The sequence below is a fragment of the Salvelinus namaycush genome, chromosome 24 (genome assembly GCF_016432855.1).
Source record: "Salvelinus namaycush isolate Seneca chromosome 24, SaNama_1.0, whole genome shotgun sequence".
NCBI lineage: Eukaryota > Metazoa > Chordata > Actinopteri > Salmoniformes > Salmonidae > Salvelinus > Salvelinus namaycush.
In genome coordinates this window covers 1,399,174-1,521,157 of record NC_052330.1, presented here as the reverse complement: position 1 = coordinate 1,521,157, position 121,984 = coordinate 1,399,174, and the positions used below count along the sequence as shown (strand labels likewise).

Here is a 121,984-nt window from a genome sequence, read left to right as displayed (position 1 = left end):
TGAAAATGTATATCTTTTGCTGGTTTATTCGCTATCGCTAACGTGCCTATTGCTATCGCTAACGTGCCTTGATGAATGAATGTGGTAGTGTGGTAGGCTATTGTAGTAAGCTAATATAATGCTATATTGTGTTTTCGCTGTAAAACACTTAAAACATCGGAAATATTGGCTGGATTCACAAGATGTTTGTCTTTAATTTGCTGTACACCATCGATTTTTCAGAAATGTTTTATGATGAGTATTTAGGTATTTGACGTTGGTGTCTGTAATTACTCTGGCTGCTTCGGTGCTATTTCTGATGGTAGCTGTGTTGGTAGCTGCAATGTAAAACTGATTTATACCTCAAATATGCACATTTTTCGAACAAAACATAGATTTATTGTATAACATGTTATAAGACTGTCATCTGATGAAGTTGTTTCTTGGTTAGTTTGGTTGGTTCTTGGTTAGTTAGGTTGGCTTTGTGCATGCTACCTGTGCTGTGAAAAATGTCTGTCCTTTTTTGTATTTGGTGGTGAGCTAACATAAATATATGTGGTGTTTTCGCTGTAAAACATTTTAAAAATCGGACATGTTGACTGGATTCACAAGATGTGTATCTTTCATTTGCTGTATTGGACTTGTTAATGTGTGAAAGTTAAATATTTCTCAAAAATATTTTTTGAATTTCGCGCTCTGCCTTTTCAGTGGAATGTGAGAGGGTGCCAGACAGGTTAAGGGTTTTTTAATTCATGCATGTGAGACAGATTCCATGTACAACAAGACAGGCAGAGATGGAGAAAAAGAACACAGAACAGTTTAATTACCTCTGGTTAGGGACACTTTCTTTGCCAGCAATAAAGCTTCCACGGCCTGGTCCTCACACAGTGAACATCTGGCAATATCTACATTTTTAACCCCCTTGGTCAGCTCGCTCTCTGAAAGTAAAGAAAACAATAGCTGAGATATGACTGTTCAATCTAAAGCAGCACATGTCATTTTTTGAGGATACGTCAATACAGCCCAGTGCTGCTTACCTGAGATGCCATCTTCGTAGGTGTCCGCTTTGACTTCCTTTTCTGTCGGCGAAAAAATTACTGTCAGAACAATTATTTTTGATGTCGACAAAAAGACACAAATGTACCTCCATAGCATATAACAATTTGCCTGTGAATAACCACACCTTCATACAAAACGTACAAATTCTGTATGCAGAATTCTTGACGCGTAACTGAAGACGCTGCCCTATCCTGCCAGCACGCCCACAAGCGAGCAGAATGATGACGCGTGGAAGAGGGAAAGGAATGAGAGGGGAACAGCAATTTGTTGCAAGTTGGGCTAATAGCTGAACAATAGACTATTCAACCTTTACTAAAGAATAGTCCAATAGCCGAGCTAGGTGTGAAACCCCCCCCCCCCCCCCCCCCCCCCCCCCCCCCCCCATCCCATCACAGACCAGATTTGCCCTAATGACCAATGTAATGACTTCAAATAAGTTACCTTACACGTTATATTGGCTGACAATTTGTTAGCTACGCTGTCCTTACTAACCACATAGCATATCATTACAGCACTATGAACCGGTATGCTAGCTAACTACCGAACGTTAGTAGTTGTACATCAAACGTGCCAGTATATTAACTATAGGCTAACTAGCCAACGTTTATTGACTTGATTATTCTCGTCATTCTTAGTTTAGCTACATGTCGTTGTGCTTCCTCAATGGACATGCGGGTGCTTTCGTAAATTCGCTCTGGCTAGCTACAGGCTGGACAATAGAACGAGTCAAAATTCACCCAAGGCTGAAAAACGGCTTAATAAGAACGTTGGCTAAGCTGGAACACTAGCGCGAGCCCATAGCAAATGAATGGAATCGAACGTTCGCAGAGATTCTTTTGACTGGAGTGATGCTTAGGATTCCATTAAAAATATATCCCGTTTTATTTTACCACTACAATCTGTTCGTCGGACGAACCTGGAGGAAAATAACTAGTGTAGAAAGTTAACATCCGCACCTCGATGGTGTCAACTGTGCTTATGTCTGCGTAATGAAAAAGTAAGGGGAAAAATAAACTTTTTCTGGCCCAGAGATCGCTGACAAACGAGCTCGCTGCCCAGATATACATAATTACAAAGACGAGATTCTCCAGATTTAAAATGGTGCCTGTGTAACAGTTTTACTTCCGTCCCGAACCAGGGACCCTCTGCACACATAGACAACAGCCACTTTCGAAGCGTCGTTTCCCATCGCTCCACAAAAGCCGCGGCCCTTGCAGAGCAAGGGGAACAACTACTTCAAGGTCTCCTATAGAGCTCCATTTTTATGGAATTGTGAGAGACGCAGACTTGGTCTCAACCTTTAAGTCTTTATCACAATGTCCTTTCTCTTAGTTGTCTGTTTTCTTGCACTCGTTCTGTGAGAGTGGTCTTCCCAGGACGGCTAAGCCGTGGGTAGGAGGGCCTTGTAGACAACCGGTGACTTGAAAAGAACAACCGGATGGTCCTGCTTGAATTCACCTTCCTAGATACAGCAATCAACCGTAGCATTGATTGTTAAAACTTCTTATGGCTGCAGGGGCAGTATTGAGTAGCTTGGATGAAAAGGTGCCCAGAGGTGCCCAGAGTAAACTGCCTGCTCCTCAGTCCCAGTTGCTAATATATGCATATTATTATTCGGTTTGGATAGAAAACACTCTGAAGTTTCTAAAACTGTTTGAATGATGTCTGTGAGTATAACAGAACTCATATGGCAGGCAAAAACGAAAAATCCAACCAGGAAGTGGGAAATTTGAGGTTTGTAGGTTTTCAACTCATCGCCTATCGAGTAAACAGTGGGATATGGGTCAGTTTGTACTTCCTACGGGTTCCACTAGATGTCAACAGTCTGTAGAACCTTGTCTGATGCTTCTACTGTGAAGTGGGGCCGAAGGAGACGGGAATGAGTAAGGTCTACCATGAGCTGACCATGCTCTGACCATGCACGTTCACATGAGAGGGAGCTCTGTTCCATCGCACTTCTGAAGACAATGGAATTCTCCAGTTGGAACTTTATTGAAGATTTATGTCAAAAACATCCTAAAGATTGATTCAATACATCATTTGACATGTTTCTACTGACTGTTACGGAACTTTTTGACATTTTGTCTGCTTTTAGTGAACGCGCTTCCTGACTTTGGATTTGTTTACCAAACATGCTAACAAAAATAGCTATTTGGACATAAATTATGGACATTACCGAACAAAACTAACATTTCTTGTGGGAGTCCTGGGAGTGCATTCCGACGAAGATCAGCAAAGGTAAGTGAAGATTTATAATGCTATTTATAACTTTTGTTGACTCCACAATTTGGCGGGTAACTGTATGGCTTCCTTTTGTGGCTGAACGCTGTTCTCAGATTATTGGATATTGTGCTTTTGCCGTAAAGCTTTTTTGAAATCTGACACAGCAGTTGCATTAAGAACAAGTGTATCTTTAATTCTATGTAAAACATGTATCTTTCATCAAAGTTTATGATTAGTATTTCTGTTATTTGATGTGGCTCTCTGCAATTTCTCCTGATATTTTGGAGGCATTTCTGAACATGGCGCCAATGTAAACTGAGGTTTTTGGATATAAATATGAACTTTATCGAACAAAACATATATGTATTGTGTAACATGAAGTCCTATGAGTGTCATCTGATGAAGATCATCAAAGGTTAGTGATTCATTTTATCTCTATTTCTGCTTTTTGTGACTCCTGTCTTTAACTGGAAAAATGTCTGTGTTTTTCTGTGATTTTGCGTTGACCTAACATAATCATTTGTGGTGCTTTCGCTGTAAAGCCTTTTTGAAATCGGACACTGTGGTGGGATTAACAAGAAGTGTATCTTTAAAATGGTGTGAAATACTTGTATGCTTGAGGAATTTTAATTATGAGATTTCTGTTGTTTGAATTTGGCGTCCTGCACTTTCACAGGCTGTTGTCATATCTATACCGTTAACGGGATTGCAGCCCTAAGAAGTTTTTAAGAGGTTCCTTTGTCTTCCTCAACCTCGTTTTGGGATTGTGACTAATCGTGGACCCTGGCTGCAGACCGCGTGCTATGTACATTCTTAACTTCTCTAGGATAGGGAGCAGCATTTTCACGTTTGGATGAAAAGCATACCCAAATTCAACTGCCAGCCCCAGAAGATAAGATATGCATATTGTTAGTAGATTTGGATAGAAAACACTCTGAAGTTTCTAAAACTGTTTGAATCATGTCTGTGAGTATAACAGAACTTATTTAGCAGGCAAAACCACGAGGACAAACCATTCAGATTTTCTTTTTTTTGAGGTCACTCTCTTTTCAATGAATTTTCAATGGGAAACCAGATTTCTAAGGGACCTGCTTGCAGTTCCTACCGCTTCCACTGGATGTCAACAGTCTTGAGAAATTGGTTGAGGTTATTCCTTTGTGTAATGAAGAAGTACGGCCATCTTGAACGAGAGTCACATTAAGTGTCCTGTTAGATAGAAGCGCGTGACCAGAAAGCTAGCTATAGTTGGTTTTAATCCTGTATTGAACACAGATCATCCCATCTTCAATTTTATCAATTATTAACGTTAAAAAATACCTAAAGTTGTATTACAAAAGTAGTTTGAATTTTTTTTGGCAAAGTTTACAGGTAACCTTTGAAATATTTTGTAGTCACGTTTGAGCAAGTTGGAACCGGTGTTTTTCTGGATCAAAAGCGGCAAATAAATGGACATTTTGGATATATATCGATGGAATTAATCGAACAAAAGAACCATTTGTGATGTTTATGGGACATATTGGAGTGCCAACAACAGAAGCTTGTCAAAGGTAAGGCATTAATTATATTTTTATTTCTGCGTTTTGTGTCGCGCCTGCAGGGTTGAAATATGCTTCTCTGTCTTTGTTTACTATTGTGCTACCCTCAGATAATAGCATCGTTTGCTTTCGCCGAAAAGCCTATTCTGACACGTTGGCTGGATTCACAACCAGTGTAGCTTTAATTTGGTAACTTTCATGTGTGATTTAATGAAAGTTAGATTTTTATAGTAATTTTCATAGTAATTAATTTGAATTTGGCGCTCTACATTTTCTCTGGCTTTTTGCCAAGTGAGACAGTAGCATCCCGCCTAAACTCAGATTTTTGGATATAAATATGAACTTTACCGAACAAAACATACATGTATTGTGTAACATGAAGTCCTATGAGTGTCATCTGATGAAGATCATCAAAGGTTAGTGATTAATTTTATCTCTATTTCTGCTTTTTGTTACTCCTCTCTTTGGATGGAAAAATGGCTGTGTTTTTCTGTGGCTATGTACTGACCTAACATAATAGTTTGGTGTGCTTTCGCCGTAAATCCTTTTTGAAATCAGACATGTTGGCTGGATTCACAACAAGTGTAGCTTTAATTTTGTGTCTTTCATGTGTGATTTCATGAAAGTTAGATTTTTATAATAATATATTTGAATTTGGCGCTTTGCATTTTTACTGGCTTTTGGCCAAGTGGGACGTTAACTTCTCTAGGATATGTGGGACGCTAACTCGCATGTTTTATACCCCAGGGTAGAAGGGGACGTTCCCGTCTTTATGACACGCTCTCTGGATTCCTTGGGGCGTAGCTAGTTACAAGGCAAGGTATTAGAACTTACTATGATCTTGTTTAGACAACTAAAATCACAGTTCATCGTTACAAAAACATTCTCTTTGATCTGGATATTCCATCTTCATATTCCATCTATCATTGTTACCACCGTTTTGGCTGAAGAAATTTGATGTCCTGTAGTTTTGGGCTGTGAACTCTTCCTAAGGCACACAAACATTCCAGTCTCTCACGCTAGAGACGGCTGCTGCCTTATAACTAACTTATAAGTAACCAGCCAAGTAGAAGAGTTACACAAGTCAGAAATAGAGATAAAATGAATCCCTTACCTTTGATGATTTTCATATGGTTGCACTCAGCAGACATTCATTTACTCAATAAATGTTCCTTTTGTTCGATAAATTCTCTTTATATCCAAAAACCTCCGTTTTGTTTGCGCGTTTTCTTCAGTAATCCACAGGCTCAAACGCAGTAAAAACAGGCAGAAATAAAATCCAAATTGTATCTGTAAAGTTCATAGAAACATGTCAAACGATGTTTCTATTCAATCCTCAGGTTGTTTTTAGCCTAAATAATCGATAATATTTCAACCGGACAATGACGTTGTCAATATAAAAGGTAAAACAGGAAAGGCACTCTCTCGGGCGTGCGCATGAAAAAACTCTGTGACACTTTAGGGTCCACTCATTCAGACTGCTCTTACTTCCTCATTTTTCAGAATACAAGCCTGAAACAATTTCTAAAGACTGTTGACATCTAGTGGAAAGCATAGGAACTGCAATTTGAGTACTAAGTCAATGGATACTGTAATGGCATTGATTAGAATACTACTAAACCAAAAATATAATTTACTTCTTGAATGGATTTTTCTCAGGTGTTCGCCTGCCGAATCAGTTCTGTTATACTCACAGACACTATTTTAACCTGTCTAGCCCCGGGGTTCCGCTAGCGGAACTCCTCCCACATTCCACTGAAAAGGCAGAGCGCGAAATTCAAATTTTTTTTTTTTGAAATATTTAACTTTCACACATTAACAAGTCCAATACAGCAAATGAAAGATAAACATCTTGTGAATCCAGTCAACATGTCCGAATTTTAAAATGTTTTACAGCGAAAACACCACGTATATTTATGTTAGCTCACCACCAAATACAAAAAAGCACAGACATTTCTTTCACAGCACAGGTAGCTTGCAGAAAACCAACCAAACTAACCAAGAAACAACTTCATCAGATGACAGTCTTATAACATGTTACACAATAAATCTATGTTTTGTTCGAAAAATGTGCATATTTGAGCTATAAATCAGTTTTACATTGCAGCTACCATCACAGCTACCGTCACAAATAGCACCGAAGCAGCCAGAGTAATTATAGAGACCAACGTGGAATACCTAAATACTCATCATAAAACATTTCTGAAAAATGCATGGTGTACAGCAAATGAAAGACAAGCATCTTGTGAATCCAGCCAATATTTCAGATTTTTTAAGTGTTTTACAGCGAAAACACAATATAGCATTATATTAGCTTACCACAATAGCCAGAAACACAAGCCATTTACCAGCAGCAAAAGTTAGCGATCGTAACAAACCAGCAAAATATATATAATTTTTGACTAACCTTGATAAGCTTCATCAGATGACAGTCCTATAACATCAGGTTATACATACACTTATGTTTTGTTCGAAAATGTGCATATTTAGAGCTGAGATCAGTGGTTATACATTGTGCTAACGTAGCACCTTTTTCCCAGAATGTGCGGATATTTTTCTAAAACTCACCTATTCTGACCAAATAACTATACATAAACATGACTAAAAAATACATGTTGTATAGGAAATGATAGATACACTAGTTCTTAATGCAATCGCCGTGTTAGAATTCTAAAAATAACTTCATTACGACATCCAGCTTACGTTATAGCGAGAGCGTGCCCAAAATCTGGGCGCTAACTAATAGTACACATGTTCGACAGATGTATGAAATAGCATCATAAAATGGGTCCTACTTTTGATGATCTTCCATCAGAATGTTGTACAAGGGGTCCTTTGTCGGGAACAATCGTTGTTTGGTTTTAGAATGGCATTTTTCCCTCTCGAATGAGCAAGCAAAACTAGCCAAGTGGCGCTAAGCTCTCCTTCTTCACCAAACGCAAAGAACGCAACACGTCTAAACTCCCGAAAAAATTTCAAAAATCTAATAAAACTATATTGAAAAAACATACTTTACGATGATATCTTCACATTTATCAAATAAAATCAAAGCCGGAGATATAAGACGTCTATAACGATTGCTTTTCAGAAGCCAATACTGGTGACCTTTATGCGCTTCCTGAACAAACGAATTCTGGGGTCATGTCATTCCAAGCTGTCTCTTTTGACCATAGAAAGAGATTGAGACCCCATTTCACCTCTCACAGCCTATTGACATCTAGTGGAAGGCGTATGAAGTGCATGTATAGTCATAAATCTCAAGCAAAATGATAGGCAGGCCCTGGAACAGAGCCTCGATTTCAGATTTTTCACTTTCTGACAGGAAGTTTGCTGCAAAATGAGTTCTGTTTTACTCACAGATATAATTCAAACGGTTTTAGAAACTTGAGAGTTTTCTATCCAATAGTAATAATAATATGCATATTGTACGAGCAAGAATAGAGTACGAGGCCGTTTAAATTGGGCACGATTTTCCCCCAAAGTGTAAATAGCGCCCTCTATCCTCAACAGGTTAACAGTTTTGGAAACTTTAGAGTGTTTACTATCCAAATCTACCAGTTATATGCATATCATATCTTCTGGGCCCGAGTAGCAGGCAGTTTAATTTGGGCATGCTTTTCATCTAAAATACCGAATGCTGCCCCCTACCCTAGAGAAGTTAATGTGTACTGTCCCTGTAAAAATAAAAATAAACTAAACTTAAACAAATACCTCTGGTAGGCAATTATTGTTAGTACTTCAGTCTTCCCTGCTTTCTCAGCGGCAGCTGTAAGTGGCGGTCTCGTCGCAACACTAAGACCATCGCCGAAACAAAGACGGTTCTGCTGAGTCCCTCAATGGCTCCACACCACTCTCACTTTAGTGTCTTACCTAGATAAGGGACACCGATGGCATTACCCGTATGGTTGATGAGGATCTCCATATTGCAAATGTACGGTCCATTAATAGATGTCCGCGAGTGTTATTAAAATAGGCCAACAGACTCAGGTCGTCATCAAATAAAGTCTCTCGGGCATTTGGTTTCCATTTTATAAAATACCTTTTTGGTAATTTTTCCACCAGATGGCGACTAGCTGCTTATTGCAAATGGACAAAACATCACCAAACGGACATGGCCATTTCTCCTAAACGGAAAAGACTTCGAAGACAAAACTTGGTGAGCAGAGGTTTGGCTAAATGGGCTTTTAGCCCAGAAACAAGATGGCATTTTCTGAGTTAAGACCCATTCTCTGGGATTATAGGTCAAAAACGGTAATAGAGTGCAAATTTGACAGGCTTCAAGTCAAAGTTCATTATCTATCGTACTTTAAGAGAAATAATTCAATGTCCGTTCGGTGATGGCTAAAGAACACACACACACACACACACACACACACACACACACACACACACACACACACACACACACACACACACACACACACCTTCTAGAGCTCTGAAACTTTATATAAATGTTCTAGAGCTTAAGTTGATAGTGCACGGTGAGTTATGTGGCTCTAGAAGGTTCTCAGGCTGAGAAACAGCCTCGTCCATTTGCAATGATTTCAATTCATTTTGATCATCGTGAAAAAGTCCCGGTGCATTGAAACCGCCTCGGTCCATAGAGACGGACCCTAAAGTTTCTGTCCGATAGCTCATTCAGGGACCCCATAGAAACGGCAGGAAAAAGTGATTTTTCAGCACTAATTAAGGTCGCAGTTCGGGCTTCGAATAACCTATCGAGCCGAGATTCGGGGTTCAGGGTCGGCTCACATAGGCCTATACATTATGTCAGAAATGGACCCGCAGCTAGAACGTAACTATGTGTTATTTAAGTTCTTATTATGGTTTAAACAGAAGGTGCTGTGAATTTTGGACCTGCTCTGAAATATGTGATAGTTGGCTTCTAAACGTGTTGGACAAAAGTTTTTAAAATATTTTTATTTTTTTAAAGTAAAAATGAAACATAAAAAGTACATTTGAATGACACTGAGGGGCCGTGTTGTTACAGTGTTTTAATGCCGGTGTGCATTAAAATAGAGTTTGTACACATGCAAATACACACACTCTCATTCAAATAAACACACACAAGAACACACACATACAGTTGAAGTCAGAAGTTTACATACACCTTAGCCAAATACATTTAAACTCAGTTTTTCACAATTTCTGTAACGGTCGTCTGTTGAAGAAGGTGTGGACCAAAGCGCAGCGTGGTAAGTGTTCATGAATATTTATTAAAAACTGAACACTGAGAAAAAATAACAAAATGTAACAACACGAAACAGTTCTGTCTTTTGCAGACACAAAAACAGAAAACCATTACCCACAAAGTATCGGTGAGGAAAAGCTACCTAAGTATGGTTCTCAATCAGAGACAACGATAGACAGGTGCCTCTGATTGAGAACCACACCCGGCCAAACACAAAGAAATACAAAACATAGAAAATGAACATAGAATGCCCACCCAAATCACACCCTGACCAAACCAAAATAGAGACATAAAAAGCTCTCTACGGTCAGGGCGTGACAATTTCTGACATTTAATCCTAGTAAAAATTCCCTGTTTTATGTCATTTTAAGAATGTGAAATGTCAGAATAATAGTAGAGAGAATGATTTATTTCAACTTTAATTTCTTTCATCACATTCCCAGTGGGTCAGAAATGTACATACACTCAATTAGTATTCTGTAGCATTGCTTTTAAATTGCTTAACTTGGGTCAAACCTTTCGGGTAACCTTCCACAAGCTTCCCACAATAAGTTGGGTGAATTTTGGCCCATTACTCCTGTCAGAGCTGGTGTAACTAAGTCAGGTTTGCTCGCACACGCTTTTTCAGCTCTACCCACACATTTCCTACAGGATTGAGGTCAGGGCTTTGTGATGGCCACTCCAATACCTTGACTTTGTTGTCTTTAAGCCATTTTGCCAACTTTTGAAGTATGCTTGGGGTCATTGTCTATTTGGAAGACCCATTTGCGACAAAGCTTTAACTTCCTGACAGATGTCTTGAGATATTGCTTCAATATATCCACATAATTTTCCTGCCTCATGATCCCATCTATTTTCTGAAGTGCACCAGTCCCTCCTGCAGCAAAGCACCCCTACAACATGATGCTGCCACCCCCGTGCTTCACGGTTGGGATGGTGTTCTTCGGCTTGCAAGCCTCCCCCTTTTTCCTCCAAACATAACGATGGTCATTATGGCCAAACAGTTCTATTCTTGTTCCATCAGACCAGATGACATTTCTCCAAAAAGTACAATCTTCGTCCCCATGTGCAGTTGCAAACCATAGTCTGGCTTTTTTATGGCGGTTTTGGAGCAGTGGCTTCTTCCTTGCTGAGCGGCCTTTCAGGTTATGTCGATATAGGACTTGTTTTACTGTGGATATAGATACTTTTGAACCTGTTTCCTCCAGCATCTTCACAAGGTCCTTTGCTGTTGTTCTGGGATTGATTTGAACTTTTCGCACTAAAGTACGTTCATCTCTAGGAGACAGAACGCGTCTCCCTCCTGAGCGGTATGACAGCTGCGTGATCCCATGGTGTTTATACTTGCGTACTATTGTTTGTACAGATGAGCGTGGTACCTTCAGGCGTTTGGAAATTGCTCCCAGGGATGAACCAGACTTGTGGAGGTCTACCATTTTTTCCTGAGGTCTTGGCTGATTTCTTTTGATTTTCCCATTATGTCATTATATAGGCCTTGAAATACATCCACAGGTACACCTCCAATTGACTCAAATTATATCAATTAGTTTATCAGAAGCTTCTAATGCCATGACATAATTTTCTGGAATTTTCCAAGCTGTTTAAAGGCACAGTCAACTTAGTGTATGTAAACTTCTGACCCACTGGAATTGTGATACAGTGAATTATAATTGAAATAATCTGTCTGTAAACAATTGTCGTAAAAATTACTTGTTTCACGCACAAAGTAGATGTCCTAACCGACTTGCAAAAACTATAGTTTGTTAACAAGAAACGTGTGGAGTTTTAATGACTCCAACCAAAGTGTATGTAAACCTCCGACTTCAACTGTAGTTTTGAATGCATTCTATTGAAGCGAAAAAATAAGTCTTGAACTTTTTTGGCAACATAGTGATATATTCTTACATACTGTACAAAGAGGAATTCAACTACAAAATACTAGTCTTCTCACATTTTTTGTAACCATTGCCCCCACTCACAAGGTGTATAAACAACAACAATAAATAAAATAAGCAAGATACAAAACAAAAACGTGAAGAACATAAATCAATCAACTCTAATTAGCACATGTAGGACAGTATTCAAGTGTGTGTACATGGACTTTGCAGATGTATTTCTCACGTGCAGCACATTGTATTGTTTTACAGTCCTTCTTCGGGGGGCAGAATTGGCATCTCCTCCTCTTGCCTGCCCCAGCTGCAGCCTCAGGTGGAACGGGACAAGATTCAGCCCCCTTTCACAAGCGCTGCTTAGGCTGCTGTGCTGGGCAGGCGCTCCCTTCTTTGAATGTGTGGGGTTACAAATGCCTTTCCCAGCTGCTCCAGGAATCCTCACGATCACTGATCTCAGCCATTTTGTGCAGTGTGCTCAGGAGGACCACATTCCTATTTGGGAGGTAAGAAACTAGAGTGGGGGTGAAGGCAAACTTAGATGAGAATGCCTCTCTCCCCCTTGTTGCGAGGAGTGCAGGGGGGAGCTTGTTCTTTCTAACTGTGCCAACCATGGTGATCTTCCTCTTCAGGAGCTGCTGGCTGAGTTTAATCAATAGCACACATAATCTCAATTTCTCATTGTGTATGTGTGTGTCTTTGTGGTTTTTGTGGTGTGTAAATGATTTTATAACTGCCGGGTCAAAAATGACCCTAAGACAATCTTTGTACCCTGGTGGTGTACAGCTTTCATGGAAATATGAACAAAGGTGATGTTTCACTTTTTCTAATGTTGGGGCCACTCTAGGAAAAGTCAACAACACCTTTTCCCCCTCAGGAGACTGAAAAGTTTTGGCATGGGTCCCCAGATCCTCAAAGTTATACAGCTGTACCATCGAGAGCATCCTGACCGGTTGCATCACCGCCTGGTATGGCAACTGCTCGGCATCTGACCGTAAGCCACTACAGAGGGTAGTGCGTATGGCCTAGTACATCACTGGGGCCAAGCTTCCTGACATCCAGAACCTATATACTAGCCATTGTCAAAAATTGTCAAGTCACCCAAGTCATAGACTGTTTTCTCTGCTAACACACGGCAAGCGGTACCGGAGCGCCATGTCTAGGACCAAATGGCTCCTTAACAGCTTCTACCCCCAAGCCATGATACTGCTGAACAACTAAAGTAATCAAATGGCCACCTGGACTTGATTACTTTACATGACAGCCCACCTTCCAACTGGACAACGACCCTAAGCACACTGCCAAGACAACGCAGAACTGGCTTCGGGACACGTTTCTTAATGTCCTTGAGTGGCCCAGCCAGAGCCCGGACTTGAATCCGATCGAACATCTCTGGAGAGCTGTGCAGCGACACTCCCCATCCAACCTGACAGGGCTAGAGAGGATCCGCAGAGAAGAATGGGAGAAACTCCCCAAAAACAGGTGTTTCAAGCTTATAGCATCACACTCAAGAAGACTCGATCGAGGCTGTAATCACTGCCAAAGTTGCCTCAACAAAGTACTGAGTAAAGGGATTGAAAACGTATGTAAATGTGATACTTCTGCTTTGTCATTATGGGGTGTTGTGTGTAGATTGACGAGGGGAAAAAACAATTTAATCCATTTTAGAATATGCTATAATGTAATAAAATATGGAAAAAGGCAAGGGGTCGGAATACTTTCCGAATGCACTTTATATACAAAAGTATGTGGACAGCCCTTCAAATTGTTGCTGACAGGTGTATAAAATTGAGCACACAGCCATGCAATCTCCATAGACAAACATTGGCAGTAGAATGTCCTCACTGAAGAGCTCAGTCACCGTCATAGGATGCCACCAAATTTCGTCAAATTTCTGCCCTTCTAGAGCTGCCCCGGTCAACTGTAAGTGCTGTTATTGTGAAGTGGAAACATCTAGGAGCAACAGCAGCTCAGCCACAAAGTGGTAGGCCACACAAGCTGACAGCACGGGACCGCTCAGTGCTGAGGCGCGTAGAGTGCAAAAATTGCAACACTCACTACAGAGTTCCACATTTTTCTCTGGAAGTTTACTTCAGCACAATAACTGTTCGTTGGTATCTTCATGGAATGGTTTTCCATGGCTGAGCAGCTGCACACAAGCCTAAGATCACCATGCGCAATGCCAAGCGTTGGCTGGAGAGGTGTAAAGTGCGCCACCATTGGACTCTGGAGCAGTGGAAACGCGTTCTCTGGAGTGATGAATCACGCTACACCATATGACAGTCCGATGGACGAATCTGGGTTTGGCGGATGCCAGGAGAACGCTACCTGCCCAAATGCATAATGCCAACTGTAAAGTTTGGTGGAAGATGAATAGTGGTCTGGAGCTGTTTTTGATGGGTCGGGCTAGTCCCATTGTTCCAATGAAGGGAAATGTTCATGCTGCAGCTTATAATGACATTATAGACAATTCTGTGCTTCCAACATTGTGGCAACAGTTTGGGGAAGGCCCTTTCCTGTTTTAGCATGGCAATGCCCCCGTGCACAAAGCGAGGTCCATACAGATATGGTTTGTTGAGATCGGTTTGGAAGAACTTGACAGGATTTGCACAGAGCCCTGGCCTCAACCCCATCAAACACCTTTGGGATGAATTGGAACGGCGACACAATCCAGGCCTTATCGCCTAACATCAGTGCCCGACCTCACTAATGCTTATGGCTGAATGGAAGCAAGTACCCGCAGCAATGTTCCAACATCTAGTGGAAAGCCTTCCCAGAAGAGTGGAGGCTATTATAGCAGCAAAGGTGGGACCAACTCCATATTGATGGCCATGATTTCAGAATGAGATGTTCAACAAGCAGTTGTCCACATACTTTTGGTGATGTAGTGTGCTAATCAAATGGCTACGTTCATTAACATTTTTTTAAACAATCTTGCAGTGGCTGTATGCACAGAATATGGACTCTACCCACACGCTCACACATACTTACACTGACACCCCAACACACATACGCCCACACACATATTTTATGTGCAAAACTGCATACTGACGCCTCACACGCACTTTTACACTCACCACATACACTGCTGCTGCTGCTACAGCTCATTCTTATCTATCCTGTTGCCAAGTCACATCACCCCTACCTATATGTACATAGCTACCTCAATTACCTCGTACCCTGCACATCGACTTGGTACTGGTACTCCCTGTATATAGCCATGTGATTTTTACTCATTATTTTTATTTGTTATTGACTGTCTATTTATTCCTCGTGTCACTATTTCTAATAGGAAAAGGACCTGTAGGTAAGCATTTCACTGTTAGTCTACACCTGTTGTTTACGAAGTAAGTGTGAAATGAACATGTATTTGGTTTGATTTAGAATGCCATTTCTATTCCTATGGTCTATTTGCCCAAATCTAAGGATTTGGCTTTCTAACACACTGACATGCACAGCTCTCTGGGTGAGGTTCTGTCTTCAAGTCTCCAATGAGTGATGAAGTCCCATCCATCTCTGTCATTTATTACAGATTCTGGACATGTGCAGTCAAGTCGCAGGAGGGGTGGAGTGCATGACACTCCATCCTCGATATGACAGCATTTACCTCTTGGGTCCAGCAGGCAATAACTACAGGCAGATGTGAGATGCAGAAGGATGGCACTCTTCTCATGCTGATGGCCTAAAGAGTAATATTAGAAGAATGCAATTTGTGAACTTATGTAGATATTCTAACCAAAGTGTTTTGATAACTTCCAAGGTTAACAGTATCATGTAGAATAAACCATTCTTCACATAATTGTTAAGGGTATGTACTGGAGGCGAACGTTAGGTGCAGGAGAGCAGAGTGTAGTTAACAGGCACACTTTTTATTCCGGTCCAAACGAAAGCACATAAGTACATAAAATGTGCCCAAAACACGGAACATAAACAAAAGTCTGGTGCGTAACAATACCCACATATCATCAAAACAATTTCACACAAAGACATGGAGGGGAACAGAGGACTAAATACATTCAGTGTGATTAGGGAATGAAAACCAGGTGTGTATAGAACAAGACAAAACAAATGGAATATGAAAAATGGAGCGGCGATGGCTAGAAAGCCGGTGACGTCGATCGCCGAACGCCGCCCGAACAAGGAGAGGAGCCGACTTCGGCGGAAGTCGTGGCAATAATAGTGTAGAAGCAGTGTTCTGCTAATATAACAATGTGCAAATATTACACCTGTCTTTCATCTTTTATTGTCATTCACAGTCAAAACAGATACTGTACCTATCAACATTTTGCTTGGTGGTGCTGGGGCTCCCTTGCCAAACATGTCAGTTGTCATACATTCCTGTTTTGTGTGCCATATCCACCCCCACCCTCCATTGATAGCACCATTCGATTAAATAACAAAAGGCAATAAAAAGTTATAGATGTGTCTTGTATACTTTTAATGCTGAATGCAAGGTCTTTCCAAATTCAGACATCGGTATCAACCTTTATTTCAGTCAGAGGACTCCATGACCAAGTCTCTCTCATCTGTAGCAAAACGAGGTAGAGTTGATGAGTGACACGTATTGAAAGTGTGCTGTTATCTAGGTGTTATCACCTTTCATTCAGTTTGTCTGTCTGTAAATTCTGTTTATTGTGGCAGCACATTTTCACCGAATCAAATTCCTGTACATGAAAATATTTGGTGAATTAAGGTGATTCTGATATACAGTGCCTTCGGAAAGTATTCAGAGCCCTTGACTTTTTCCACATTTTGTTAGGTTACCACCTTATTCTAAAATGTATTAAATATTTTTTTTATCCATCAATCTACATACTACAATACCCCATAATAATGAAGTAAAAACCGGTAAAAACATTTTTGCTAATTTATCAAATAAAAAGAACAGAAATACTACAAGTATTCAGACCCTTTACTCAGTACTTTGTTGAAGCACCTTTGGCAGCGATTACAGCCTCTTGTCTTCTTGGGTATGACGCTACAAGCTTGGCACACCTGTATTTTGGGAGTTTCTCCCACTCTTCTCTGCAGATCCTCTCAAGCTCTATCAGGTTGAATGGGGAGCGTTGCTGCACAGCTTTTTTCAGGTGATTGATCGGGTTCAAGTCCGGGCCACTCAAGGAAAATCAGAGCCTTGTACCGAAGCCACTCCTGCGTTGTCTTTGCTGTGTGCTTAGAGTTGTTTTATTTTTTTCTATTGAACCTTTATTTAAACTAAGCAAGTCAGTCAAGAACAATTTCTTATTTTACAATGACGGCCTACACCAGCCAAACCCTCCCCTAACCCGGACGACGCTGGGCCAATTGTGCGCCGCCCTGTGAGACTCCCGATCACGGCCGGTTGTGATACAGCCCGGGATCGAACCAGGGTCGGTAGTGATGCCTCTAACACTGAGCTGCAGTGCCTTAGAATGCTGCAACACTTGGGAGCCGACAGTCGTTGTTCTGTTGGAAGGTGAACCTTAGGACCTCAGACCGGTGCTGACCGCTCAAGCAGGTTTTCAACAAGGACCTCTCTGTACTTTGTTCCGTTCGTCTTTCCCTCGATCTTGACTAGTCTCCCAGTCCCTGCCGCTGAAAATCATCCCCCAGCATGATGCTGCCACCACCATGCTTCACCGTAGGGATGCTGCCAGGTTTCCTCCAGACATGACGCTTGGCATTCAGGCCAAAGAGTTTAATCTTGGTTTCATCAGACCAGAGAATCTTGTTTCTCATCTGAGAATCCTTTAGGTGCCTTTTTGGCAAACGCCAACCGGGCTGTCATGTGCCTTTTACTGAGGAGTGGCTTCCGTCTGGCCACTCTACCATAAAGGTCTGATTGGTGGAGTGCTGCAGAGATGGTTGTCCTTCTGGAAGGTTCTCTCATTTCCACAGAGAAACTCTAGAGCTCTGTCAGAGTGACCATTGGGTTCTTGGTCAGGGAGGTGACCCCGCTTTCTCAGTTTGAATGATGGAGCCCACTGTTCTTGGGGAACTTCAATGCTGCATACATTTGTTGGTACCCTTCCCCACCTCTGTACCTCGACACAATCATATTTCAGAGCTCTACAGACAATTTCTTTGACGTCATGGCTTAGTTTTTGCTCTGACATGCACTGTCAACTGGGGGACCTTATATAGAAAGGTGTGCCTCTCCAAATCATGTCCAATCAATTGAATTTACCACAGGTGGACTCCAATCAAGTTGTAGAAACATCTCAAGGATGATCAATGGAATCGGGATACACCTGAGCTCAATTTCAAGTCTCATAGCAAAGGGTCTGAATACTTATGTAAATAAGATATTTTGTTTTTTCTTTCAAACACATTTCTAAAAACCTGTTTTTGATTTGTCATTCTGGGGTATTGTGTGTAGATTGTTGATCATTTAAAAAATATATTTTATCCATTTTTAAGGCTGTAGCGTAACAAAATGTGGAAAAAGGGGTCTGAATACTTTCCAAAGGCCCAGTACAAGACAAAAGTTTGGACACACATACTCATTCAAGGGGTTTTATTTAGTTATTTATTATTCTCTACATTGTCGAATAATAGTGAAGACAAACTATGAAATAACACATATGGAATCATGCAGTAACCAAAAAAAGTGTTAAACAAGTCAAAATATATTTTATATTTGAGATTATTCAAAGTAGACACCCTTTGCCTTGATGACAGCTTTGCACACTATTGGCATTCTCTCAACCAGCTCACCTGGAATGCATTTAAATTAACAGGTGTGTCTTGTTAACAGTTAATTTGTGGAATTTCTTTCCTTCTTAATGCGTTTAAGCCAATCTGTTGTGTTGTGACAAGGTAGGGGTGGTAAACAGAAGATAGACCTCTGATAAAAGACCAGGTCAGTCAAGAACTTTCAAAGTTTCTAAAAGTGCAGTCGCAAAAACCATCAAACGCTATGATAAAACTGGCTCTCATGAGGACCACCAAAGGAAAGGATGACCCAGAGTTACCTCTGCTACAGAGGATAAGTTCATTAGAGTTACCAGCCTCAGAAATTGCAGCCCAAATAAATGCTTCACAGAGTTCAAGTAACAGACACATTTCAACATCAACTCTTCAGAGGAGACTGCATGAATCAGGCATTCGTGGTCAAATTGCAATAAAGAAACCAATACTAAAAGGACACCAATAAGAAGAAGAGACTTGCTTGGGCCAAGAAACACGAGCAATGGACATTCGACCGTTGGAAATCTGTCTTTGGTCTGATGAGTCCAAAATTTTGGATTCCAACCGCCATGTCTTTGTGAGATGCAGAGTAGGTGGACGGATTATCTCTACATGTGTGGTTCCCACCGTGAAGCATGGAGGAGGAGGTGTGATGGTGCTTTGCTGGTGACACTGTCAGTGATTTATTTAGAATTCAAGGCACACTTAACCCGCATTGCTAACACAGCATTCTGCAGCAATATGCCATCCCATCTGGTTTGCGCTTAGTAGGACTATCATTTGTTTTTCAACAGGACAATGACCCAAAACACTCCAGGCTTTGTAAGGTCTATTTGACCACGAAGGAGAGTGATGGAGTGCTGCATCAGATGACTTGGCCTCCCCAATCACCCGACCTCAACCTAATTGAGATGGTTTGGGATGAGTTGGACCGCAGAGTGAAGAAATAGCAGCCAACTAGTGCACAGCATATGTGGGAACTCCTTCAAGACTGTTGGAAAAGCCTTGCAGGTGAAGCTGGGTGAGAGAATGCCAAGAATGTGCAAAGCTGTGAAGGCAAAGGGTGGCTACATTTGAAGAATCTAAAATATATTTGGATTTATTTAACACTTCTTTGGGTTACTACATTATTCCATATGGGTTATTTCATAGTTGTAATGTCTTCACTATTATTCTACAATGTAGAAAATAGTAAAAATAAAGAAAAACCCTTGACTGGTACTGTATATATTTTCCATTATTTCCCCCTAATCCTACCACCCATCCCTGAATTGGAGTAAACGAATGGACAATGTTGTGTCTGGACTGTCATTAAATCAAATAATTTCTCTAATTATGTGATTAAACTAATCATGTAAACTTTAAATAGGAAGTCGTGGCACCATGGGAAAATGTTTAGAGTCTATTTCTCGAATCGACTTATCAGATATTTTCATATCGAGTACAATTTTGTATTAATGTATTATTCTTACCTCATCAGTTCTCATTACTGAACGTCGCAAAACCTTGGATATCTGCACGAATCCTAGCATAAATTATCAGCAATACATTACGCTACTGACCTAGTCAAAGCTTCCTCCGGAATCTCACCGTACAGCTGTAGTTACTGAACTCAACCTGCAGGTTTGAGTAAGAGGAAGCAGCTGCAGGCAAGGTTTGACAGGTGTGTACTTGCCAAGAGACCCAAGAAACTCAGACCACACCAAGCCAACTCAGATTTGGCTTCTGCCAGCAGTTCTGCAGGAGCAAGCCCCCCCCCCCCCCCCAAAAAGCAAAGTCAACAGGTGCAGTGCCCCTTTAAAAACACCTGGAAATTTAAGTAGCAAAGTGATTTACATTGCAAGAGAAAGTTGTCAAATATTTGGCATAATGTCAGAAGCCAAGGGGAAATGTACACATTTCATTCCCCTGGTTAGTTCGTCACAGGATGCATTGGCAATGTGAAAGGGGCAACCCTCCTACTTTGTGGGAATACTGTTGTGCACCCCTTTAAGAAAGCCTTAAAGTGCACGGCAGAAGGCCTTGATGCCATGTACCTGGGTCACCAAGACTGTCAAGTCTTAAAGTTATTAGAACATTTAGGTATTGTGTCAGTGTTATCGCTGGTCCTGAAATGTTGGAAAGAGCTGAACCAGTGTTTAAATGTTGATAGAATTGTATTACTTTATTGAACAATAGCTTCACTGCCATGACCAAGTGTCAGTGTCCCAACTACTTCTGTTGAGGGGGCACACCATTTGTCAAGTTAACCCTGGACTAGCTAGCTCATTACTCAGCACCACGTTAGTGCTGGTACACTGAACTTGACATAATTGCCTCAAATAGGTATTAAGAGTTTATTGAACAAAATTAGTTCTTAAAAACTTCGTCAATAGGGGGGCGCTGTTTTCACTTTGGAAAAAATCGTGCCCAATTTAAATGGCCTCGTACTCTATTCTAGATCATACAATATGCATATTATTATTATTATTGGATAGAAAACACTCAAGTTTCTGAAACTGTTTGAATTATATCTGTGAGTAAAACAGAACTCATTTGGCAGCAAACTTCCATATAGGAAGTGAAAAATCTGAAAACGAGGCTCTGTTTCATGGCCTGCCTATTCAACTGGCTTTTATTTATCGATATGCATGCACTTCATACGCCTTCCACTAGATGTCAACAGGCAGTGGATGGTGGAATGGGGTGTCTAGCTTGATCTGAGGTCAAATAAGAGCTTTTGGAGTGACAGGTCTGGTATTTTCTTTGTCCTCGAAGGCGCGCAGAGGAGCTCGACATTGTCTTCTGAAAAGCGTCCGGTATACACGGCGAATATCTCCGGCTCTGATTTTATTTGATACATAAAACTCGGTTGAAAACCTACTTTATCAGTTTATTCAACATTTATTGGGACTTTGAGTTTTCCGTTCTTTGCGCCAAGAGGATGGGAATGTTAGCAACCTTGGCTAGCATTGTGGCACGAATGACAGAAGAAATGAACATTCTAAAACCAAACAACGATTTATTCTGGAAATAGGACTCCTTGTACAACATTGATGGAAGCTCAGCAAAAGAAAGAACATTTGATGTTATTTCGTATTTCCGTGGAATATGTAGAATCCAACAGGGTGGAGAATGTGAGCGCTGTCTCACAACAATGTATTTTTTAGTAAAGTTTTTTAAAACACAGCAGTTGCATTAAGAACCAGTGTATCTTTCATTTGCCATACAAGTAATTTTATGTAAAGTTTATTATGAGTTGGTCAGATTAGGTGAGTGTCCAAAATATCTCCGGACATTCTGGGTAAATGTTGCTACGTATTCAATGTATAACAACGATTTGCAGCTCTAAATATGCACATTTTCAAACAAAGCATAAATGTATTGTATAACATGTTTAGACTGTCATCTGATGAAGTTGTTTCTTGGTTAGTGACTAATTCTCTATTTTGTCGGTTTTGTGAAAGCTACCTATGCGGTGGAAACATGGTGATGCAGGTGTGTTTGTATTTCTATTAGCTAACCACAATAGCCATAGTGTTTGTATTTCTATTAGCTAACCACAATAGCCATAGTGTTTGCTGTAAAACATTTTTAAAATCAGAAATGATGGCTGGATTCACAAGATGATTATCTTTCATTTGCTGTATTGGACTTGTGATTTCATGAAAATTATATGATAGGCTAGGCTAACGGGACAGGGATATGCTAGTCAGCTTTTTTGATGAGGATCCCAGATCCGGGAGAGAGAAGCGGTAGAGGTTTTAAAATGCTGATTAAACCAATCTGAATTTACATTTAAAAATTGTACAATGAAGCACAACAAATAAAAGGAATACTTTTATTACATTTTTTAAACAAAGTTAGATGAGTCAGACAGAAGAATAGGTCCAGATGAGATCTGCAGATGGCTGATGTCTGCAGCTCTGCGACCTAGAACAAGATCATACAAAGGGTCAGGAGGACAGGATGAAGTTCATACTAAAAATGTGGCTAACCTTACAGGGCCATTGGAGGCTAGAAATCTCAAGAGGGGTAGAGTTATGAACATACTTCTTGAGCCAGTTGGTTTGAGAGGCTCTGCGTTCCTAAGGGGGCTTGCACACTGGCCAGAGCAGATGCCATCAGGTTTGGTGGTGTCGCAGAGGACTGCATCACAATGAACAAAGATCTATGGAGAGGAGAGTTATTGTTAATATATATATCATTTTTTTTTTTTTTTTTTAAATGACTCAAGCTAGCGTCACAAAGAATGTAGGCCCTTCAGAGCAACTGGTCTAAATTACCTGTTCTTTCAGGACCGTCCCATCCGTGATGAAGGTGAACATCTTGACTGAGAAGCGTTTGATGTGAGCGGGTACATGAACCCTGGCGTCTGCAACAACTGGATGGAAGACTAGGATGTAGCGGTCATCAAGATTCTCACAACTGAGGGAAACAAAAGAATACATTTGCTTTAAACGTTAGGCAACAGAACACCAATTTCTTGGTTAAGTTCAAGTAGTCCCTCCCTGTTTGGTGTGTAGTGACTGACCCTGGGTTCTAATCATTTTCAGCCTGGCTACCCCTCCACATCACTCCAGCCAAAGGCCATCCGCACAATGGAGTGAGATAGCAGAAATAATTCAGGGTTCATATAGGTTCGTATAAAAATCAGCAAAAAAAAAAAGTCCTCACTGTCAACTACATTCATTTATTAAACTTTGTGTAAATATTTGTATGTACATAAAGATTCAACAACTGAGACAAACTGAACAAGTTCCACAGACATGTGACTAACAGAAATGGAATAATGTGTCCCTGAACAAGGGGGGGGGGGGGGGGGGGGGTCAAAAATAGCAGTCAGTATCTGGTGTGGCCACCAGCTGCATTAAGTACTCCATCACCTCATGGACTGCACCAGATTTGCCAGTTCTTGCTGTGAGATGTTAACCCACTCTTCCACCAAGGCACCTGCAAGTTCCGAGACATTTGGGGGGGGGGGGGCTAGCCCTCAACCGCCGAGCCAACCGGTCCCAGACGTGCTCAATGGGATCCGTCCTCGTCGCTGGCCATGGCAGAACTGACATTCCCGTCTTGCAGGAAAACACACATCACGAGCAATATGGCATTGTCATGTCAGGATGAGCCTGCAGGAAGGGTACCACATGAGGGAGGAGGATGTCTTCCCTGTAATGCACAGCATTGTCATCAATCTCACAAGCTCAGTCTGATGATGCGGTGACACCGCCCCAGACCATGACGGCCCCTCCACCGCCAAATCTATCCCGCTCCAGAGTACAGGCCTCAGTGTAACGCTCATTCCAGTGACAATAAACGCGAATCTGACCATCACCCCTGGTGAGACAAAACCGCGACTAGCGAGTGAAGAGCACCCTTTGCCAGTCCTGTCTGATCCAGCGACAGTGGGTTTGTGCCCATAGGCGACGTAGTTGCCGGTGATGTCTGGTGAGGACCTGCCTTACAACAGGCCTATTGCAAACACTGAGCACTGATGGAGGGATTGTGCGTTCTTGGAGTAAAATCCAGCAGTGGTTGCCATCCTGTAATGTTTGGATGTACCAATCCTGGGCAGGTGTTACACGTGGTCTGCCACTGCGAGGAAGATCAGCTGTCCGTCCCGTCTCCCTGTAGCGCTGTCTTAGGCGTCTCACAGCACAGACATCGCAATTTATTGCCCTGGCCATGTTTGCAGTCCTCATGCCTCCTTGCAGCATGCCTAAGGCACGTTCACATAGATGAGCAGGGACCCTGGGAATCTTTCTTGGTGTTTTCCCAGAGTCAGTAGAAAGTCCTCTAGTGGCCTAAGTTTCCATAATGGTCCCCTTAATTGTCTACCGTATGTAAGCGTCTTAACCGTTCCACTGGTGCATGTTCACTAATTGTTTATGGTTCAATGATCAAGCAGGGGAAAGTGGTTAAACCCTTTGCAATGAAGATCTGTGAAGTTATGGATTTTTACAAATTCTTTGAAAGACAGGGTCCTGAAAACGGGACGTTTACTTTTTTGCCCAGTGTGCAGACAAGCAAACTGCTGGCAACAAGAAATTAAGACAAGTAGACCCTTAATGTTTAAATCCTAGTAAATGTCACTTGGTTATCCTGCCCAAGACAAGTCTTCAAGTTTGTATATCAAAAGTCATGCTAGCTACCCGTCCACAATGAGGTCCCAGCTAGGTAGAGTGGTCCTGTCCTCATGTAGAGTTGCCCAGCAGTTCTCCAAGACCAGTGCAAGCCGAGGGTCAGTAGACCGCATCAGCTCCACCTCAAAATACAGAGGCTGTTTCAAGTACTTCACCACTGGGTAGTCCTCAGTTTGGTAGAATAAGTCATAAGAAACATCTGAAAACAGAAATCAAATTGTCACATGAGCCAAATACAAGAGGTATTCTTGCAAGTAATTAAACAATGCAGTTTTAAAAATACCTACAAAAGAAAGTAGCAAATAACTAAAGAGCAGCAGTAAAATAACAGCGAGGCTATATACAGATACAGAGTCAATGTACATGGGCACTGAAGTTGGACTTTTATTTCCCTCACCAACTTTAAACATCTGCTATCTGAGCAGCTAACCGATCGCTGCAGCTGTACATAGTCCATCTGTAAACAGCCCACCTCATCCCCTTACTGTTTTTATTTATTTACTTTTCTGCACACCAGTATCTCTACTTGCACATGATCATCTGATGATTTCACTCGTGTTAATCTGCTAAATTGTAATTATTCACTCCTATGGCCTATTTATTGCCTACCCCCTCATGCCTTTTGCACACAATGTATATAGACTCATTTTTCTCCCTACTGTGTTATTGACTTGTTTACTCCATGTGTAACTTGTCTGTTCACACTGCTATGCTTTATCTTGGCCAGGTCGCAGTTGCAAATGAGAACTTGTTCTCAACTAGCCTACCTGGTTAAATAAAGGTGAAATAAAATAAAGAGTCGAGGTAATACGTACAAGTAGGTAGAGTTATTATAGTGACTATGCATAGATATAGCAGCAGTGTAAAGGGGGGAATGCAAAAAGTCAGGGCAGCCATGTGATTAGATGTTAATGAACTGGGGAACCCCCCCCCCCCCAGCCATAACATTTAAGACAACTATGGTTGGAAAAATATAGCCTACTTAAGTTTAGGTTCAAGGTAAAAATGTAACCTCAACATTCAGTGAATAGAACACCCATATTCGGACAGGGTTGCACCCAAACTAGTCTAGTTACCCTGGGCTTGTCTCATTTGGACCACTAGCTGTCCCACTCCAGGATCAGCCTTAGGGTCGCTGTTCCTTGGCGTAGTACGGAATGCCATGGTCTCAGCGTCGTTGAGCAGGTAGTAGCAGGAGACTGTGTGCCTGAAAGAAGCAGTTAAACCAGTGAGGGATACGCATATGACTGAGGGGCGGTCAAAACCTAGTGGCACATTCTTACCGATAGTCTGGATTGATTAGACCTTTCCTACTTTGATGTTTGCCCATGCTGTGGTGAATGGCGATTTCATTCTCGTACACCATGACATTGTCCAAGAACTACAAAGCGAGGGAAGGCCTATTAGAGCTGCAAACTTATCAGTACAAGTACAGCATTAGACAAGTAATTTACAGTACAGAAAGGTAAAGTCTAGACACCTGAGCCTGTGTCAGCGCAGGAGTGCTAACATAGGCGCAAATAACCACTGCAATTAAACTGGGTCACAGCTCAGCACTCCTAATCTGAGACACTTTACAACTACGGGCCCAGAAACAGTCTTACTGTTCTGGTGGTGCCACAGGAGTTGAGGTTGAAGGAGAAGAAGGCAAAGCGGTCATTGCTGAAGACAGGTTTACATGACTGGTCACTCAAGGTCAGGTATTCAGGGTTTAGGTTGCGAACAGATTCCACCTTCACTGCCAGTGCAGTCACTGTGCCATTGGAGTAGCACTCTGAAATAAAAGCAAAGTGTTCAACAAAGCAAGTGTAGAAAAGGTAGTGTACCCTTACCCAATTCAACATGCTGTTAATGTAATATTTAATCAGCTCTTTAACTTTCTAGTAGTCTTAGTCAAGTATAAAGCATATGACTCAATTTAAAACAAACCAGTCATGGTCAAGGGGAAGTAGCAGGCAAGCGAGAGGTCGTTGAGTTGCCACATGTTAGGGGTCTCCAAGAGCAACAAGTCTACTCTGGCTCTGATAGAGTCAGACTGCACCGTCTTAAAAAAATACAAATAATTCAGGGGTAGGCAAGTACAATATAACAGCTGGACAAGATTAAACTGATGGTCAGGAACAGTCACTGCTAATTGGCCCCGGAAATGTACAAATCTGGAAACTGGGTCTGACAACCCCTGGCTTATTAGGTAGTTCAATAAAGTCAGCTGATCCACATGAATCACCATTGTTACATACATTTGGCTTACAAGGGTAGTGTAGTGGCATTAGAGCTACAAGTAAACATGAGCCGACAGCTCATACCTCAAAAACTGTATCAGGAGCGGTGTACGGCACTACGATACTGACGTGAGTGCTGTTGTCAGTGGGACTATACAGCTCAATGTCTAGCTCCCTCCATGAACCAGCATGAAGCATCATGATTTGGAAGTTGTCCCCTTGGCTCCCATATTTCACAGAAATGTAGAAATTTTCCTGGTCGCAGAATCCGGTGGTGGTGGGAGGAACTAAAGGGGTAAAGGACAAATTCAGTTCTGTCATGACAAATAATAATCTAATCCTTTAGTTGATCTGAAACACCTGGCTGGGGGAATGTAATATGATGCCTAACATCCTTGAGTCATTCTACTGAAGGGAGCTAGAGGAGATTTAACCCAAGTGGCCTTACCAACATCTTCCAGGGAGGCCTCCAGCTCCACAGGGTGGGGGAATGGGATTTGTTCAGGCAGGATGAGCAGACCGAAGACCAGAGGGAGGAAGTAGACAGTTGTCAAGTGATTAGGGTTCTGCAGATTGTGGAAAAAGAGCATTACATGTTGGTAGTGTTCTGCATGTCATCTGTTCAAGTACTCTAAACTGAAAATCCCAAAATGTTATTTTACGAGATCTTCTACTGGCATAAATATATTTACAACAGTCTACAATCGATTTGACCAAAGGGACTTACATGTTTCAGGACAACTTCATCCGAGAAGGGCACTTGCAGCGAGAAGGTCTTTGAGCTGTTGGCGAAGCGGTGCTCCTGAAAGTCAAAGCCTCTGGCATTGCACTCCGTGACAGTCAGCACCCCAGTAGTGAAAGTAATGTTAATCAGCGCCACATCATGGAGGAAGGTCCCTAAGAGGACATTGAACACCTTCTGCTCAGGAACTATGTCTAGAAGACAAAGGGTAGAGGCCAATATGGGTTAAACAGCTACGTTTAATGGGGTGTGATAATGCACAAAACATTGCAGATAGTAATTGAATTAGAGCCATCAGTGTCATTTTTGTATTAGGGACCAGCAAGCTATGACTTCCTACTTGGGCTAGCACCTGTTTAGACGTTGGGAAACAGTTCAGCACTAAACAGCCTGCCTTTACAACAAATGAAGCAGACTTACTTTCAGTAACATGTGGAGGCCTGGGCATCAGAGGGGTAGTGATGGGAAAGAGGACTTTATATCGCGTGTCAGCCTGTGTGTCCTCTGCCCTCCACAGCAACTCAAGCATGGGTTCAACAGTGTAGGTTATGTGGTATGAATAATCTGGAGCGTGACTCTGCACTCAGAATGAAGTAATTACAAATCAGGTAATTAATGTAATCTTAAGAGGGTTGTGTTCAGTTGGCACCAAACAGATAAATTGACTAGTCCAATATGCTAATTAACCATGACAAATTGTTAGTTGTGCCGTAATGAACATGTAAGTCATGTCAGACCTTGTAGTAGCCATCAGGTGACTCCACAGGAAGCTCAATGACAACATGAGACTCTGTGATTGACAGCTTGTAGCGTCTGATGGCCATCATGGTTTTGTCCAACCTCTGGCCATCGATGCCCATGTGAGTCTCCAGGATCTTGACGGCGCTAGAGCTCAGCGTGGGGATGCGGCGAGGCACGTACCAGGTGATCACCTCATCAGTGAAGATCAAGCCACCTGCAGAGGAACCAAATGAGCAATTCCAAAGGCACATTGATTAGTGATCCGCAATGCTAAGTAACCCCAGCTCAGTGGTGAAGCTGCCAATACAACTAATCAAGGGGGTTCACCAATCAGTTCAGTCAGGTGTGATAAATGAAGCTGGGACAACACCTATGCTACAGCAGTACTCCAAGCAGGAATGAAAACATAGTGAGAGTCCCATTTAAACAGCATATACACATACCTGTAGGACAGACAGCAGTCGAAACCATGATGGCCAACCTGCGAACCTGCTTGTAGTAAGTGGACACACTGAAGACCTCCATGGGAACTCCTGCCACCTGGGGAGAGAAGGACAATGATCCTTCTACATGACCGGCATATTCTAGCCAATAAATGTCTGCCATGTTAACAGGGAAGTGATACACCAGGATGCAGAAGATGCTTGGGCAGAGGCTCACTTCTTCAGCGTAGGTCTCCGGCATGTTGTAGGGGCTTCGCAACACCAGTCTTGTTGGGGTAGTCATTGCACCGTAGCCAGCTCGGTGAGCATCCTTCAGCACCATGACCTTGGAGTCAGGGGTGTGGAATGTCATCTTCCAGATGCTGTTTGGCGCAACGGCCTGCCAAGGGAAAATAGCATCTCAGTTTAGACAAGTCATTCATGCCAGGTGTATAAAAACAATCTATTTATGAGACCTACGTCAGGGATGGCATCCTGCCAGGTCTCTTGAACTTTCTGGCCATCCATGGTGACTGGGACTTCTGGAGTGACCATGAGGGTTGACACCTAAGGGACAGAGCAAGTCGCCGAAGCGTGCTCAGTAAATTCTAACCCAACCATTGCCTGCCAGCACCCCCCTCCCCCCCAATCCAAATGTACTGTAAAGCCATGTATTGATATGGCCACCTGAATCTAGGGATGATCAGGATTGCCTCACCTCCATGTAGTTCCTGTCACAGAGAATTTCCCGGGACGCCCAGCGGGAGTAGCTGCATGTCTCGGTCACGTCATGCTGGACCTGCTTTGACAGGCCATCGCCATACATTTGGAATCGCAGGCCAAGGTTAAATGTCTCATCCGCCTATGGAACAAATTTAGTACTGGGTCAAGTTCATTATGCACTAAACATAACTGGCTGAAACAAGGGTTGACTACCTAGAACGCTGGTAGTGTTGCAAGAGCTTTTGACATTAGTTTCCCTAAATGAATACACATTAGTGACTCAAGGATTTAACAGACACGAGAACCAGCTTGACAAAGGACCAGATCGAGAAACCCCATAGTTGTCATTTGTGAACCTACATGTCCCTTTAAGATTTACCTGGTTGTCAACATAACAGCCCAACAAGGACACAAAGACTTTAGTGTTCCCCCAAGGGTCAGAGTCCATGCTGTATCCACACTGGGCAGCCAAGGTGGGCGACAACGGTATAATGTCAGTGCCATCTGAAAGCACAGTGGTGGATAAGAGCAGAGCAGATTTGAGGGGAACGTTTACATAAACGTGGAGATTCTTCTGTACTCAATCTACTCACTGATGGCAGCAATTTCTAGCTGGCTCCCCACAGCCAGAGCTTCGTCCACTGTTATCCTCACGATATTCCAAAGGCACTCAGACCTCAAACCACCATCTGTTTGGAGAGACGGTGCCAGTAAGTCATATTGATCAGTGGTAAGTAGGTACAGATACAATACAGGCAAAAATTACACAACTTAGATAATTTGGCGTAGCAGTCGGATGTCTGTTTAGTTTGTCTTGTCCCGTGCATATCACTTATTCTTCGTATACATTTTTAATCTCAATCTACAGACATGCTCTCCTGCAACCCACCTCACCCAATGTGGTATGGATCTAATATTTTTTTATACTTTAGACCCGGAACCCCCTTCAGAAGCTAGCCAGCTAACAGCTAGTAGTCAGTTAGCCACTGCTAGCGGTCATTACCATTGACTCAGACATCTGCCAGCCTCAGCCCGGTCAATTCCTGCCCGTCTGCAGAGCGCAATATCAACCCAGAGCATACCAAACTGCTTTTTCTCTACCACATCTCCAGATTCCTACTGCAAGCTCTGAACTTTTACTCCGGATCGTCGCAGCTAGCTAGCTGCTATCTGAGTGGCTACTCCTGGCTAACGTCTGTCCTGGAGCTAGCCTCAAGCTAGGACCCATCTCCCAGCTAGCCGAAGAGATCCAGACAATTCCTGGGGTTCAGTAACTTTTGCCAATTGAATTGGACCATTTGTTGCCGACACGGAGCTCCGCCGATCCATCACGACTGGTCTGCCGATGTAACTGTCCGAGGGGGTTACTTCAGACTCTCCCGTTGCGACATCCGAGGCCCATCTGCTAGCCCCGGCCTGCTAGCTGTCTGAAATCGCCGTGCCTCCAGCTCACCTAGCTACTCACTGGACCCTACGATCACTTGGCTACACATACCTCTCCCTAATGTCAAGATGGCTTGTCTACTGCCGTTTTGGTTTGTCTTATTTCACTGTAGAGCCTCCAGCCATGATCAATATGCCTCAGCTAGCCCTTTTGTTCCACCCCCCACACGCGGTGACCTCACCTGGCTTAAAAGGTGCATCTAGAGTCAAAACCTCTCATCGTCACTCAATGACTAGGCTTACCTCCACTGTACTCATATCCTACCACACCCTTGTTGGTACATTATGCCTTGAATCTATTCTACCGCGCCCAGAAATCTGCTCCTTTTACTCTGTTCCGAACGCACTAGACAACCAGTTTTTGGCCTTCAGCCATACTCTTATCCTACTCCTCCGGTGATGTAGATGTTAACCAAGAAGGCCCTGCAGCCCCCAGCATCACTCCCATTCCCCAGGCGCTCTCATTTGTTGACTTCTGTAACCGTAAAAGCATTGTTTCATGCATGTTAACATTAGAAGCCTCAAGTTGATTTACTCACCGCTTTAGCACACTCCGCCAACCCGTATGTCCTAGCCGTGTCTGAATCCTGACTTAGGAAGGCCACCAAAAATGTCCATCCCTAACTATAACATTTCCGACAAGATAGAACTGCTAAAGGTGGCAGAGTTGAAAACTACTGCAGAGATAGCATGACAGAACTCTGCAGGCTATCCAGGTCTGTGCCCAAACAAGTCAAGCTTCTACTTTTAAAAAAACCCAGCACCTTTCCAGAAACAAGTTTCTCACCGTTGCTGCTTGTTATAGACCACCTTCAGCCCCCAGCTGGTCCCTGGACACCATATGTGAATTGATCACCCCCCATCTATCTTCAGAGTTCGTACGGTTAGGTGACCTTAGCTGGGACATGCTCAACATTCCGGCCATCCTACAATATAAGCTAGATGCCCTCAATCTCAACCAAATTATCAATGAACCTACCAGGTACAACCCCAAATCCGTGAACACGGGCACCCTCATAGATATCATCCTTACCAGCTTGCCCTCTAAATACACCTCTGCTGTCTTCAACCAGGATCAGTGATCACTGCCTCATTGCTTGTGTGCATAATGGGTCCACGGTCAAACAAAAACCCATCACTGTCAAACGCTCTCTAAAACACTTCAGCGAGCAGGCCTTTCTAATCGACCTGGCCCGGGTATCCTGGAAGGATATATTGACCTCATCCCGTCAGTAGAGGATGCCTGGTTGCTCTTCAAAAGGGCTTTCCTCAACATTTTAAATAAGCATGCCCCATTCTAAAAATGTAGAACTAAGACCAGATATAACACTTAGTTCACCCCAGACTTGACTGCCCTTGACCAGCACAAAAACATTGTGGCTTTCTGCATTAGCATCAAATAGCCCCCGCGATATGCAGCTTTTCAGGAAGTCAGGAACCAATATAGTCGGTTAGGAACGCTAAGGCTAGCTTTTTCAAACAGAAACTTGCTTCCTGTAGCACTAACACCAAAAAGTTCTGGGACACTAATGTCAATGGAGATTAAGAGCACCTCCTCCCAGCTCCCCACTGCACTGAGGATAGGAAACTCACCACCGATAAAGCTACGATTATTGATCATATCAATATGCATTCCTCTACAGCTGGCCATGCTTTCTACCTGGCAACTCCTACCCCGGCCAACACCTCAGCATTCCCACCCACTTCTCCTTCACCCAAAACCAGACAGCCAATGTTATGAAAGAGCTGCAAATTCTGGATCCCTACAAATCAGCTGGGCTATACAATATGGACTTCAAATTATCTGCCAAAATTGTTGCAAAACCCTATTACTAGCCTATTTAACCTCTTTGGTATCATCTGAGATCCCCAAAGACTGGAAAGCTGCCGCAGTCATCCCCCTCAAAGGGGGAGACACGCGACCAAAACTGTTATAGAACTATATCCATCCGGTCCTGACTTTCTAAAATCTTCAAAAGCCAAGTTAACAAACAGATGACCAACCATTTCAAATCCCACCGTCGCTTCACTATGCAATCTGTTTTCCGAGCTGGTCATGGGTGCACCTCAGCCATGCTCAAGGTCCTAAACGATATCATAACCGCCATCAATAGAAGACAATACTGTGCAACCGTATTCATCAACCTGGCCAAGGCTTTCGACTCTGTCAATCACCGTATTCTTATTGGCAGACTCAATAGCTTTGGCTTCTCAAATGACTGCCTCACCAACTACTTCTCCGATAGAGTTCAGTGTGTCAAATCAGAGGGTCTGTTTTCCGGACCTCCGGCAGTCTCTGGGGGTGTCACAGGGTTCAGTTCTTAGGCAAACTCTTTTCTCTGTATATAGCAATGATGTCGCTCTTGCTGCTGGTGATTCTCTAATACACCTCTACACAGATGACACCATTCTGTATACTTCTGGCCCTTCTTTGGAAACTGTTAACAAACCTCCAAACAAGCTTCAATGCCATACAACACGCCTTCCGTGGCATCCAACTGCTTTTAAATGCTAGTAAAACTAAGTGCATGCTCTTCAACTGATTTCTGCCTGCACCTTCCCGTCCGACTAGCATCACTACTCTGGACAGTTCTGACATAAAATATGTGGACAAATACCTAGGTGTTAGGTTAGACTAAACTCTCCTTCCAGACTCACATTAAGCATCTCCAATCCTAAATTAAATCTAGAATCGGCTTCCTATTTCACAACAATGCCTCCTTCACTCATGCTGCCAAACGTACCCTCGTAAAATTGCCTATCCTTCCAATCCTTGACTTCGGCGACGTCATTTACAAAATAGCCTCCAACACTACTCAGCAAATTGGATGCAGTCTATAACAGTGCCACCCGTTTTGTCACCAAAGCCCCATATACTACCCACCACTGCGACCTGTATGCTCTTGTTGGCTGGCCCTCACTACAATACCGTCACCTAACCCACTGGCTCCAGGTCATCTATAAGTCTTTGCTGGGTAAAGCCCTGCCTTCTCAGCTCACCATAGCAACACCCACCCGTAGCACATGCTCCAGCAGGTATATTGCACTTGTCATGACCAAAACCAACACCTCCTTTCCTTCAAGTTCTCTGCTGCCAAATGACTGGAACAAAATGCAAAAATCTCTGAAGCCTCCCTCTCTAACTAAGCATCAGTTGTCAGAGCAGCTTACCAATCAATATGTAAACAGCACACCCAACTACCTCACCCTCATATTATTACTTACCCTCTTGCACCCCAGTATATCTACTTGCACATCATCATCTGCACATCTCACGCCAGTGTTAATGCTAAATTGTAATTATTTCACCTCTATGGCCTACCTACATTTGCACAACTGTACATAGATTTTTCTATTGTGTTATTGACTGTACATTTGTTTATGTGCAACTGTTATTTTTGTCATCCTGCTTTGCTTTATCTCGGTCAGGTCGCAGTTGTAAATGAGAACTTGTGCTCAACTGGCCTACCTGGTTAAATAAATAAAAAAATGAGGTAGCACTAACCTGGATGTGAACTGGGCTTGGAACTAGGCCTCTGGAACAGACCAGAGACTGCAACAGCTAGGAAAATCCATGTCACACTAAGATAAGAATACAAAAATATATAACTCATTAATTTTTCCAGATGTAAAAAGTACACTGCATAGGAAAAGCTCAGAAGACTTACAAACACCCCAAAACATGCATCATGCCAAATCAAAAGGGAGCTTTGGCATGTAGGTGGCCCACCACAGTCAAACAACCAAGAGCAGACCAGCTGTAAACTATACCACTGGAACACGGGAATTGCTGTCTCATGTGGCCCTCCCCAGGTGTTTTATCTGGTAGCCAATCACACTGGCAGCAAGTGACAGTCATTAGCAATTAACAGCCCACATTCACAGCATATTAGCAGTAATCAGAGGGCAGAACAGTCGGATAGAAATGTGTTACACAGAACTGACATGCTTCCCTGTCATGTAGAGTAAATGTGTTTGAGTGCCTTGAGTGCCTTCCCTGCATTTATATTTCTGCAAATGTACTTTTTTAATTCCATCTAGCTTATTTTTATTATTCCTTTTATTATTCTTATTATGTCACATTCAACGGTATCAACCACATCAAACATATGGAAACCACATTTGACTCCGTTCCATTAATTCCATTCCAGCCATTACAATGAGCCCGTCCTTCTATAGCTCCTCCCACCAGCCTCCACTGCTCCCTACCTATCTATTCTGTCTGTCTATTCTCCTGAAGCACCACCGCAACACATCATATTTTGCTGCTACAATACGTCGACTTTCCCGGGGAAGCTGTGAAGCGAGCTGTATTTAGCCTATAGTGTGATTGTGTTTGAGTCTGTTATTAAGGATCGGACACTTTAAAAAAAAAATCCCCTAAAATGACATACGCAAATCTAACTCAGGACCTGAAGCAACTATATGCATTTGCTTGATACCATTTGAAAGGAAACACTTGTAGTTTGTGTAAATTTGAAATTAATGTAGGAGAATATAACACACTAGAGCTGGTAAAAGATAATACAAACACAAAAACATGCATTTCCCCCCCCCAAAAAAATTCTGCATTTTTTTGTTCCAAATGCAAGAGAAAGGCCATACTTTCAAATAGGAGTCTAGTTGTAATATATTTAGATTTTGGCCACCAGATGGCAGCAGTGTGTGTCCAAAGTTTCAGACTGATCCAGTGAAGAATTACATTACTGCACAATATGTTGTATCAAGTCTGCCAGGAGTTTGCCAATTGGTCAATTGATACATGTTCAAGTACATAACTATAGAGAACATACAAAAATGCTATGGTCATAACATTTTTTAGTTTACACACTCCCATGAATGTCATACATGATGGATCATTAGCTTATACACTAACTTTCACACATCTAGATGGCCGGGCGGGGTGGGTGTAGAGCCAGAGACAGCAGTGGGGTCAAACTGTAGACCCCAGTTCCTACATTTGAACATCAAATCAAAATCAAATCAAGTTTATTTTATATAGCCCTTCGTACATCAGCTAATATCTCGAAGTGCTGTACAGAAACCCAGCCTAAAACCCCAACAGCAAGCAATGCAGGTGTAGAAGCACGGTGGCTAGGAAAAACTCCCTAGAAAGGCCAAAACCTAGGAAGAAACCTAGAGAAGAACCAGGCTATGAGGGGTGGCCAGTCCTCTTCTGGCTGTGCCGGGTGGAGATTATAACAGAACATGGCCAAGATGTTCAAAATGTTCATAAATGACAAGCATGGTCAAATAATAATCAGGAATAAATGTCAGTTGGCTTTTCATAGCCGATCATTAAGAGTTGAAAACAGCAGGTCTGGGACAGGTAGGGGTTCCATAACCGCAGACAGAACAGTTGAAACTGGAACAGCAGCAAGGCCAGGTGGACTGGGGACAGCAAGGAGTCATCATGCCCGGTAGTCCTGACGTATGGTCCTAGGGCTCAGGTCCTCCGAGAGAGAGAAAGAAAGAGAGAAGGAGAGAATTAGAGAGAGCATACTTAAATTCACACAGGACACTGGATAAGACAGGAGAAGTACTCCAGATATAACCAACTGACCCTAGCCCCCCGACACAAACTACTGCAGCATAAATACTGGAGGCTGAGACAGGAGGGGTCAGGAGACACTGTGGCCCCATCCGATGATACCCCCGGACAGGGCCAAACAGGAAGGATATAACCCCACCCACTTTGCCAAAGCACAGGCCCGCACCACTAGAGGGATATCTTCAACCACCAACTTACAATCCTGAGACAAGGCCGAGTATAGCCCACAAAGATCTCCACCACAGCACAAACCAAGGGGGGGGCGCCAACCCAGACAGGAAGATCACGTCAGTAACTCAACCCACTCAAGTGACGCACCCCTCCTAGGGACGGCATGAAAGAGCACCAGTAAGCCAGTGACTCAGCCCCTGTAATAGGGTTAGAGGCAGAGAATCCCAGTGGAGTGAGGGGAACCGGCCAGGCAGAGACGGCAAGGGCGGTTCGTCGCTCCAGAGCCTTTCCGTTCACCTTCACACTCCTGGGCCAGACTACACTCAATCATATGACCTACTGAAGAGATAAGTCTTCAGTAAAGACTTAAAGGTTGAGACCGAGTCTGCGTCTCTCACATGGGTAGGCAGACCATTCCATAAAAATTGAGATCTATAGGAGAAAGCCCTGCCTCCAGCTGTTTGCTTAGAAATTCTAAGGACAATTAGGAGGCCTGCGTCTTGTGACCGTAGCGTACGTGTAGGTATGTACGGCAGGACCAACTCGGAAAGATAGGTAGGAGCAAGCCCATGTAACGCTTTATAGTTTAACAGTAAAACCTTGAAATCAGCCCTTGCCTTAACAGGAAGCCAGTGTAGGGAAGCTAGCACTGGAGTAATATGATCAAATTTCTTGGTTCTAGTCAGGATTCTAGCAGCCGTATTTAGCACTAACTGAAGTTTATTTAGTGCTTTATCCGGGTAGCCGGAAAGTAGAGCATTGCAGTAGTCTAACCTAGAAGTAACAAATGCATGGATAAATTTTTCTGCATCATTTTTGGACAGAACATTTCTGATTTTTGCAATGTTACGTAGATGGAAAAAAGCTGTCCTTGAAACAGTCTTGATATGTTCGTCAAAAGAGAGATCAGGGTCAAGAGTAACGCAGAGGTCCTTCACAGTTTTATTTGAGACGACTTTACAACCATCAAGATTAATTGTCAGATTTAACAGAAGATCTCTTTGTTTCTTGGGACCTAGAACAAGCATCTCTGTTTTGTCCGAGTTTAAAAGTAGAAAGTTTTCAGCCATCCACTTCCTTATGTCTGAAACACAGGCTTCTAGCGAGGGCAATTTTGGGGCTTCACCATGTTTCATTGAAATGTACAGCTGTGTGTCATCCGCATAAAACATAAAATTGATTTTATCAAACACAACTATGCTACATTTTATCTCTGGGACCCCCAGGATGACAAGTCAGAGCAAGATTACTGAATGTAAGTACATTATTTACCTTCAGAGATGAATGTATCAAACCAGTTGCTGTTATAAATGTGTTTTGTTGTTGTGCACTCTCCTCAAACAATAGCATGGTATTTTTTCACTGTAATAGCTACTGTTAATTGGACACTGCAATTAGATTAACAATAATTTAAGCTTTCTGCTAATATAAGACATGTCTATGTCCCGGAATGTTGGCTGTTGTATACAATGTCATTCTAGTCACATTAGTGCACGTTAGCAACAACCGTCCCGGTTTAGGGACACCGATCCCGTACTAACCCTTTCTCCTATGCTGAGTCTCCTCATACATCTGAACAGCGAATACAACTCTGTTGCTAGACAGAACTTTAGTGATATCTGTTCTTCCTCACTTCCTCCGACCTGACCCGGGCCCAAATTCCTCACTCCTCCCCGACTCACGGCTGTCCTGTTGACTTGTACCAGACTGTGGCCCTTCTCCTTCCCAAAGGATCCCTGATGTCTAACAATATCATATTCTGACAGAATGTAAATGTTCTACATTCCCCTCTCTCCTTCAGTGACATGAATAAGGATATTTCATATATTCAAGTTTAGAAGTCAGAACCCATCAAGGTTAAGAAGAAGTCTGCAAGCCTAGAAGTGGGGCTACACACATCCAAAGATTTCCTGGAAATTACAGAAGCAACTGGAGTAATGATGGACGATATGTTGAATCAGCCAAGAGGTGGTGGCTTGGAATAACCTATTTAGTATGTTTTTTGCGGTCCTTTTATGGAACGCTAGAAGCTTAATAGCTAACAGGCAGGAGTTTAAGACGTTTTTATATGACATGGATGTCCAGATGTAGTACCAGATGTAGTGTTTGTCCAATAGACATGGCTCAAACCTCAACTGGAGTTTGATTCCCGGATTCAGTTCGGTACGGTGTGATAGAGTGGAGGGGTCGGGTGGGGGTTGTGCTACGTTGGTTAAAGAGGGGAATGCGTAAAGAGTATTGGAGATACAGGAATTGGAATGTCTGGTGATAGAAATATGTAGGAATAGAGGTAACATTGTAATAGTTCATTTCTATAACGCCAGCAAACCTCTCATATTAGCACAGTTAGAAGGGATTGATAGGACGGGTAGGGGTGGTAAGGTAATATGGTGTGATAATTTTACATTTGTAGCTGGGAGGTGTGAATGGGGAGTGTTGAGAGAAACCACGGTAGGGAGTGATTATTTTCCGGTTCGATGTAAGGTCGATATGGATGTGTGTATGCAGAGTAGAGGCAATAACATGAGGTGGTGCTTTGAGAAAGCTAACTGGAAGATGTTCAAGTACCTGTGTGAGCGGACGGGACATAAGTTAGCAATGGAGGGGTCTGTGGATGAGTGCGCTGAGGCAGTAATGTCTGTAATTATGTCAGCTGCAGATGTGACTGTTCCAGTGTGTTCCGGGGGAGGAAAACGTCAGGTGCTGCCATTATGGTGGAAAATTACAAGATTATGTTTTACTACTGTTTATGCATCAAATAAAGTTTCTCAGTACTCTCTCATCTGTGTCTGTGCCTCTGGGCCTTTGCGCTGGCAATTGATTTATGATGGCGTGGGGTGATACCTGCTGGGTGGAAACGTGCAGTGGTGTTGCCGTTTGTAAAACCAGGTAAAGATCCCGCTAAGGTGGGCAGTTCTAGGCCTATCGCGTTCCAAGATCTTTGTGGGCTATACTCGGCCTTGTCTCAGGATGGTAAGTTGGTGGTTGACGTATCCCTCTAGTGGTGTGGGGGCTGTGCTTTGGCAAAGTGGGTGGGGTTATATCCTTCCTGTTTGGCCCTGTCCGGGGGTATCATCGGATGGGGCCACAGTGTCTCCTGACCCCTCCTGTCTCAGCCTCCAGTATTTATGCTGCAGTAGTTTATGTGTTGGGGGGCTAGTGTCAGTTTGTTATATCTGGAGTACTTCTCCTGTCTTATCCGGTGTCCTGTGTGAATTTAAGTATGCTCTCTCTAATTCTCTCTTTCTCTCTTTCTTTCTCTCTCTCGGAGGACCTGAGCTCCATGACATGCCTCAGAACTACCTGGCATGATGACTCCTTGCTGTCCCCAGTCCACCTGGCCATGCTGCTGCTCCAGTTTCAACTGTTCTGCCTGCGGCTATGGAACCCTGACCTATTCACCGGACGTGCTACCTGTCCCAGACCTGCTGTTTTCAACTCTCTAGAGACAGCAGGAGCGGTAGAGATACTCTTAATGATCGGCTATGAAAAGCCAACTGACATTTACTCCTGAGGTACTGACTTGCTGCACCCTCGACAACTACTGTGATTATTATTATTTGACCATGCTGGTCATTTATGAACATTTGAACATCTTGGCCATGTTCTGTTATAATCTCCACCAGGCACAGCCAGAAGAGGACTGGCCACCCCTCATAGCCTGGTTCCTCTCTAGGTTTCTTCCTAGGTTCTGGCATTTCTAGGGAGTTTTTGCTAGCCACTGTGCTTCTACACCTGCATTGCTTGCTGTTTGGTGTTTTAGGCTGGGTTTCTGTACAGCACTTTGAGATATCAGCTGATGTAAGAAGAGCTTTATAAATACATTTGATTTGATGAGTGAAGGGCGTTTTCCAGCAGTGGGTTCGGCAGTGGGTTCAGCAGTGGGTTTGGCGACGCCAAACGCCTGAGCTGGACAGGAGGGGTAGCCAAAGCGAAGGCTGGTGTGACACCATGTCTACGCCCCTGATGCAAACAGCACATGATGACAATTGCTCGTCACAAATAGCCAACTAACCAACACTTCAGATTAAACTTTTTCAATACCTGGTTGGAATACCCATTGTTGCCTTAGTTAGCATTTACTGGTAGATATCATTCGTTGAAACGTCTTTCCTACCCTACCGGCTACCAATGTCATTCTTCTGTGAGCTGCTCCATGCCAAAACCAGGGATGAATGTACTGGCTAAACACACAGAAATGTCGATACACCTCCATGGGGCGGTCCTCCACATCCTGAAATCGCTATGAATTCTGTATATTGTGCCGGTAAGATGCAGAAACACTCGTAAATTCTACCTTTTTATGATACATATGATATGTTAATAACATATTAATAGATATATATAGTGAAATAGAGCAGCGGTGAAATTTCCCTTTAATATCAAAGATGTTTACAGTCACACCAAACCCTTACTGTACCCATGTGACCTGTCACTATAAAAGGCGGTGTGGTGTGACATACTGTCTTTTCTTCAGTCTTACGTTTGTGTTTTACATTACGAGATTGCTAGTAACCCCCTTCAGATTACTTTCTTAAGATATTGATTCTTCAACAACGAGGAGGTGCTGTGAGTAGTTGATTTTATCTAATCCTCCTCTCTCGTTATTGTGCCTGCCCATACTCACTAACTTTAATTTATTTTTGTTGGGCAATTCCATGCTTGTGCGTTAGCTAGCTAGTTAGCTTCAAGTCTATCCCATTACCTCAGAAGTTAGCTCGTAGCTAGCTAGCTAAATTAGCCACACATAGCTACCATAGTTGGCTTGTTGTACCTGTTGTTGGTGCTTGTTGACCCACTGTGTCTTGCCAGTCCCTGCTTGACTACCACACCAGACTGTTGATGCAGCATTACCACTCCCTCGCTTGGAGTTTTGCTGTGACCACGGAGCTCAGCAGTGCTGTAGGCTACTGGTGCTCGCTTGAACGATTCCACCAATGCCAAGACTGACAGTCCACGCTTGACTGTGCATATAGGCGGGAGTTTCAAACTCGGACCTTGTTACATGGGAGGGAGTCTCGACCTGAAGCACTAAGGATTGGAGCCGACGGTAAGTATAACATTCTCTCAAAGCCGATACTGAGGTAAACGAAGCATACACCAAGGCACATGGAGACAAAAAGCTATATTTCTTGGAACACACTTCTGCACAGTGATTCAGAGCTGTACACAGGATGTTGTTCCACCCAGTTGTTCAACAGTGTGAAAAACAACTCCCAGCCTCAGGTGAGCACACACTTTGTGTTCTTTGCTTGGGAGCTGAACATGCTCAAGTGGCTGAACAGGGTAGCAGCTCTTGTACTCACTGTCAGTAATTCAAACCGAACGCATTGAAATATCGACTTTCACACTTTGGGGGCAGAGCCTCCGGATTCTCATCAGCTGAGTCTGCCACACAGATCAATGATAATTCCAAACACTCCAGGTCTAATGACGGGTCTCACTCGTCCATGATCCACCGCCCAATAAACGCCATCGCTCATCCTTGCCTGGGCACAAATCTCAACACACTGAGATGCACAAGGAGATTAAGTCACTGGACAGTCGTATTGCAATCATTGAGTCTGCCCTTGAGCACATCCTGGCCCGCTGGTACCAAACACAACCCTACATCTGAACGGAGCGTGGTTGTTGAATCGACACTGACGTACTGTACACAAGAGCCTCCCACTCTTATGACAGACTATTAGCACTCTGATGATGATGCTATGTACCACAGCTCTAGCCTCATTCAGTCCCAGCCTGCCAGACTGGCAGTGATGGTTGACCAGAAAATATCCTTGACTGAAATCGTTGTGAGGGCAAGCAGGAACCTCAATGTGGAGCATGCACCTACTGCCATGGCGTCCACATCCACATTGATTAATTCAGTGCTTCAAAGACTGAGACATCCATCCCATTGTTCAAAGACTTTGTGCGTGAGCTCCAATGCACTTGGAGGACGCCAAATGACAGAAGCCCTGCCATGCCAAGCATATGCACTCCCTTAGCTACAGTTCATGGTGCAGATGAGAATGGTTTTGTCCATTTAGCCCGTATGGACAAATCATTTTCTTTGCTTGTTCTGCCTGCCTTTCTCCGTCACAGTTCAGGCCAAGAGCTGCCTAACAAACAATGCAAGGAATCTGATCACTTCCTACACAGGACACATGACAGCACCTCTTCAGCCGCTAGTCTTAGCAATTCAGCAGCAATACTGGCCTTCTCTCAGAAGGAGCTGAAGTGTCACGACTTCTCCCGAAGTCAGTTCCTCTCCTTGTTCGGGCGGTGTTCGGCGGTCGACGTCACCGGTCTTCTAGCCATCGCCGATCATTTTTCATGTTCCATTTCTTTTGTCTTGTTTTCACACTCACCTGGTTTCAATTCCCTAATTACATGTATATTTTCCCTCTGTTTCCCCCATGTCCTTGTCGGGAATTGTTTATTGTAAGTTCTTGTGCTATGTGTTACTGGTGCGCTACGGGTTTTGTACCCATGTGTTTGTTGTTTTATATGCCGTTAGTTTTATATATTAAACTGCTCCGGCTATTCACCAAGTTCTGCTCTCCTGCGTTTAACTTCCCTGCCACCAGTTACGCGCCCCTTACATGAAGGCACACCTCTCCGCAAACTACGATTATGGGACCATGAAAGAACTGTCTACAGTTGCTGACATCCTCATCCAATGCCTTCAGATGAATGCTCAGATGGTTGGGAAATCATTGCAACACTGTGTGCTGCACGACACCACCTATGGTTAGCACAGTCCAAGCTCCCTGACAAAGAAAAGGTTCCACTCCAAAACTGTGGGTTCTACTCAATCAATTTTCTGGTGTCAAAAAAGGGCGAGGCCTCCGTCCGATCCTGGATCAAAGATGCATGAATCTTCATCTTTTACTACCCTTCAAAATGCTGACAATCCAAATCATCCTTCAGTCAGCACACCCAGGCGATTGGTTCACCACAGTGGACCTGAAATGCGCATACTTTCATTTCCCCATTCTACCAGCACACAGAAAAAACCTGAGATTTGCCTTTTGAAAAATGTGTTTGTTTTTGTGTTCTACCCTTCAGCTTTTCCCTCGCTCCTCGCACTTTCACAAGCGCAGCACTACCACCCCCCCCCCACCCCCACCCCCCCTTGGCCAGCCCCCACCCCCGCCAAGCAGGGGTCAGGGTATTGAACTACTAGATGATTGGCTAATATGTGCAGGGTTACGAAGCCAAGCTTTGGCACACACATCCATTGGGACTAAGTTGGGACTAACAATGAACTGGAAAAGCAGTTCTCTGGTTCCCACTCAGTGTGTGCACTTCCTAGGCTTGACACTGGACACTCAAATCATGTGAGCAACTCTCTGCAGAAAGAGTGGTATCGTTGACAAACTGTTTTTCAATATTCAAACTGAGAAAACAGGTGACAGCACTCGATAGTCAGAGGCGCCTAGGCCTCCTAGCTGCTGCCGTCCATGTTATACCATTGGGTTTGCTCCACATGCAGCCAAAACAGCGCTGGTACAACAGACACAATCTATGTCCCAGAAGGGACAAACACAAAAAACTATTTCAATGAGTTTCTGGAGAGCAATACAATGGTGGCGCCTAGCACTTCAAACTCCCAGTGGAGTTTTCCTTGGCACAATTCACAACCGGGTGACTTTGATCATAGACGCCTCCCTACAGGGATGGGAAGCAGTCTTGAACCAGTCCATGGGTCGATGGTGTATGGTCTGCACCATGGACAACAGCTCACATCAATGTACTAGACCTCAAGGCGGTTCACCTTGCACTCTGACCTTTTCTCTGAGTACTGAGAGGACAACATGTACTAACACGGACAGACAACACAACTGTGGTTGCACACATCAACCACCAGGGAGGATTGAGGTCAATGGCACTGCACCAGGTGTATTGCTCTCAGAGGGGATGGAGAATCAGGCAGCAGACCTTCTCTCCAGAGAAGGCCCTCTTCCCTCAGACTGGAGGATACATCCCACAGTAGTGGAGATGATCTGTTTGCAATGCAGGAATCAACCCATTGTCCAAGGGTCCAGCAGGCCCACTCGGGGTCAACGCACTATCACACAGATGGCCAAGGAGGCTGCTGTATGCATTTCCACCAATTCCCTTGCTCCCTCAGGTCTTGAGGAAGATGCGTCTCAAAAGCACGTCAGTTCTACTTGTTGCGCCACATTGGCCACAGCATCCTTGATTTTCAGACCTTATACAGCTGACAACCTCCCAACCATCTTCAAGCGGACCTCCTGTCACAAGCGAATGGCAAGTTTTGGCACCACAAACCTAGCATATGAAGTTGTGGTTGTAGCCCCTGAATGTGACTGCCTTGTAGCTGCAAGGTTGCCCTCCTTGGTAATTGATACAGTTCAGGCAGCCAGGGCATCCTCTATGTGAACGCTGTATTCCCACAAGTGGAATGTGTTTAGGAAGTGGTGTGTCGACCATGCAGAACTAGCATCTTCCTGCCCAATTTCTATCATTCTGACTTTCCTCCAGGAGCTTATGGCTGAAGGGAAGTCCTCATGTACATTGAAAGTGTATATGGCAGCCATCTCTATGGGTCATGACCAGATTTTGGGTGCATCACCAGGGGCACACCCTCTAGCATCGCAATTCATGAAAGGTGCCCGCAGTCTATGGCCCGCTATGGCTCCTTCAGTACCCTCATGGGCGTTAGATGTTGTTCTACGATCACTTATGAGCCCACTGTTTGAGTCCCTGTCTTCACTTCAGCTATGTGAGCTCTCAGCCAAGACTGCCTTTCTATTGGCTATTGTTTCAGCCAAGCGTGTTAGCGCATGTAATTATTTTTCTACACATCCTTCATGCCTCACTTTAGCAGAAGATGGATCTAAGGCAGTGCTTCAGCCAAATCCAGCATTCTTACCTAAGGTGCTTTCCTCATCACATGCTAACCAGCCCTTGATCATAGTGGCATTTCACCCACCTTCCTACTCCTCACAGGAGAGTCGTGAGTTGCATATATTTTGCCCGGTTTGGGCATAGAGTGCCTATCTTGCTGCAACAAGAACTGTTCGTCAAACAGAACAGCTTTTTGTGTGTTATGGGTAGAACACCAAAGTTTGCGCTGTCTCGAAGTGGAGACTGGCACATCGGATTACCAACGCAGTGTCAAAATCATATGCTGCAGCATGTAGACCAACTCCAGATGGCGTGGTAGCACACTCCACCAGGGGTATGGCCACTTCATGGCCACCCTGGACCTCCCTATCTTTGCTGCTGTAAGCTGGGCAACATCCATGACTTTCATTAGGTGATACAGACTCAATGTTATGTCCACACCATTAGTGGGGTCTGTGGTTCTGGACATGTTTTGCTCTCTCAACCCAGATAAATGATTGTACCGTGAACATTGTACATACTTATCAACCATCAGTGGTTATATACATCCTCTATACAGAGGCCTTCCACACTTAGTGCTGTTGCAACCAATTAAAACCTCTTGTTTTAAGTTCTAGTTTTTAGCTTACCTGTACATACAGTTGTATACCACAGTTGAAAATCTGTGTTACCCTGTAGGGTAATAACAGTGCATTCAGAAAGTACATTTCTAAAAACCTGTTTTCACTCTGTCGTTATGCGTGTAGATTGAAGAAAAATGTTTTTTTTATATCCATATTAGAATAAGGATGCTGGATGTGGGAAACGGGAAGGGGTTTTGATTATAAGATGAATGGAGGAAAGTACAGAGAGATCCTTGATGAAAACCTGCTCCAGAGTGCTCAGGACCTCAGACTGGGGCGAAGGTTTACCTTCCAACATTGCACTAACATGGAAAGCTTGAGTGTAGATTTACAGTTGAAGTCGGAGGTTTACATACACCTTAGCCAAATACATTCAAACTCAGTTTTTCACAATTCCTGACATTTAATCCTAGTACAAATTCCCTGTCTTAGGTCAGTTAGGATCACCACTTTATTTTAAGAATGTGAAATGTCAGAATAATAGTAGAGAGAATGATTTATTTCAGCTTTCATTTCTTTCATCACATTCCCAGTGGGTCAGAAGTTTACATACACTCAATTAGTATTTGGTAGCATTGCCTTAAACAATTTAAACTTGGGTCAAACATTTCGGGTAGCCTTCCACAAGCCATTCCTCCTGACAGAGCTGGTGTAACGGAGTCAGGTTTGTAGGCCTCTTTGCTCGAACACGCTTTTTCAGATCTGCCCACACATTTTCTATGGGATTGAGGTCAGGGCTTTGTGATGGCCACTCCAATACCTTGACTTTGTTGTCCTTAGGCCATTTTGCCATAACTTTGGATGTATGCTTGGGGGTCATTGTCCATTTGGAAGGCCCATTTGCAACCAAGCTTCAACTTCCTGACTGATATCTTGAGATGTTGCTTCAATATATCCACATAATTTTCCATCCTCATGATGCCATCTATTATGTGAAGTGCACCAGGCCCCTTTTTCCTCCAAAAATAATGATGGTCATTATGGCCAAACAGTTCTATTTTTGTTTCATCAGAACAGAGGACATTTCTCCAAAAAGTACGATCTTTGTCCCCATGTGCAGTTGCAAACCGTAGTCTGGCTTTTTATGGCAGTTTTGGAGCAGTGGCTTCTTCCTTGCTGAGCGGCCATTCAGGTTATGTCGATATAGGACTCGTTTACCTGTGGATATAGATACTTTTCTATCTGTTTCCTCCAGCATCTTCACAAGGTCCCTTGCCGTTGTTCTGGAATTGCCCTGCACTTTTCGCACCAAAGTACGTTCATCTCTAGGAGACCGATTGTAGAGTCAAACTTCCTGAGCGGTATGACGGCTGCGTGGTCCCATGGTGTTTATACTTGCGTATTATTGTTTGTACAGATGAACGTGGTACCTTCAGGCAATTGGAAATTGCTCCCAAGGATGAACCAGACTTATGGAGGTCTACAAAAGAAATTCTGAGGTCTTGGCTGATTGCTTTTAATTTTCCCATGATGTCAAGCAAAGAGGCACAGTGTTTGAAGGCAGGCCTTGAAATACATCCATAGGTACACCTCCAATTGACTCAAATGATGCCAATTAGCCTATCAGAAGCTTCTAAAGCTATGACATAATTTTCTGGAATTTTCCAAGCTGTTTAAATGCAGTCAACTTAGTGTATGTAAACTTCTGACCCACTGGATGTGTGATACAATGAATTGTAAGTGAAATAATCTGTCTGTAAACAATTGGTGGAAAAATGACTTGTGTCATGCACGAAGTAGATGTCCTAACCGACTTGCCAAAACTATAGTTTGTTAACAAGAAATTTGTGGAGTGGTTGAAAAATGAGTTTTAATGACTCCAACCTAAGTGTATGTAAACTTCTGCCTTCAACTGTATTTATCACCGAAAAATCATATTGACTTTGCCTAGCAAATGATAGACCCTAAGCACACAGACAAGACAACGCAGGAGTGGCTTCGGGACAAGTTTCTGAATGTCCTTGAGTGGCCCAGCCAGAGTCCGGACTTGAACACGATTGAACATCTCGAGAGACCTGAAAATAGCTGTGCAGCGACGCTCCCCATACAACCTGACAGAGCTTGAGAGGATCTGAAGAGAAGAATGGGAGAAACTCCCCAAATACAGGTGTGCCAAGATTGTAGCGTCAAACCCCAAAATACGAGGCTGTAATCGCCGCCAAAGGTGCTTCAACAAAGTACTGAGTGAAGGGTCTGTATACTTAGATAAATGTGATATTATAGTTTTTTTTCTCAACCCTTATTTGCTGTTTCTTTATGGGGTGTTGTGTGTAGGTTGAGGGGAATAAAACAATTTAATACATTTTAGAATCATAACAAAATGTTGAAAAGGTCAGGGGGTCTAAATACTTTCCGAATGCACTGTATATTCTGTTGATCCTGTGGTGGATGCAAGGACATAATCTTGCAATTTCCACGACATCTCCCCCATTTTGAGAGTCCTCTCAACTTAAAAGAAAATTACAAGATTTAAGAACATTCATTCACATAGAAAATGCATATATTCTACATAAACCAAAATCACAAAACAACAGTGGCGTGCCGTGGGCCGTGGGCCTTCAGTGAGGTCCTACACAGTCCCACCCGAATTAATCCACCTCTTATTACCATCATTATGATGCCATGGCTCTAGACACTATACATTTAGACAGAAACGCAGTATAACCAGGCGTTGCGTCACCTTGAAATTGACATTTTTATTCCGAGAATTGCAGGGGAAGAGTACAATACAGTACAGTTCAACTAATAGGCAAAAACATAGTCGAGTGCAACAGAGTTATATTAATATTCTTATTCTATCCATTTCTGGTCCACAAACTTTGAGCTTTAAACCTGTCTGGCTCTGGCGTTCCGCCAGCGGAACTCCTCCCACATTCCACTGAAAAGGCAGAGCGCGAAATTCAAAATATATTTTTTTGAAATATTTAACTTTCACACATTAACAAGTCCAATACAGCAAATGAAAGGTACACATCTTGTGAATCCAGCCAACATGTCCAATTTTTAAAATGTTTTACAGCGAAAACAGCACGTATATTTATGTTAGCTCACCACCAAATACAAAAAAGGACAGACATTTTTCACAGCACAGGTAGCATGCACAAAGCCAACCTAACTAACCAAGAACCAACCAAACTAACCAAGAAACAACTTCATCAGATGACAGTCTTATAACATGTTATTCAATAAATCTATGTTTTGTTCGAAAAATGTGCATATTTGAGCTATAAATCAGTTTTACATTGCAGCTACCATCACAGCTACCGTCAGAAATGGCACCGAAGCAGCCAGAGTAATTACAGACACCAACGTCAAATACCTAAATACTCATCATAAAACATTTCTGAAAAATACATGGTGTACAGCAAATGAAAGACAGGCATCTTGTGATTCCAGCCAATATTTCCGATTTCTTAAGTGTTTTACAGCGAAAACACAATATAGCGTTATATTTGCTTACCACAATAGCCAGAAACACAAGCCATTCCCCAGTAGTAAAAGTTAGCGATCGTGACAAACCAGCAAAAGATATATAATTTTTGACTAACCTTGATAAGCTTCATCAGATGACAGTCCTATAACATCAGGTTATATATACACTTATGTTTTGTTCGAAAATGTGCATATTTAGAGCTGAAATCAGTGGTTATACATTGTGCTAACGTAGCATCTTTTTCCCACAACGTCCGGATATTTTTCTGACACTTTTTCTGACACACATATTCTGACCAAATGACTATTCATAAACATAACTAAAAAATACATGTTGTATAGGAAATGATAGATACACTAGTTTTTAATGCAATCGCCGTGTTAGAATTCTAAAAATAACTTCATTACGACATCCAGCTTAGGTATAGCGAGAGAGTACCCAAAAGCTGGGCGCAAACGACTAGCACAACATGTTCGACAGATATATGAAATAGCATCATAAAATGGGTCCTACTTTTGCTGATCTTTCATCAGAATGTTGTACAAGGGGTCCTTTGTCGGGAACAATCGTTGTTTGGATTTAGAACGGCCTTTTTCCCTCTCGATTTAGCAAGCACACTTGCCAAGTGGCGCGAATCTCTCCATGTCAACAAACGGAAGAGAACGGAACACGGCAAAACTCCCGAAAAAATTTCAATAATCTGATTAAACTATATTGAAAAAACATACTTTACGATGATATTGTCACATGTATCAAATAAAATCAAAGCCGGAGATATTAGTCGTCCATAACGGCAGCTTATCAGAAGGCAAATCCAGGTCCCTCCTCGCGCTCTCCAGAAAACAGGAAACTGGTGACACGTCATGCCAAGAGCTATGATTCGAGTCCAGATCAAGTTACACACTCAATTTCTTCTCTCACTGCTTGTCGACATCTCTCTCACTGCTTGTCGACATCTAGTGGAAGACGTATGAAGTGCATCTAAACTAATAAATATCAAGGACTTTAATAGGCAGCCCCTAGAAGAGTGCATCGATTTCAGATTTTCCACTTCCTGTCAGGAAGTTTGCTGCAAAAGGAGTTCTGTTTTACTCACAGATATAATTCAAACGGTTTTAGAAACTAGAGTGTTTTCTATCCAATAGTAATAATAATATGCATATTGTACGAGCAAGAATTGAGTACGAGGCCGTTTAAATTGGGCACGATTTTCCCCCAAAGTGAAAACAGCGCCCTCTGTCAAAAAATAAATAAATACAGTGTTCATTAAACAGCGCATTGTTGCACCCAAAGCAGTTTCACCGTGATGATAAAGACACATAACTATTCACTGAAAATAAAAGAAAGAAAACAAATAATTTGCAACATAGGCTATTTGCCATTTTATTTTGTTAATATATAGGCTATTTAATATTAACGAAATAAAATGCGAAACATACATACACATTTAATAAAAAATAAAATGCATTGTATGCCTACTCACCAAAGACTGATTATTTGAACACAAAATCCTTCCTCCTTTCTTTCCTCAAGAAGACTTCAATGGCTCTGTTGTACAGTCATTCTTCCTTTTTAGTTCCACCAATAAGTCCTTTTCTATCGACATGGAGGCTAATGCTGAAAGCCGAGTCTGTCCAGTAGCATTTCTGGAATACGTTTTGATTCGCTTTAAGGCCGAGAATGACCGCTCGACAGAAGCCGTGGACACAGGGATAGTCACTGTCACACATGCCAATGTGTAAAGTTGCCCCATATCCTCATTCAGATTTTTCTGCTTAAGGAAATCAAGGAGATCAGAGGGACTTTTCCCTTCAAAATCAGTCATAGCATACATTACAGTCAGTTCTGTTTTTAGCTTGGATAGGTCGAACAGTGTTCCGTGACTCTCTGTTAAGCTGGGGAAGGCTGTTTGCGGGAATTTTTTCCGGTAGGTCTGAAAGTGCTGGGGGTCCAGGAGGGAGAGAAACATTAATTTTTCGTGGTCTTGAAACCTGTTTCGTATCTGGCAAAGAATGTTGCTGTGGAGTTGTTGGTAGTATGTGCGAGGGTCTCCTTGTGCTGGGCCTCTGCGTGCGCTGGGTGAACTTGAGATGCGCGCTGTGTCATCGTAGATTTGACTGAACCTGCGCCTCTCTCGCTCAATTGTGTCACAAAACTAGTTCACCCTTGTCAGGCAGAATTGTACATCCAAAGTTTGTTTCTGTAGAATTCCAAAAAGCACATCCGAATAATTAAAAATCCCATTGAATGTTTCAAGCAAAAAACAAAACTCAAAATCATCCAAACGTGCATTAAATCCATCAGCCATAAGCACAGTATCCCCGTCATGGTCATCATGATGTTCCAGTAAGTGGTTAAACAGCTCCTTTAGGGCAACTCTCTTTTCAAAGACTGCATTGACCAATCTAGATGTATATTGCCACCTCGTTGGTGCAACCTTAGGAAGACGACGCTTGCAGATGTCATCCAGCAGTTGCGTGCGCTTAGGGGATCGTGGGAAAAATGCTGCAAGGCCATTGAGGTTGGCAAAGAAGACCTTGCATTCTTTAAGCTTTGAGGCTCCTTGAGTCAGTACTAAATTTAGTCGATGTGCATAGCAGTGAATGAATAAGGCCATCAGTGCCCTCTCCTTAACTTTAGCCTGCACCCCATTGAGTCCAGATGCCATGACTGCTGCGCCATCAAAACACTGTGCCACAACTTTATCCAGACTACATTCATTTTCCTCCAAGAAACAGAAAATAAGAGCGGCAATGTCATCAGCTCGCTTGCCGCTTGTCACATCTTCAAATCGGATAAATTGCTCCTTGACTCCTGTGTCTTTTTTAATCTCCATTTTGATCTCTTCTCCCATCACTTCAGCAATAGCATAAATTAGGTAATTTTGTATTTTGCCTGACGTCCCAATGAACATTTTGTTAGTGGACAGGTGGTATTGTAAATCTGTGTTGCTTTCAGAAAGAAAAGAAAGAAGCTCCACGTAGTTCCCTTTGTTTGTGGAGTCAGCACTTTCATCGTGTCCCCTAAATGAAAGTTCCTGTTTACCCAAAAACATGACACAATCAATGAGTCTTTTCAATATTTCCCTATTTTTCTTCACCTTTTCATTGTGCAGCTCCGTTGCCCTGCGCGCTTGTTCGTTGAGCTGTAGATCCACTCGGGTGTCCCCAAAAGTTTTCAAAAGCACCATTGCTTGTAAGTGCCCAGCCGTACTTTGGTGTCTCGTTGCTGCCTTGGTTAGACAACTCAAGTTTGCAAAGCCAGTGTGGCTCCAAACACCAAATCGATCACTTGCAAATAATAGGCATTCCCAGCAGTACAGTTTGCAGTGCTTCTCGGAGCCTGTGAGCCATTGATAGTGCTCGTAGTTGGAACTGTGAAAGTGGCGAACGAACCCCTTTCCCACCTGTGACAGGCTTTGTAGCGTCGGCATCGGGCGACCTCTCCTTACAATGTCTAACTTTTCTTGAAAAGTTCGTCTTGAGAATGGCGTTATAATTATATCCTCGACCAAATCGATATCTTCTCCTCCTTCCGCCATTGTGGGTTGAAAAAACAGCTTAGTAGTACGCAAATTAATTTGTTTATCAAATTCAGTTTCCTAGTTCTGAGGTTCTGCATAGACCTGCCCATAGGACCTGCCTCTCAATATTGGTAATCCAATCAAAAGACGTGCACGCACTACGCCTGCTAGCTGGCTCCTGTGTAACACTGGAGCCAGCCAGCAGGCGTACAATAGCCAACTCTAAAGCTGATTGGTTGACACTAAATTTTCATTTCCATTCACTTTAAGCTACAAGCACCCGCACTGTTGATTCTGAAGGCCTGAGGGCAGATTTTAGACCCCTGGCAACACATGATGGCTGAATATGATTGGATAAAAGATCTAACATAAAGACCAGCCCTCCAAATCTCAACCTGGGGCTGGAAGCAGTGCAACCAAGAGGAAAGCTATGAAATGAAGAGTATAACTCTTACTCTGGGGAATAATTTAATACATATTTGTGGGAAAATATATTTAAAAAATAATAATATTCTGATGATGTTTAGGCCAGCAGAGAAGGCCTTGCTGGGCCTGACGGCCCACCACTGCAAAACAATAACTCATTGCATGGGGTTCGTTCACATGACCAGCTTCCACAACACTAATTCAGCCTCATTCAAACCCCCAACACATTTTCTAAGCACTCTAGCAATTTGTCTGGAAAGGTTATGATACCCAGTCACCCGCACGAACCCACGAAAAAAAAAAGAAAAGTGGACTAAGTTAAATGGTGCGTTATCCCACTATGTTGTCCGAATGACCTCTTTGGTACAGCCTCTCCCATAGGTCGTTTGGCGACCGCTTACGAAAATGAAAGAGACCATTGGGTTACAGATGTAACCTTGATTCTCTGAGTAGAGTAACGGGTCACCAAGCTTTCATGTTGTTCCTCCACCCCCGTGGAGTTCGAGTGAAGTAATAAACAGTACGCCACACCGCGTTTTATAGTGACAGGTCACGTGGGTACAGTAAGGGTGTAGTGTGACTATAAACATATTTGAGTTCCCATAGGTTGTTTAGCGACCCGTTACTCTACTCAGAGAACCAAGGTTACATCCGTAACCCAAGGTTTTGTCTCTTCTCTCCTTATGTCCGCTATTAGATCTTTCCCGGGGAACAAATCCAATAACTAATATCCCTACAGGTGTAGGCCACATGTGGACATTGCATAAACATGGTCAGCTTGAGTGTAGATACATTTATCAACAAAAAAATCCCATTGACTTTACCTAGCAAATGAAAATAAGTTGTGTGTAGAGTACAACCACAGATAGAACAAGGAGCATAAAAATATTTGGTACAACTTCAGCTGTCCCAGAACTAGCATGACATTCTATTCTACTTCTATGGCTTTGGCTGTCTAACCACACACTGAAATGCACAGCTCTCTGGGCGAGGTTATGTCTTCACGTCTCCAGTGGGTGACTCCAGTCCCTTGCATCTATGTCATGTATTACAGGTTATGGACAGGTGCAGTCATGTGGAAGGAGGGGAGGAGTACATGCCACTCCATCCTGGATATGACATAATTTGCCTAAATCCATGGGTCCAGCAGGCAGAGTTCAATAAATACAAGCAGATGTGAGATGCAGGAAAATGGCACTCTTCTCATACCACTCTGTAGCTACTGACCTCCAGGGGGAAGCTTTGAATCGGTCAATAGCCTACAGAGTAATATGACAAGAGTGCAATTGCAGAACGTATGTAGATATTCTAAACGAGTTTTGATAACTTTCCCATAATACTGTACTAGCAGTGTTCTGCTAATATAACAATGTGCAAATATTACACTCGTCTTTCATCTTTTTTCATTCACAGCCGACACAGATACTGTACCTATCAGCATTTGGTCTGGTGGTACATGTTAGTTATCATCCCATGGTATCCCATATAAGACAGTTCCCTGACATGTTTGAAGGATACACAGTGACACACCCCCTCTACCATTCCATTCAATAATAACAAAGACGATGTATCATTTTAATGCAAGTCCTCTCACAGTTCAGATATCTGTATCAACCTGTATTTTAGTGACACACCATCTCGTCTGTCCTCCATCTGTAGAAACCCAAGGTAGAGCTCTGATTTCATTATCATTGGTTGTTAGGTGAATTCCAGGACAGACAAGTGATAGTATTTTGACCTATGTGGTGGTTAATTTCTGTATTACCAAATGAGGAGAGATACAAACTTCACACACCAGTCAGAGTTCTACTTAAACTACATCTGTAACGTTCGTCGTTAAGGGTAGACCAAGGCGCAGCGTGATTTGGGTTCATCATACTTCATGTAAATGTGAACCAGCGAAAAAACAACAACACAACGAACGAAAAGCTTCGTCGTGCAACATACATGCAACCAAACAAAGACAAGATCCCACAACTGAAGGTGGGGAAAAAGGGCTGGTTAAGTATGATCCCCAATCAGAGACAACGATAGACAGCTGCCTCTGATTGGGAACCATACTAGGCCAACAAAGAAAAAGAAAACATAGATATACAAAAATTAGAGTACCCACCCCAGTCACACCCTGACCTAACCAAAATATAGAGAATAAACAGGGATCTCTAAGGGCATGACAACATCTTTAATAATACGAGCTTTGCAATAGCAATGACTTTCAATGATGCACCATTTCTAATGAACCATTGAAAGTGACAACACAAAAGTACAAAGATCTTTTATAGCAAAGATACACTCCTCTCAACCTACATGACGAACAACAGATACATAGAATGGTCACAAGGTTAAGATTTGTATGAAAGGTATCTATAATACATAGCAGACAGCAACTGCTGTGTCAACCGTTTTCATTGTAAAGACCAGTGTCTGGTCCTCCTACTCCAACCTGGAACCGTCTCACCCTGGTACGGTATAGCACAAAAACATTACCTCATGTTCTCTGGAATGCTATTTAGGTTTTAGCACCCAAAGACATCATAAATCACCTCTGTCTGTGCTATCTCATAGAGGCCCTCCTCAGTAAAACACACACACAATTGTTAACCGAACACTATTCTGTCGAGCGAAACAACCATTATAATGCAATACAAGCATTATAACATAATCTTGCAATTTCCACACCTATGACCAGATCAAATGTGACCAAAATGAAGTGGGATTGGCGCCTGGCCATGAACTGCCTCACCCTTCTGCTCCTGATATGGTTGGGGGGTTTTGACGACACTGCTGAACAACAAAGTAATTATGGAAATAATTATACTAGTAGAGTTACTGAAGTACAGAAAAGAGTCAGGCAAGTGACGCTGACGGTGTTAATATGCAACCAGCTGTAAAACGTTATGTTGCTGAATGCTTGCTATAAAATTAAATATAAAGAGTCGCACACTCAATATTTGAACTCCCAGTAATTTATTGGGTAAATCACCAATGTTTCGGCATCACTGTGCCTTCTGTGCACGTATTTGCAGCATGTTAGCAAAAAAAGAGTGGTACTCAGGCTAGACAAATACCATCCTTAGAAAATACACAATAGACTTTTATGAGAACAGGCATGTTGTTTTAGCACTAGTAGTAGACAAAGCCTCCTAATGCAAGCTATCTAGTGGTGCTAACCTCTTCTTTGATCATGACTCCCAGTTCCATTACAGTAAAGGTAGAATGGCATCAGGGCCACAGAGTTATTGAGAGCAAGTGCTAACCAAAACAACATGCCTAGCTACATAACTGGCAAATTCGGGTTAATTTCAATGTCTTAGTCCGAGTTGTAATTAATTGGCTAGCTAGCTAGCTAATGTTAGCTATCAGGGATTTTCTTAGCTAGCCAGTTCGAGTTGAAACATTATCGATAGCAAGCTAGCTAACGTTACATCCTATCAAACCTTATCGTCAGATGCAACGTTAGCTATGCAAATCTTACTCTATGACATTACATCAAATTACACATTAGGGAGAGGCTATGTATTTAGCTAGTTACATCACAGCATGACAGTATTATAACCAGGCTAGCTACTTACCACACTATCCACAGCCATGTCGTACTTTTGTTGTACGCAATTCCTTCCTTGCCATGTTGCTCAATATTGTTGAATGCATTAGAAGTTTACACAAACTTTATGGGAGCCCATTTGGAAGCCCATTTTCTCTCCTATATAAGCAAGTGTGTGTGCGTTGCAGACTTGACAACATTACCACAACATAGCTGATTACACCTTTTTGTCTCAGGGAAATTGGACATCATTGGCAAAAATAGGCATGTAAGTAATCCATACTCAACCCAACCATACCCGTCTTGACCCACCCACTTCCAAATCTCATTTTGGACAAGACTAACTTTATGACCCAAATTATCATATTTAAACTTTGTAGTACATTTTGACAATTCTGACTCATATCGATGCCACATTGGCCGTTTATAATCAGAGAAGTTGGTTCTAGGAGGCAGATCCCCTTTAACTTGTCTGGATCTTGGGACCAATGTCCTGATATAAATCTTCGTCTTGGCTTCTGGATATTACCTTAGTCTTTGGTTTACAAACCATAGTCAACCCAATTTGAAGAATACAATGCTCTCTGATCATTTACTGATCACTCCCAATATATAGGAATCCCCATCTAGTTGAGTACTTTCAAATGATGGAAGCCCTCAATGGCAATGTCTACACTAAAACAAGTTACAGTTCAAGTTGGAAGTTTACATACACTTAGAGTCATTAAAACTTGTTTTTCAACCACTCCACACATTTCTTGTTAACAAACTAGTTTTGGCAAGTCGGTTAGGACATGTACTTTGTGCATGACACAAGTCATTTTTCCAACAATTGTTTACAGACAGATTATTTCACTTATAATTCACTGTATCACAATTCCAGTGGATCAGAAGTTTACATACACTAAGTTGGCTGTGCGTTTAAACAGCTTGGAAAATTCCAGAAAATTATGTCATAGCTTTAGAAGCTTCTGATAGGCTAATTGACATCATTTGAGTCAATTGGAGGATGTGGATGTATTTCAAGGCCTACCTTCAAACGCAGTGCCTCTTTGCTTGACATCATGGGAAAATCAAAAGCAATCAGCCAAGACCTCAGGAAAAAAATTGTAGACCTCCACAAGTCTGGTTCATCCTTGGGAGAAATGTTCAAACAACTGAAGGTACCACGTTCATCTGTACAAACAATAGTACGCAAGTATATACACCATGGGACCACACATCCGTCATACTGCTCAGGAAGGAGACGCGTTCTGTCTCCTAGAGATGAACATACTTTGGTGCAAAAAGTGCAAATCAATCCCTGAACAATAGCAAAGGACCTTGTGAAGATGCTGGACGAAACAGGTACAAAAGTATCTATATCCACAGTAAAACGAGTCCTATATCGACATAACCTGAAAGGCCGCTCAGCAAGGAAGAAGCCGTTGCTCCAAAACCGCCATAAAAAGCCAGACTACGGTTTGCAACTGGACATGGGGACTGAGACCGTACTTTTTGGAGAAATGTCCTCTGGTCTGATGAAACAAAAATAGAACTGTTTGGCCATAATGACCATCGTTATGTTTGGAGGAAAAAGGGGGATGCTTGCAAGCCGAAGAACACCATCCCAACCGTGAAGCACGGGGGTGGCAGCATCATGTTGTGGGGGTGCTTGGCTGCAGGAGGGACTGTTGCACTTCACAAAATAGATGGCTACATGAGGCAGGAAAATTTTGGATATATTGAAGCAACATCTTAAGACAGCAGTCAGGAGTTAAAGCTTGGTCGCAAATTGGTCTTCCAAATGGACAATGACCCCAAGCATACTTCCAAAGTTGTGGCAAAATGGCTAAAGGACAACAAAGTCAGGGTATTGGAGTGGCCATCACAAAGCCCTGACCTCAATCCTACAGAAAATTTGTAGGCAGAACTGAAAAAGCATGTGCAAGCAAGGAGGCCTACAAACCTGACTCTGTTATACCAGCTCTGTCAGGAGGAATGGGCCAAAATCCACCCAACTTATTGTGGGAAGCTTGTGGAAGGCTACCCAAAATGTTTGACCCAAGTTAAACAATTTAAAGGCAATGCTACCAAATACTAATTTGTAAACTTCTGACCCACTGGGAATGTAATGAAAGAAATGAAAGCTGAAAGAAATCATTCTCTACTGCTATTCTGACATTTCACATTCTTAAAATGAAGTGGTGATCCTAACTGACCTAAGACAGGGAATTTTTACTCTGACTAAATGTCAGGAATTGTGGAAAAACTGAGTTTAAATGTATTTGGCTAAGGTGTATGTAAACCTCCGACTTCAACTGTAAATCTACACTCAAGCTGGCCATGTTAGTGCAATGTTGGAAGGTAAACCTTCGCCCCAGTCTGAGGTCCTGAGCACTCTGGAGCAGGTTTTCATCAAGGATCTCTCTGTACTTTCCTCCATTCATCTTATAATCGTTTAAATGTATTTGGCTAAGGTGTATGTAAACTTCCGACTTCAACTGTATATCCATCTAGAGTTCTCATTTCTCTCTAAATAACACGTTATTTTGCCAAAATAAAGACCGGTAAAGTTATATTTTTTTACATCTAACATAATTAATGAGATGCATAAGTGATTCAATCAATCAACACGTTTCAGATTCATACAATCAACATTTTACAGAGAATAATAGATTATATTTCTCTGAATTCAATTTGAAGGTTTTGAAAATCAGGTTAAAAATCATGTTTGACTATATTGTTAATTTGCTATGCAAATAACATTTCTAAAATGTGTCTGTAATAGAAGGTTAATCAATGCTTTTCTCTCTTCTACAGTCATTGACAAATGTGTGTATTGGACTCATGTATACCAATAGAAAAACAGTTGCTGGGTACGGTTGAAATAACAGGCTAAACAACATTTCTGTAAATAAAAAAAGATATGGGACTTTGTTGTATAAACATTTATGTTATGTGTCAGGTCAAGTCACTTGACATTTACTACGATTATGCTATTTATTGATTTGTCTTAGTATTTGTATCATTTTGTGTAGTATATTGTGGTATTCATAATAGAGCATATGTATTGAAACCCAAGGGAATGCTCTTGAATTGTAAATTGTAGGGATTATTGCCCCTCCCTGAAACAGGGAGTTACCTACCTGAATTTTCCAATAAGAAACTAGTTCATTGCAAACATTTTCTGTTGCAAAACATTTTTGCTACAGAGTGTACTAATTAATACACCCTGTTGTATGTGAGAAAATTATACAAAGCTTAGATACGACCTCTTCAGGGAATGACAGAAACGTCGTTTCTGAATAGATTTTTAATCAACTTTTTCAATTCAACGGCAGTTGACATTATTGATTATTTAAAAGTTGGCAACATTATTTGCAATGCAGTATTTTCAATATATAAACTTTTTATAAAATATTTTTTTTACACAAGACACATTACTACGATAGTCCAGAGAGGGCATTATGAATTAAATGGTTTTTTCCCCCTCATTATGTCGAGATCACAACTTATTTATCTCATGATCACATAACAAAAGTTGTTTTGTCGAGATCAAGAGATATTCAAAAGTACCATGCGTCATCCATTGATTTGTTCAGATGCATGATAACCACTTCATCAAGGAGCCCTCTGGCTGCGTTGATCGCAATACTGGGCTTTTAAGCCCTGAACAATGCCTGACAGGCAGCAGTGTCTCCCAGGCTACGTGCCGCCCCTAAGACCACAACCAATCGCATGCAAGGGACAACGCAGCTAACTTGGCTAGTCTTGTGAGCTAGTTAGCTTGGTAGTCTGGGGCTGAAATTGAATCTGATCAGCCTGTCAGGAATGCTCACCCACTCTGTAAATTTAAATATGAAAGCTAACATAGCTTGCTAGCTAGCTTGTTATCTAACACGACTACCTAGCTAGCTAGCACACTCACACGACTAGCCAAGTTTACTGCGTTGTTGCTTGCATGCATTGGTTGAGGTCTTGGGGTGGCACACAGCCTGGGAGACAGAACTGCCTGTCAGGCATTGTTCTGGGCTTAAATGCCACACGAGGGCTTAGATGCCCCAAGAGCTCTTAGCTCAAGGTAAGGGACATTTAAGCTTGATAACGTTCTAACTTATAAACTGATAATAAGCTCCAAACACAAATGAATGCATGATGTTAGCATGAAATGTACTATCCCTTACCATAGCAATTTTAAAAAAACGTGCTGAATCCACTGTGGACTCTGCAGCCTCAGCCATACTGTCAAGCTATCATCAATAAGTCCACTCCTATTTATGGAGTTTATCTCGTGATCTCAACCAAACAACTTTTGTTATGTCATGATCATGGGAAAATTATCTTGTGATCTCGACAAAGCAACTTGTTATGTTGTGATCATGAGATAGATAAATAAGTTGTGACGGACATAATGAGGGAATTATCTTTTCATTAATATGTCCTCTGGACTTTCGTACATTACATTTGAAAGGTCCCTTACTTTGTAGTATAAATGTGCAATTCAACCTTAGAGTTTGATGACAATTCTTAAAAAATTTATCCACGATATTTACCTTAAAAGCAAAGCAGAATTCATAAAAAGGTCATATCTACATTATCCCCAATTTTTGAAAACAGACCGATATTATAAAAGTGAAAAGTCTCTTTGATCATGATTTAGTAAGGCAAAACAGGTATCCACTGAGTATAGCTAGTTTGTCATAAACATCCACTGCAGTACAAACTATTAAAAACAACCAAAAGCCTAAATAGCACACACAATGAAACAGCCATATTGATATTCCAATACAGATATTCAATTAAATAAGGGATATAAAAAAGAGACATTGGCAAAAGCAATAGAATACAATGTATAAGTGCATTTACAAAAATATATTTCCTTGTGAAAAGTAAAGATGTGGAGTGCGAAAAGCGATTAACCGGAAGACTGACGTTGTGGCACTGGGATCTGAGACAAAGTGGATGTTCCAGGTATTCTTTTTTTGCAGTCACGTTGAGCATGTCAGAATATTGTAATATCATATGATTATGTGGTTCCTAGATGTTTAACAGTTCCCCAGGTGTTTCAAGATCTGATAATCTACAGATACATGAACGACCTAGAACGCCACCATACTCAATCTCATGGTTTTAGGTAAAGTTTCTTTAAACTGTGTTTTTATAGGAGTGGGATCTCTCTTTCCTTCCCTCTTTCTCTGCATCACGCCCAAGTCCCCCCCCCCCCACCACTCTTTTGTCCCCTTCTCTCCCTCTTTCAGTGCCAATCCATGTCCTCTTCATCTTCTGAAGGCACATCCTCATCACTGACCTCATCCTGTTCTCCCGCTTCATTACAACAACCATTCACATTCTGCATAGCCTCTGCTGCCTCCTTGGCCCGTGCCTCGGCTGCTGCCGCCGCCAGGGTCGCCCGCTCCTCCTCCTCTTTGAGTTTGAGCGCTGCGTCCTTCTTCTCCCGCTCAGAGTGGCTCTTCATGTGGGCGCTGCGGCTCTTAACCTTGTAGAACACCCTGGAGGTCAAAGGTCAGATACATTAACAATATAACCCAGAGCGCTATATACACTATATACACAAAAGTATGTGGACACCTCCTTCAAATGAGTGGACTCGGCTATTTCAGCCACACCCGTTGCTGACAGGTGTATAGAATCGAGCACACAGCCATGGAACCTCCATAGACAAACATTGTCAGTAGAATGGCCTTACTGAAGAGCTCAGTGACTTTCAACGTGGCACCGTTCCAACAAGTCTGGTTGTCAAATTTCTGCACTGCTAGAGCTGCCCCGGTCAACTGTAAATGCTGTTAATGTGAGGTGGAAACGTCTAGGAGCAACAAAGGCTTAGCAGCAAAGTGGTAGGCCACACAAGCTCACAGAACAGGACCACCGAGTGCTTAAGTGCGTAAAAATCTATCGAGTTCCCAACTGCCTCTGGAAGCAAGGTTAGCACAAGAACTGTTCATCGGGAGCTTCATTAAATGGGTTTCCATGGCCGAGCAACCGCACACAAGCCTAAGATCACCATGCGCAATGCCAAGTGTCGACTGGAGTGGTGTAAAGCTTGCCGCCATTGGACTCTGGAGCAGTGGAAATGTGTTTTCTGGAGCGATGAATCACGCTTCACCATCTGGCAGTCCAATGGACAAATCTTTGTTTGGCGGAAGCCAGGAGACTGCTACTTGCCCCAATGCATAGTGCCAACTGTAAAGTTTGGTGGAGGAGGAATAATAGTCTGGGGCTGTTTTTCATGGTTCGGGCTAGGCCTTTTAGTTCCAGTGAAGGGAAATCTTAATTACAGCATACAATGCTGTAGACGATTCCAGACGATTCTAGACGATTCGGTGCTTCCAACTTTGTGGCAAAAGTTTGGGAAGGCCCTTTCCTGTTTCAGCATGACAATCCCCCGGGGCACAGAGTGAGGTCCATACAGAAATGGTTTGTTGAGATCGGTGTGGAAGAACTTGAATGGCCTGAACAGAGCCCTGACCTCAACCCCATTGAACATCTTTGGGATGAATTGGAACACTGCGAGCCAAGCCTAATTGCCAAACATCAGTGCACGACCTCACTAATGCTCGTGGCTGATAGGAAACACGTCCCCGCAGCAATGTTCCAACATCTAGTGGAAAGCCTTCCCAGATGAGTGGATGCTGTTATAGCAGCAAAGGGTGGACCAACTCCATATTAATACCCATGATTTTGTAATGAGATGTTCGACGAGCAGGTGCCCACATACTTTGGTATTGTAGTGTATATAAAGAGAATTATATGGCTCGGATAGAACCTAGTCACAGGTGGTGTACCAGGTCATCGCGCTGTGCATCTCAGAAGATTGCTATACCATATCAATATGGTTACAGAGACGTAAAATTATTCTCCAGGTGTTGTAATAGGGATGGGGATTTGAAATGATTTCACTATTCAAATAATATCATGACATACATGTTTAATTTCAAATGTTTTACTTCAATGGAGACTTGCTAACACGACTCGACAGAAAGACAGTGAGCGCAGGTGCCGAGAGTGCTGCAGCACCCCCTTAAATTAAAACAAACAAATAAATAAATAATAATAATTCAGAATATAAAACATAAATAATTGAAAAAAATGTATTAGTCCTGTATTTGCGGCTATTGACAAAAGTAGTGCACATTGCCTTTACTAGTCCTGTATTAGCGCAGTGGTTCCTAAACTCGGACCCGGGTCCCTCCCCTGGGTGCACGTTTTGGTTTTTGCCCTAGCATGACACAGCGGATTCAAATAATCAAAGCTTGATGATGAGTTGTTTATTTGAATCAGCTGTGTGGTTCTAAGGCAAAAAAATCAAATGTGCACCGACAGGTAGACTGTTGTTTCATATGAATGGAGTTGTTGAAGACAAGTATGGGGAGTGGAAGATATTTTTTTTGCTAGTGCTACAGACTGCTATATCGGTCCGCTAATACAGGGTTTGTATTAGAGACAGTGCGCTGTACCCCCTGTATTAGCGGACCGATATAGCCGTTTGTAGCGCTATCAAAAAAAGATCTGCCACTCCCCTTACTTGTCTACAACAACTCCATTCATATGAAACAACAGCCTACCTGTTGGTTGATCATTGTAGCCTACTCCTTCTCCTTTAGCCAACTTATTTCTGTAATTTTAATTACATTTGGCATGGATTAGAAATCACCCACTTCACTTGCTACACATGCCGCTTTGATTGACCGACGACAACAAGCTACACATGTGAAACGTGTGCAGGCTCCCAGAGTGTCTTTTATGGGGTTGCACTCATAAAACTGTCATAAAACGATTGTTTTATGACAATTTCAAATGTGATGGTCTGTCCTTGTAGGCTATGTGGCAATGTCACATAGATAATTGTATTTCATTTGAGACAAAGCCTTTTCATTGTTAAAATGTGCCTATATTTTCTGGTCTCAAATGTATCCTCTCCCAAGTACTCAAATATTAACGTCTCTTTGGATAGTCAAATATTCCAATAACCGTGCATATCCCTATGTTGTAAAATCGGATTATCCGTGCAGCGCAACTGCAACAAATAGCACCAATGGATTTTGTCTCCATTGTCATCCCACCAGTCTGGGATGTTTCCAGTGAACACTGGTCTCTAAGAGAGATGCCTGGTTTATAATACGCTTGGTCAATCCATTTCTTTCACCCTGTTTTCTTTCACTATAAAAACTGTTAGGTGGAAACTGTTAATAGTGGTAGGATTGCATGGTGGAGTGTGTGTGTATCGGTTTGCAGACACAATACATATAAAAAGACTCTTACATAGACAGACACACACAAACACACTGACCTGCTACACTTCTTGCAGGGGAACACTCCCTCTGGGTCGCCCGGGGGCTTTGGGGGCGCTCTGCTCTTCTTCCCTGCAGACTCGGCTGACAGGTGTATAGAATCGAGCACACAGCCATGGAACCTCCATAGACAAACATTGTCAGTAGAATGGCCTTACTGAAGAGCTCAGTGACTTTCAACGTGGCACCGTTCCAACAAGTCTGGTTGTCAAATTTCTGCACTGCTAGAGCTGCCCCGGTCAACTGTAAATGCTGTTAATGTGAGGTGGAAACGTCTAGGAGCAACAAAGGCTTAGCAGCAAAGTGGTAGGCCACACAAGCTCACAGAACAGGACCACCGAGTGCTTAAGTGCGTAAAAATCTATCGAGTTCCCAACTGCCTCTGGAAGCAAGGTTAGCACAAGAACTGTTCATCGGGAGCTTCATTAAATGGGTTTCCATGGCCGAGCAACCGCACACAAGCCTAAGATCACCATGCGCAATGCCAAGTGTCGACTGGAGTGGTGTAAAGCTTGCCGCCATTGGACTCTGGAGCAGTGGAAATGTGTTTTCTGGAGCGATGAATCACGCTTCACCATCTGGCAGTCCAATGGACAAATCTTTGTTTGGCGGAAGCCAGGAGACTGCTACTTGCCCCAATGCATAGTGCCAACTGTAAAGTTTGGTGGAGGAGGAATAATAGTCTGGGGCTGTTTTTCATGGTTCGGGCTAGGCCTTTTAGTTCCAGTGAAGGGAAATCTTAATTACAGCATACAATGCTGTAGACGATTCCAGACGATTCTAGACGATTCGGTGCTTCCAACTTTGTGGCAAAAGTTTGGGAAGGCCCTTTCCTGTTTCAGCATGACAATCCCCCGGGGCACAGAGTGAGGTCCATACAGAAATGGTTTGTTGAGATCGGTGTGGAAGAACTTGAATGGCCTGAACAGAGCCCTGACCTCAACCCCATTGAACATCTTTGGGATGAATTGGAACACTGCGAGCCAAGCCTAATTGCCAAACATCAGTGCACGACCTCACTAATGCTCGTGGCTGATAGGAAACACGTCCCCGCAGCAATGTTCCAACATCTAGTGGAAAGCCTTCCCAGATGAGTGGATGCTGTTATAGCAGCAAAGGGTGGACCAACTCCATATTAATACCCATGATTTTGTAATGAGATGTTCGACGAGCAGGTGCCCACATACTTTGGTATTGTAGTGTATATAAAGAGAATTATATGGCTCGGATAGAACCTAGTCACAGGTGGTGTACCAGGTCATCGCGCTGTGCATCTCAGAAGATTGCTATACCATATCAATATGGTTACAGAGACGTAAAATTATTCTCCAGGTGTTGTAATAGGGATGGGGATTTGAAATGATTTCACTATTCAAATAATATCATGACATACATGTTTAATTTCAAATGTTTTACTTCAATGGAGACTTGCTAACACGACTCGACAGAAAGACAGTGAGCGCAGGTGCCGAGAGTGCTGCAGCACCCCCTTAAATTAAAACAAACAAATAAATAAATAATAATAATTCAGAATATAAAACATAAATAATTGAAAAAAATGTATTAGTCCTGTATTTGCGGCTATTGACAAAAGTAGTGCACATTGCCTTTACTAGTCCTGTATTAGCGCAGTGGTTCCTAAACTCGGACCCGGGTCCCTCCCCTGGGTGCACGTTTTGGTTTTTGCCCTAGCATGACACAGCGGATTCAAATAATCAAAGCTTGATGATGAGTTGTTTATTTGAATCAGCTGTGTGGTTCTAAGGCAAAAAAATCAAATGTGCACCGACAGGTAGACTGTTGTTTCATATGAATGGAGTTGTTGAAGACAAGTATGGGGAGTGGAAGATATTTTTTTTGCTAGTGCTACAGACTGCTATATCGGTCCGCTAATACAGGGTTTGTATTAGAGACAGTGCGCTGTACCCCCTGTATTAGCGGACCGATATAGCCGTTTGTAGCGCTATCAAAAAAAGATCTGCCACTCCCCTTACTTGTCTACAACAACTCCATTCATATGAAACAACAGCCTACCTGTTGGTTGATCATTGTAGCCTACTCCTTCTCCTTTAGCCAACTTATTTCTGTAATTTTAATTACATTTGGCATGGATTAGAAATCACCCACTTCACTTGCTACACATGCCGCTTTGATTGACCGACGACAACAAGCTACACATGTGAAACGTGTGCAGGCTCCCAGAGTGTCTTTTATGGGGTTGCACTCATAAAACTGTCATAAAACGATTGTTTTATGACAATTTCAAATGTGATGGTCTGTCCTTGTAGGCTATGTGGCAATGTCACATAGATAATTGTATTTCATTTGAGACAAAGCCTTTTCATTGTTAAAATGTGCCTATATTTTCTGGTCTCAAATGTATCCTCTCCCAAGTACTCAAATATTAACGTCTCTTTGGATAGTCAAATATTCCAATAACCGTGCATATCCCTATGTTGTAAAATCGGATTATCCGTGCAGCGCAACTGCAACAAATAGCACCAATGGATTTTGTCTCCATTGTCATCCCACCAGTCTGGGATGTTTCCAGTGAACACTGGTCTCTAAGAGAGATGCCTGGTTTATAATACGCTTGGTCAATCCATTTCTTTCACCCTGTTTTCTTTCACTATAAAAACTGTTAGGTGGAAACTGTTAATAGTGGTAGGATTGCATGGTGGAGTGTGTGTGTATCGGTTTGCAGACACAATACATATAAAAAGACTCTTACATAGACAGACACACACAAACACACTGACCTGCTACACTTCTTGCAGGGGAACACTCCCTCTGGGTCGCCCGGGGGCTTTGGGGGCGCTCTGCTCTTCTTCCCTGCAGACTCGGGACGAGGATTTCGGAGTGCAAAGGGAGGGGTTGGATGGTGAGGCCCCACCTTTTGGACAGTATCCTGGTCCTTGTGTCCTAGCACTGCTCCTGTCTTGTGGGCCAAACATTACATTTCATTGTGTTAGTCTGTCATACAAGTGTTGTATTGCACTGTTGGTGGATCATTGGTCAAAGAACATATAGACATAGGATATACCGGTATGGGATGGATATAAACATGATACAAAGTGGTTGAATAGTTTAACAAACACTTTTAAATGTAATTTCAAGTGAAAATGAGCACTTACATTGTCGTGAGCCTGTAGTGTCTGGTTAACCCTCAACTGGCTGCCATCTTTACCCCGTTCACATGACCCTTCCCACTTCCTGTTGTCTTCTCTCTGAGTTGGCATATAACACAATAAATGTTCATCTTAATGAAAGTAATGTAAAAAATAAAAAAGTTTAAGTAATCATTAACTACTTGTTTTATTATATTTGTTTTCATTAACTAAGCCCTACTTTGACATCCAATACTGCCTCTGTGTGTTTCGCCGCTGGTGACTCTGAAGGTCCGTAGGTAAGGGTTCCACTGCGACCGATCTTCACCCGTTTCTTATACGTGTAGTAGAACTCCACACACTGTGCCACTGTCTTAGTCCGCACCTGTATATGGAGCGACAAAACACACGTACGCAGACACACACACAGACAAAGGTATTCATTATACTCTTCCTCTCCCCTCATTCCCGTACACACATAGAAATATAGACACAGACACCGTTATTAAAAAGTTATTCACTTCTAATGGTACTCCCACTGTTTGCCCAGGTAGTGATAATATGCTGATTCATGCCATGTGGTGAAAGTGTCATGGCCGACATGGCCTGATTAGAATTGGGCGTACCAATTTCTGCACCATGAAGAAGTCCTTCCTGTAGGCAGAGATGCCTTTGTTGAAGTAGCGCTTCTCTGAGGGAGTCCAACTGTCTGATCCTGGGAGGGAAATTATTCACCATACTGTCAATGAGGTCACGCGGTGTGTGTGTGTGTGGGGGGGGGGGGGTTGTGAGTGAATGAATTCCATCACTCCCCTGCCCCTTCTCCCCTTTAACAAGCACACACTTTAGAAGGAAGCACATGAGGAAACAAGACAACGTCCCCACCTGAATAGTGATAGTCTGCCAGGTGATGGCCTTTAGAGAAAATGGGCTCCTTGAGCAGCAGGAATGCCAGGGCCTCCTGGGGAGCACAACACAATTCATCACCAGGGTGTTTCCCAAATGGCACCCTATTCCCTATTAAGCGCACTACATTTGACCAGGGGCCACAGAAATGTACTATCAAGTAAATAGGGTGCCATTTGCGACACAGCCCGGGATAAACTTGCCACAATGGATCATTCTGAAAGCGTAGGGGAGGCAGCGTCATTGTAAACTTCTCGGTTATATCAATGGATGAGTCACTGTACTCACAAGGACATTGCCCCCGCACTCATGCAGACAGTGAAGGGCCAACTCTTGATTGGTGCCTCCGCCATACAGAGCGCATGAGCAGGCCAGGCTCATCAGGTCATCCACTAGGGGGGAGAGTGAGGCAGTTTTGAGAGAGGAAGGCAGGGAGGAAGAGGTGCAGGGAGAGAGAAAGTGAGTAGGGGTGGAGAAGATAGACAGATACAAAAAAAATTGACAGAAAGCAAAAAGGTTGTTCAAATGTGCATACTTTAAGTTTCATACAAAAAGCAAGCTCTATTACCGCTCACACTACAGAGCCATACCAAGCTGAGCCGAGCTAAGCAGTGCTGGCCTGATTATGCATTCAACATAGTTTCTAGAACCATGCTGAAAAAATGGAAATAAAATAGCTGTAGTGCTAGCACAGTACGGTTCGGGTTGGCCCTATAGTGTGAAAACACATTTAGATGGCTATAACGTTTGAGGAAGGGACAGCAGTTTAGGCTTGGGCAGTATACCGTATACCGGAGTATTTGGAAATAGCGTCGGGATGGTTCTTCAATACCGTTGAAACTATTTATTCGGAAAGTATTTAGACCCCTTGACTTTTTCCACATTGTTACGTTACAGCCTTATTCTACAATGTATGAAACAAAAAAAATCCTCATCGATCTACACACAATATCCCATAAAGCAAAGCGAAAAACAGTTAAAAAAAAAAACTGATATACCTTATTTACATAAGTATTCAGACACTTGCTATGAGACTCGAAATTGAGCTCAGGGTCATCCTGTTTCTATTGATCATCCTTGAAATGTTTCTACAACTTGGAGTCCACCTATGTTAAATTTAAATTGATTGGACATGATTTGGAAAGGCACACACCTGTCTATATAAAATCCCACAGTTGGCAGTGCATGTCAGAGCGAAAACCAAGCCATGAGGTCAAAGGAATTGTCCGTAGAGCTCCGAAACAGGATTGTGTCAACGCACAGATCTGCAAAAAATGTCTGAAACATTGAAGGTCCCCAAGAACACAGTAGCCTCCATCATTCTTAAAAATGGAAGAAGTTTTGAACCACCAAGAATCTTCCTAGAGCTGGCCGCCTGGCCAAACTGAGCAATCGGGGGAGAAGAGTTCCTCTGTGGAAATGGGAGAACCTTCCAGAAGGACAACCATCTCTGCAGCACTTCACCAATCAGGCCTTTATGGTAGAGTGGCCAGACAGAAGCCACTCCTCAGTAAAAGGCACATGACAGCCTGCTTGGAGTTTGCCAAAAGGCACCTGAAGGATTCAGACTATGAGAAACAAAATTCTGTGGTCTGATGAAACCAATATTGAAAACTTTGGCCTGAATGCCAAGCATGCCAAGCACAAGACAAAGCAGGAGTGGCTTTGGCACAAGTCTCTGAATGTCTTTGAGTGGTCCAGCCAGAGCCCAGACTTGAACCCGATCGAACATCTCTGGAGAGACCTGAAAATAGCTGTGCAGAGACGATCCCCATCCAACCTGACAGAGCTTGATAGGATCTGCAGAGAAGAATGGGAGAAACTCCCCAAATACAGGTGTGCCAAGCTTGTAGCGTCATACCCAAGACTCAAGGCTTTAATCGCTGCCAAAGGTGCTTCAACAAAGTACTGAGTAAAGGGTCTGAATACTTACGTAAATGTGATATTTCAGTTTAATTTATTTTATACATTTGCAAAAATGTCTAAAAACCATTTTTTTGCTGTCATTATGGGGTATTGTGTGTGGATTGATGAGGGAAAAAACGATTTAATCCATTTTAGAATAAGGCTGTAACGTAACAAAATGTGGAAAAAGTAAAGGGATCTGAATACACTATCTGTATATTTGTAACTACTTTAAGTAAATAGCTGCAGTCAACTACGTTAGGAGATAAAGCAGATCACGTTCTTCATTTCACCTGTCACATTATTTTTCATTATGAAGCTTACTGGTCGTCCCCAGTCACATGGTGTTTGTTTACAACCACAAAACATTGAGAGACCGGTGCCTTGTAAGTCGCTCACTGTTGTGCAGCACGTACCAGGTGATCTAGTTATAGTATGGAATTCACAACTAAATGTTTGACAGATATCTTATAACTATTAAGTTAACTGTCTAAAATGTGTTAAATGCTCTGCAGTTGTACATTTGGTATGCTAATTTAGTAGCTAGTTATCTAGCTAAGTGGTTAGTTTCTTGCAAAATCAAGATTATTAATCCTGGATCAAGAGCCTTGCTGTCTAATATGTATTTTGTGCGTGCAGCAAACTGTGAGTAGCATTTTTGAGTTACTTGTATAACTTTATGACCTGGGATGTCTGCCCTACAAATAGTTTGTCAGAGACTGTATAAAATGTTTGCAATGCACTCGTTAGCATTTAGCTAGCATTCACTATGGGTATTTACATGTACTTGTTAGCATTGCTAACCTTCGGATTACAGAGGCTCAGTAGGGTTTGAAAAAAGCGGCCCTTGTGTTCAGTGCTGGTATTACCAAATGTCCTGTGATGGCACAAGGTCGGTATGAAGGCATGCCAATCAGGATACCGCCCTAGCCTAGTATAGTTACCAGTCTCCTGCACTGCGTGGCGTAGCTGGGATTCCTTCATGGGGAGCCAGACCAGGTCAGCCTTGTGCTGGTCCCACTGGGTCAGCGAGCAGTCTCGCTGCAGCTCTGGCACCTCTGCCTGGTACTGCAGACCAATGTTAATACGCCTGGAGGGAGGGGGGAGAGGGAGAAAAAGGGAGAGGTTGGAGGGAGGGGGGGCGGAAAGAGAGAGAGAGACAAAGGGGAGAGGGAGAGAGTAGAGGGTGGAGCGAGAGAGAAATATTAGGAAATCAGCAGCCATTGTGGCCATACCAGTCTGAAGTTCTGCTGTAGGCTCTCTCCATGAGGACCATGCTGTGTGGATAGATATTGTAGATACACAGGTAGATTTGAAGATAAGTGTCCCCTGAAGGCACAAATCAAGGGCTGGTGCCACCAACTGAAAAAGTGAACATTTTATAGTCTCGAGCCATAAAACATTATAAGAGGGTCATACATGCTTAGGACAAGTCTTTCAATGCATTATAAGTGCATCATAATGCATTATACCTGCAGGCTTTGAGTAAAGTGTCACAGAGGTTTGTACTCACGGGTCAAAGCTGACAGGTGTGGCGTCGGTGATCAAAGGGAGGACCGGGGGTGTGATGTCTGTAGAGCTGGCTGTAGAACACACAAGGAAGGCAGGGCCTTTAGGGCACTACTATCTGAACCAAAACAGAGAGGCAGACATGGGTCTATTTCACCCCTGGAGGACTGTGGGTCTGCGACCCAAAAGGCACTTTTTGCCAGGGTCCATAGGACTGGTCAAAAGTAGTGCACTATACTGGGAATAGGGTATTATTTGTGACAGCCTAAACTTTATTAAGGGAGATTTCTCTATTGAAAGTGCTTTGTTAGTCTAGGACTTGGGTTAACTACTCTGTGTCCAGGAAACCAGCCCTAAGAGTAGTGGACTATTGACAGAAAAATACATTGTGTCAAGGACGCATGCAGTGCACAGGAAAAGAAAGGGACAAATACAAAAATGCAAGAACGACAGAAGTATGGGTCATCTAGAGAAGAAACACTAACAAAAATGACAGGGCTGGCTGCAAAGTCTAGACAGACGTACAAAAAAATAAGGTGGAGAGTAAAAAGGAAGAGAAAGCAGTGGTGGAAAAAGTAACAAACTTGAGTAAAAGTAAAAATACCTTAAAAGAAAATGGCTAAAGTTCAAGTGAAAGTCACTCAGTAATATACTACTTGAGTAAAAGGCTAAAAGTATTTGGTTTTAATATATACTTAAGTCGATTTTCTTGTTTTTTAAATTTACGGATAGCCAGGGTCACACTTCAACAAATGAAACGTGTGTTTAGTGAGTCCGCCAGATCAGAGGCAGTAGGGATAACCAGGGATGTTCTCTTGATAAGTGCATGAATTGGACAATTTTTCTGTCCTGCTAAGCATTCAAAATGGAACGAGTACTTTTGGGTGTCAGGGAAAATGTATGGAGTAAAAAATACAATATTTTCTTTAGAAATGTAATGAAGTCAAAGTACAAATACCCCAAAAAACTACTTAAGTACTTTACACCACAGAGAGAGACAGGAGTGTAAGACTAGGCAGACAAGTGATTGAGTGAAAAGCAGAGAGGGAGAGAGACAGGAATACAGAGACACTCCTCGAGGCTCCATGATAACACTTACTGGAATGCAGCAGGCTGCGCGAGTTTGACTTGGGTGTAATGGGCGGTGGTTGCAGGGTTTGGTTGCTGGTGGTGATGGAGGACAGGAAGGTGGAGAAGTAGAGCCCTGAGCCGCCGCGCACCGGTGACAGGATGGGAGGCGGGGTGTAGGGCGGCATTGTGAAGGGGTGGTCGGGCAAGCGGATGGGTGAGCGTAGGTGGCTCTGGTAGGGAGTGATGGCGGAGTAGACCGAGGGAACGATGAACGTGGTCGGTTTGGGCGGAGGGATGAAGAGCGGCTCAGGACGAGGACGCTGTTTGTGCTTGGCCAATTTCCCATCATTCTCCTGCCCCGCGTTGCTCTCCTCGTCCTGTTTTGGTGAGACGATTGTGAGGATGGCATTTGTTTTCTTTCAAATAATTTAGCTGCAATTCATTGAGCTCGTCTGGCTGGTGCAATGTAAACAAGGGAATAGTCCCAAAAGTGCAACCCCAGCCATCTTGTACTTCAGGCAGGTAAAATCAAACACTCAACTTATTTGAAAGAAAACAAACACTATGTGATCGTGTTCATTAGGCACCAAACGGAAGAATATGGACTGAAACAATGAGAACTTGTCCTACAAGAAACACTGAAACGGTGCAAAAGTTTTTACTACGATGTGCCCTAATTAACACAACCCAGGTCTGCAACAGGACCTACCTGGCTGAAGCTTTCCGACAAGGAGTTCCTCAGGGAACGGCGCCGGGCCACAATGACAGAGGGCTTGTGTTTGGGCTGGGGCAGGAGCAGGGGGTGCTGACTCGGGAGGCGCCCGTAAAGCCAGGTGCCCGGAGGGGCTGTCTGACCCTGACGCACTGGCACCGACACGGGTATAACCAAGGGCACCATGCCAGCCTGTCTGCCTGTAGGACCCTCCTGCAGCTGCTGGGGAAAGAGAGAGGGGGGGAAACAGAAGGGAATAACATATGAGGTGAGGGAGATAAAAATGGGAGTGCATTAGTAAACTTAACATTCTACATGGAGCAATTGTTTATGTCAGACCGTAAGTATGCATGTCTCACACACACACACACACACACACACACAATTTATGAACATTGCTTAGAGGCAGTCTTCAGTGTTGCAAGATCCGGTACCACAGACTTGAGAATACACTGCACATGTGGTATGAACAAACAGTTACTTATAGGTAGCACATGGTTACTGTCAGCTTACAAAACTTACTGAAAATTCATTAGAAAACCCATTCAGGCCAGGACAGAAAATAAAATGTGAAATCAAATTCAAATGACTCCAGTAAATGTGTCAACCTCAATTCTGCACTTTTTTCCATTCAACTCCACTCCACATGGCCAACTCAGCAGTCTTCTGGCTGGGCTTGTGATTTAGAATATTAGTAGTAGGACTGTTTTATTAAGGCAACTGGTTGGGCAGAGAGTGTGGAGGAGTGCGAGGTTGCAGGTCTGGCTGTGGCTCCAGGCTGCATCCGTGGCCCCTCCCTGGCTCAGCTGAATGGCTGGGTAGGGATAGCCCTGAGGAATGTGGAGGTGTGTAGACATGCAGCTGCTTCAACAGTCTGCACCCAGCCTCTCTTTCGCCATCTCTGCAGGCTGCGCACGCACACACACACACACACACACACACACACACACACACACACACACACACACACACACACACACACACACACACACACACACACACACACACACACACACACACACACACACACACACACACACACACACACACACACACACACACACAGCTCCCTGTGGGCTGAAGTGCAGGAAGGTTTAAAACAGAATGACAACAACCAGAGCAATGTGTTTTATCACTTGGTGAGTGGATTGGTCAGCATGTTTTGCCTTTAAAAAACAAGAGTTGAAAAAAAAATGCAGCTGCTTCAGTGGGTGTGCCCTAGGGAAACGTAAACATCAAATTCCGGACAGCAAGGCTAGGGATCGCTCTCTTTTCTCACAGCAGTATAATCAGTGTTGAATTGTGACTATAGGACCTTGGCCTTCAGAGGGACCAAAAATCCTCCAATGTGGTGTATCAAACAAAACAAAAATAACAGAAAACATAGCATCACTTAATGCGCCCGACATATCTTCTGTAGTCAAACCATTGTAGTTCTAGTGAAGGAAGAGCAATGCTTTTTGATGACATTATGAATGAATGAAACAGGCCTGGCTGCGCTTCGGGCTGCCACACACACACACACACACACACACACACACACTAAGAGTCAGAACCGGCATGGACACATGTGACACACAGCATAAAATAATGCGATCAGTGAAACAAAAAACACACTGTTTACACAACCTATGACAGCTTAACACCACTATCACCAATAGTGACAACAACAATGTCACATCAAAGGTGACAGGCTCATGGTGCTGAAAGGACAGCGCCGTAATACTTGTGCACTCCGTGGCACTGAAGGAGAGACCGTTTGGGGCACACACAGCATCAAATAACGTTAAAGAATAAGCAGACCATTCACTCCAGTAGGCCCCATGAAATCACACGAATATAAAAGAACGGTTTCATTTTCAAAATTGAATTAACAAACCAGCTATTACTTCCCATTGTAAAGCTAAGGTAACTGAGCTAAACGACTACCGCCCCGTAGCACTCACTTCCGTCATCATGAAGTGCTTTGAGAGACTAGTCAAGGACCATATCACCTCCACCCTCCACCTCCACCCTACCTGACACCCTAGACCCACTCCAATTTGCTTACCGCCCCAATAGGTCCACAGACGATGCAATCGCAACCACACTGCACACTGCCCTAACCCATCTGGACAAGAGGAATACCTATGTGAGAATGCTGTTCATCGACTACAGCTCAGCATTTAACACCATAGTACCCTCCAAACTCGTCATCAAGCTCGAGACCCTGGGTCTCGACCCCGCCCTGTGCAACTGGATACTGGACTTCCTGACGGGCCGCCCCCAGGTGGTGAGGGTAGGTAACATCTCCACCCCGCTGATCCTCAACACTGGGGCCCCACAAGGGTGCGTTCTGAGCCCTCTCCTGTACTCCCTGTTCACCCACGACTGCGTGGCCATGCACGCCTCCAACTCAATCATCAAGTTTGCGGACGATACTACAGTGGTAGGCTTGATTACCAACAACGACGAGACGGCCTACAGGGAGGAGGTGAGGGCCCTCGGAGTGTGGTGTCAGGAAAATAACCTCACACTCAACGTCAACAAAACAAAGGAGATGATTGTGGACTTCAGGAAACAGCAGAGGGAGCACCCCCCTATCCACATCGACGGGACAGTAGTGGAGAGGGTAGTAAGTTTTAAGTTCCTCGGCGTACACATCACGGACAAACTGAATTGGTCCACCCACACAGACAGCGTTGTGAAGAAGGCGCAGCAGCGCCTCTTCAACCTCAGGAGGCTGAAGAAATTCGGCTTGTCACCAAAACCACTCAAACTTCTACAGATGCACAATCGAGAGCATCCTGTCGGGCTGTATCACCGCCTGGTACGGCAACTGCTCCGCCCACAAACGTAAGGCTCTCCAGAGGGTAGTGAGGTCTGCACAACGCATCACTGGGGGCAAACTACCTGCCCTCCAGGACACCTACACCACCCGATGTCACAGGAAGGCCATAAAGATCATCAAGGACAACAACCACCCGAGCCACTGCCTGTTCACCCCACTATCATCCAGAAGGCGAGGTCAGTACAGGTGCATCAAAGCAGGGACCGAGAGACTGAAAAACAGCTTCTATCTCAAGGCCATCAGACTGTTAAACAGCCACCACTAACATCAAGTGGCTGCTGCCAACATACTGACTCAACTCCAGCTCACTTTAATAATGGAAATGTAATGGAAATTGATCAAAATGGATCACTAGCCACTTTAAACAATGCCACTTAATATAATGTATATGTATATACTGTACTCTATATCATCTACTGCATCTTGCCATCTTTATGTAATACATGTATCACTAGCCACTTTAAAAACTATGCACTTTTAGGTTTACATACCCTACATTATTCATCTCATATGTATATACTGTACTCGATACCATCTACTGCATCTTGCCTATGCCGTTCTGTACCATCACTCATTCATATATCTTTATGTACATATTCTTTATCCCTTTACACTTGTGTGTGTATAAGGTAGTAGTTGTGGAATTGTTAGGTTAGATTACTCGTTGGTTATTACTGCATTGTCGGAACTAGAAGCACAAGCATTTCGCTACACTCGCATTAACATCTGCTAACCATGTGTATGTGACAAATAAAATTTGATTTGAAATATATTTTTTCACGTTCATCACAATAACCGGTGATAGTTTAAATGCAACAATGTTTCACAGTCGTTATTTTCAAAGAGATAGTTAACAGCGAGCGAGCTGCAACAAAAAAGTGCCACTCACCAGAAGGTGATGAAATAAAATGAGATTTTATTTGTCACATGCTCCGAATACAACAGCTGGACCTTAGAGTGAAACGCTTGTAAATGCTTACCCATGATCATTTGTAAACAACATTTGAAAGTTAATCTCGAAAAGGGTGATGCAAACAAATGAGCAAAAACATCCACCTTGAAGTTGATAACAGCTGCTGCAGCCGCTGTCGCCGGTCACACTACTATAACACAAGCTAGCTAACGTTATTGCGTTACCATAGGAAAACTGCTTCCCAACTGATATTTTCTCTTGCGCTCTCAGTAGTGACGAGAAGGCCTAGACAGGTCACTCCCCCCCCCCCCCCCCCAACAGTCCCACCCATTGCAAGTCAAAATGTGATTGGTTCATTCCACTGCCACTCCAAAACTGTGCTCCAATAGTTGAATAGCACAGGGAAGAACAACTGCACCCTCACATTGAGGATTTCAAGTTGAAGGCTGACTGTGGTACTGCAGGCATTGTTTGCAGAAAACAGGATCCTCCATTATAGTGAATGGGGAAATGGCAATCTTCGTGGTCAATATTCATGGTTATACACTGAACAAAAATATAAATGCAACATGCAACAATTTCAAAGATTTTACTGAGTTACAGTTCATAGAAGGATATCAGTCAATTGAAATAAATAAATTAGGCCCTAATCTATGGATTTCACATGATTGGGGAGGGGCGCAGAGCCATGCGTGGGCCTGGGAGGGCATAGACCCACCCACTTTGGAGCCAGGCCCACCCATTCCTACAGTCAACATGCCAATTACACACCCAATGTGTGGCATTGTGTTGTGTGACAAAACTGCACATTTCCCCGAGTGCTCCTGAGTGGCACAGCGGTCTAAGGCACTGCATCTCAGTGCTAGAGTTGTCACTACAGACCCTGGTCAATTCCAGGCTGTATCACAACCGGCCGGGATTGGGAGTCCCAGAAGGCGGGGCACAATTTGCCCAGCGTCGTCCGGGTTAGGGTTTGGCCGGGGTAGACCGTCATTGTAAATAAGAAATTGTTCTTAACGGACTTGCCTAGTTAAAAAAAAATGTTTTTATTGTCCCTAGCACAAGGTGCACCTGTGTAATGATCATGCTGTTTAATCAGCTTCTTGACATGCCACACCTGTCAGACGGGATGGATTATCTTGGCAAAGGAGAAATGCTCACTAACAGGGATGTAAACAAATGTGTGCACCAAATTGAAAGAAATAAGCTGTTTGTGCGTATGGAACATTTCTGGGATCTTTTATTTCAGCTCATGAAAAATGGGACCAACACTTTACATGCTGTGTTTATTTTTGTTCAGTATATATTTAAAAAAAAGAACACAATCATGGTACCAATAATTGCTTCTATTTCACCAGATGTACATCCTTGGACCAATTACTTTAAAACAGGGTTCCCCAACTGGTGGCCCACAGGTGGTTTTATTTGGCCCCCCAAGTTTTCTGAGCAAATAAATAAATACAAATCTATATAATTATGTAACAGGTGGGTCTAATCCTGATTGGAATGTGGTTTTAACCAGACAGTGACTATTCCACTAGCTACCACCAGCTAAATCTATGACGTTAAAATGCCTATTTACTCTGTTACATCTGAATGTGCAATATACAGTCTCATCAGCCCAGCCAGGCAATTTATAAACATGATCTCCACTATAAAAAAACATCTAGAAAGTATCTCACATTTCTTTTAGAATAACATTTAGTTTTCAACAGAGGAGATTTGTATAAAATTTGCTGTCTGTATCTCCAACAATTGCAACATTTTGAAAATTGAAACATTCGATCGCCAGCTGTCTCATAGTAATGAACGTGTCGGGATGAGACAGACAGGCAGGCAGCTTTTCTCAGCCGAAATCATGAATCAACATAGTTCTTTGTATATTTCCATAAAAATGATAAATCGAAAACAGGTAAAACTTAACGAAGTGCAGCTAGTTTGCCATCTTTCCAGCTTCGGTTTGAAGTGATTGTGTTAGCGGTGTGGTTGGCTAGCTCCTCTGAACAACAGTGTCCTGACGAGAGAGCACATTTTCTATGCCAGGCGAAATCGTGCAAAATTAGCTCATTGTTATGGATGTATCCAAATAACTGTCACTAGAAAACAGCTTAAACAAATGTGCAGCTACTTTACTGTTATTCTGGCTGCACTGTTTGACGTGACTAAGTTAGACATAGTTTCATAGCTAGCAAGCAAGGGATAAGAATGTTGCCAGCCAATACGGAAATGGAACATTTAGAACGAACGACTGTGTCCATAGTTACTGAACAAAAAGACTGAACGATTGAGTCGCATTTCTGGCAACCGAACCGATAGAACAAACAACCGGCCGGCTTGGGTAGCAACCCTAGATTTGTGTTGGGACTATATATTGTGGAAAGATTAAATAGTATGAATAAATTCATCAAAATAAAGTTAATGAAAATATGTCAAATCATATTTGAATATGTCGGTAACCCGTTGTGTAAAATTGATACTGCCCTAGAAGCCGGTGTTTGGAGGATATTGGTACGGTTTGCCAGCCCTCGAATTGGTCTCGGGCCTAACAGCACCCGTTCCATTATATCCTACAAACACGGCTTCTATGGCATTATCACTTAAATATACTGTACCAGTCAAAAGTTTGGACTCATTCAAGAGTTTCTTTATTTTTACTATATTGTAGAAAAATAGTGAAGACATCAAAACTATGAAATAACACATATGAAATCATGTAGTAACCAAAAACAAGTGTTAAACAAATCAAAATATATTTTATATTCTTCAAAGTAGCCACCCTTTGCCTTGATGACAGCTTTGCACACTCTTGGCATTCTCTCATCCAGCTTCATGAGGAATGCTTTTCCAACCGTCTTGAAGGAGGTCACACATATGCGGAGCACTTGTTGGCTGCTTTTTCTTCAACTCATCCCAAACCATCTCAATTGGGTTGAGGTCGGGTGATTGTGGAGGCAAGCTCATCTGATGCAGCAATCCATCACTCTCCTCGGTCAAGTAACCCTTATACAGCCTGGAGGTGTGTTTCGGGCCATTGTCCTGTTGAAAAACAAATGATTGTCCCACTAAGCGCAAACCAGATGGGATGGCATATGGATGCAGAATGCTGTGGTAGCCATGCTGGTTAAGTGTGACTTGAATTCTAAATAAGTCACCGACAGTGTCACCAGCAAAGCACCCCCACACCATCACACCTCCTCCTCCATGCTTCATGGTGGGAACCACATGCGGAGATCATCTTTTCACCTACTCTTGCGTCTCACAAAGACACGGCAGTTGGAACAAACATCTCAAATTTGGACTCATCAGACCAAAGGACAGATTTCCACCAGTCTAATGTCCATTGCTCGTGTTTCTTGGCCCAAGCAAGTCTCTTCTTCTTATTGGTGTTCTTTCGTAGTTGTTTCTTTGCAGCAATTCGACCATGAAGGCCTGATTCACGCAGTCTCCTCTGAACAGTTGAGGTTGAGATGCGTCTGTTACTTGAACTCTGTGCAGCATTTATTTGGGCTGCAATCTAAGGTGCAGATAATTATAATGAACTTATCCTCTGCAGCAGAGGTAACTCTGGGTCTTCCTTTCCTGTGGCGGTCCTCATGAGACGCAGTTTCATCATAGCGCTTGATGGTTTTTGCAACTACACTTGAAGAAACTTTCAAAGTTCTTGAAATTATGCAGATTAACTGACCTTCATGTCTTAAAGTAAAGTAATGATGGACTGTCGTTTTTCTTTGTTTATTTGAGCTGTTCTTGCCATATGGACTTGGTAGTTTACCAAATAGGGCTATCTTTTGTATATCACCCCTAACTGATTGGCTCAAACGCATTAAGAAGGAAAGAAATCCCCCAAATTAACAAGGCACACCTGTTAATTGAAATGTATTCCAGGTGACTACCTCATGAAGCTGGTTGAGCGAATGCCAAGTGTGCAAAGCTGTCAAGGCAAAGGGTGGCTATTTGAATCTCAATTATATTTTGATTTGTTTAACACTTTTCTGGTTACTACATGATTCCATATGATTTATTTCATAGTGTAGATATTTTCACTATTATTCTACAATGTAGAAAATGGTAAATATAAAGAAAAACCCTTGAATGACTATGTGTTCCAACACTTTGATTGGTATTGTGAGTATAATATATAAACACAATTTTTGGGGTGCAATTTTTATTGTGGGTCATAGGGGCGGCAAAGTAGCCTAGTGGTTAGAGCGTTGGGCCAGTAACCGAAAGTTTGCTAGATCAAATCCCCGAGCTGACAATGTAAAAACCTGCCGTTCTGCCCCTGAACAAGGCACTGTTCCTAGGCCGTCATTGTAAATAAGAATTTCTTCTTAACTGACTTGCCTAGCTAAAGAAAGGTAATACATTTTTTTTTAAATTGTAAGACAAAAAAACACCAGGAAATCAACTCCAAGTTATTTTAATTTAGAAAGAAATCCCACGCATAAATCCCACACATAAATGTGATTGTATACAAATGTAAGCAAGGTTTGAAATAATTATGTTTTAGTCAAACAACTCAGTTCGGGCTTCTTGCAGTCAGTTTGCAGTCTACAAATTGTTTGCAATTATTTTCCTGCCCCCCGACCATACACTGCTTTAAAAATCACACAGACGTAGTTAAAATGAGAATTTAGTTGCTAATGGCAGTATGCAGTACCTCAGTCGGCCTTCCGATTGAGACACCCAATGAGGGAGCAGCACTCTGCTAGCCTACAAAGCCACTTCCTAGAGCAGGGATTCCCAAACTTTTTCACTCAGGCCCCCTCATCCAGCATTCGGGAACATACTGCGCCCCCCCCCCCCCCCCCCCCCCCTATTTCTATGGGCACAAGCACTGTTATTGACACAAACTGTTCACATCTCTCTTGTTGGTGGAGAGAACATTTTGCAGGTTTAAAGCTTATTTCTTGAAATTCTACACATTTTGCCATGGGGTGCAGAGAAAATGCTGCAGTTAAGAAAATGTTCTTGCAATTCTATACATTTTGCCATGTCTATTATTCATGTGCTGTTTGAGTGACTCGAACTTAAGTACAAAATACTGTATATGGGAAGAAAAAAAACATTAGTTGACATGGGCTAATTTTTCATAAACAGCTCTTTAAGGTATGCAATGACTGACATGACAAGAGCTTCTGAAGGCTTAACCAATTGGCTGGCTGAGCTAGAATGTTTCTACCCAGAGACCACCAAAGAAACTCTTGATTGGATTTTTTTTTCTCTTCAGTTTTTACCCTTTTCTTTCCAACACAAACTGAAGAGATGAAATCAGAAGATCGTTAAAATTATTGTAAACATTAAATAGAAACCAAATCCTTAGGCCTTCAAGGCCCTCGGTTCCCCACTGAGTATAATGTGGATAGTACAGGGATGTCACAGGAGGTTGGTGGCACCTTAATTGAGGAGGATGCGCTCGTGGTAACGGCTGGAGCGGAATCCTATCAAATACATCAAATGCCATTCCATTTGCTCCGTTCCAGCCATTATTATGAGCCGTCCTCCCCTCAGAAGACTCCTGTGTGGGATGTAGGCAGAGGATTCACCAGAAATTCTCAGGAAAAGCCACTTTTCAGGCTGCACAAGTATCCTGTTTATGAGGAGGATGTACAGTAGATGGAGAGAGAGAGGGGGAGAGAGAGTGTGTGTGTGTGTGTGTGTGTGTGTGTGTGTGTGTGTGTGTGTGTGTGTGTGTGTGTGTGTGTGTGTGTGTGTGTGTGTGTGTGTGCTAGGCCCTATAGCTGGATTGCCAGTTATAAACAAACCAAACAGCTTACAAACTGTCAAAGTCAAGGTGACAGACCTCCTACATAGAAACCATACTCTTCCTATTGAAAGAGGAACAGTGCATTGTAGTGGTCACAGTGGCAGCCAAGTACAGGAATAACACAATCAGTTCTCCCGTCATCCGGGAATTAATCTAACTTCGAATTGTCAGGTCCCCTTGTTTTTCCCTTCAGGAAATACATCAGGAAAATAGTAACTAAATCAATATCGATTTCCCTGACCCATTGTGCAGGCCTTTATGTAAACAGCAATCATTTTTAACAATGTCATTGTATTTTTGGGTTTATTCGACAGGAGAGAGAGAAGTAGATAGGAGTGTGCTACAGCATTGGGTCAGATTCAAATCCATGCTCGCAGCGCTACACAGTACATGTGATTCATAAGCAGTGGCTTAGACTGCTGGACAACCCCAGGCCACTATGTGAATGAAATGAACTTGGAACAGGTTTTAGGCCTGGTTGAACTAAATAAAAACAGTCTAAACAAACCTTGGATGTCTTGGCAACCTTGGCAGCGGGCATCGACTCCATCTCGGAAGCCTTCTGGGCCAGAGTCTCCAGATTGATCTCTTTCGACGCCCTCCGACGGGTACTCTGGATGACCCCCCCGGTGGGACCCTGGCCCTCCCCCATCCTCCCTTCCTCTCCTCCGGCCACCACGCCGTTCTGGGGTACCTCCCTGGAGGTCTGTTTCCAGGAGGTTAGTGAGGGAGGGCCACCCAGGGGGGACAGCCCGTCTCTGGAGAGGCGGCGGGAGCGGCGGGGGGCAGCCAAAGGTGCGTCGGAGGAGGACGGTGACATGGGGTTAGGTGAGACCATTGGAAGGCAGGGGTTGCAGGGTGGGCTTGACAGATCAGTGGATGGGGTCTCTACTTCCGGTGTCTGTCCCTGTCCATGAGTTTCCACAGACGGAGGCTTGTACTTCTGAGAGGGTGGGGGGCTAGCGCTAGACGGACAGTTGTCAGGGGGCTGGTGGTAGCTAAGGAAGTGTTGGTTTGGCTGCTGCTTTTGCTGAGACTGTGGCTGCAGTATTTCTTGCGGCGGTAAACTGTGTGGTTGCTGCTGTTGCTGCAACTGGTGAATTTGTTGCCGTTGCTCCTGTTGTAGTTGCTGCTTGTGAAACTGCTGTTGCATTTGCTGCTGCAGTTGGAGCTGATGCTGTTGCATTTGGTGCTGGTGCTGCAACTGGTGCTGCTGCAACTGGTGCTGTTGTTGATGCATTTGGTGCTGCTGTTGCATCTGAAGCTGCATCAGTTGGTGTTTTTGCTGGGCTTTAGACTGCTCGTTGTAGTTCAGGTTGGGCATGGCTTTGGTTCCCCCTTGGAACACCTGGTAGTACCCAGATGGAAGGTGTTGCTTGGTGGGTCCAAACGCCAGCTGGAAGGGCTGCAACAAGGACCCTTGTGGCATGGAGGGGTGAGAGGGGGGAGCATGGGGGTTCTGAGCCTGGAGGGCTACACCCTTATGGCCCTGCTGGAGGGCCTGGAGCTGGGCTTGGCGTATGGCGGCCGCCGCACCATGCTGCTCCCACTCTAAGCCCCTATCCTGGGCCATGGATCCTGGAGCCTGCTTCTCTGCTGGCACCATCTGCAAAGCAGCTCCTCCATCGTGGCTCCCCTTGGGGAAAGCCACCTGGCCCCTAACGTTGTTCAAGCCGCCCATATACGGGCCAAAGTTCTGCCCCCATGGATTGGTTGGCTTGGGCCCGGGAGCTTCCTGAGACCAGCCAGGGGCCTGGATGGGGTCCTGGTGCATCCATTTGACAGGGGCAGTCTGCTGGTAGTGAGCCCGACTTTGGGGCCCCTTCTCTGGGTTGAAAACCCCAGAGCCGTGGCCTCCAGGCTCAACGACCCCGTGAGCAGACTCCAGAGCCGGGGGGCCCATACCCCCATAGAAGACATCAGAAGCCACGACGTGCTGCACTGAGGGCTCCTTCATGGCAGCTACAGCCCGATGTTTGCCCCCACTCTTATCAGGGATCACTTTCTGCTGGGGAGGAAGACTCATACTAATAATCTAGCTAAAAAACAACAGCGGAAAAAAAGTCTGGGTTCTTTATATTTCCCCAGTCAATTAAGTGTAAAACAGGGACAAGACCAAGTGTGCCTGTCTACACTGCCTCAGTCTGGGACTGTTGTGGCCTGCTTTGTTTAATAGAGAGAATAGAAGGATTCGGGAGGAAACATAAGTCCTACAGGAAAGGGTAGAGGGTGGAGACCACACAACCCTCCTCCCCCAAGTCAGACCTGAAGAAGTTTGCTGCCGTTTGCGGTCGCGGTGGCCCTAGATCCCCCTGTGGCCCTCATTCATGTGCAGGACCCTGAAAGAGAGAGGATGAGAAAATTGACTGTTAATAAAGTATGTTTTCAACAAGCTTTTGTGCAGACCAGGCCTGTTTGCTTAGCTCAGAGGAAGGAACTAGGCTACAGGGTATTCATAATGAAAGCAAAATAAGTTTGTTAGCATGCACTGTACAAGTATCGTGCAAGCAAATCGTTATCACTTCAGTACATCCAAATCCAATTCACATGTAATGACATGTCAGACACAAAGATATCCGTGTCAGCCCATTGTCTACAGAACATAGACGTTCATTTCGACTGTGATAAAAGCAGGCAGCAACAGAGCGAGGCGTGGACAGTACACATAATTGCCATTTAACACAGCGAGAAATACAGGAAACGAGGGGAAACAAGCAGAGCCGCTTTCTATCCTCCTCGTGGAACCCCCAGTCCCCACCCAATTGCATCGAAATTTCAGGCAACCTTTTGTGTTACATTGAAGTATTATGTTGCAACACTGTTACCGTCGCAGATTAGATACGGTAACAATCTGTGCGGGTGTGTGTGTGTGTGCAATACATGTTGACAGGCTCTCTAAATCACATCGTGCCTCCTTGAGTTTAAAAAAAAAAACTACGAAACCTACAAAACACACATTGCATACTGCCATGGGATTCTGTTTACAATATAAAGTTCTCCATGTTTTGCGCTCATGTTGATCGACAACAGAAACGTGATATGCCACGAATTCAATAGACACTTACCGTTTCAATATCGTTTTATGTATTTGACAGCAAGTTCTGTGGAGCCAATTTGCTCTGGTCCAAAGTCGACTGCATGGCGGGATCGTGCGCAGCAGATGACATACTTCGACTACTTCTCTTCAGACCAAAGAGTAAACTTGCGTCGAAACCATGCAAACACTGGACTTGGTATCGCAATGTTTATTTAATCCGAAATCAGGCTATAGTGTCTAGGATGTTACGCACCGTAACAGTGAATTAATTATACACTTTCAGGAAAACATGTCCAAAAACTTACTCCCCGCATCGAGTGTGTATACGTACATAAACTGATAACGTGGTATGCTCAAAATGTGAAGTACGCTGTATTTTGTTCCGTTTTTTCACAAATCTGTCTGTCATATACATTGGTTCCTATTATATTCCTAGATACAATCATCCTGAACAGTGTTTATAAATCTGTGAAGCTGCGCAAAATCGTTGAAGTTCTGACGCTCGTGAACGCTCCACTTCACCCTTCAACTGACGTTCTGTTATCCAATTCGACTGTCTGACCACGCCTATTATCCACCTTATACGGTTGTCCCAATGATTTGTATGGTTGTCCCACTGCTTGCGTTTGGCGTCATCCAGTAAATTGCAGCACACCCTGGCAGTGTTTCTGCCGAGAAATTCCGTCAGCAAGCCCCCAGCCTCCCATAAGGATCGCATGTTGAAGGGTGCCTGCATGCCTAAATCCAAAATGATTGATTTTGGACAGTGGTGTGGCATTGTAATAATATGTGGATATATATCATTAGCACAATTTGCATTTCCAAAGTATTCTATGTAGCATTTGATAGCACAATTTAGCTTTAAAATGTCAGTGGATTCATTCTGATCTGTCACTGTCGATCAGTCTCTGGTGTCAATGCACTGTCTGCATTGCTGTTCTGAGGTGCCACTCTTTTGCGCATAATACTGTAATCTCACAATCTCATCACAGTTTTAGCATGTGCCAGGAAACGCTGTTGATTCTAATAATGCAATGACAGGGACATCTATATTTCGTATCCCTAGCTCGGCAGCGGAGATAGAGCATCCTCTTATCGAAGAGAGAACTCTGCAAAGATGCAGAGGGATGCAGATTGATCAATCAATTGATAGAAGGAGCGCTTGCCCGTGACGTAACCGCTTCTGTTGTGTGAATGAGCGGAGGAGAAGCCTTCTTCCCATGAAACGTTTTAAGAGTTGAAAGCACAGCAGTGGATATGGAGAAATGTCACTTAACTGTCTGGATTGAAAAGAGTATATTCTTGGAAATGGTGCAATCAAATAAGGTAGGTTAGATGAAAGCCGCATGTAAATCTGCCTTACTAGCCAAAATTAGCTAGCTAGGCTTGTTACATAGCATGCTAGCTATTTTGCTTGCTAAATAAACGACATATTACAGAGACAAGAAATCGTTTGCTTGTACCAGTTAGCTAGCTAGCGTTACCCATATTTAGTGTTATCCCAGCTACTAAATACCAAATAGATAGATAACGTTAGATAGATAGCTGTCTAAAAAGATAGCTAGCATTGGTTTGTTGTTAGCTAACTGGTCCAGTGCGTGATGGATGCAAAGGGTGATGCTTTGTTGTCAAGCAAGGTAACGTTACGCTATCTAATTTTTAGCAAAGCGATCCTTCCTCTCTCTCTTCTGTAAGACCTTAACGTTACAAGACCTAGCTAACGTTAGCCAGCTAGCCTACCAGCTTGCCAGATATTTTATCAAATGAAATGCCTGTATTAACAGTTTTCAGAATGACAGCTGATGATGTTGGAATAGGATGGCTATGTTGGGTTGGTACATTGCTATGTCTGTTGGCTACGTAAACAACACACAGGGTAAGTTGCGAACAAGCAGCTCTTATGGCAATCACTGTGTTCATGCATTATCCTTAGCTATATTAGCTATTACAACAGTACGAAAAAGGACTTGGCTAAATGGGCTTTAAAAGTAGCCTGCAATAGAGGTTGTAGATTCTGCTGATGGGGCTTTCAATATGTCCAGTGATGCGATTATCTAAAGAAACATTATTTGCAGTGAGTAAAAACAAATGGATGTAAATGTTCCAATACGTCCTTTACATTAGTATATAGGTGAAGAAAGTAAAATGACAGTGATAACACACACATTTTGACATCTCTCTGGGGACACATGAAGACGGAGGTCATCAAGGACTCTACTTCGGCATGATTTGTCAGTTGTCTAAATTGAAATGTTTCTCTCCTTTCGCCATTTCTTTCGGCAGTAAAAAGCCAGCGACACTGATGCCAGGTGCAGGCCGTCGTTGGGAGCACTCCGAGCAGCACTTGGGATGAGTGGTGCAGTAGAGCAGGCGGCAGACATCCTGTCAGTCACAGACTTGGTCCGGGAGAGATGGAGAGTGGTGAGTTACTATAAATACTACCAGCTACAGAAAGGGCACAGCTAGCTTCGGTCAAATCTGTCTTGTTGCTGCCCCCATTCTCCTAGCGAGAAGGCAGCAGCGAGAATGTCAAAGCAGCTTTCTGTAATGTGTTATGTAATGTGTCTAACCGGTATAAGATGTGGTGTGTGTGTATACCTTCTGTAGGTACAGTATGGCACTTTACATACAGAACACTCACACCTTCCCTCTCGTTCTCTCTCTCCACCTCTCTCCACCTCCATCCCCCACCCACCCGCTCTCTCTTCTTTCTTTACTACCTGCATTCCACCTTCTCCATTCTATTTTCAGCTGAAGAAAATTGGTGGGGGTGGCTTCGGGGAGATCTACGAGGTGCTGGATCAGCTGAGCCAGGTCAACGTGGCCCTGAAGGTGGAGTCTGCTCAGCAGCCCAAACAGGTGCTGAAGATGGAGGTGGCCGTGCTGAAGAAGCTCCAGGGTGAGAGACAGGGGTACTGTTGGAATACAGTACGACCTCAGATATACGTTTAGAATGGAGGTCGTTCGGAAATGCACTGAAAAGTGAAATGTCACTTTGAAATTCACACAACCGTATCAAACCTTTGTGGAAAATATTGATTGGATATTTACGTGTTTCTAATAATTTGGCCAGATACTGTAAATATCTGATGTGTTTTAGAAGAGAGACCTTCTAAGTAAGCAACATTTATGTTTCTCTGTTTCAGGTAAAGATCATGTGTGTCGCTTTGTAGGCTGTGGCCGCAATGACCGCTTCAACTATGTGGTGATGGAACTTCAGGTAAGGTTTCTGGCTGCGTGTGCGTGCTCATGCGCACCTGTGTGCGACCATTGAAATATTTGAATCACTTTAATTGTAATGTGATTTGTGGATTCAAATAAAGTGTGTGTGTGTGTGTGTGTGTGTGTGTGTGTGTGTGTGTGTGTGTGTGTGTGTGTGTGTGTGTGTGTGTGTGTGTGTGTGTGTGTGTGTGTGTGTGTGTGTGTGTGTGTGTGTGTGTGTGTGTGTGTGTGTGAGAGAGAGAGAAAGAATGAGCAAGTATCTCAGCCTTGGGTGACCATCACCCCATCCCACAAACATTGCTTTACTGTCTGTGTCCTAATAGGGGAGGAATCTGGCAGACCTGCGGAGAACTATGTCTCGCGGCACCTTCACCGTCTCCACCACTCTGAGGCTGGGCCGACAGATGCTGGAGGCCATCGAGAGCATCCACTCTGTGGGCTTCCTGCACCGCGACATCAAACCGGTAAGGGGTCATGGGGTCCGAAGATGAGGGAATAATAAGGGGTCATGAATCAGGGGTAAGGGAACAAGATAAGAGCATAAATAATGTACTGGTTACACTCAAGCCTTAAAGGGATAGTTTGACATTTTGGCAATTAAGTGTCAGATTAACTAATGTATACACTTTTTATGTCTCTGCGTCCAGTGTATGAATGCAGGTATAGCGCTTTAATTGGTTTTAAAATGCATTGTCAACTTGTCATAAGCATGTATGACAATATTATAATGTCTCATAGTGATCCTGACGACGTCCCAGCCATTTTGTTATTATCAGTAAAAAAAAACGATGCATGGTGAGAAATGCCTTATTATAAGACCGCTTCAAGTTTCAAAGCATTGTACCAGGCATTGCTGGAAAGAGTAACAGGATTTACTTAGATTATTGCCTTCTTCATCAGATCAATGGCAAGGACAAGACTAATTATCAGTGACTGATTTACTGTGTTTGTACTACCCCAGTCAAACTTTGCCATGGGGCGCCTGGCCAGCACGTGTCGATGCTGCTACATGCTCGACTTTGGTCTGGCCCGACAGTTCACCAACTCTTGTCAGGAAGTGCGTCCTGTAAGTATTCCTGCCCGTGCATGTGTGTATGCGCATGTGGCTCAGTTGGTAAAGCATGATGCTTGCAATGCCAGGGTTATGGGTTCGATTCCCATGGGGGACCAGTACGAAAAAAGTATGAACGTGTATGCACTCACTACTTTTAGTCACTCTGGTTAAGAGTGTCCGTTAAATTACTAAAATGTCAATGTGATGGCTACATTTCAATGTCCACTTAAAATGAAGCAATGCATTGGGCACGTATTCTAAGTAGTATGCTAGTGTGAGTATTGAAGATTCAATTTAATTTCTTATCCATCTCTCTCTCTCTGTCAGCCTCGTCCCGTGGCAGGGTTCAGAGGAACGGTGCGCTATGCCTCAGTCAACGCACACAAGAATAAGGTGAGGTCAACCTTATACTAGGCTATATGAGTACATGTTCTCACCTTGCTCACCCATGTTGTGTGTGTCTGTGGTATTCAGGAGATGGGTCGCCATGATGACCTCTGGTCTCTCTTCTACATGCTGGTGGAGTTCACGGTGGGCCAGCTACCCTGGAGGAAGGTCAAAGACAAAGTAAGTGTATGTGCATGTGTGTGCACTGTACATGTATGAGCATGTGTGTTCATGCTCTTTTCCCTCTGCTCACAGGAACAGGTGGGGAACCTAAAAGAGACCTACGACAATCGCCTCATGCTCAAACACCTCCCCTCAGAGTTCAGCGTCTTCCTGGATCATATCCTGACCCTGGACTACTTCACTAAGCCTGACTATCAGGTAACATTGGTCTATATGTTTCCGTATGTATGCATTAACTCAAATATCCAGAAAATATTGGAGTTGGAATTTTAGTTTACTTCCTGTAGGGCTGTCCCCATTTAGTCGACTGTTTAGTTGACTGGTCGATAGGTTGTTGGTCGACCCAGATTTCTTTAGTCAAGCAGTAGAAAAAAAAGAAATATCATGGTGTGTAAGACACATGTCTGATTCGCGCCTGTCTGAGTGGACTGATCCATTGTGGAGGCCGCGGGGATGGCACAGTCCATCAGTCTTAATACATGTGCTACTTAAATTGTACATGGTTATATTACATAAGAACAATGGTGCAACACTAATAAAAAATAATATTATTTTATAACAAATGCGCTTTCTCCCTCTTTGGGTACCAGTCGCTGTCCACTGTTCTGAAAACTGCTGTTGAATTGGCGCCTTTTCGTAGACCATGTTACTATGCGCATAATAGCAAAGTTAACCAGCATTTTGGTGTTGAGAACAATGCTGCAGCAGCAGAATGAGGAGAGAGGAAACGCAAACTTAATTAGGTCTATAATCAATAGCCTAACTGCTTTATACTTTTTAAAAAAAATGGTATTTATTTAACTAGGCAAGTCCGTTGAGAACAAAATCTTATTTACAATGACGGCCTACCCCGGCCAAACCCTAACCCGGACGACGCTGGGCCAATTGTGCGCCAGCCTATGGGACTCCCAATCACGGCCAGTACAGCCTGGAATTGAACCAGTGTCTGTAGTGATGCCTCTAGCACTGAGATGCAGTGCCTTAGACCGCTGCGCCACTCGGGAGCCCATCAATATATCTACAGAAATAAGACAGATCCTGCTTCTGTTGCCTCTGAGTGTTTGTTTAATAGCCCACTGATTCATTGAGCACCAAGCCTCATGCAATGACATGTTAAGTAAACAATTTCACAAATTCGGCTGTTTTTAATCTTTGCTTTGCTGTAGTAAAGATTTAGACTTTTTTTCTCTCGTTAGAGCAGCCTCTCTGGAATGATTTAAAATGTATTTATTGTTTACACTGTTCCAAATTGTCTGAAAAATTATATTTATAATAGCAATAACGTTCCTTTTTCTTGATATCCTTCTTATTGTTATTGTCCTTATCCTTCTCATTATCATTAGTAGGCTTAGTATAGCAGTCTTGTATAACCACCATTGTGTTGCAGGCGTAAAAGTGCATCCTTTTTAGTGTTAATACCGTATTTGGCCTATATTTCAATACTTATACAGGCTACTGAATCAATCATTAATTTGTTAATGTCATCACACAGCGTATGAGTCATTCATGATTTGAAATGCAATCAAGCATTTTAGTTTTAAAATAAAAAAAAGCGAGCCTTGAATAAATAGTTTAAACAATAAATAACCGTTCCATTTTGGAAATTGCATTCATGAGTGAATGCGACTGTTTTTAGTCTTTGCTGTAATAAAGGCTTAACAAAATGTTTTTTTACAACAGACTTTCTGGTATGCTTACACTTTATTTAGTGTTGTTTACATTGTTCCAAACAGTCAGAAAAATGATATTGTAATCTATACAGCACCTGTTTGGTGCACACAACCTTTTCTGTAGCTTAGAGGCTGGAGATAAAATGTATGACAATGTAATGAGACAGACACTTTTTACATCATGCAGGTTTCTCAGATCAAAAAACATAAATGGCGCTCAATCAAATACATTTAAATAAAGAAGAGCTGTCACAAATCAACATATCCTAAAAACAGGACAGGTCAAAATAAAATGGACAATATGGAATGGACAATCACAACTGTTGTCCAGGAGTTTCACCCCATTGTCATGATCAGTGGTTTGAAGTTTGTATCCAGACACAAAAAGAAAGTACTTCTGTATTTCCCGCTGTGTAAACACATTGCAAATAGGCTTCTGATAAAGTTGGGTAGTTGATATTCAGAGCTTAAAAATCCAAATTGACTAGTCACAGGAATCAGTACTAATAAAGCCAATGCAGCGGCCTGTTTTACAAATGGTGGGGCTACCACATGGATGGGCATTCATAAAATTCCATTGCGGGCGACATAGTAGGCATGAGCCAATGTCTTTTTTTGGTCCTGTCCGGATGTTGTTTTTTGGTGTGTTAAAAAGGGTAGGCTTACCACATACTGTAGATGGGCATTCATAAAATTACATTTCAGGCAACACTGTAGGCGACACCTCAATAAGCATGGACCGACGTCATTTGGATGTCCTTTTTTGGTGCAGTTCCGGACCGTCCTTGATTTCCACGTAGGCCTTGATGTCCATGTACATTGGTTTTTTGTCTGGTCCGTACCAAATCTGAACCAATCATGGACAATTTGGTTCAGACTTTGTCCAGTTTGCACCAGTCCAAACATAGACGTTTATAAATTACTCATTTTCAACTTTCATTCAGGACCAAAAAATTGCCTGATTTCAACATCTGCCCAAAAGATTTGCAACATCCGTAAAAAAAAAAAAATTCAACATCTGTAAAATATGTATTTTCAACATCAGGAAAGTAAGTATTTTCAACTTTCATTAAGAACCGAAAATTGACCTGATTTCAACGTCATGAAAATACATATTTCTCAACGTCCTGAAAAGATGCCTTTTCAGCATCCTGGAAAATATATATTTTAAACATATGGAAAATACCATTTCATATTTAATTCAGAACCTATATTGAACTTGAACGTCTGGAAAATACATGTTTTAGACTTCTTTTCAACGTCATTTTGCTTACTGGGACTATTCTAGTTTTGCGGGGGATGGCATTTTTTGGTCTCACCTATGGCGGCAGAAAGGCAATGACCGGCCCTGGCAAGTGCACTGTTTAGCTCACATCCGAAGGCTGCGGGGCATTTGGGACGTAACCTACTGCGGATCGCTAAAATATCCTAAAGATTATCATCACTCTTACTCAATTATAGTATGGCGACGCGATAGCAAAGATGGTTTGGTATGGTTTAGAAACTTAGGAACCAAGCTTGAGTTATCCGTGTGGCCCTATCACCTGGACATGATGAAATACTGTATCTTCACGCCTAGAATTCAAACCTCCAGGCTTCCGTCATAAACTGTCAATTTATTGGATTTTTAGAAATGAATCTCGCCTGAATTGTCCTCTGGAATAACAGACATTCTGGAGTAATAATTACATAACCAACGTTCTGTAGTAATACTAGTCCCATACAAATAGGTATTTGGTCATGTGCATGCGATGCATATGTGTCATGTAAAGAGAGCAAGGGTCGAGGGAATGGGGAATGTTTTTCCTAAAGAAATGAAGGATTTCGGTAACAGAAATGGCAATAATTGTGTTGCACCTTCATCAACAAACACTTTGATGTTCTGTGGTGGTCGCTGCAGCAGGGAGTAGAGAGACGACGGGTGCCAGTTAGAGTCACTCGCTGTCTTTTTTTTTAACACAGTGCAGCAAGTCTGAGCTGGCCCGGCACAATCGAATCAATTGCTGGTCGGGCTCCCTCTAGTTATTTGTGTGTCTTAATTATTTAATCAAACCGTGTGCTTAAAGCATCAGACAAGCTCAGTGAATATAGTTGATTTGATTTAAACACATAGGATGTGTAAATATATGGAAAGATACATGTTTAAAAATGTCAACCAATCCATTGGTCAAAAGATCAGATAACTCTTGGCCAACCCCCCCAAAAAATTTGTCGGGGACAGCCCTAACTCCCTGGTTTGACTGAATTTGAATGGAATTTACACCCACTCCTATGTGTGTATTTGTCTGCCAACAACAAGCCAACAATAGATCTTCCCATTGTTTCATAATGCTAAATGTCAATGGTTTGGTTGTTCTGTTCCAGCTACTAATTTCAGTGTTTGAAAATGCCATGAAGAGCCACAACGTGTTGGAGAACGACCCGTATGACTGGGAGAGGTGCGACTCAGAGGATATGCTGACCATCACCGGTTCAGCCACTACCGCTCAGCAACTGACCCGCCTCACACCAGCTTACATTGGGTAAGAACTGCAATGATGGCATATTGTTTTAAAATAGTAGCAAAGAGGTAGAACTGTGTGGTATCAGAAGTAGGGTTGCAGTTTTTTTCAGGAATCCAAGTAGGAGAATTCCTGAATTTCCTACTTATTCTAGGAATCTTCCAAACTGGATATCTGGAAAACCTGGGAATTTTGGGAAAATACCCAAAATGTTGCAGGCAGCCCAATTCTGATATTTGTTCCACTAATATTTATCAATATTGCTTCGAAACTTTTCTAAAATACTCCTTACGAACAGAATTTAGAATGTTTGTTTGCATAGAAAAAGTGTGTTTTATCAAACAATCCTAACGAGTGTCATATGTACACCGGCAGATGATGACCATTGATAAATACCAATTGTTCTCGGACTTAGTGCATATACAGTGCCCTCCACTAATATTGGCACACTTGGTAAATGTTTATCCTCTTGGTCTTTCATTCAAAATATTCACAAAAATCTAACCTTTAAAAAAAGTAAAATAATTGAAAGAAAAAATGCATTCTTATCATAAAACCAATATTTTTCTCAAATATATGTGTGCCACAATTATTGGCACCCCTTCATTCAATACTTTGTGCGACCTCCCTTTGCAAAGATAAGAGCTCTGAATCTTCTCCTATAATGAGTGATGAGGTTGGAAAACACATGGCAAGGGATCTGAGACATTCCTCCATACAGAATCTGTCCAGATCCTTCATATTCAGGAGGTCCACACTTGTGGATTCTCCTCTTTAGCTTAACCCACAAGTTTTCTATGGGGTTTAGGGCAGGGGACTAGGATGGCCATGGCAAAAACTTAATTCTGTGATCAGTGAACCATTCTTATGTTGATTTTGAGGTGTGCTTTGGAGGTTTTGATTTAATATCTGCTGGTACTTAATGTTCCATGATACCATGTATCCTGACAAGTTGTCCAGGGCCTTTGGAAGACAAACTGCCCCGCAACATCAAAGATCAACCACCACACGCACGGCTATCTTTCTGTCTTCGCCAAACCCACCTCTGATGTTTGTTTCCAAAAAGCTCTATTTTGGTCTCATCTGTCTATAGAACCTGGTCCCATTGAAAGTTCCAGTAACGTTTGGCAAACTAGGCGCTTGAGTTTGTTGTTTGATAACAGCAAAGGCTTTTTTATGTGGCAACCCGCCCAAACAACTTGGTTATGGTTATGTAGGTGGCGTCTGATCGTAGTTCTGGAGACTTTCTGACCCCAAGACCCAAGAAACGTCTGCAATTCTCCAGGTATTATCCTTGGAGATTTTTTACCCACTCAAACCATCCTCCTCACTGTGAGTGGGGTCTTATAAACACACGTCCTCTACCAGGCCGATTTTTAACATCTCCAGTTGCTTTAAACTTCTTAATTATTGCCCTGATCGTGGAAATGGCTATTTTCAACCGTTGATCTTTTTTCTTATAGCCATTTCCTGATTTTTGCAGCTCAACAACCTTTTGTCGCATGTCATTACTGTATTCTCGGGTCTTTCCCATAGTGATGGATGACTATGGGAACTTGGCCTGTGAGTCACCTCATATTTATACCCCAGTGAAACAGGAAGTCATGGCTTACCACTTAAGTGTTCCTAATCACTCAGGTGAACTTAAAAACGTAAAATATGGGAATATACTTCAGTTAGATTTTACTCATAAGAATTTCTAGGGGTTGCCAATAATTGTGGCACACATGTTTTGGAGAAAAATATTTCATTTATTTAACATTAAAATTTGACTTCAATTAAAGGTTAGAGTTTTGGGAATATTTTGAATGAAAGACAAATAGGATAAACAGCAAAGACATTTAATTTCACAACCCGTTTTGCTCATATTTACCAAGGGTGCCAATATTAGCGGTGGGTACTGTTTGGTCAATCATCCCTTTAAAGTCTGTGGGGAATATACAACGCCTTACCATGAAATACAATGGCGAAACCCCAAAAATTATAACAATAACTATTTTCAGAGACTGAATATAGGTGCTAGTGTTAGAGATTGAGTTAAAACAAAATGTTTTATTTGGTTTGCTCCGTTGTGGCTTGAACAGTAAAAATAAAAACATAGCTACAAAGAGAGGACCGTTAGGACAATTCATGTTGCTTTAGCAATGGCAAATATACTTGAAATGAGTAGGCAATACTTGCCAATAAGCCATCCATCCTCAATAGCTTCCACCTGCAGGCATATAGGCCAACATTGCTGTTTTGCAGAATGAACGAGTCATGCTTGACACCTTTTCACCACATTCAGCAGTGTATTTTGCGCATCATATAACCCATCACCTGCACATTAAGAGTGGAAGCCTTTTCTGTTCACATAGTTGAACTTGTTTTGGGAGGATGCTTTTATGGCCATGTTGGTGCCGTCTATTGCTACGTTCGTATTTGGAAAACCCGTTGGCATTATGGCAAAGAAACCCCTCTTGACTTCAACCTGTTGTGCCATGGTGTATGGGAATTGTAAGTGTTCCTGTTCCTTTTGCTGATGACGTGTCTCTAATTTAAAGAGAAATGTAAAAAAAAATCGACTTCATTAATCCACCACAACATATGTGAAAATTGCGCGTTTCTAGGTTTTGTAGTAAAAAAAGACAGGAAGATGAGTTTCTTTTTTACTACAAAACCTAGAAATGCCCAATTTTCACATACAGTGCCTTCGGAAAGCTTCAGACCCCTTGACTTTTTCCAGATTTTGTTATGTTACAGCCTTATTCCATTCTAATTGATTCAGTCGTTTTTCCCCTCATCAATCCACACACAATAACCCATAATGACTAAGCAAAAACAGGTTTAGATATTTTTGCAAATATATAACAAATTTAAATCTGAAATATTACATTTACATAAGTATTCAGACCCTTTACTCAGTACTTTGTTGAAGCACCTTTAGCAGCCATTACAGCCTCGAGTTGTCTTGGGTATGACGCTACAAGCTTGGCACACCTGTATTTGGGGAGTTTCTGCCTTTCTGATCCTCCCAAGCTCTGCTCTGCATGATGGATAAAGGATGCCCCAGATCTTTTCACATCAGCTCTTTTTCAGAGCTGATCTGACAGGTCAGATGGAGAAATGTTATGTTAATACATCACTTTGTTTGGCTTCGTGTCGGTTGGTGTGAGGCAGAATGTTTGTGTGAATGGGTGTAATTGATGCCTAATTGGTCAGCATTTGCTGATTTGACTGTAATGCCTTCCTTCAAATCGACATGGTATAACTTTTGTCCCACTCACGCAATTCAATCCATGGGTTGATTCTGTCAAATCTGCCACGCTTTTTTGGGTGGAAAGGAAATCTGTGTATTCGGTCAGCGATCCCTTTGAAACCACCGGCCTAATTTGTCCTCTGGAAAGTAGCAGCTGAATGATTTTCTCTCTCCCCTCTGTCCCTTTCCCGACTCCCTCTCGCTCTTTTCTCTTTCTCCTTCTCCCTCTCGAACACCCTCCCTTCCTCCTTCTCTATATCCCGCCAGCATGGCCAATGCCTCGGTGCTCCCCGCCGAGCTGCAGAGGGAGAACACTGAGGACGTACTGCAGGGCGAGCGCCTCAGCGACGCCGACAACTGCCCCCCCATCCCGGCCCAGCACCAACGTGCTGCCCAGGGCGTTGACGTGTGGGAGGAGATGGACCGCAACCGCAACTGCAACCACGCCGCAGCCCAGCAACAACAACAACCGCTCATCAGGAAGGTCAGGATTGGAACACATGCATATTTGTGAAATAATCAAATATTATTGACCATGTAAATAAATACTGGGTTTTAGACAGGAACACACAATTATGGCATGCTATCAAATAAACACCCCCATTAGTTTCCCTTTACTGCTGCATTTCAGCCAACCTTGTCTACTTCAACAGGTACATGTTCTATACTGAAGACTGTATTTACAGTACTATTTTTTTTATTTATTATTTTTTTAAATTTTAATTTACCTTTATTTAACTAGGCAAGTCAGTTAAGAACAAATTCGTATTTACAATGACGGCCTACCAAAAGGCCTCCTGCGGGGACGGGGGCTGGGATAAAAAATAATATATATATAGGACAAAACACATATCACGACAAGAGAGACAACACTACATAAAGAGAGACCTAAGACAACAACATAGCAAGGCAGCAACACATGACAACACAGCATGGTAGCAACACAACATGACAACAACATGGTAGCAACACAACATGGTAGCAGCACAAAACATGGTACGAACATTATTGGGCACAGACAACAGCACAAGGCAAGAATTCTATACTGATTTTCTATAATGATTCTATACAGTGATGTTTTTGGTCCATCTGTAACTGCAGTAATGCATATTAACAATGTGTGCAACACCATTGAGACCCAAATAATATGATATGGATTTCATCTTTACTTAAACTTAAAGCTCAACTGATGGCAATAAACAACTTCTCTGATAGAAAACTGGCCAATGTGCTAAGGATATTAGTCCAACATTTATTATAGTGCCAGAATTGAGTAGAAAGTATAAATAGGACCATTTTGGTCCTAAATTCAGTCTTGTCCAAAACAGAGTTTTGTAAGTGAATTCGTCATGACTTGAGGGTTGGGTTTTGATTTCGACAATGCTCACTTGCCCACTAACACGGAATACACAGCTGCAGTGATTACGTTCTATCCAATCCTATCACAGTTCAATCGAGTACAAGCGTAACTGAATGAACAACAGACTGAATGCAATATGACATTTTATTCAATCGTTTGGGGAATGGGCTCTACTTCAAGGGAGGATCCTCAGAGCCAGATGAGGGGAAAGGAGTTCCAATGACGGGCCTTAAGGTTATTATAGCTGATGGTGGATGGTTGTCAAACTGTTGCTGACAAAAAGGAAGTGAGAACATGGGTAAGTTGACAAATGAATACATCCCAAGATTTACACCCATTGGTTGAGAGAGAGGAAGGTGATAATTGCAGGATTGAGCCCCTAAGTTAAACAACAAGCGTGAGGAATGTGCATGATTTAAAATAAAATACAATTATTTCACCTTTATTTAACCAGGTAGGCTAGTTGAGAACAAGTTCTCATTTACAACTGCGACCTGCCCAAGATAAAGCAAAGCAGTGCGACACAAACAACAACACAGAGTTACACATGGAATAAACAAGCGTACAGTCAATAACACAATAGTAAAAAAGAAAGTCTATATTCAGTGTGTGCAAATGACGTGAGGAGGTAAGGCAATACATAGGCCATAGTAGCGAAGTAATTACAATTCGGCAAATTATCACTGGAGTGATAGAAATAATGCAAGTAGAAATACTGGTGTGCAAAAGAGCAGAAAAGTAAATAAAAACAATATGGGAATGAGGTAGGTAGATTGGATGGGCTATGTACAGCTGCAGCGATTGGTTAGCTGCTCGGATAGCTGATGTTTAAAGTTAATGAGGGAAATATAAGTCTCCAGCTTCAGCGATTTTTGCAATTCGTTCCAGTCATTGGCAGCAGAGAACTGGAAGGAAAGGCGGCCAGAGGAGGTGTTGGCTTTGTGGATGACCAGTGAGATATACCTGCTGGAGCGAGTGCTACGGGTGGGTATTGTTATCGTGACCAGTGAGCTGAGATAAGGCGTAGCTTTACCTAGCAAAGACTTATAGATGACCTGGAGCCAGTGGGTCTGGCGACGAATATGTAGCGAGGGCCAGCCGATTAGAACATACAGGTCGCAGTGGTGGGTGGTATATGGGGCTTTGGTGACAAAACAGATGGCACTGTGATAGACTGCATCCAGTTTGCTGAGTAGAGTGTTAGAGGCTATTTTGTAAATGACATCGCCGAAGTCGAGCATCGGTAGGATAGTCAGTTTTACTAGGGTATGTTTGGCGGCGTGAGTGAAGGAGGCTTTGTTGAGGAATAGAAAGCCGATTCTAGATTTAATTTTGGATGGGAGATGTTAAATATGAGTCTGGAAGGAGAGTTTACAGTCTAGCCAGACACCTAGGTATTTGTAGTTGTCCACATCTTCTAAGTCAGAACTGTCCAGAGTAGTGATGCTAGTCGGGTGGGCGGGTGAGGGCAGCGAACGGTTGAAAAGCATGCATTTAGTTTTACTAGCATTTAAGAGCAGTTGGAGGCCATGGAAGGAATGTTGTATGGCATTGAAGCTTGTTTGGAGGTTTGTTAACAGTTTCCAAAGAAGGGCCAGATGTATACAGAATGGGGTCGTCTGCGTGGAGGTGGATCAGGGAATCACCTGCAGCAAGTGCAACATCGTTGATATATACAGAGAAAAGAGTCGGCCCAAGAATTGAACCCTGTGGCAACCCCATAGAGACTGCCAGAGGTCCGGATAACAGGCCCTCCGATTTGACACACTGAACTCTGTCTGAGAAGTACAGTTGAAGTCGGAAGTTTACATACACCTTAGCCAAATACATTTAAACTCAGTTTTTCACAAATCCTGACATTTAATCCTAGTAAAAGTTCCCCGTCTTAGGTCAGTTAGGATCACCACTTCATTTTAAGAATGTGAAATGTCAGAATAGTAGCAGAGAGAATGATTTATTTCAGCTTTTATTTCTTTCATTACATTCCCAGTGGGTCAGAAGTTTACATACACTCAATTAGTATTTGGTAGCATTGCCTTTAAATTGCTTAACTTGGGTCAAATGTTTCAGGTAGCCTTCCACAAGCTTCCCACAATAAGTTGGGTGAATTTTGGCCATTCCTCCTGACAGAGCTGGTGTAACTGCGTCAGGTTTGTAGGCCTCCTTGCTCACACATGCATTTTCAGTTCTGCCCACACATTTTTTATAGGGTTGAGGTCATGGCTTTGTGATGGCCACTCCAATGCCTTGACTTTGTTGTCCTTAAGCCATTTTGCCACAACTTTGGAAGTGTGCTTGGGGTCACTGTCCATTTGGAAGACCCATTTGTGACCAAGCTTTAACTTCCTGACTGCTGTCTTGAGATGTTGCTTCAATATATCCACATCATTTTCCTGCCTCATGATGCAATCTATTTTGTGAAGCGCACCGGTCCTTCCTGCAGCAAAGCACCCCCCTAACAATATGCTGCCACCGCCGTGCTTCACGGTTGGCATGGTGTTCTTTGGCTTGCAAGCCTCCCCCTTTTTCCTCCAAACATAACGATGGTCATTATGGCCAAATGGTTCTCATTTTGTTTCATCAGACCAGAGGACATTTCTCCAAAAAGTACAATCTTTGTCCCCATGTGCAGTTGCAAACCGTAGTCTAGCTTTTTTAAGGCAGTCTTGGAGCAGTGGCTTCTTCCTTGCTGAGCGGCCTTTCAGGTTATGTCAATATAGGACTTATTTAACTGTGGATATAGATACTTTTGAACCTGTTTCCTCCAGCATCTTCACAAGGTCCTTTGCTGTTGTTCTGGGATTGATTTGCACTTTTTGCACCAAAGTACGTTCATCTCTAGGAAACATAACGCGTCTCCTTCCTGAGCGATATGATGACTGCGTGGTCCCATGGTGTTTATACTTGCGTACTATTGTTTGTACAGATGAACGTGGTATGTTTGGAAATTGCTCCCAAGGATGAACCAGACTTGTGGAGGTCTACAATTGTTTTTCTAAGGTCTTGGCTGATTGCTTTTGATTTTCCCATGATGTCAAGCAAAGAGGCACTGAGTTTGAAGGTAGGCCTTGGAATACATCCACAGGTACACCTCCAATTGACTCAAATGATGTCAATTAGCCTATCAGAAGCTTCTAAAGCCATGACATAATTTTCTGGAATTTTACAAGCTGTTTAAAGGCACAGTCAACTTGGTGTATGTAAACTTCTGACCCACTGGAATTGTGATACAGTGAATTATAAGTGAAATAATCTGTCTGTAAACAATTGTTGGAAAGATTACTTGTGTCATGCACAAAGTAGATGTCCTAACAGACTTGCCAAAACTATAGTTTTTTAATTAACAGGAAATTTGTGGAGTGGTTGAAAAACAAGTTTTAATGACTCCAACCTAAGTGTATGTAAACTTCCGACTTCAACTGTAGTTGGTGAACCAGGCGAGGCAGTCGTTTGAGTGAGAAACCAAGGCTGTTGAGTCTGCCTATAAGAATACAGTGACTGACAGAGTCGAAAGCCTTGGCCAGGTCGATGAAGACGGCTGCACAGTACAATCTTTTATCGATGGCGGTTATGATATCGTTTAGTACCTTGAGCATGACTGAGGTGCACCCTTGACCAGCTCGGAAACCGGATTGCACAGCGGAGAAGGTACGGTGGGATTCGAAATGGTCAGTGATCTTTTTACTAACTTGGCTTTCGAAGGCTTTAGATAGGCAGGGCAGGATGGATATAACAGTTTGGGTCTAGAGTGTCACCCCCTTTGAAGAGGGGGATGACCGTGGCAGCTTTCCAATCTTTAGGGATCTCGAACGATACGAAAGAGCGGTTGAACAGACTGGTAATAGGGGTTGCAACAATGGCGGTGGATCATTTTAGAAAGAGAGGGTCCAGATTGTCTAGCCCAGCTGATTTGTACGGGTCCAGGTTTTGCAGCTCTTTCAGAACATCTGCGATTGTGCCGTGCTTATAGACTGTAAGGTAAATATGTGAATGACCTGTACATGGTTAATATGAAAGAGGAGAAGAAAAGACTATGCTGATGATGATCATGAGCATTCAGACCTGCCTTCTTGATTGAACACACAGACCGTGAGACAGATATGCCCAGCTGGCAGCAGATCGGACTTTGTTTACATAAGACAACACGTCACCAAACACGTTAGCTAGATGTAAAATTGCTCTTGAATTAGGAGAGAGTGGGGTAAATTAAGCCAAAGGGGTAAGTTGAGCCACCCTTGTTTCTAGGAAACTATACACAAAATGTATAATTTGATCAAATATTTAGGAAGAGGTCATTTCATGGAGTCTGTGAAGGAAGAAAACACATGGAAAAAGTGAGGTCCAAAAAACCCTTTTTTCACAAAGTCTAATTTATTTATTTTGTTTGAGGTTTCATGATGCTTGTATCTAAACCAAAGTAGTTAATTGTTGGTTTTATTTATATATACTACTGTTCAAAAGTTTGGGGTCACTTAGAAATGTCTACTCCCTTCACAGAACAGCGCAAACTGGCTCTAACCAAAATAGAAAGAGGAGTGGGAGACCCTGGTGCACAACTGAGCAAGAGGACGAGTATATTAGAGTGTCTAGTTTGAGAAACAGATGCCTCACAAGTCTTCAACTGGCAGCTTCATTTAAATAGTACCCGCAAAACACCAGTCTCAACGTCAACGTTGAAGATGGGTCTCCCGGTCACGGCATGGGTTTCCCGGTCGTGTCAGGCTGCGACACAGCCCGGGATCAAACCTGTGTCTGTTGTGACGCCTTTAGACCACTGCGCCACTCGGGAGGCCAGAAAGTAGATAATTTAAAGATTTTTCTATACATAATTTGGGGTCTCTAAGCTTCAGTATTAGGTCCTAAACCTAGCATGGAAGTGCATTCTTGTCACTGTGTGGGCTAATATAGTTGATGTTTGCTTTGAGGTAAGGTGAGCCAATGTCAAGTTGAGCAAATTGAAGTGTTTTTCCCAGGCGTAATGCAAGGCATGTGTTTAGGTGTTAAGCCCGTGTTAAAAGATTAAAGATTAAAAGTAAAAAAAACTTCATTGTCTTGAATTGTGTTTGGGAAATAAAGTTAGTGTTAATTTTTTATTCAGTACAGAAATTTGTAGGTGGCTTAATTTACCTTGTTGAATGTGAAGAAAAGAAAAAGGTACTTACCCCACTTTCCCCTATCTTAGATTCATTCTGTTTATTTTGAGGAAGTGATACTGGCTTTGTTCCCATGGCAGGGGTTCTCAAACTTTTTGGGGCCCGGGGACCCCTTTTGGGATTGCAAATTCCTCAGGAACTAATACCTAATATCAATATAGACATTTTATTTGTCGCATGCGCCGAATAGAACGGGTGTAGACTTTACCGTGAAATGCTTGCTTACGAGCCCTTCCAAAATATTTTGCCGTTTTTAAAGCTTAAATTACAGTGTTTATTTTCTAAACGTTAAAAAAAATACAGGAATGTATTCAGTTGAATAATGGATAATTGGAGTGCTGTGGATACCAATATCCCTGTAAGCCTCCCAGGCCCATGTTGCCCAGGGTTAAGAAAATGTAGATGATTAATATTACATTGTATTGAATTACACCCTCTAAACATATTCCACGGAGAACAGAGAGAGAGATGGATCTGGCTGCGGACCGCTGCAGTACCACATCCATGGACACCACTTTGGGAACCCCTGTCCTATGGTGTCTCATGGGGGGAAAACATCAGTAACTGCCACATTGAACCACACCCAAGACTGCATTATTTTCCCCGTAATGAACAACAGAGATACAAATGCGGAGTCAGTGTGTTCAGTCACTCTTTTAAGACCCAGCAATATGACCTGACCATAGGCTGCAAAAGCAATCGAAGATCTTACTAAGAGAGAAGCAAGAGGCTGAAGGAGATTAGCCTCTTACCTTGTCCTCTCTTTGTGTGTGTCAGAAGTCACCTGGCTTTGGTAACAGTTACGCTGTACTTCCAACACCTTTTTTGTGACAACTACATTCCTTACGCCTTCTCCAGGTGGTGAATGAGGACGAGCACAGCCGGAACCAGGGTGGCAACCAGAGCCAGAGCTCCCCCAGAAGGGTGCGCTCAGAGACCATGTTCCTGGACCGGGCGGCCCCCCTGCTCCGGAGGATGAGACACAGCCAGAGCCTGGCATTCGAGAAGAGACTGGCTCCCGAACCCAAGCCCACCATCGAACGCTTCCTTGATGCCTAGTCAGTACCTTTTTACCATTCATTTATAGTAGTTTAATAGTTTATATTGTTCTACAGTGTTCAGTAGGACAGTGGTTCTCAAACCTCTCAGGGGGGGCAGACATTTCACAATTGTGTTTTAGTCTTGAGCTACAAGACCTGATTCAGTACTCAAGGGCTTGATGATTAGTTGAATCATTGTGCTAGCTCTGGAATAGATCAAATACTGCTGGGGGTCCCGGAGGAGAGGTTTGAGAACCACTGCACTAGGCACAAGGCAGAGGGATATGTATTAATTAAGTCCTTAATCTACCGTATGCAGGTTTTTGTTTCAACCAACCTTGAATTTGTTGGACTGTTCATTGGCTAGTCCAGGGGGTGTACTTGTACATCATGCTACAGAAACCGAGCTTGCACAAGCCAAGGCTCATGCAAGGCGACTTACTTAATCTCTCTTGTTGGAATGTTCATTAGCTAGTTATGCAGATTTTACAAATCTAATTTTTTTTAATAATTTCCATTAGTCAACTTTTAAATATTTATTAAGCAATTACTCGTGTCAAATTTTCTTTTATATTTCCAGTCTGGGAAATCAGCCTCCACAGGAGCGAGAGATCACCATCCCCGAAAGCGGCGGGGGGCGGGTTGAGCAGGTTGGCACCCCCTGTGACGAGGACCAGGCGACAGAGACTCCCGGCGGAGTGGGGACCCCCGACCAGGAGGAGGGGGCTGTGGCCCTGAACCTCAGTTCTGTTCCCCAGGAGGGAAACTCCCAGGATTGGTTGATGCTGGAGCAGGGGGGAGGCAGCCAAGCCTCGGGGGCAGCCAAGCCTCCAGGAGTCTATGCTCTGGATGGAAATAAACTAGAGGTGCATTCAGAGGCTGAGTTCCAGGACCACCAGCCTCCCTCAGCCCCAAGCAGCCCCGTCCTGTCCCACATGGCCCTGCCCTGTACCTGGTTACTGGGCGGCAGGAGGCTGCCTGGGATGCTAGGCCACATGGGCCGAGCCCAGATGGAGCAGGTGAGTGCGAGCAAGGCTTTGGCAGAATAAGAATTGCTCACACATATACATAAAGTTGTATTCTGGGCATTAAAATGTAACTTTTTCAAAATGTCTTGCTGAAGTATGGCCCCTGACGGTGCAGTTACATCCATTATGAAGGAAACGTTTCTTACTCCACTGCAGTACAGGTTAACTTTTGAAGAACTGTACATACGCCAGATATTCACTGACATGAACAGAGATCTGTACTTCTCGCTTTCATCCAAAGCGACTTATTTCAAGTGCGCTCATCTTAAGATAGCTAGGTTAGACAACGACATATCACAGTCGTAGTAGGTCAATCTTTCCTCGATACAGAAGTTATCAGCAAAGTCACTGCTAGTAGGAAAAGACAAGTGCAATTTTAGTTTTTTATTGGGAGGATAGAATAAGACTGAGATGTCTTATTTAATATACTGTTTTGAAGAAGTAGGGTTTCAGTCGTTTTCAGAAGATGGTCAGGGGTTCTGCTGTCCTAGTTCTACTTGTGCCTCCTCACCACCTCTCATGTCCATCTCCCAATAATCTCTGGTCTGCCTCTCCACAGTCTGCCAACCTTGTACCACAGTCCCCTGTGATGGAGAAGAGTGAAGCCATACCACTAGAGGCCCTGTCAACCAAACCCAATGACCCCCAAGAGGTCAAGGTCGACGAGCTGGAGATTGTCGAGTCAGCCCCCAGCCCTGTGCCAAGCCTCATCCCAGCCCACCTCGCAAACGATAAAGACCCAGAGAGCGACTCAGGCCTCCCCGACCGTTCCTCCGAACCCAACCAACACCCTCAGATGGAGAAAGCCGGAAGTGCCGCGGAGAGCACCGGCACCTTCTCCTCCTCCCCTCCCCCACCCACCTTGGTACTGCTGCGAAGAGAATCCCCCTCCTCGCCCAGATTGAGCCGCATCCCCATACGAGATCCAACCACCGTCCCGGATTCCCCCACCATAGACCGCCACCACCGCTGGAGCAGCCCCGTGCCTGGCTCGCCCTCCCACTCGCCCTCGCCATCGCTCTCCTGCGACAACCTGCTGCCCTGTGGCGTCCGGGAGAGGTTCCTTTCCTGCTCAGACCGTGGCGCACGCTCCGACTGGCTGGGGGAAGACCGTGACTCCCTCTCGCTCTCCTCCTCGGGCAGCAGGAGTAAAATCCCCCGGCCCGTCATTCCCCCTCTTCCGGGGCTCGAGCAGCAGCAGCTCTCCTCCTCCGGCAGGTTCCTGCCTCGTCCGCCTCCCGGGAAACCGCCCACCCGCCCAGCTGTAGACAACAGGTATGAAGAACATGGTATTATGGCACAGCACTGGGCCACGTTTAATAGCAAACTTTATGGAGTGTCGCAGATAGAAATGTCATGAATGAAACTGATGTACTTTCTTATTCGACAGCTATTCAATCTGAGGCATGTTTACTCTACATTATATATGTATCTGAACGTTCCACAACGTTGTGCCCTGCCAAACGCAAGACTAGTAGGCTGTGATAGTAAGGGTTGCGTCCCACATCACTGATGATAGACCATTTTTTCTGTGTGGATTGGTTTAGGAACATATCGGTGCATCCTACAAATCAGAATGTATAGGCCTGAGTGTCTGAATAATACATTATAGTTGCAGAATTGTTTGTTTTAGTTTTTAAAATCCAACCTCTTCTGTTCTCTGCCCCAGTAGGCGCCGGCGTTTCCGGGTGCGCGCCAGCAGCACCAGCGACGCCGACTTCCTTGCCAGTCTGACCCAACTGATAAAGGACCGCGGCGGTGCACTTTCCAGTCCGGCGCCACACCCCCGCAGCTCTTCCTCCTCTCTACAGCGCTCACTCAGCTCCTCCCCCTCACGTCACGAGCTCCGCGAGGGGGGAGGGGTATTCCTGGGGCGTAGCCGCTCTCCGTCCAGCTTCTCGGGGTCCCCTCCCCCTCCATGGTACCCCCAGGACAGGCTTAGTGGGCGGCAGGGGATCCCGTGGGGCGCAGGGCCCGGTGCCAGAGGGAGGGGCCCTAGCCACGAGGGCAAAGGCAGCGGCAAAGTGAGCCGATAAGTGGACAGAATGGGTATCAGTGTGTTGTTCAGAAGGGCACACCGTTGTAAAACATTTTGCAACGATAAACCCGAAATGAGCATTTCTAATTGGACACGTTCAGCCAGGGCCTTGTCAGTTCATTAGGCGGCCACCTATGGCGGCAGATTGACGAGGGTGGCATTTTCTGGGCTAAACTAAACAAGATGCACACCCAACAACACAACCTCAAATAATTCTGCCCCAAAACAATGACAATTTCTCTCAACCAGTGGCATATGGGCTTTTTAGGTGAGCACTGATGCTGCCCTGTGATAAGCAGTTCCCACTTTGTCAAGGGCAGGGGCACAAAAATGTTGCTTGTCCATTGTGCGCTCCACCAACGTTCCGTTAAGAAAATTATCTAACATAAATCATGTAGCAGATATAGCCAGCGTAAAAACATGAGCCGTTCACAATAATTACAGCAAAATGTCAAGAAAACTATGCTATTACACCACTTTATAATTACCGCATGTCAGAGGCATGACAAATTAGCGAATGGACTTGAAAACGGGTGGTATAGCCTACAGTCAAATGTGATGTGGTTTGACGAGAACATTGACATTTTGCCATGGCAGAGACGTGGCGACATGACAATAGCCAAATTTGTCATTTCACTTTTTGGTGTTTACGTTTAACAGATGTCTCTTTACATTCACCACTGTTTGGAGTCTGGTAATATGTTGCAAGTGGATGAACGTGCACTGGTAGCCTATGACGGAGCCCTTTGAAGTTTAACAATCAGATGAAAACATTTTGACTGGTTGTTTTTATGCCACAGTATAAGGTAATGCATTTTAAAAGTTAAATAACAGATCTTTACGACTAGGCCCACTGAGATCCTATTGAATTAATAGGGACTCTAATATCATTCTATGATTAGGCCCTTGGGAAAATGTTGTGCGCACGCGGTTGGTCCCATACCGGGAAGAAATTAATTATACTTTCACCACTGAATATAGCATATGGTAGAAAGAGTATGTGGCCTTTTCTGTAGCCTACAGGCCGGAGATAAAATGTATGACAATGTAATGAGACTGACACTTTTTACATCATACAGGTTTCTCCGATCAAATACCCTAATCTAAATTGCGTTGACATGTTAAACAACATATCCTAAAAACAGGACAGGTCATAGTAAAATGGACAATATGAAATGGATAATCAGGTTACTCACAACTGCTGTCCAGAAGTTTCACCCCGTGGGCAAAATGTTCAGTGGTTTAAAGTTTGTATCTGTACATTTTTGTCGAGCTGATCATGGCGAAAAATAAAATACTTCTGATTTCCCGCTGTGTAAACACATTGCAAATAGGCTCAGGATAACTCCTGATGAAGTTGTGAAGTTGATATTCAGAGCTGAAATAGCCAAATTGATTAGTCACAGGAATCAGGACTAATAAAGCCAATGCAACGCCTGTTTTACAAACGGTGGGTCTTCCACATGGATGGGCATTGATAAAATTCCTTTGCAGACCAACACAGTCGGCTTCACTCTAGCAAGCATGGGCCGACGTCTCCTGGATGTCTTTTTTTGGTCCTGTCCGGAGCTGCCGTCTTTTATTGGTGTTTTACAAACGGTAGGCCTACTACATAGATGGGCATTCATAAAATTGGAATTAGACGACACTGTAGGCTACACCTCAGTAAGCACGGATCGATGCCGTCGCCTTTTGGATGTCTTTTTTGGGGGGGTCCTGTCTGGACCGGCCTTGATTTCCACGTCCACGGATGTTGGTTTTTAGTCCGGGCCAGACCAAATCATAGACATCTATGTTTGGTTCAGATTTGCTCCGGTCTGGACCGTCTTTCATTTGTCTCGCCTAGGGTGACAGAACAGCCAGAGCCAGCCCTGCTTTCAGCAGGTACATCTCTGTTTCGTCCCCACTGCACACGGCCCAGGCGGCTATGGTTACTCAGACTGTAATAATGTATGTACAGAGAACGTACTGTATCTGATCCAATCTTCAACTTTGACAGCATGTGTAAATATGTATGATCTACTACTGTACTCCAGGGAATGTACTGTATGTAATGTAAAATGTATGATAGAATGTATCTATTTATTTGACGTGTCTCGAAAAATGTACTTGAAAAATGTAGCTTGATTCCAGCGTCGGAACGTCACGTTTCCGAAAAACATTGAGATGGTCTACTCTTTCTCCCTGACCCCAGTCCTGTGTTCTTAACACGTATGTATGTATGTATGTATGTATGTATGTATGTATGTATGCCATGAGACCAAAAAGATCTGTACTGTATCATATGAGGGATCTAAAGGAGGTCGCCTTGTATATACAGTTGAAGTCGGAAGTTTACATACACTTTGGTTGGAGTCATTAAAACTCGTTTTTCAACCACTCCACAAATTTCTTGTTAACAAACTATAGTTTTGGCGAGTCAGTTAGGACATCTACTTTGTGCATGACACAAGTCATTTTTCCAACAATTGTTTACAGACAGATTATTTCACTGTATCACAATTCCAGTGGGTCAGAAGTTTACATACACTAAGTTGACTGTGCCTTGACTGTGACAGCAAGGAAGAAGCCACTGCTCCAAAACCGCCATAAAAAGCCAGACTATGGTTTGCAACTGCACATGGGGACAAAGATCATACTTTCCTGACCTGGGTCTTTCAAATGGACAATGACCCCAAGCATACTTCCAAAGTTGTGGCAAAATGGCTTAAGGACAACAAAGTCAAGGTTTTGGAGTGGCCATCACAAAGCCCTGATCTCAATCCTATAGAAAATTTGTGGGCAGAGCTGAAAAAGCGTGTGCGAGCAAGGTGGCCTACAAACCTGACTCAGTTACACCAGCTCTGTCAGGATGAATGGGCTAAAATTCACCCAACTTATTGTGGGAAGCTTGTGGAAGGCTACCCGAAACGTTTGACCCAAGTTAAACAATTTAAAGACAATGCTACCAAATACTAATTGAGTGTATGTAAACGTTTGACCCACTGGGAATGTGATAAAAGAAATAAAAGCTGAAATAAATCACTCTCCACTATTATTCTGACATTTCACATTCTTAAAATAAAGTGGTGATGCTAACTGCCCTAAGACAGCGAATTTGTACTAGGATTAAATGTCAGCCATTGTAAAAAACTGTTTAAATGTGTTTGGCTAAGGTGTACGTAAACTTCCGACTTTAACTGTATGTACCGTTTAAAAAAGATAATTGTATAGAGAGCACTTCAGTGCTGTTCAATCAAACTAAATGTTCATCTTATTGCACCAACATATCGGCATTCATTTGTAATGACCAGGGCATGTAGTCCCATCTAAACTCCATTCCTCCTTTCCCTAAAACTACTAGATGAAACATGTATTTCAAGCTATTTAAAAGATCTCACTCACTCTGGCGTATTCACAATGTAATTCTGTGATTTTATTGCGAGAAAATCTCTTGTTTTAGGTGATGTGGAGGTGTCACACTGTTGGAATGTAAAAAATAAAAATAAAATAAAAAAGCACTCATACTGAATTAATGTAACAAGTGCATGGATATCATTGCAAATATATGTGTATTTTTAAAATAATTTGTAGTGTCCGCTAAAACAAATCTGTATTTTTTAATAAACTGGTCCCGATTTTTTAAATACATTTATCATGCAGACCAGCAAAATTGGAGTCTATTTGTATCCCCCCTCCTGAAAAACTGATATCATGATTGCAGAAAATCAAATAAAGTACACATTTGGCTTATAGTGAACTATATGAAATGAATGTTCAATGTAGTAGGCTACCTACCCTTTTGTCTTTATTATGTAACCAACAAATGTGTACAAGGTGTCAAGTTCCACCCCCCCTCCCAAAAACAAACATTTGTTTCACTTAATATTCATATAAAAAAACTATACGGTCAAAGCTATTTAATTAAACAGATGTGATCTGTAACAGTTGTTTCTCCTGAGCAGCAGTCTGTTCTGAACCAATAAGGGTTCTAAGCCCTAAAACATGTATTTGTCTGGAAACCTAGGCCCTGTCCTCAAACAACCCCTAACCCCCAAAACCTCAAACGTGATGTATATCCGTAGGTAAATGCAATATGGCAGAAGCTCCTCCTTGCCTTCTGATTGGCCAAGATGAATCTCTGATAGGGGCTAGGGGCTTGGGGTTGTTACAAAGTGAACCCGAGCCATACAGTCCAATTCTAGTAGACTGTATTATGTCTGTGGTCAATAAAGAGTAACATGTTCTATGTTATGTAGACTTTGCTTACACATACTGTTGATGATAAGTCTGTGGTAAAGAATGAGCTCTGTGCTTTAAGTGAAATGTTACGTCTGGACAGAGTCATAAATAGAGATGCTTGGTTTTGGGTTTGATACAGTATGTGTTCTAAAATGCCTGCTCTGTATTCTAGAACACTAATAGTGCATCTCTCTGCCATAGGACTTATGGTTCATGTTGAGCGCGCAGTTCTTGATTGTTTACGCCTGGTCGTCTGTCTTATCATTGTAGTCTGAGTTCTAGAAGAGGGGCCGTTTTCCTGGGATCGTCTGGCAGCACACTGATGGAGTCCTCCGCCTTCCCACACAGCCATCGTGTACTCGTGGAGTGGACAGAGGACCATGACGTTGCCGTCAGGAGAGAAGTCACAGGGAATAGTCAATGCAGCTCAATGCAGTCAATGCAGCTATGTGGTAAAAAAAGGGACATTCACTTAATTTTAACATTCTTTCATAAAGACCACATGTTCAACTGAATAAAAAACACGTTTTCCCATCTCGATGTTACATTTTAAAAACGTACTATAGGGTAAATCCACTTGAATACAATCACTTTTTGAAAGCACCCCTTTCATTTGAACGAAACCTTCGATACATATTTGCCCTTTGTAGAAGTGCTCAGAAAGTGACTTTTTGGACCTGATCTCCAACACATTCAAGAGATTAAGAAAGATGCTCAAAGTTGACCCATTTTGCATACCCCACCACAATTTCTTGATTTTTTATTAAAATTGACTTTTTTACCTCAACATCATTCTAAAAACGTTTTTTCATATTTGCATATGTTGTAGCTTAGTTACATCATCTGAGGTTTTGTGTTGTGCCTGCCATCGGTTGAGATACAACATGCTCTTGAATACAGAGTGGGTGTCATGTTTTGGCTGATAAATGTACTCAAATTGGAATAAAATAGAAATGTCAACTTTTAAATGTTACTGCAAAGACTGTTGGAGGTCCACACCATAGAGAATGACAAAGGCCCCTAGTGGCCAAAAGGCTGTATTAGCATGGACAGCTCCATAGAGAGCTTCCACCATTTTAATGTAGTCAACTGGGTGGGATTTACAACTTCATTGGCTGATCCCTCCTGGTGACTCTGTTGAAGTCATGTCCAACCAAGTCATCAGGAGGGTTCAGCCAATCACGAAGAAGAAAATTGACTACTTAAATGGAGATAACCTCAATGGCGCTGCCAATGCAGTCACAGATGCTATGATGGCACAGATACAAAGATGAGTCCTCTATCTCCATGGTCTACACATCAGAAAATGTTTTGAATGTGAATATCTGCTTTAAATGATACTGTCAATCCTCCATAGGAAACCTATTGAAATCATAGAAATATACATAATAGAATAGATAGACATTTAAGTTGACATTTGACAGCAGACATTTTTACGGTAGTAATTAGAAGTAAAAATGTTAATGGTGTATCAGCTAAATTGAAGTGGTCTGAAGGGATAGGTCCGTTGTATAAATGAGATATTTCTGCATTCAAGAGCATGTTGTGTCTCAAACGATGGTAGGCACAACACAAAAACCTCAGATGATGTAAAGTAGGGCCTAAGCGTTTGTCAATTGTATTAAATCATTTTTTTCCCCAAGAAATTATACAATAGTTTGACAACCCTGCTTTGTAAGCTTTTAAACTATATCAAACTCAACAGTTTATCCTTTCCGGTGATAAAGGCATTGATGTCTCATGGTATGGTGGGGTTTGCAAAATGGTTCACCTCGGTTGGTGCACAACTTCTAGTTAAAATATTGTGGAACGATTGGTATGGAAGTCTTATACTCTTTTCACACCATTGTGCCCACCTGAACCTTACTGTGCTGGCAAGGATATATTCTCTATTCTTACATTGTTCTTGGGTGAGTAACCAGGTCAGCGCAGTAGACCTACAGCTCAGCTTGGCTTGGCTCAGCTATGCTCAGTGGTGTAAAGAGGATATTATTGTACTGTTATCTAGTGAGGATTTACCGACAAAAGACAAGGTCCTTACCTGATAATTGTCCACCACAGAGAAGGTATACTCATGCCTGGCTACGACATGGTCACAGTTTTTACACACATCTTCTAGGTAGTAAAGAAAGACCATTAGTAAGATGAGAAACGGACTCCAGCACAGACGCACCGTTTTCAGGGCCATGTTCATTAGACACAAAACAGAAGAACGTGGGGAAATACTCTCTGAAATTGTCTAATAAGAAATGCTTGTTTTTGTTTGCAGTTGGGTAACATTTTGGTTACCAAAAAGATAAAAACGGAAGCACAGCTAAACCCGGAAAGTGGAAAGTTCGCTAGCAGCCAAGGGAACAGGCACTGAATGTGATATCGCAAGTAGCAAAACTAAAAGCACGGAAACAAGCGAAACCGAAAACGCCAAAACAGGCCAAAGAGAAGTCACAGAAGCAACCCCAGCAGAAAACATTATCACAGCCACCAAGTGGTAAGATGGTAGAGAACAAGGCTTGCCAGGAGACAAGGATGGCTGCATCCCAGTCAGCAGAGTAGAGTTCAGTCTCCCTGGTCAGAGTTTAGGCAAGTCCCAGGTAGAACGTGGATCTATAATGAACAACACACATTGCCCCAGCAAGTTTGCAGTAACGACAATCCTCCAATGTCTGGCAATCCTAACTTCCAGAGCCTGGGCACTAGAGACAGAGTAAGGGGCTTCAAAGCTAGCAGGGTTATTACATTGAGGAGAGGGAGTAAAACCTGTTGGAGTAAAACCTGTGACACCACCACCAGGCCATCCGAGGTGGCCTAACACGAGTAATTTGGATACAAGTTCTGTGGGCAGGGACCCAGTATGCCCACCTCCAAAGAGACCCAGGATATGGATTTCACTAGTGATCACCTACCTCCTAAGGGAGCCATCATCTTCGGTCCATGGGAGGGTTTTTCTGGTAATACTTATGCCCCAGTCTCTACCTTAAAGCTCAGGTCCCTTGGGTCAGCGACACGGGCCGGATACGGGTCGTGGACGTCACGGTGACGCTGCGTCAGGTGCATTGGGCCCTGGGGGTGCGGGAGCTCCCCAAAGCCTCCCCGGTCATCCCGACTCTCACCCCAACTCAGGGCCAACGCAGGGGGTAGAGGCAGAGGCCAAGGACGGCCTAACAGAGGACCGAGAGAGGCGGAGAGGCGGCCACACTTCCACACTCCAGCCAGTTCACCAGCCTCCCCTCCCTGCATTCCCCACAGGTTATCACTACCAGATCTGTAGCTTATGGTAAAACGTGACCTCTGCCTGGTAACTGAGCTTGGCAGGATCACAGAGGAAGGGGAACTGGAGGGTTATGTACCAGGAGGCCAACTGGAAGAAGCAGGAGAAGGTCAAAGGCATGCCCAGGTGAGGGAGTTTCACTGTCGCTGAGAGAACCTTAGGACCTGTTTCCTATACTTAGGTTGAAGGGCAATTCTGTGTCTGCAACAAACCAGTGTCTGCATGTAAAAACAGCACATTTTTAAGATCTGTGGTTAAAAAGATAAGAAGAAAGGTCCTAAAAAATGCTTTTGTGACATCACAGGGTAGGATTAAACGTTTTTAAAAAACTGATTCTAGAAACCGGCAACGAGTTTCTAGCCAGAGGGAGGGTATTTTCTTGCTTCCCACATCACCACAAATCTCATAGTGTTTGAAAATCACTTTAAAAAAAAATTATGTTTAAACTTTTGATGATGTCATTGGGTAGAACTTTTGAACTTTATATTTTTGTAGAACTGTGCCGTTTTCTGATATGAAGACACTGGTATTGTGCTAGAGATGATGAAAAGGAGGTTGAAAAGTGGTGGAATTTCCTGCCTGGCCTGGTTACACCAGATTAAGCCTAGACCTCGACTAAAACACACTTTCAATGGAAATTCTTTATTGAGAATAGTTTTTAGTCCATTACTAGGGTTAATCTAGGTTCAGGAAACCAGCCCATATAGTCCTTCACATGCAATAATCAGATGATTATTCTGGACCATTCTGTAACTATGCAGTTTAACAATAAAGATAACATCTGAAAGAATGCATCCGGTTTTCCCGCTATGCTGTTATTGGAAGGTGATGGTTGAAGTTCTGCTATTGTTTTTCATGTTGCAGGTTTGGCATTGAGCTGGAAACTCCCTATCCAACCCCGAGGGCCTGGTCCTGGATGAAGATGAGGACCTCCCCCTAACAGAGGGCTTCCTATGGGAGTCTGCCTTCCCAGACAGAGTCCTGCAGCCATATCCACACTTGATGTCATCAGAGAGTGACCGCCAGATGCTCGGACACATGGCTCGTAGAAACCTAGCATTGTATCGTGGGATAGCAGGTCCTCCTAGGCCCCTGTGTCTGTAATATGTGAAGACTGAATCAGAGCACGAGCAGTACGGAAATGCAGGAGTGAACAGTGAACAGAGCGAGTTGAACACATAGATGAAAAAGAATGAGTGAAAAGCAGTAGGGGTATAGTAGTAGTAGAGTTATTGGACAATCAGGCTCCTGCTCCTCCGACTTTATATTAAAGTAGGAGCTGAAGACGAACACCCTAAAGTCTCTTTATTGTTAACTGTGCCGGCTAGGGTTAATGTCACTGCACTCTTTTTGTCACGCCCTGACCTTAGAGAGCCTTTTTATGTCTCTATTTTGGTTTGGTCAGGGTGTGATTTGGGGTGGGCATTCTATGTCTTGATTTCTATGTTTTTGTATTTCTATGTGTTGGCTGGGTATGGTTCTCAATCAAGGACAGCTGTCTATCGTTGTCTCTGATTGGGAATCATACTTATGCAGCCTTTTCCTCTGTTGTCATTGTGGGAAGTTATCTTTGTTAGTGGCACTATAGCACTGCACTTTGGTCCTCTTCTTTCGACGGCCGTGACACTTTTTCTCTTTTGATTTTCCTCTGTCAGGGTAGTGAATTGCTTGATGCACTTAGTGTGGATCAGAGTAGGAAGAAGTCAAAAGGTCAAGTCAAACAAGTTGCCTCATCTAGTGGTGCCCTCCTTCCTGAAATATGCCCAGATTGTTACTTCCCTGCTGTAACTGTGCTGTCAACATGGGATATTTGTCTTTGGTCTCTGTGGTTGCGTCTCAAAAGTCTCTAAATCGGCTTCCACCACTTTGTCTGTATGGTCAGTTGTATCCCCACCAACCCCATCCCCTGTTCTATAAAGAATTTCCAGGTTGACCAGTTGCTAGCCAGTTCTCTGATGGAGGAGGAGCTGAGCGGCTCCCTACAGGCCCTGGACACCTCCCTCATTCCTTCCCCTCCCCCCCCTGTAACCACGTCTGCGACGCCCTCTCTCCCCTTTCCTAACTGACCCTGGCATACCCTCCACTTCCTCAGTCATGTCCATCCTTAACCCCACCCCCTCAGTGAACCTGCCCATCAAAGAAGAGCCTCACTCTCAACAGCCAGTCTTGCCCTGCCCCCTCCCGCAGTCCTGTCATTCCCTACCCCCTTGTGAACCCTCCCTCCACTGTCCTCTGTCCCACACCTCTACCCATCCCACTTTCACCAAAGTGAGCCTACCTGCACCTACCTCCCCTACACCAACACCATTGCATTACAATCCTTCTCTCTTGAATTTTCTCCTTAATGGTACTGCGTGTGAAATACATATGGCTTGTTTTCCTAGCAAAAGCAAGTTACCCTCTCTTACTGTGAAAGAGCAGAATAGTCCTCCAAGTGAGTCCACTTCCACCTCTTTCTCGCTGAAATGGAAGATGGGCAGTAATGCATAAACATGATTTTCATGCCATAAAGAATGATTGTTTTGTATGTCTGTTTGTTCGTCGACACGGTGTACAGATTTCTGTCTGTTAGATAACCCGTGTTTGTGATATGTCTCCGCTTCCTGGTTTGACCCTCCATCTCTCCCCGCTCAGTCTGCTGACGTGGCTGAGGAGCAGGAGCCGTCCCTAGGGAGCTCTGAGGGCCTCACTGGCCCCGTCCATGACCTCCAGATCCACGGGGGAATTCTGTATACATGTTCAGGGCACAACACGGCGCAAGCATATTGCCAGTGGTGCGTAATATAGCAGGTGTATACATGTAAGTATAGCACTGAAATGCTGTGTCGAGCGAGCCACTCTCCTTCCCCAGGGTAAAACTAATGCTGATAGTATAACATTTACATGCAATTGCGGGGAAAACACAGCTATCTTGTTGGCATAGTTGAAAAAAGGAGGTTCACATATTTCTGTAGGTATACTTATTATTTCTCAACTCACAATTTGAGCTCAATAGCAACTATTTTACAACTGAGATATTTGATACGACTTTGAGATACGGAGAGCACGAAATACTCATTGGCCATTGCGATTGTATAGGCGGTAGACTACAACTGCAACGTTTTTTGGGGACATTAAATGTACTGGCAACTAGCAGTGGATATTGTATTTATAGTTAGCTAGCTAATGTGTTTTACGTTTCCACTTATTCAGGTGGTGAATTAGCACCAAATAAATGTGCCTATAAGTGCACATGAAGATGCAGACATTCATCTCTATTGAACAACAAAAAATTACCTTCAGATAATTCTGGATCCGTATTTTATAACAATAGCCTAATTGTCAACCCCAAATGCATAAAAATCACTGGATTAGGTTGCACATAAAAATATTATGAAACAACGTGAAAACCATCTCAGTAGTCTATTAGACTTTTTAATAAAGCACTGTGAATTACTTTGAAAGCTAATACAAATGTTTTTGCGTGACCCTGTGGAAAAAAAGTGTGACCAAATGAATAACTGAAACATTTTATCTGGAGCCCTGTGTGTAGGGAATTAAGTAAGAAGAGGGATGATTTAATGTGTGTAGACTAACGTTTTCCTGGTGTGTTTTCAGAGCAAAGAGTGCCAGGCGGTGTTCGAAGGCCACACCAACAAGATCAACTGCCTGGCTGGTGTCGTTTCTGTCTGGCCTGTACATATATGCCATGTACATTGTCTCATCTTTTGATGAGTGAATTTTCATCTCATTAAATCCCTATTGTGCTCATCTTTCTCCTCTCCCTTCTCAGTCAAATAAGTGCCTTGAGCAAATCTTTGTCGGGCCAGGTGCTGTGTCTGCACATTCACTGGAGCATTCTGTACGTAGGCCTGGCAAATGGATCCTTGATCAGCTTTTAGCTCAAGGGATGAGTCTAGATATTCATAAAGTGTCACACCCCAAACATATTGAACATGACAAAAATGATCTACCGAGGCGCACTTTGAAGTTGGTAGAACAGTTCACATTTACTTTTCCTCTGCAAACAAAACAAGTGATGAATATAAAATTCTGACAACCCCATAGATAGTTTATCTACTTACCTAGGTGGCTTGTTGTTGTGTGTTCTTTGCGAGTAGAGTGCAGATCAGGTCCTCCCTATCCATATAATTGTATTCATTACGATCGAAAAGACACAACCAATCCTAGATCGGCACTCCTTTTCTGAGACGCTTTGATGGGTCCAGGTCCTAACCTCTATTCAACATAGTAGTTCCTAGTTATAGCTTGGGCCAGAATATGATACAAACATTTTAATTCTCTTACCCCCTCCCTCCCCATCTCCCCTGCAGTCTTGGATGAGTGCCACAACCCGTAGGGGGTGAGCTGCCTGGGCGCGTCCCAGGAGGGCGTTCACGGAGGGTGCTGCTGGTGGCCTCCTACGACAGCACCATCAGCATGCGCAATGCCAAGAGCAGCCTGCTGCTGTGCTCGCTGGAGGGCCACACCAAGACCAGCCTCA

The 121,984-nt window shown here is 43.1% G+C and overlaps 2 protein-coding genes across 4 annotated transcripts; one reads left to right on the top strand and one right to left on the bottom strand.

Moving 5' to 3' along the window:
* Window positions 1–22,351: 22,351 nt before the first annotated feature.
* Window positions 22,352–87,490, bottom strand: LOC120019588 (mitotic deacetylase-associated SANT domain protein-like). 3 transcript variants are annotated; one of them, XM_038962897.1, is made up of 34 exons: window positions 87,167–87,490; window positions 86,367–86,440; window positions 84,610–86,106; window positions 74,589–74,813; window positions 73,908–74,256; window positions 72,813–72,882; window positions 72,244–72,389; window positions 69,683–69,786; window positions 69,374–69,449; window positions 69,115–69,203; window positions 68,730–68,873; window positions 68,516–68,608; window positions 68,214–68,319; window positions 65,381–65,453; window positions 34,466–34,542; window positions 30,111–30,206; window positions 29,897–30,021; window positions 29,513–29,656; window positions 29,275–29,361; window positions 29,033–29,194; window positions 28,816–28,912; window positions 28,369–28,586; window positions 28,052–28,208; window positions 27,617–27,825; window positions 27,338–27,455; window positions 26,974–27,176; window positions 26,597–26,711; window positions 26,272–26,441; window positions 25,951–26,048; window positions 25,744–25,874; window positions 24,677–24,866; window positions 22,811–22,952; window positions 22,578–22,695; window positions 22,352–22,457 (listed from the first exon to the last, which is right to left on the bottom strand). In XM_038962897.1, exons 2-34 carry the CDS (start codon window positions 86,424–86,426, stop codon window positions 22,378–22,380), a joined length of 5,769 nt encoding a protein of 1,922 aa, XP_038818825.1. In that variant the 5' UTR covers window positions 86,427–86,440; window positions 87,167–87,490; the 3' UTR covers window positions 22,352–22,377. The 3 variants fall into 3 exon arrangements, with proteins under 3 accessions (XP_038818825.1, XP_038818826.1, XP_038818827.1); XM_038962898.1 differs by having other exon boundaries at window positions 74,589–74,810; XM_038962899.1 differs by lacking the exons at window positions 22,352–22,457; window positions 22,578–22,695; window positions 22,811–22,952; ... (2 more) ...; window positions 25,951–26,048; window positions 26,597–26,711 and having other exon boundaries at window positions 26,309–26,441.
* Window positions 87,491–88,342: 852 nt separating this feature from the next.
* Window positions 88,343–112,420, top strand: LOC120019587 (tau-tubulin kinase 2-like). The gene is made up of 15 exons (XM_038962896.1): window positions 88,343–88,464; window positions 89,422–89,559; window positions 89,890–90,037; window positions 90,285–90,358; window positions 90,684–90,824; window positions 91,322–91,426; window positions 91,742–91,807; window positions 91,889–91,981; window positions 92,057–92,182; window positions 96,019–96,176; window positions 99,661–99,877; window positions 106,765–106,964; window positions 107,527–107,965; window positions 108,534–109,249; window positions 109,647–112,420. The coding sequence occupies exons 2-15, from the start codon at window positions 89,488–89,490 to the stop codon at window positions 110,008–110,010; spliced, it is 2,919 nt and encodes a 972-aa protein (XP_038818824.1). The 5' UTR covers window positions 88,343–88,464; window positions 89,422–89,487; the 3' UTR covers window positions 110,011–112,420.
* Window positions 112,421–121,984: the final 9,564 nt, after the last annotated feature.

Bases quoted from the DNA above. Each gene is read 5' to 3' on its own strand.
- LOC120019588 (XM_038962897.1), bottom strand. From the start codon at position 86,426: ATGAGGGCCACAGGGGGATCTAGGGCCACCGCGACCGCAAACGGCAGC. The intron at 69,450-69,682 runs GTGAGTACAGTG...TGTGCTCCCCAG, and splicing joins AGTGCGGGGGCAATGTCCTT to GAGGCCCTGGCATTCCTGCT. The intron at 28,209-28,368 runs GTCTGACATGAC...TTCTGAGTGCAG, and splicing joins CACCTGATGGCTACTACAAG to AGTCACGCTCCAGATTATTC.
- LOC120019587 (XM_038962896.1), top strand. From the start codon at position 89,488: ATGAGTGGTGCAGTAGAGCAGGCGGCAGACATCCTGTCAGTCACAGAC. The intron at 89,560-89,889 runs GTGAGTTACTAT...TTCTATTTTCAG, and splicing joins TCCGGGAGAGATGGAGAGTG to CTGAAGAAAATTGGTGGGGG. The intron at 91,982-92,056 runs GTAAGTGTATGT...CTCTGCTCACAG, and splicing joins GGAGGAAGGTCAAAGACAAA to GAACAGGTGGGGAACCTAAA.